At 44.8% G+C, this 109633-nt stretch overlaps 7 protein-coding genes across 12 annotated transcripts; 5 read left to right on the top strand and 2 right to left on the bottom strand.

The window, feature by feature from the left end:
- Positions 1–4659: 4659 nt before the first annotated feature.
- On the bottom strand, positions 4660–36420 carry LOC119433423 (39S ribosomal protein L28, mitochondrial). 2 transcript variants are annotated; one of them, XM_049659220.1, is made up of 6 exons: positions 36304–36420; positions 8117–8369; positions 7017–7160; positions 5708–5840; positions 4890–4926; positions 4660–4802 (listed from the first exon to the last, which is right to left on the bottom strand). In XM_049659220.1, the coding sequence occupies exons 2-6, from the start codon at positions 8189–8191 to the stop codon at positions 4718–4720; spliced, it is 474 nt and encodes a 157-aa protein (XP_049515177.1). In that variant the 5' UTR covers positions 8192–8369; positions 36304–36420; the 3' UTR covers positions 4660–4717. The 2 variants fall into 2 exon arrangements, with proteins under 2 accessions (XP_049515177.1, XP_037556552.1); XM_037700624.2 differs by lacking the exon at positions 36304–36420 and adding an exon at positions 10241–10447.
- LOC119433422 (ubiquitin carboxyl-terminal hydrolase MINDY-2) lies at positions 10699–30442 on the top strand. Of its 2 annotated transcripts, XM_037700622.2 has the most exons (10): positions 10699–10980; positions 14324–14565; positions 16268–16414; positions 17736–17842; positions 18630–18820; positions 20760–20902; positions 21543–21709; positions 24048–24167; positions 28230–28380; positions 29903–30442. In XM_037700622.2, the coding sequence occupies exons 2-10, from the start codon at positions 14329–14331 to the stop codon at positions 29915–29917; spliced, it is 1278 nt and encodes a 425-aa protein (XP_037556550.1). In that variant the 5' UTR covers positions 10699–10980; positions 14324–14328; the 3' UTR covers positions 29918–30442. The 2 variants fall into 2 exon arrangements, with proteins under 2 accessions (XP_037556550.1, XP_037556551.1); XM_037700623.2 differs by lacking the exon at positions 24048–24167 and having other exon boundaries at positions 10700–10980.
- A 3118-nt stretch (positions 36421–39538) lies between the features above and the next one.
- LOC119434001 (small glutamine-rich tetratricopeptide repeat-containing protein beta) lies at positions 39539–98303 on the bottom strand. Of its 4 annotated transcripts, none has more exons than XM_037701296.2 (12): positions 98166–98303; positions 65436–65532; positions 63688–63839; positions 60601–60719; positions 59301–59376; positions 56208–56307; positions 53111–53215; positions 52043–52175; positions 48074–48172; positions 41181–41218; positions 40999–41067; positions 39539–39897 (listed from the first exon to the last, which is right to left on the bottom strand). In XM_037701296.2, the coding sequence occupies exons 3-12, from the start codon at positions 63785–63787 to the stop codon at positions 39771–39773; spliced, it is 966 nt and encodes a 321-aa protein (XP_037557224.1). In that variant the 5' UTR covers positions 63788–63839; positions 65436–65532; positions 98166–98303; the 3' UTR covers positions 39539–39770. The 4 variants fall into 4 exon arrangements, with proteins under 4 accessions (XP_037557224.1, XP_049515174.1, XP_049515175.1 ...); XM_049659217.1 differs by having other exon boundaries at positions 63688–63796; XM_049659218.1 differs by lacking the exon at positions 48074–48172.
- LOC119434000 (cysteine protease ATG4D) lies at positions 65811–81030 on the top strand. Its single transcript, XM_037701294.2, has 5 exons — positions 65811–67037; positions 69454–69872; positions 71683–71759; positions 72473–72592; positions 74003–81030. The coding sequence occupies exons 1-5, from the start codon at positions 66247–66249 to the stop codon at positions 74174–74176; spliced, it is 1581 nt and encodes a 526-aa protein (XP_037557222.1). The 5' UTR covers positions 65811–66246; the 3' UTR covers positions 74177–81030.
- LOC119432779 (phospholipid scramblase 1-like) lies at positions 89463–92367 on the top strand. The gene is made up of 3 exons (XM_049658386.1): positions 89463–89709; positions 90529–90746; positions 92248–92367. The coding sequence occupies exons 1-3, from the start codon at positions 89469–89471 to the stop codon at positions 92365–92367; spliced, it is 579 nt and encodes a 192-aa protein (XP_049514343.1). The 5' UTR covers positions 89463–89468.
- LOC125941595 (phospholipid scramblase 1-like) lies at positions 92471–94820 on the top strand. The gene is made up of 2 exons (XM_049659223.1): positions 92471–92930; positions 94735–94820. Exons 1-2 carry the CDS (start codon positions 92505–92507, stop codon positions 94804–94806), a joined length of 498 nt encoding a protein of 165 aa, XP_049515180.1. The 5' UTR covers positions 92471–92504; the 3' UTR covers positions 94807–94820.
- A 17-nt stretch (positions 98304–98320) lies between the features above and the next one.
- Positions 98321–107740, top strand: LOC125939728 (phospholipid scramblase 1-like). The gene is made up of 4 exons (XM_049659222.1): positions 98321–98441; positions 100261–100478; positions 105214–105543; positions 107661–107740. The coding sequence occupies exons 1-4, from the start codon at positions 98321–98323 to the stop codon at positions 107727–107729; spliced, it is 738 nt and encodes a 245-aa protein (XP_049515179.1). The 3' UTR covers positions 107730–107740.
- Positions 107741–109633: the final 1893 nt, after the last annotated feature.

The raw sequence follows: 109633 nt of genomic DNA, 5'->3' as shown, positions 1-109633 counted from the left end.
TCTTTTTCAAAGTTATTTGTGAGTTGATGCCTTTATTTTAACATGAGAGAAACTCAACATCTTTCATCGATGGTTTTTTTTTAAGATGAGATAAATTAAACATCTTTCATGGGGGATGTCACAGGACCAATTGAACAGAGAATCATTAGACCAGTGTATGGTTTAAAAGGAATGTAATGCACATTCAATGAAGGCTATTCTAACAGCCGAGGACAACCGTCAGTTTAACATGAGCTGAATGCAGGCATGCAGGCTTCGCCATCATTTCTCTCCAAACTAACGACCCTCTCGTATTTTCCTGAACATTCGCTGTGGACAGTGCTATCTTCTTACGATGCAATCCGTAACAAAATAAGCAACAAAATTCAGTAGGAAGTCTAATTAAAAAGAATATTAATGGGCAAATGTCCCCAAACTCAAGGTGTTCAACTACGAAGCATGGATTTCCAACCTTGCAGCCAGAAGTCCTAGAAGCTTTCATTTGCCGCCAAATTAAAACGAGACGGAGTGTATAGTGCCTTTTTCCGCAACCAAAAAGGTCAGCAGTGGCTGCACAGAAATTCTAAGCTCAAAATTTATAGTCTCTGTTCCAAATAAATGGTGCTATAAGCAAACACTACTGCTTTTGTTCACTTCTACTGGTGGCAGTATGTGCTGTTGACACTTATTTCAGGAAAAGTGTCGCACGAAAAGTATTGCAGGAAAAGTTTCCCAAGAAGGATATTCACAAAATTCTCTGTACTGGCATACAGGTGAAGAATACCTTTGATTTCTTATTTCATGGAGTGCAGCAAAACAAACCTTGTAGGTAAGCTTGTAACCTGTTCAGTTCTTTCTTTCTTTCTTTCAATTCGCCTAACCAAACCTTTCAAAATTCAAGAGCAAGTACGGAAATCTTTCTTATGAGCCCACTTTATTTATATACTGAGTACTGTTTTCTTTTGTTTCTTTAGCATTAACAAAATTTTAAAAAGATCGCCTGTGACACACATAGTACAAATCTACTCATTGAGCTGAATTACTCGAACAGGCGGACAGTAGTCACTGGAAATCAAAACACATAATTGACTAATTAACAAAATTTCACAAATCAACTATGTGACTAATTACCTTAGCGCACATGCAATGCACGAATTCAAGTCATCGATTTCACAAGGCACACTCACTCAGAACAAATTTTGAAATAAGCACAGTTTTGAGATAAGCACTGTCAAATCTGCGGTAAATATGCACTGTTGTTTAACTTAATCAAAAAGAGACACCTTTTTTAAGCATTAAAGCTAAAAAATTACTGGAACATCAATGCATTTCATAGCGAACTTTGGGAATGCATATCTTGAAATCGGTGTCGTCCTTTGAATTGGTTCCAAGTGGATATCACTTTTGAAGTAATTGGATACAATCCGTAAATTGCAACATGTGTGCTAATGTAATTCGCTTAAAACTTAATTACCACTAATTAGCAGGTATGGAATGAATTGCCACTTATAATAAAAACTGTGAGAAACTTCAAACTATCATCTAAGCTGTTTTACATAAATTATCAAAATATTCTTGAGTGACCTACCAGTTTGCTTACATGCAGTTGCATTTTTGTCACTTCAATGTTCATGATTGATTGCAATTGTATATTATAAACTTTTTATGTATCTAACATTTTTTTTCCATTTATTCTTTTAATTTTTATTTTCAAGTTCCTCCCTATAACCTACCTGTAGATGCAATTTGCTTTGGACCAGAAACTAGCCTCATGGCTATCAGACCAATTATTGCGTACCCATTTTCTATGTTCTGCTAATAAAGCTGACTGATTGATTGAAAACTTTAATTATTCAGGTATTCATTTTGATTTTTCGTACAAATACTGTCCGCCTCCGAGAGTAACCTAGCTCAAGAAGTATAATAGTGCTACATGCCACAGGCGACCTCTAAATATTCCGACAATCATAAAAAAAAAAGAACGCTTAACCTTGCACTCGGCCGCGCAATGCTTGAAACAGCGAAGCTGAGCGATCGTAGGCCAGCATTTTCCGGAAATGCACGCAAACGTTTCGTCTTATTACTCATGATGATGATTATTTCTTTTCAAGCGTCTTGGACTTACAGCCATCTCTGCGCGTTGCATAGTGCAGCTTGCAACACTGACACCGCATTGTAATGCCAACACCGCGTTGCAATGCCGACGCGTTCCAGCGGACCATCTCCGTGAATGTGTCTGTCTCTCGCTCTCATTTTCTTTATCTCTCTCCCGAGCACAGTGCGCAAAACCTCTTCTTCACCTCGTAGAGCACGAGCGTGTGAACACGCCAGCTGTGGATGAAGAAGACGACGCTCGAACACAATCGTATGGTTCGCATAAATGCATGTTCTGCAAGTGTGGCTGTATAGCCTAGTGGTTATGACGCTCGCCTTGGGACCGTGGGTACGCGGGTTCGAATCCTGCCTCGGCAAGAAAGTTTATTTTCTTCTTGATCGTTTCTTGATACGAACCACAAATTATGGCTGGCTTAAACAGCTTTGCTGTTAACAGAAAGAGCACCCCATGTTGTTTAGGTTCGTTGGGTTCGGAACTGGCGCCAACACTTGGCATGCACTCGATAAATCTACACAGGAAACAGATGGAAAAGGTTACCTTGTTTTTACTTGTCCAGCAGTGATTCGCTGGACCAGACAATGGAAAAAAGGCCACATTCCTTCGCATGGCCGCAACACCACATGGAGATAGCCAAACGGCCGGAATCCACTTGTGGCTCAGCTGAGCGTAAACACATCGCCCGACTGCCTGTGCCTTCACAAGCCCTTTCATGCAAAGAACCGCTGCGTCACCGTGTCCTGTCCTTCTCTTTCAGCAGTTCGATCCTCACCTCCAAGATCACCTCTTCCTTGCAATGTACTATTGTTGCATGCTTTATTTCACACAACTCTCGAATTTCTTGTAGCGTTTCTGATATCATTTCAGCTCAACGAACCTTAGATTCATGTTTTGTACTACACACTATGTCATGCTGTTTAATGCAGTGCTTCGGTCAAGCGCTTCTGCAACGAACACCTCTACAACGAAATGAACTGTATAACGAAGGAATACTAAATGCGAAGCATTTCTTTGCTAACATTTGCTACTTTGACAGTGTCTATCTATCTATCTAGCCACCTACGTCTTTGTGCTCTAATGGTCGTTTCGTTAACTTCGTATGTACCAAAATTGGCATAGTATGACAGGAGTGTATGACGAACATAAGTGATAGGTCATGAAAATGACCTAGCGAAAAAGATTAACACTCGAAGCCACTGAAATGAGTTCTGACATGGGTACTAAGTGAAGGAAACACTTAAGGTTGATGGTAGAAGTCATAGTCATGAGCATGACTCAGCAAAAATAACAATGACTCAGCGAAAAAAGATTAACACTCAAAAGCCATTGAAATGGGTTCTCACGTACGTACTAAGTGAAGGAAACACTAAAGAATGAGCGTAGAAGTCGTAGTCATGAGCATGACTCAGCAAAAACGAAAATGACTCAGTGAAAAAAAATTAACACTCAAAAACCACTGGAATGGGTTCGGACGTGGGCAGTGGGCACTAAGTGAAGGAAACACTAAATGATGGTAGAAATCATAGTCATGAGCATGACCCAGCAAAAATGGCAATGACTGAACGAAAAACGATTAACACTCAGAAGCCACTCAAATGGGTTCTGATGTGGTTACTAAGTGAAGGAATCAATAATGGATGATAATAGAGGTCATAGCCATGACTGAGCAAAAATGACAATGACTCCAGGCAAAAAAAAATTAACATTAGAAAACCACTGAAATGGGTTCGGACGTAGGTACTAAGTGAAGGAAACACTAAAGGACGGTGGTAGAAGTCATAGTCATGAGCATGACTCAGCAAAAATGACAATGACTCAGCAAAAAAGATCAACACAAAAACCAATGGAATGGGTTCGGACGTGGTACAAAGTGAAGGAAGAGGCTAAAGGTTGATGGTCGAAGTCACAGTCATGAGCATCTTAAGGTCTCTTAGGTGTAGCTAAAGGCACTCCTGAGGACTCGCGACATGAATGTCATGACATGCGTGTCATGTAGATCATGAAAGAGCCGCCTACGTCTTCATGCTCTCATGGTCGTTTCGTTAACTTGGTAGGCTCCCCGCACACTGCTTCGCATAACATCGATTCTCACAGGGCGTGGGATCTGCTGGCTTTTTCTTTCCTGGTTGTATTGTGAGCTGTGCAGTGCACAACCTCTACAATGAAGTGACCTGTATAATGAATTATTTCAGAGGCCCTAAGCATTTCATTATAAAGGTGTCCGACTGTATTTATTGCTACGCTATCTAACACTATGTGTCTGTTCAAGTTTAGCGTGCACGGTTATCCAGTCCATCAAAGTTGGGCAGCATGCATGCTATGAAGCATGCTCTGCTCTGTAAAAAGCCTGGCTTCCAGGCATCTGTCCAGCTGCAGACTGCAGCTCTTAGCCCAGAAAATTGTTCCGAGTTTTTTTGGTAAAATAAAAACAGGAATGAAACCCTATCCTTGGTCAGTGCCAAAAATATGCTAGTAACTAGTTTTTCATGAGAGAAGTCAACTGTTTACAAGTGCTCCAAGACTGTTTCAAGCCATTAGAAGCGTCAGACTTATATAAAGTGCCTCAATGTCAACAAAATACTTTATTATATGACTCTTGTTTGACTAAATGAGCTAACGTAGTAATTACGACGATGACTGCGAGCTTGTGCCCGATGACGGTGACCGCCTAAATGGGTTAAGTTTCGAGACCCAGCTTTCTTGCTGATCACTGCAAGGAAAAAAGAAAAGGCCAATTAAGTCTATGTGTAACAACAAAAATTACACTTTAGAAGTGAAACTTCAAGCATCAACTTACGCTGTCGCCTCCTGCTGTTTTTTCTCCTCTTCTTTCACTGCAGAAGTAAAATTCCAACGGTCACCCTTTGTTCAAACTCTCATCAATTTGGGACAAGCAAGTCCACGGCCTGTGCCCTCGGCCCAAGAAGTTTGAAGGGGGCACTATAGAGCAACACACTAGACCAGTTTAGATGGATAAAGTCTACACTGGTGAAGACAACTATCTTCATCTATTTGGCAGAAAAAAAAGTTTAGTAGTTGTGAAGTTGTGCCAAAGGAGATCACTCAAGAGACCAACTTCAATTTCTTGGGTGCCCTGCTATTCCTCCCGAGGCGATAGGGTACTACGTTTCCAACTACTGCTATTTCTGTTCTTCCATTTAGTTTTGAACAGTGTAAAGATTAAGAACCCATGCTGTTCAATGGTCTTTATCACAGTATATCATCCGAAAAAAAACTTGACTTTGGTTCATTCAAGCTTCCTCAAACTAACACTGCATGCGTTGTCCACTGCAGGCAATTTTGGGTTATATCACAGATGGTTGAACATCGCATCACTTGAGAAAACATTTACCAATTGGTAATGATGAAACCTTCAGTATAGCACAAATGTACATTTTTGCAAGCTTTTAGTGATACATCTATTCATACTTTGAAAGCAAACATTTTCATGGAGGCTTCTCTATACCTACGCTATATAAAACTTGCCTTTTTATAACAGAAAATTTTGTTGCAGTTGCCCTCTTTACGGCTGTTGCAGTAAAACAAGAAAGCTACGATCCCATGTAATGTTACAACATGCAGCTACAGACGCTGTAAAGAAAAAGCAGAGCTCACACTTCAGCTCCTCCAAGAAGTCGTTCAGGAACTGGTACTTGAGTGGCTTCTGCTTTGGGAGGGCGTCCTCGTAGTCCATGAGCTTCCTCTCGGCCTGCCACAGTGTCAGGCCAAACCAGTCGGCTTCTTCCTCCTGCAAAGGGCAGGAGAATGTCAAACTGCACTCGGCAGGTAACAGAGCTGCACTTGTACAAACATGATGTGAACATGGCAGCCACTCTTGTGTCATCGCCGGCAGCTTAAATAGACATCCCAGAAAAATAAAAATGTTCAGTTATTGCTCCCTACCTGTAAAAAATGGGGCAGAAACTTGGTAGGATTACCCCATTTGCCCAATTTTAATATGCACCTTTTTCATGAAAATGGGTCTAGGAATTGCCTGCGCATTACAATTGGATACGAAACCGAGACCCCACTTGTAGCACTGACAAGAGCCTACCGTCAGTCAGAATCATTGCCATTGTGATCACAAGATGGCGACGGTTTAATGCAAGCAGCAATCTTTGAGAACTTCTGAGAACTTCACCGAGATCGCAGTGGGTACTTATTGTCCAGGGTTCTCATGTTTGCGGTATGTACTTATGTACCATGTATGTTTGTCCTGGGCGCTAACGTCTTTCACACCAACTTGGGTCACTGGGTGGTCCATGGGCAAATCAAGCAGCTGTGCTGAGGGAACTAAGTTAGAAAAAACCGCCAGACCAACTAGGGTCCCTGGGTATGTGATGCTCTTCAGTAAACCTCATTGACACCAACATGGGCCGCTGCTGCTTGCGTACGCATGTAGCAGTGGGAGTTCGAAGAAGATGGGCTATCAACATCAATGCGATCAGCATTACAGCATCGCCATTCATCTGCTGTGCCCAAAAATAATCAAAAAGATTCTGCTCAGCTGTACTAAGTCTACGTTAGCCAAACTGGCCACTGTCAAGTAGCACTGATAATTGGGCGAGTTGGTACGGATGCATGGCTTCAGAACGGCGCAACAAGGAAGACGAAAAGACGAAAGAAAGGCGGCGCTCGTGTTCGTGTGTTCTTTCGTCCTTTCGTCTTCCTTGTTGCGCCGTTCTGAAGCCATGGCCACTGTCACAAGCAACAATGGGAGCTTGAAGAGGAAGAAGACTTCGTGCGGCTGCATACATGCCTCATACATGATACACTTCGGCAGTGGCAATACGGTGTTGCTACGCTGCTTCAATGCTAATCGCATTAACGCCGGCATTCATCGTGAGATGAGTTGTGCAGTAATATTTTTTTTTTTAGTGAACACGGGCCCTGAAAGAGATCCCCAAGAATTGTGCCAACTCACGGGTACAATGAACTCCTTGTACTTCTCCAGAATTTCTTTCTGCTTCTCCGGTTTGTCAGGGTACAGGTCTTTCCTTGCCAAAGCCAGCAACATTTTCCGTCGCAGATCAAGTGCAAGTTGGGAGTGCAGGTCTTGTACTGGCGTCTGAAAGAAAATTGTCACCGCACATGTGGGATCAACGTCAAAATAGACCTCTTTCAAAACTGCAAAGCTAGCCTTCGTGCGAGGCTGTTTGCTCAACAAATGGCAGCGTAGACGTTTTTGCAAGCAGCGGGTACAAGCACATTATGTATTATGACATGGAAAATGTAGACGTGACTCCCGTGATGAAACCATGCAATGGAGACAAGCCTCAGGATCTGCAGATAGCACTTTGTTTCTGTTTGAATGATGACCAGTGCTGCAGGCAGATGTGCATTGCAAGGAAGCGCACTTGCAAATTAGAAAAAGGGTCTATTTCAACGTCTTTTCGCACCAGTGTTCAAAAGCAAACTGCTTGCAAAATTAAAGAAACATACTTCAAAATTTTTATTTCTGTTTATTCCACAAATGCAGCAAGTGGCTAGAAACTGCTGCACAGTAGTGTAAATACTGTACTCCTGCTTACAAAATAATTTACAGTGCAGAACTACTGAAGAACAAATTTAATTTTTCACAGCCAATGCACCCACACCGGAATAACAAGGGGCAATGTACACCTACCCTTGGCAACACCACACTGCACTTGTGAAATTTAGGGCAAGTGCGAAAGCTGCTAGTGCCTGCCGCATTTTTGCAAGTTCCGTAATCTAAGAACTTTTGCACTGAGGCAGTATCCACGCAAAAAAAAAAAAAAAAAAAGAAAAAAAGAAAAAAAAAAACCCAGCATTTTGTTCTTAAGTCACAAGAAACATGAGCATATCAGGTTCTATTGCATGCAATCTGATTGGACAACAGTTGTACGCTATAGAATTAGCAACAACTTGCTGGAAATATTTGATTAGTTGGTGGGTCTGGTGCCGAGTGATAATTCAATTAGAGTGATAATCTGGTGAAAGATGGTTATTGGCAAAAGGTGAAACACTGAAACATGGGAGAACTTGAAAAGAATAGGTAATCACCTTCAAGATGTACAAGTCGAAGCCGAAGTGTTCGTTGATGAGGATCAGTGTCCTCTCGGTGACCGTGACACGCATGTACTTGTCCAGGATCTCGCTGTAGAGAATGACCCGGCGCAGTTGTGGAGTAAAGTACTTGACATAGTAGCCTACGCTGTTGGGAGCATAGCCAGGCACGATGCCTTCTCCACCCCAGATGCCTTCCTGGCACTCTCTTGGATACACCACATGAATTGGTCTTTCTTCAGTCCGAACACTGCAAGGGCAAAGGCAACGACATGTGGGTTAGGTCATACTCATTTACTTGTTTAAAGCTGGTCTGCTAACAGGACAAACAGTTCAACAAAGGATAGAAACTTGAAGTGATCTACAGTGGCCAACCAATTAAAGTCTCAGTATGAAGCCAACGTTTCAACATGTCTTCATTATGGCAGCAGTGGCCACTACTGGTGTATGCTAACAAATTGTTTACAAATGACAGGCAGTAAACAAGATTTCTCGTAACAGCTCATGCTGTCCTCCATGTCAAGCATTGCTATGTCTCAAACTGGAAAGAGTGTGATATAACAAATATAACACAGAATACAACACCATTCCATTCCAGCGTGCTCCCACTTCCAGAGTAGAACTACACCCAGCTGCTCACAACTTTCACTACCAATTAAATGTGCTTCGAGGGGGTTAAATGGTACGACATGGCAGTGGCACCACAGGCGGGTGCTCGCAATGTCCGCTGACAAGAATGGCAATTAGCTGTGCCCAAGTTCAGAACAATCCAGGACGACAGTGTGCAGCTTTGCTGGCCAGTCGCCCCTGGAAGCTGTAAACAATAAAGTTGGACAGCTTGCAACTACTACCCACCTACAACATTCTGAGTGACTCAGTGCTATGCGGGTAACATGCACTAGAACACTTACACGAAGACACAAAGCAATCATCCACGTTCCCCAAGCTCCGTATATGTTTAACGTTTCTGTGTTCTTCTGTGTTTTGCCTGAGCAACATGACTTGGACAATCACTTAGACACTACCATCACGACTGCTTGTAATGTCCCCTCTTCGATCCATGCTCCTGGTCTCTGTCCATGCAAAAAGATCCTTATTCGACGTTAATATGAATGACAGTTAAAGCACAGATATATTGTGTGCGCATTCCTTGGGCATGCGCCTGAAATCGACAAATGAATGGGGCCTATGAGGCCTGGCCTGTGCAGTACTCGCAGATACCATTTCTGTAGCCACATAGTGCTTCAAGCTAAATTTGCAAAAGCAGCAATCAATCAGGAACAGTCCTCACACTTGCTGATCACATCTGGCAAAATGTAGCCCTCCGATGCTGTCTTTATAGCTTCAGCTACTTCGACAGAAAAAGCTACTTATTAGCAAAGGCTCACACATCTATGCTATAAGCCGGGAGGCGCCCTTTAAGTCGTCGTACAGCCGCTTCGAACCTGCAATTCTGGAGGCAGTAAAAATCGACTGCTAAAGATAGAAGCTATTTCAAATTGGTTTCAGCAGATACGCTGTAGCCTGTAGTACACAAAGCGAAGATACGCAATAAAAATTGGCAAGGTCTTGGGTCCTAAAACCATGCCTTTGCTAATAAAAGTGCTCTAGAGAGAAGCTCCCTATTATTGTTGACCACATTTGCACTCCGCCTCCATCAGAATGTGACAGCCACCGCGGTCAATTGAGACTCAAACCCGCAACTTCGAGCTCAGTAGCAGACGCCAATGCGACCATAGCCACTGAGCCACCGCCGACGGGTGCAAAATTATCGTTAGCTTTGCTTGCATGGGGCATCACTCAAGTAATGAATCCGGGGATATGAGCAGTTATGCTTATTTAGATGTTGAAGACTCCAACAGTTAACGACAAAATTGGTTTCTGATGCTGCATTCATGCACGTAATCATTCTCTGGGTCACATTTCAAATCAACCACGGCTTCTAAAATATAGCTCGTGTGGTGTAGCTCCGGATGTAGGCATCCAGCTTACCGACACCACTTATAACATGCAGCATACACATTTCTCGAGTTACGCGAGAAAGGTGTATGAGAAAGGTGTAGAAAGGTTCGCTAGAACGCGTGCCAGAGATCGCTCAAGGACCCCGGTCGTGCAGCTCACATTTCTTGGGTTACGGGGTTCTTGACGAATTTCTCCGCCGGAGGCTTGTAGTGGACGGGGGCAGGCTTTCTCTTCATATCTTCGAGAAATCGCCGATAATGTGCAGGAAATCGCTCGAAGATCGGCACAAATTTCTTCCCAGCGGACATGGTGAACCACCGGTGCTTTCTCTAGTCTCTACACGCTCTACACACGCCGAGCACCATGCGTGCATAAAAATGTAAATAACTCAAAGCTCATGGTTGAGAACTTGGGTTATGAAGTTCGCCGTTCTAGCCATTAATTAAAGCTTGAAGACATCTGTAAACCAAACTTCTAAGAAGATATCTTCATTTTTATGCAATACTATTTTACTAGTATTACTAGTGTATTTTAGTATTACTTAACCAGTGAATTTTCAGGCAGTGCATGGACTCGCAAACCGAAATACGAATCTGAACGTTACGATTTGACGGCTGCTTTCGTTTCGGAAAGCAAACCAGCCAGTGTAATCTGTCGTGTTGCGAAGAGCTCGTCCGTTCATATTGCTGAAACGACAGAAAACGCCAATGTTATTGCATCAGTGAGTGCGTCGACCGCGCGCAATAGTGCTGCACTGCCAAACGTGCCGTTTGAGTTTTCTGTGTAAACCCTGCACCATCGTGCAAATTGACATGGAAGTGCATCGTACCTGTTGAACAAGGATTGCAATGTCAAATATTTATGCACCTGAAAAATCGCCTTCCAATCGTGGTTTTCGGGTGAGTCGCCGGCTCTTCACGCTTGTTGTTTTTACGTCGTACTTCATGGACGAACCTTGTCGTTGATCGTGCTGCGAGGTGTTTCCGAGCTTAATTAGGTTACCGTCTAAAACTTCCCACCGACGGGATGAAACATTGCGAAAGCAATAGGGGTCGGCGTTTGCTACGGCTGTTTGTTTTAAGAAGCTTGACCCCAATTAAACGCATGACGGCGCACGCAATGCGGCGTGGTGAACGGTTTGTGGCATTTGTGAATACCGCTACCCCTGGATCTGACCTTCGGCATACGCAGGCGCGTTATAGTCGAGTACTACTACTGCTACGCTAACCAGCAGTGCAAAACATAAGTGACCGATTTTTGCATAACGTCAAAAGTTGCGGTATTATCTTTTCCCTGCCGCTTGAGCACCGTCATCTTGCTATCGTGCGATGAAGTTTTCGGTCTTCGTTTTATTTTAGATTGAGTAACGTGATGGACTTGGGCAATCACGTTCAAGGTTGGTGACTCTCCGGGCAGAGACGTTTTGGTCTAAAAAAAGCGCTGTCACGTTGCGAATATTTTTAACAGTGTCACGTAAGGCCAGGTCGGGCCAGGTGCGCGTAAAAACGCACTTTGGCGCCGATGTTGGTTCAAAACGTGTTTTTCGCTCTCCTTAAAACTGGAAACTGCGCCGTCACATCTTCGTTCAGACCAATGTTGTGCGTGTCGCAAATGCAAAGACGCAGTTAAACAGATGTGTCCCCGCAAGACGGTGGTTTAAGCCACGTTTAGGATCCTCTGTACTTTGAGTGCGAGCTGCAAGTTTGCAACGTTTGCTGCATGCTAAACCGTTTTATGTTGCGCGGCTACTAATGTAGGTCCATTCAGAGATTTTGCAATGGCTGAGCGTCTATCTTTCACGCGTACTTATCAGTAAGCACCCACATTTTGCATGTGAATGTATTCCAGAGCAGTAGAACCTTTCAAAAAGAGAGTTGCCCCTGATGTATTAATTTACTTTTGCACCAAGCTGCAATTGCTTCCTTACAAGCATGGATGTGTTATCTTTGTGGCTGTGAATAATGTAACAAAAATTGTGTGACCAAAGCTGTGAAACATCCTGAGCATCTGGCTGTGCTCTTGAACCATACAAATTCTATTTGAACAGTAGCCTTTTTCTTAAGCATAACAAAACGTTCAAATACCATTTGGCCAGGTAATGTGCAGACATATTAGTTGAAACACCCCCTCGTCTGAACCTTTCAAACAATAACTCTGTGCATTTCTAATAACACGCTTCAAAGTAGAGCATATAGTCAAACGAAAATGTGAAGCTTGCTTTTAAGCAAATTAAGTACCATTCAGCATTCATCTCCAGTGGCTATTGAACTCTTGCAGTAGAGTAGCTATCTGGGTCAGTTGGTACATACTGAATAGTAAAAACGAGTCAAAAGACAAAGTACAGGGAAGAGACTTGCTCGAAAGAAGTACCCCTTTGGGATAAGGCATTTAGTGCTGCCACAGAAGGGTGCTGTAGGCATCATCACAATTTATTTCCTGCAGGAATTTTCCTCTTCTCTTCTTGCAATCTTGCAATTTCCTTGGTCTGAAACCTCCATGTGCAGACCAAGGAAATTGCTTTTTCAGTACAACATTGCGGCGAGCTCTCTGCATCTCAGGTGTAGTGTGAATACGACTACTGCAATTCAGGCAGACCTTTATCTTTACAATTTACTGGGAAAGGCGAAAGGCAAATTGATGATGCATTTATGTGTTAGCTATGTTACTTTGTCGAAAAATGCTTATATTCCTAGTTAATTCATTCTCTTTGATATTGTGAAAAGCTGTTATACAAGAAGGTTTTTCCCACTGTTGTCTGCTGTTAAAAGGGGCAGCAACCCCGTCAAGCTGCTTATTTCTCTAGCTTTCCTGGCTACTCCTTGTATGTTTTGTTCAAGAAGAATAAATTCATTTCACATACCAGCTAACTCTCTTGAATCTTTCATAATGTTTACAAATTTGGGCTTGTTCTACAATTTTATTAATATTGTGTCAACTTTTACATATGGTAAATTTTGTTCACAAAAAAAGTTTTGAATGTGTTGAACGAGAGGCCAGGGCAAGATTGCAAAAAAAAAAAAAAAAAAAGAAGAGAAAAATTCCTGCAGGAAATAAATTGTGATGATACCTACGTCACCCTTCTGTGGCAGCACTAAACGCCATATCCCAAAGGGGTACTTCCTTCGAACAGGTTTATTCAGAGAATCTAAAGAAAATGTGTTGCTTTGCTCATCAACCTCTGCTGTTCCTAGTTTGCTGCTGCTTGTGTGCTGCGTCTAATGGTATATCAATCGTCTTTGATAAAGTGCGTATGTATCCCATAAAACGTGTGTTCTCAGGGCAAACCTTAATAAAATGCCTGCTATCACCTCCCCCTCCTCCGCCCTTGTCATGTTTGCTGGATTTTTATGAAATTTAGGCAGCACAGGTTGGCAAGTATGAATTGAAATTTAATGGAGCAGGAGCTGAAGAACCAAGCTTGGCCTTTGATGAAAACACATTTTCTTTGTGGCTTGTTACCAGTTTCGCTTGTCGAAAGAAATGTTAGATCACGGCTTCCATGATTTTTTGTGCTAGCATAAAGAAACAAGGACCAGGGACACATACACAAGAAACAAGACCAAATGAATGCTTCACCATGTCGGTGTCCCTGTCCTTGCGCTAGCTCAGTAATCTTGGATCTTCACCGACTAGCCCAGTTTCAAGCATTATTGATCATGACTTGCAACATTTGGGCTATCCCATTCTTGGACCATTGGGTCCAAGAATGGGGTACCCGTTGTGTACCTAATGGGATACCCATTCTTGGGCAGTTTTCCAGAGTGTGTATGTGAGATTAGGTTTGTAGAATCCTAAAATGTATTTACATATGTGTCGTCCTACTCTGTGCATACACCTCTGACCACCATTTTTCCCTCAACAAGTGCTGTACATCCTCCTAACATCACTGCATCGATGCCTCATGCTGTGCATCCTCCTGTTTTGGTGTTTGCGTAGCTTGCGAACGGAGTAGTCCATAAACATAAACATTGCATAATTATTAAAGTTGTGACCAGTGTGGTGCACAAAAATTCACATTGCATGAGATTACACATGATAAGGCTGAAAACAGAGATAATTGTACACATTGCTTGAGCAGAAACAGCGCAAAATAACAGGACGCAAGCTTCTGCTGTACACATCGCATTTACTTGTATGACATTTAATCAACCACTTCACTGCAGCAACATGTGATCTGCATAACCCTTTTAAATTTTATTCTCTTGGCTTGTTTTGATTTCTGTTCTGTCCAAACACCTGCAGGTAGAATGGAACAGCCAAGTACACAGCAGCTTGCAGCTGTTGGAGGAGCTGGAGCAGGTGCAGAAGCAGCATCGGTCACCGAGAACAGCGACACGGCTTCACTGGCACAGGCACCAGCGGCTTGCCGGACCGAGACGACGACGACCTCATGTACCAGCCCAAGCATCGAGCAGCCACCGCAGTCGGTGTATCACATCAAGTGGGTCCGGTGGAACAACCAGAAGACACCTATTGTCACACAGGCGAGGACCATTTTTTTCACGCGATCTGGGAAACGTGCTAAATACACTGACGTGATCAACATTGGTCAGAACAAGGTTGTAGCTGTAGTTTCAACAAGTGGACTTGTCTTTGTCGGGGCAAGAACTGCTTTCCTTGACAGTGTTTATATCCATCTAAGACCCGTGTAAAGCCGAGGGCTTTTTCAGTAGAAAGAGCAGGTTTCTCTGTAGGGGTACGACAAGGCCTACAGAACAGAGAGAAAAAATGTGACAGCTTGTCTTCCGATTTATTCCTTTCTTCAGCTTTAAGCAGCGTGGCACACGCACTCCCTCTTAAGTTCTTCCTTATTTGCTTCCAATGTGTTTTCCGTGCAGCAGGTGACACATCTTGAAACGAGCGTTAATGTCAACTGGTATGTTATAAACTTGAACCCTCACTCCTCTGTATTTTTTTGTTAAACTTAAGGACGAGACACATAGATACCCCCCAAAATGTTTATTTCTGATCTAAATGTGCAAAATACACCAAGAAAAACAAAGATTTTTTTTTTTTTTTTTTGCGGAAATAGGGGCAGCACACTAAAAGTGGGCTTTGCTTCAAGCCATCTAGCTCTTCGTTGCGGAGACAGCACTCGTCATATGTAAACCATTGGTGTACGTTGCATTTGTTTACATTTTGTGTATGATACCACTGCAGCTGGAGATCTTGCATCAGTCTATGTAGTATACCACTTGCATGCCGATTTTGCACCACTAGTTTATGAGTAGGACTTCTGCAAAACCAGTGTAAACATTCTAACAATTTCACGTAAGATACAAATTCATATACAGTCGACTCTCGCTTATTCGACTTTTCGCTTAATTCAAATGCGCTGGAAAGTCCCGGCAAGAAACTATGCATTGCTATGGATGAAAAATTAATTTAGTTTGATCGTAAAAGCATGTGCATTGGTTAATTCGACCCCCACAGGCACCCCCTTATGCACCCAACTGTTACCAGGAGCTTGAAAACAAGAAATTCAGCTAACGGCACTATTGCTTCTCAGGCATGACACTGTTTTATTTTTATCTTCTAGCGGCTGATGCTTCTTCCTTCCGTGAAACCATCAGTTCCCACTTGTTTCATGTTGTGTCATGCTGAGATAGCACTTAGAAATGTGCTGGTCCTTGCTTGTCTCGTCCCCACTCTGCTCTTCACTGCATGCTGATAGAGAGTCTCGCTTCAAGAGCGAAAAGCAAAAAGACATTACAGATTACTTCAAGCAATGAGGAAAAATTTGAATTCGTTTTTGCCACCGTTTGCAAATTTGACCTTTCGGATAATTAGACTAATAAATCTTGTGGTCTTGCAAGAATAGAATTAACGAGAGTCAACTGCAATTTATTTTTGTATGAGAACTGTCGTCATACCTAGGCTTATTGCTACATGACGTCAGCAAATTTTCGTCTGCCATGCCATAACAAAAATGTTGATGACACCAGGTTCAGCATTTCGAGGCCAACCTTAGTATCAGATTAAACTATGGGTGTTTCCTAACTTTCATGTTTGCTAAGTGTGATTCTCTTAAGTGCAAGACGCATGTCATAGAATATTTACGACTTCAAAAATACATATGTCGGTAGTCCTTTAATATTTGCCCTTAGTGTCGCTTGGACAAGGCTGACAAAAACACGTTACGAAATGTAAACTTAGTTTGCTCGTTGTCTCTTGTATGTTTCACAGAACGAGAATGGGCCCTGTCCCCTGATTGCCATCATCAACGTTCTCACGCTGAAGGGTCTCATCAAGCTCCCCCAGACACTCGACATTGTGACTGTTGAACAGCTGATGGAGCACCTGGGGGACTGCATACTGTCGTCTATACCGAAGGTGGTTGTACAGCCATGATACACTTGGGGCTATGCATTGAAGCACCTAGAGCCTGTGATTTCCGCTCGAATTGGCTTTTTTCTCAGACTCTGGCACTGTTGTACATTTTATAGGCTGTGTGTAAAACGAATTATAATTGCGGCTTTGCGTTCTTCTCTGTAAAAGCACAATGCTGTGTAGGTCCATTACTGCCGCCGTCAGCATTGGTACTATTGTCACATTGCAGTTACGGCAAAGAACCAAACACTGCCAAAAGAGTGGGTCGAGAATCTAGCCTTTCTATCAGGCGGCCTTGTTGCCTAGAAAGACACGCTCCACTCGAAGCACAATGATAACAGCGAGTACAGTCGTCTGAACTGACCGGTCAAGTTAGTCCACTCTTTGTACATGTATTACTTACTGCACATTCCAGAGTAATCGCTGGTACTAGTGTATGTTGAAGCAATGTACAACACTATTTGCTTTATGCATGCAGTTGGATTAGACAGGACTCTTTCGCTACACAATTGGCAACAGCATTCAAGAAGCTTCATATACAATAGGCGCTTCTTGCGCCAAGCGATAACTTGATAATGGGTTTAATCTGGTGAAGAACTGTCACTGACTAAAAGTAAATCAATGTACCTGTGAGAGCAAAGCATCGTGTTGTGATGGCTACTGCTAGCTGCTTTAACAGCTCTAATGGGACATCTTGAATTAGGACATATTAGGAGGTCCAGAATATGTTGATATAGATTTGAAACCATGGACAGGTGGTTGAAATTGTTAAACTACTTTCACACCTAACACTCATCCACAAACCTTTGTTTGCCGTGTAGCTACTTTGCTGTGTCCAGTATCCTGTGCTGTATAATGTGTCGTTTCGCAAGTGTTTGAAACAGTTCTTTGCTCATATTTCGACCAAGTCAAGATGTAAAGAAAAGATCTTTGAGAGTCCATACACATTCTTTGGTATCCATGGTGGACAAGAATATTACGATGGTCACAAGGCTGTGGTAAGCAATGAACGTCTCTGGTCTCAAGAATGTGTATGCTTCACACCTTCACTTGCCCAACGACCACAGAAATTTCATCATGACACCTGATCAGGCGCATGTTCACCAAACTGTTGACATAAGTTTCCAATTGAGTTTCCGGGTTTATGCAGTCATGGTAAGGAATGTTAACTGGGCCCAATTTGTCTCTCGAGTAATTTCCTTATTCTGCATTTCTCCCTATCCCTCTCTTCTTTGAATTGATTGACTGTATTGATGAGGTTGTTGTACTGTACTTTGCCTCACGCAGGACACTGACCACTCTTTCTGCTTTGTTTCACTTACAGGACATTCCGGAAAGTGCGCAGCTAAATTATGAACAAAACATGCACGATGCCATTGCCATCCTGCCAAAGCTGCAAACAGGGTTGGATGTAAACGTTCGATTTACAGGGTGAGTTGATGTATTGTGTACTGTGTTCCCATGACTCTTGCAAGCGCCATTGATGCCCGCATGTTGTTCCGAGGCGTGTGCCTGTCTGCATAGCCTAACTTTATAGTGCTGGTCACCACTTACAGAAAGTATCATGCAATGTTTTTCATTAGAAACAGCCATGTAGTGCTGTTTCTAATATACGTAAGTTATGCCCTTTTCCACGATGCTTGGCTACAATTTGTTTTATTTTGCATAGTAATAAATTATTTGAATTGCGTCAGGGCTTTCATGACAAATTTTTGTAAATCAAGAGAGCTCCACTGCACATCTTTCATATTTAGGGCCCTGAGTACCAGTGGGCACTTTAACTGTGTAATGTCTCTTGTGTTATAGTACTTGATATGCTACACACTTCTTACCATGTAAACTGGATTATAGCTTGGCCCCTGACCTTGAATTGGCCAGACAACTCGCAATGTGCTAAAGACCGCTATATAAAACGAGGGGCAACCTTTAGCTGTTCGTCTTGGAAAAAATAAAACCTCAACCTATATTCCGGTTTATATGGTAAATCAATCGGGAAACTGCGCTAGGACAGTACAAAAAAAATTTGAGTGGAAAGCTTCGCACGTGCCTTTAAATTAATTTTTCACCAGTGTGAAATCTTAAAATGGGTTTCAGGCTGAAAATGTCACACATCACATAAGCCGCTGAAAAAAAATCAGCTTTAAAGTCCCAGCAATGCATAGAGTTAGAAGATTCATCTCTCCTGAAAACAAATCTCATGTGCTCTGTTGTCTTGCAGTGTAAAAGACTTTGAGTACACACCAGAGTGCATCGTGTTCGACCTGTTGCGAATTCCTCTCTACCACGGTTGGCTCCTGGACCCTGAGTGCCCGGAAATCCTTGCAGCTGTTGGCAACTGCAGCTACAACCAGCTGGTGGAAAGGATAATCATCAACAAGTCTTCTACAAAGCCAGAGCTGGTCACTGAAGGCATGCTGTGTTTTATACTTAATGTTTAGCATGGCCGGGATTGTCAAGGAATAATTAGCTTTAGCCCTTGCGTACACATTACTACACACGCTACTGGTACCATTATGTGGTCAGTTAATGCTACCAGTGCCAACATGTTGTTGCCAGTTACTGTTACCAGTAGCAACAGTTACTACTCCGGTAGCAGCATACTGCCCATTACTGTTACCAGTACTGGTGTATTATTACTAATAATCATTAGCAGTGAGCATTGCGTGTTACTATGGTGCCAAAATAGCCTGGAACAGCTGAAATGGCGATGATATCTTGTAATGCTGTCGTCAATAAAAGTGTCTTATAACTTATGAACATTTTTAGGTGACACAGTTATTCTTAGATGGAAAAAACATAATGTCCAAGACTGTTTTACAAAGATAACTTGCTGCCAAAACTTCTACACTAGCAGACAAGCAGAATGCATTTGTGCATGACAAACTGTTTTCTGTGTCTAGGTGTCATGGTAATACGGTTATAAGAAAGCATGTACTCAAAGTGAAAATTCTCTAGCATAAGATATGTGAGACATGACTGAGAATAATTGGGCATGGTACTCAGAGTTGAACAGAGTCTGGTCTTGGTGGAATAAAAATCTCAAGTGATACTTGGGCATACTATGTTACAAAGGAACCTATGCAGATTCCTTTGTTGAATAACTTGTTTTTCGTAGTGCGGTTATGTGGCTGTTGTACGCAGTTGTTCAGTCCTGTTATCGAAGCTTGTGACATGTCAGTGGATGTGTGCATGGTAGCCTACCAAGGGGCATGGTATCACACATGCAGACTTGACAAAACAACTTGCTTGATAATAGCACCCCCTAATGTGCTTACTTTACATGGTTTTGCTATCAACATGGATGCAATGCCTTATCGTTTAATGTTTCAAATCATGAATTCTTGCACTAGCTGCGCACTTCAATGCGACCATTATGTTCTCAAAACTGTGCTGTTATCGCCTTATCCGAGTGTGTCTTCAACTCGAAGCTTTGAGCTCCTTAATGAACATTCGGCATGCTATAAGCAGGGCATAAGAAACTTTTGCATCAGGTATAAATAGCAGCTGAGTGAGACAACAGAAAAAAAAAAAAGAATTATAAAGCAGTATGAAAACTATCCATTTTGCGTTTAGTGTAGCTAAAAAGTGTTGCAAGTGTAGAAAGGAGTATGCATTTTATGAAATATAAGTGGTCAGCGAGCATATGAGAAGGTGCACTGTCATGGACGCGCAGCATAACTTTCAGTCAGACCAAGGAAGTGAATTCAGGAAAATAGAAAGGGGGAGTCTAGTGGTTAATTGAGCTTCTTAAAATTTTGACTTAACCATCAGCATGTTAAGATGTTTTTGAGACATGCCAGGGATTTAAAACTCTTTGTATTAGATGCAATTCAAATGTCTTGGTCGTGGACACCATAGATAAAAAGGAACTGCATTAAGTTGGATGGTTGAGTGTCGTGCCTACTTTTCTTGGAAGCGTTATGCTAACGTGAAGGCCTTTTTTATTTGTGTATTGTTGGAAACCAACTGTGCTGTGAAAATGACAGGCCTGTACTACAAGACACTGATTTCATTTCGTGAATGGAGAGCATTTGTGGAAGCACTTGTGTACAGCCATGGACAATAAGCTAGGGCTAACGACATGTTCTTTCGTTTCTGCTTTTGCCAGTATATCTAATGTCAGCGTGATTCTGGCATGTACTTCTAGTGCAGGCATATATACTATTTTTGGCGACCAGATAAGTAGCATTATGAGATTGTGCTCTCGAGTTATCACTTGCAAAGAAGTGTTCTACTTTGTCATTTCTTGTTTGCATTTCATCTGTCTATGACTGTACAAGCGTGCCATGTAGATATCTGAGACACTTGGAGTATCTTTTAGCTAATGTTTATTGTTTCTCGTCTGCAGCGTTGTTAGCTGAAGCATTCTTGGAGCGAACAGCGTCGCAGCTGACATACCACGGCCTGTGCGAGTTGAACTCGACGCTTATAGAAGACGAACTGTGCGTCCTCTTTCGGAATAACCACTTTATCACATTGCACAAGCGAAAGGTAAATCACAGTCTTTGTTTCTTTTAGTTTTTGACCCATTGTGAGTTCTTGCGAGCATTGTAATTGTGTACAATGGCTGTTATGCTGGAATATTGTAGTTATTGTGTTCGCACAAAATTATGCAGGCATGTACATCGCTTCAAGTTGAAGGCCAGTTGTGACAAAATTTCACTTGGGCCAAATTGATTATTAATGAGTAGTATACAGAATCGAAGTTACCTCGGTAAATCATACCTCAGTCACCTAATTTTTAAACTAAGACTTTGAATAGCGCCTTAGCAGACAGTGTGGGCACCTAGTGGTAAACAGATTCAATGGAGATCTTGGAACTGTGCACACAGGCTGTGCTGTTGCGTCTGGCCGCTTAGGCGTCTGGGTGTGCCCTGGTTTTTCAATGTTGTGCATTCTGCGTCATTTCCAGCAAATGGTAACGGTATTGTTTCTTGGAGTTTCAATATAAGGAAAGAAGGTAAATCTTGCTTTTTTTTTTTTGCGTAGAGCCCTTTGTACCTCAAACGTAAAGTTGTGCATGTACCTACTTTGTACCTACACCATTATTAGAGACAAGGCTTTTTGCGCTGTTTGACATTTCATTTCAGTTGGGCCTTTTAATCGTTTTTGTCTCCTCCCGTCACATCAGGACCGCCTGTACCAGCTGGTGACGGACCAGGGCTTCCTGAACGAGCCTGACGTAGTCTGGGAATCGTTGATCAATGTCGAGGGCGACGGCCAGTTCGCGGATTCCGATTTCGTCGTCAACCCGCCCAAGCCACGATGCCTCACCACCGAGCAGCAAATTGATCGGGAGTGAGTGAACTCTCTTGTGCTGTGTGGGTGGCGTTCTGGTAGTATGCTTGTTAGTGCTATGCAAGTATTGGAACTGTGTATTGAAAAATTCCCTGAAACTTGGTTACCTGAAAATTTTGTTCTTAACTGGTGAGTAGCCTCTGGAACAACCTTTCTTGCTTTCTTTTTTTCCACATTTTTGTTTCAAGTGCTACATAAAGCCGTTACCCTGCTGTTATGAAAAAATATGCAGTAATGACATCATGGTGGTCATGCACTTTTTCACTGTCCAAATCTGCCTAAAGTGCCCTATAAGTATTGCAGCTTCTTGTTTGTTTGATTGTTTACTGGTGCATTGTGCAGCTGAAAGATTGAAATAATCGGGTAAGCTTCTTAAAGCAGTGCTTCTTTCATGTTTTCTTGCATGACATTGACATCAGTATAGATATCATCATCAGCAGCAGCCTATATAATGTGCACTGCAGGACGAAGGCCTCTCCCTGTGATCTCCAATTACCCCTGTCTTGTGCTAGCCGATTCCAACTTGCGCCTGCAAATTTCCTAACTTCATCACCCCACCTAGTTTTCTGCCGTCCTCGACTGCGCTTCCCTTAGAGCATAGATATACTCTTCTTTAATAAGCTGTCATTCCAGCTCACATTGATGCAACACACTTGTACATATAAATGTAACTTTAAGCTGTAGAAGCTGGATTGATACTTGAATGGTAGATTTAGTTTGGGATAAAGGACCAAATGTGCTGAAACACCTTCTGAGCATCCAGTAACATACAGTGAATGTTCCTCCAGCACCTAACTGAATAGTACTTTCCATGCCTTGTGTAGAGAACATGGATAGATCACAGAACCAGCCCCCCCTCTCTTGTCTGGTGGCAACAGTTTCGCAAAACATCTTTATGCTCAAATGCATTTTCTCCCCACTTAAATAGTGTAAAATGTCATCACAGCGAGCTTGCAAGGCCAGCACCATTTTTGTTTACAAGAACAGCAAGGTACCGGAAGCAATCGCGTGCATCGGAAACACATCATGGCCGCCATCTTGTTTGTTGATTACCTATTTCAAGTGGCACGGCTGCATGTATCTATCAACATATGACAACGGTACTTCCATAGTTGAAAAAAGTGCAGCAAAAACAAGGAAATCCATGTCCCATCGGCGTAGGCTTGTTTATGGTGCTTGAGATGGCGGCTGCAGCATGGGCTGCCATGATTGAGTGATTCAGCTGTGATTGAGTGATCGTCTGAGAATACGCATCCCCTGCTTCAAGAATGCTGGTTTCAGTACCACCCAACAGGCATCGCATGCGGATTCAGTAATGCTGGACGTAGATTTCCGCGAAGGGGCGGTATTCTTGGTCGATCACTTTCAGGAACATAAGATACGATCATTTTTGCGCTTGGCACCAGACGCGTCTACTGATGACGGCACGTTCTAGAGGAATGCTGTTGTTCCGTGCCTGGTGCATAGTTGTATGCAAAATTTTATGAAAGTGATCGCATCTCCAAAAGAATACCACTCAATGGCAGTGCCGCCATCGCTGACCGATGCATGGGTCACATTTTGTACTGTCAGCACTGTGGTTCTATTGCCTCAAGTGAGGCATGCTAAAGTAGGCTAACAGAATTTTGACAGTAAATTTTCGTTTTGCAACTGATTCCAGGTCTGTACCATCTCATTTCGCTACAACGAAATACTTGCGAAAGCGAATGTTTTTTGCTTTCCCCGCCGAGTACATTTTTGAGGGGTTCAACTGTATGTTGGTTTCCCACAGTCAGAGCTGAGGTCATCTAAATTGTGATTTCGTGACACAGCACAAAATCTGCTGACATAGAGTAGCATCAAGTCTAGGTATGATAAAATTGCTTGTAAAAATATTAATGAGATTGCTGCACACTCTTATTTTGGCTGTGCTGCATCAGCCACAGCGATCGCAGGAATGGAGCGATAGTATGTGTTATGACATTGTGACACATTGTTGCTTGCCCTGTATTTTTTCTGGAGTTAAAAAGGGCTTGGACCTTCATTTACCACAGAAAAAAAAGTAAAATGAAAAACCAAGAATGTCATGTCAGTATGCTGCTTCAAAGAAATATTACAATCTGTCTGCAAATTCGTCTGAAAGAAATAAGAGGCCGAAAAGTAGCGTAACCAAATGGCCGACGTGTTCTTTTTGCTACTTCCATGGCGGCTGAACAATCGCAGTGACCGAGGTGCTCCCTGAGGGTCTGTACACGTTGTGTGGCGTTTTGTAACTTGTGCTAGAGCGGGAGCGTGGTAGCCCGAATGTTCCGGCCCGGCCGAGGCCTGAGCCAAGGGCGCTGGCGCTGGTTCTTTGCAGCTACCTGGTTGCCTTAAGCTTGCACCACGAGCAAGTGCACCATGAGCGAACGAAAAACGATGCTCTGCAGTCCTTCGTCCAGCCAGTCGAGCCGCTCAACCATGACGCCATCCGCGCAGAGTAAGCGGAGAAGGCACGGCTGCACGCCCTGCTGCATGTGTCGCCCTTGTTCGACATGAGCACGTGTTGACTTGACCTCATCTCGGGCAGAGCACTTAGCCACAAGTAATGCAATTCAGTGCATATCCTTATTAGGCTTATAAATTTATAATTTATAATTTATAAATTTATAAAAGTCCTATTAGCCCTATTATTTTGGCCTGCAAGGGCCCCTAACGGCTTGGGAAAGATGGCCAATGTTGATTCAGTGTTAAGCTAACACTGACCTGATGTGCCAGCACAGGTCCAATGTTGGTCTTAGATGGCAGTGCATTATGTTTGCCGTGCAGTGGGCTGGCATTGGTCCTGTATCCGATGCTTCTTAGGGAAAGCTTCCCGATTTTGTTCACATTACACTAATGGTTGCTTTAAGTTTACGAGTCCTTCATGTCATGTCCAAGATGTCTGTTTGCATATAACTGAATATTTCTGAGTTAGCAAAAAATAGCAAACGAAAATTGAAACTGTACCACGTGACATCCGTGTGACATCAGTGATAGTCTCAACATGTGCGCACAAAAATATCCATGCACCATCTTCTGCAATTTTCAAAGAGCATAAGCAGAGAGCATGTTCAGGCTCCTTCCAATTTCTCATGTTAGTCAGCATTCTACATTAACATCCTCACATGCTGCCAAGCTTGTTAAGATTTCACACTGACCCCAGACATGGACACCCATGCATTAAAGACAGAACGAGAGTTTAAATGCGTAAGCATTTCTATGCCTAACCAACGAGGAAACCTCTCTGTCCGTCCATCCCTCTGTTCGTCTGTCACGAATGGCGATCGCTTTCAGGTAGGGCCCGCAGCAGCGAGCGAATTGATCTTCGTGCTGCCTCTCGCTTCAACGCTAACTAAGCGGCAAAAACACAGCGCATACAATGCTACCAGTGCGCGGCTATGCCGTACGCAGCCGCTGCCGGAGTTCGGTTGATCGCGGTTGATAATGGTTCGCATCGAGAGGAGGTAGCGTCATCGACCATGTCTACGTATGAGGTCTACCAAACGAGACACTGTTCAATTAGGTCACGTACTACAGCACGCATCGGCCAGTGCTCATCTTCCATGAAGCAGCGGCATCATCCAAACGCACCATCATATAACATGAGTGAACATTGCTACTATGCTCGCCTCTTCTTCGTCATCTCACGCTGGTCTCTGTTAACATTTCGGTGTTTCAAGCGGGCTTCTCCGTTTCACGATTCTTTCGTGGTGTTTCTTGCAATTACTATATCAAACACAGCAACATACGGTGACGAAACAGCACGTGATTAATAGCAAATGCTTACGCATCATTTAGATAACTCCCACAGGAGATTCTGTGGGTAATTTTTTTAGATGGAACATATACCCTTTAAGCATTGTGGTTGTACTGGGATACTGGAACTAAACCACAGCCTTGTGATGCTATGTTAGACCTGAAGGTGCTGGAATGTTCTTTTGCGTGGCGCTTCGTGGCAAGAAAAAAAGAAGATATTGTTATAAGTTGTCATTGTTGCAGAAACACTTAATGAAACACACTTGAGAAAGCAGCTGCATGATGCAATAGGAGGTGCATATGGTTTGGTTAATCTCGCTGTCACAAGCTGCCGCCATTGGCACTGGCACTGTTGGCTCTGTCCCAGTACTCCATTAAACCGCTAACCCTAACATGTGCGATTGGCGTCAAAAATTTACGGGATGTGGGTTCCGTGAAAATTTGAATTTCAGCCCAGCTTTACCTTGCAGCCAGTAAAACAGTACAACAAAATCATGATCACATACACTGGTACAGTTATCAAATCTTAAATCCAGCCTGCATTAACTGGCTCAAAAATATTCAGCTTTTTATCATAAACCATACCTTGTAAACATTTGAAGTCGAAAATATATGCTCAGACCATAACTCTGCATTCACATTTTGACATGACAGCTTCTTCAAAACTTCTAAATGTTTTAAACATAGCACAATATCTCTTTTTTTTTTTCTTTAGCGTAAAGTGCAAAGGTGACACTATCTGTCGTGAAGTTAATTTTTTAAAGATAGCTTTCACGCCCCGATTATTGTCGCAGCACTGGCGTTACCAAGCTGAGTGGTGTACCAAATTTCAATGCAGTAAACTTTAACAAGACCTCAGATGATCAAAATTGATCCACAGCCCTTTACTTCGGCATTAGTACTCATAGCCGCAGCCATAGCCTCATGACATTAAAACTCGACACTCCTTTTGCCCTCTCCTTGTTTCATTGCTCTCAAGTGTCGTGTCTATTCTGTGTTCTAAACTTTCTGTCCTGTGTTTCTGCACAAGTAAAAGGACACGAAACAATGTGAAAATAAGAAGACAGAAAAGAGCTCCTTCTGTCCTGTTGTTACTTCATATCGTTTTGTGTTTTTTTACACAGTAAGCATGAGTCAACTAGCTCAGCAACAGGTGGTGATAAGACTCTCTTATCCAATATGGGGTGACCTGCTCATGTCGACAAGGGTTGGGCTGGCAGCAATGACTGACAGTGCTCTAGTCGAATGCTTCTATATGTCACACATGTGCAAGTTTGTGTAGTCCATGCTGTTGTTTCGTTTTGTTCCTGCACCGAAATTACATGCCGGCCTTCTTCACGATTGTCTGTTTTTGCTTTGGTTCGTGGCTGCTTATGTAGTGGCTACACCCGTCACTGGTTTGGCCATTCTGTAACATTGGTTTCGCATCTTTTGGTTTGTCATCTTGTTTCAGCCTGTCACTGTTTATTTGCTAGATTTTTGTGTGTCTGATTTGGTGTGCATGGTCGTGTGCGTCATTTTTGTTCTTCTATTTTTAATCATGAACAGTGATTCATAGGTCTGTTATACCTTCTGAAACAAAAATCTGCACCTTGGGTATTTCAATGTCATATTTTCAAGGTTTCAGATAAAGTACACCATGCGAAGTGTGCGAAGTATTTGATAAAAATAAAAAGTGCAAATATGTGGCGTTGTCCTCCACCTCTGAAGTTCATAATTTCTGTAACGTCAAAGAATTAGTGACATTTTTAACAGACAGTTAGTACTTTGAGAAAAATCTGGGACAAGATAATACAGTCCTCCATGTAGTTTTGCTAAATGTAGTTTTGCTCAGCTTTCAGAATGAAGAACTTGCAAGAAATCTGGATTTTCTGTTGACCTGGATGTAGAGCTCGCCAGTTTACTGTTCATACCCACCACCAAGACTAATATCAATGTTCTAGAATGAGCAGTTTTCTCTACAAACATCTGGCTTTCCTGCTATGTTAACACATATCCTTTCTCACTTGAACTGAAGTGTTCCTGTGATGTGTTGTAATAACAGCACACTGTGGCCAGCTTCTCATTTATATGCCTTTGTAACACATTCCAGTTTGCACACACAGGTTTCAGCTTGCATGCTTCGGCTGCATGCTTCTGTGTTCACTACAAGTGTTTTCTTGGTGACTAGCCGACAGAGAAATGCTCAGATAACTTTTCAACCTTGCAGTGCATTCAGTTTTGGCACTTCGTGACTTTTTCTTTTTCAGTTAAACTAAGGATATATTTCTTATGAAATGCTGCAACGGCAGGATATTGTGGCCAGCTGTGCTGTTTTTTTTTTTTTTTTTTGTTAAATTCATTGTGATGAATTTCCAACCACACACTGAGGTGTTGTCTGACATGTGGCTTTGCCACAGCGCGCCCCTCGTACAGGTGACCATAACAGAGTATGTCACAGACTGGAAGCACAAAGGTGCATGAATAGTGTGCGATTTATGCAACCTTTTCTCCACAAGTTGTTGTAGTTATTTCATATAATGCAATGCAGATAAAGAAACAACTGTGCTGCGAAAAACGCAGATTGAGGCTTCCATAACCGCACAACTTCTGCAGCTTCTGCTGCACTGCCCACCTGCTAAGTATGAAATGGGAGTATAATTTCAAATCATTGTTCTCAGCCAGTTCACTTTGAGTAATTCTGTTGGAGTGTCATAGCCCACGCCAGGGCTAATAGATAGCTCGGCAGCACATTTAAACAAAAGCTGCTTTCTGAACATTGCAGTGAGGAGCTTGCAAAGCAGCTTCAGGAGGAAGAGCACCACAGGGCATTGTCACGGCCCCCCGCACGGAGCGCATCAGGATCAGCGCAGGACGCTGTCGAATCAACAGTGCGGCAAAGGCAGAATAACAGCAGCCCACCGTCCAAAAAAGACGTAAGTTGATTGATTATTGTAAATTAGTTCTGCGGAAGCCCACAAGGTGGATGAAGGTGTTTCTCCACTTTGTGGGCTTCCGCGGAACTAATTTTCTATATCTGAGTCCCCAGTGCTTCGAGTTGTCGAATAATTTGGGCCAGCACTGCAACCAGCTAGCCTCCTGGTTAGCTCAGGTGGTAGAGCGATTGTCACGGAAAGGCATGTTCTAGAAAGCACAAAGTTCCAGAAAAAATATATTCATTACTCACTCGTGGAGTGGTAAATAAGGTGAGATGTCCAAGATTGCTTGATTGATGGACGAGGTCCAGTGTGTCCCGGAGAAGCAGCTCAGCTGCGAGAGATGCCGTATTGTAGGGCTTCACATTAGCCTGAGATTCCCTAATGTGAACTACTGTGTGAGCACTTGTACATTCTGCCCCTATTGAAAAGCAGCTGGCATGGCCAGGAATCAAGTTTACAGTTTCACACTCTGCAGCAAAACATTATAGCCTACCCCGGTAGCCGAGTGGTAGCCCAGCCACATTCGATAGGGGCGAAATGCAGAAACGCTCGTTTTACTCCGCACTAGGTGCACATTACAGAAACGCAGGTGGTCAGGATTATTCTGCATGGCGTGCCTTATAATTAATTTGTAGTTTTAGTGCATAAAACCACAGAATGTTTTTTTTTTAACACCATATTCACTGAGTTGCTGTGTGTCGGTGGCTGCTGTCTGAGACGTGACTGACATGTGCCTGGAAGGCACTAACTGTCTTTATGTGAAGTAAGTGTTTGTGTGCACACACGCTTGTGCGCAGTCAAACCTTGATATAACAAAGTGACATCCAGAAAAAAAAAATTTGTTGCATTTGTTGTTATTATAAAAGTGAAAACAAAAATCAGTGCCAACGACTTCAGTTGAGGCCATGCAACAGGATTACAACTGTGAGCAAAGCTAAGGTACAAAAACATGCAATTGCAAAACTCTCGCCACCTCTGTACTGCAAGACAAGCCAGGCAAAGCCAAGCTTGTGCCTGAGATGAGCTTTGTGTGCTTTTCATTGATGGCACCAGTGACAGAAACACTTTTTAAAATTTTTTACATCTAATGACTAAAGCATACAGAGGTACATTTGAAGTTACCCTAGTGGGCATTTCAGCTTTTCGCTGCTGGCTTGCATAGTACTGTATTGAGCCACAAGTAAAGAGTTGCTTCACTGTAACCGATAGCATGTAGGATCCTGCATTTTCAGTTTCATCATAGCAGTAGAATACTTATTGAAGTTAAGCATGGCCGACTATCTGATATTCACTGTTATGTCCGATTTATTATATGTTATATTCATTTTGTGAGCGCCATCAGAGGTTCTACTGTAATCATTTCGTTATATCTGATAATTCGTTATATCAAAATTTTACCATAATGCACCAAGTTATATCAGTGTTTGTAATATCGAGGTTCTACTGTGCTATACTGTAGATTCCACGACCAGGTCGTCTGGAACTTAAATGTGATGGTATACTCGTCTTTCTCTTTCAGTGTACAATCCTGTAGGTGGGACTCCTCATACCGATGCAAATCACGCCAGAATGCAAACACCCTCTCTCCCTCCTCCCAGTGCTGTTTACTACGCGTTGTACATAGGACAAGCAGGGACATTGTCGTCTCTCCCGAATTGAGATTACGCTGGGAAACCTGACCAGCACGTGGGACTCCACAGGACTGGCCAAGAGCTCCCTGCTTTATAGACTCTTTGTGCGGGATGGGGGACAAGGCTTCCCCTTCCTTGTTGGCAGCTTGCAATCGTCAAGAATGCCGAAGAAAAAGACTGGTTAGCCAGAACGGACGCAGCACTTTGTTGCTGCAGCGCCGTGCCGTGCACGGTCTTTTTAACCACGAATTATAGAAGTATGATAATATATGGCGCTCTACATATATATATATGTATAAATAACATGTGGGTTAGCAACAAGGTTTCTTGGTCAGAACGCAGTTCTTTACGTGGCAAGCAGAGCCGTTACCTGTTTTATTTCTTTGTATCACGTTGATGTTATTATTAAAGCCCATGATTGATGCGCACTTTTCTGGAGCAAACACTTTTATTTCGTGTCGGCTGCACACCCTAGTGTGCACACTATGGTCAAGTTTTAAAGCTTGGTACCTGCTTACAATTCAAACCAACATCCACTTCACAGAAAAAAAAAAGTGCTTGATGTATACGTGTAATGTTAGGTAAACATGTATCAGTAAAAAATGATTGCCGAGACCTTCGCATCAAAAGCTAGCTGTAATTAGTCCTGAAATACTATTCATAGTTCTCTTCAGTAGCAAACCATACTGAACTGTTTCAACACTTGTTGGCAACAGAGCGGAGACTTGTGTTTAAGCGCAAGAAACAACAAAACACATAGAAACACAAAGGAAAATGAGCACAGGGTGCACATGGTAGAGGACTAGGCTAAAGTAGGAGGATTTTGTGGCAGCAGACCCTTGGTGTGGTCTTTCTGTGGTTGTGTTTTTTGTATGTCTCCGTGCTTTGCGATTTTCAGCACCAAAATGTGACCCTCTGCAAGCATGGACTGTCCCAAACTGAAGGTCTGTTGATGACGGTACCCGAGCATACAATAATCCTGTTCATTGTTGAAACACAGCGCAAAGATGATGAAAGCGCACTTTGTACATTTACAGTTCCATTTTAACAAATTTTTTTCCATTGTGTTTCCACACTGAAGTTTAACCAACTCACACTCCCGCTTTTTGTAACCAGGTGGTGAAAAAGTTAAACCAACCACTCCCAAGTGTATTTTTGACATACTTTGTGCTGTGTAGCCTGGTGCTTATGTGTCTATTTTGCAATGTGCATGCTGAAGTGTGTTCCATAGAATTAATGTACATGGCAGGGGCTTCATATGATGCAACGTGAAATGGATATTTTGAGCAACATTCTGACATTTGCACTGGCTCACTCGTTTGTCTGCTATGCTGCTACATCATGCCTCACAACGAATAGCAGATATGAATCGACCGAGCGAGCTGGAGTGAGTGCCAAAATAGCACAATCTACTGCACCTGCGTGGTCTCCTCCTGCGTCATATGACGTTGCGACAAAACCACCTCCTGTCAAACGAAACTGAAACTGGCTGTGGTAAAGCTATTATATATTGAATAATGCAATATATATGTATATATAAGGGTGCTCTGAGGGTTGCCAGTATTTCTTTAGGGTTCTGAGCTCCCACGCCTACATGTAATGCAAAAACATGAGTCGAAAATATGTCACTATAAAAAGAAACTAATCTTAAAAATGTTCCCACAGTTGGGTTAATATTTCGACTGCTTCGAAAGACTGGAAGTGGGTTCTCCAACCAGACGTGCCAGTCTTGACAACTGCTGTTCGTCGGCAGTTTGAAATGTCTATTCCAGGAAAATTTGTCCGCCAAGTTTTAAGTATTGGAAAAAGTTTGTGCAGTTGCAGTGAACGCATGACGCAGAGGGACACGGCCGACTGTTGCAGCCAATGACTACCACAGTGCGCTGTGCCAACTTGTCTAGGAAGTGTTAAACGTGCCCTGTCTGCTACAGCAAAAAAAGATTATGATTTCATTTGCTTCTATCTCGGCTGCTACTAAATTGTGGTAGAATGCGTTTTGGACAGCACTTTACAACTTCTAGTGTATAACCGAAATTTTCGCACGGGGCATGGCATTGGTTATACTCGTCGAATGAGTCGCCGCTACGCCTAAAGCCTGTCAATATAGTCCTGATCGTGGTGGGCGCCATGTGGGATTGGCAGGCTTAAAGTAGCAATAAAAAGTAAATTATGGGTTCTGAAAGAGCAAAATTGGACATGAAAGAAGGCCTAGTATCCAGAAAAAGGTCGCAGTTTTGCCCGAAAGGCAAAGCATCGATAGCGATAGCAACTTAAGTAGACAGGTATACAAAGTAAGGATAGTAGTTTTATCGGCCGTACAAACTTGTGAACATTAGCTTACTAATTAAACAAGCATGGTGTCATGCGCGCACAAGCAAACAAACACATCTCACTCGATATCGCGGAAACTCGCTGTCAAAACGCTGGAGTGAGGAAGTGCGGCAGCAGCAGCGAGCGAATGGACACTTTGCAAAAATGTTATTGCGCATGAGCGAGCAAGTATATTTTCTAACCAAATAACCTCGACCACAGGCTAGCAGAACGAACTATTCTTTCCATTCCACACTTGTCCCTGCCTTCCTCTATTCCGTTTCTCCCTTTCTCTCTGTACACCGCGGAGCTTACAATGAGAAAAAGCCTTATCATTGCGATAACAATTGTATGGACACTGTATGGATTTGTGCCGTCGCCGTGAGGTCCTGTATAAAGTCCAAGGGCGATAAAATCGTCGCGGCGCGCCGTATTCTGTATGTGGTATGTGCGAATGAAAGCGTGCGATGGTGAGCCGGCAGTCGCGGCTCGTGCGCGCAAGGGCGGGAAGCGGGAAGGAAGCGCGCACAACGCGCTGGAGGGAGGGTAGCTCCGGAGGTGGAGGGGCCGCGCTTTACTGAGGCCGCGCGCTCCCGCCAGGCAAATCTCCGGGGGGGGGGGGGCGTTCTCCGCCGCGAGCGCCCGCCCGGCTGCGTCTTGAAAGAAAGCCATCTGCGGCGGGAGCAGAGTCCATCCTCCCTGTGTTTTCGCGGCTAAGATCGCGTTGATGCGAGTGAGTTTCCGCAGTCATCGAGTGAGACGCGTTCATGTTTGCTTGTGCGCGCGCGACACCATGCTTGTTAGTTTAGTTAGTGTGCCTATATGTTTACAAGTTTATACGGCCGATAAAACTACTATCCTTACTTTGTATACCTATCGAGTAATTTGCTATCGTAATAGATACTTCGCCTTTAGGGCGAAACTGCGACTTTATTTTAAAAGCCTTTTTAGTGCTCGTGTGCCTTCGCTGGAAAAGCAGTCTGAACGAGAGTGTTCGGTTGGAATATATCCTTGCAGGAAAGCCAACTTACAGATCTTTGCCAACTGTCCATTGACCTTCGTGCTGCATCTCGCTTCAACGCGAACCTAAGCGGCGAAAACGGCGCACACGAAGCCTATCAGTCCACAAGCACTCAGTCCCCATCGCAGATCGCTTTCAAGATATAGCTCGCGGTCGTGCCATCGCAGCAGCCGCCGGAGTAACCCCCCCCCATTGCCTCGCGCGCGACGGAAGAAGGCGCGCTTCCTCCCCGCTTTCCTCCCTTGCACGCGCGAGATTGAGCCACTAGCGTTGGCTCACCCTCGCACGCTTTCACTCGCATACACAGCATACGGCACGCGGCGACGATGTCATTGCACTTAGATATTATACGAAACATCACGGCGACGGCAGAAATGCGCTTGGAGTGCCCATATCATTGCCATCGCAATAAAAGCGAAAGTCGGTTGGCAAATAAGGGCTACACTGCATTCTAACGAAACGCTTCGCCCGTCTCCTTATGCCCTGTGTCTTGCGCTGTTACTCGTTTTTTTTTTTTTTTTTTTTTTTTGGGGGGGGGGGGGCAACGTATTCCGATAGCTGGTACAGATCAAATAATGTGCACGTTGCAATCGAAATCCGTCGCATTTTTCTCCCAACAGTGAAAATCCGATGCGCCTTGCTTTTGAGGGCACATTAAAAGCGACTAAATAAGGTACTTCGGTACATACACGCACTCGTGTTGTCTGTTGCACTTCAAAGAAAAAGATAAGTCTAATTTTACGACACCGTTTATAAGTCACGTTTGTAAGCAACTGCATCTATTCTGATATATCAAGCGGACAAAATTGATGGACTTTCGCAGAACCATCGTCAGCACTGTACATTATTATGTAAGATATAAATGTTCATATATATCATATTTGCAGTCTGCAGAACTGTGATATTGTCTTTGGTACGTGTGTGATAGATTTCTGAGTTTGCGGTTCAGTTTTCCTTTTTTTTTAAGTTGCCAATGTTCGGCACCTTCCTAAAAAATATATTGAGGCTCTAAATCAAACTTAATCGGCTCACCAGTTGCCTAATGAGAGCACTTCTGGATTTCAAACGTGTTTGAATAGGAAAATCAGAGTTGGTCATGATCGAGATTGAGCTTCTTGGCGTGTTACGAATGTCAGAGCTGACTGTTCCAGGCATACAGTTTTATAAGGCCACAACAGCAAACACGTTAGTGCACGATCTGTTCTAGCATTGATCTGCGGTTCGTATGGGACTTCGCGCTTAGCCGCACCATGCGCAGCCACGGCCGGGCTTGTAGAGGGGGGCCGCTCACCTGCCCCCCCCCCCTCCCCTGGGCGCACAGCACGGCGAGCGGGAATACTCGCATCAAACCACCATCCTTCCCAGCTCACCCTTGCACGCTTTCCATATATACTTTCACTTGATACGGATCAAGCCACCATCCTTCTCGCTCACCCTCGCAAGCTTTACCTTTAACTTTATACGGAACCTCACGCCGACGATAACGGCGGAAATTCGCCTGGCGTGTCCCAGACAATAATCTCAATAAAAAAGAATGCGGGTCGCACACAGTGCGAGTATCAGTGGACGCGAAGTTCTTTAATGTATATTCGATCCGGTTGAACGAAGTGAATTTTAATTCACTGCTTCACATTAATTTGAGCATATCTACGCATGCACACGACGGGCCATTACTCTCTCAGTACCGAGACACTGCGCTCGCTGTGCGGTCAGAATTTCAAGTAGGGGTGTAGAAGTACGAAACTAACGTGCCTACACTTCTTGCAAAGACGTCATCAATCGTACCCGCCAATCGAGACGTTAAATTTTCTTTGGGGTCGCATTCAACTATACTAACACCACTCGTGACGTATAAACCAACGCAACTACGCAAGTGCTCCTAACTCCTCCGGGCTAACGTCCCCATATCATTTCCATATCCCATGCCAATAAATACGTTTTCCCTCGTCATGCCACTGGCGCACCACAACACGGCACTGTGTGATTATCGCTGCTTTTATACGGTGAGTCACCGACGTCACATCCGGAGAAAAATGCAAAGGAGCTGGATTCACATGTTATACACCTGAGCCAGGGCTTAAATGGACACTAAAGCAAAACATTAACTCAGTTGAGATAGATAAAGCGCTCTTTTAAAATCTCTGTTGTCGTTAATTTCGAAACAATAGGTTAATTATTAGAAAACAAAGATAAATGTATGACGTCTTTAAATTTAGCGCCGAATGCCCATCGCCGGTACGTCACGGATTTCAAAGTTTTTTTTTTTTTCCATATTTAGGCCGCCTTGGTTCAGCAAAAGTTCCCGAAACTCGCCATGTCCAATATTTGGCTTCTTTAGTACACAATGTAGTCTGTCTTTACCGCTAAATAATTAACTAGGCCCCAGAGGAGGCTGTCAAGGTCCATGACGTCACAGCGAGCTGGTGCGGGAATTTCGAGGCGGTGTCGCCACCAGTCTCTTGTTATTGCGCTTCTTCTGGCTTACCAAGCGTCTTATTGGGCTAAGAGTACTGTTTATGATATTGTAGATAGTTAATTTTCTGATACAGAAGAAATCGTGTTTCACCACCGTAAACAACCAAGTTTGCGGTGGTTTACCCACACCTTTCGATTGCACGGCCTGCGGGATCAGCCCGCGCTACGAACGACATTGCGAGGGCTGCAGAAGATGGCACCAATCTTTCCTTTTCTCACAACGAACCACTTTTACACGTGGGGAAGTGGGTAAGGGAGGCGTGTATGGCTCTCACTATGGAAGCTTCGCACACGTATCGCGCACTGGCATTAGCATTAGCTCATCAATACATTTAATTGTATACAGTCTCTGGGATCGAGAAACCGACGGACGCCAAACCCTTAAAAAAAAAAAAAAGCGTGCTATGTCATGACGGCAAGCGCTATGTCAATTAACGTTGTCAAACGACAATATTTAAAGAATTGACAATGGCATATGCTTACCTTTCGTAGTCGCGGTCATCGATGCAACCATGGCAGGCAAGCAAGCAATCAGCAGAGCGGCCGATGCTGTGGTGCGATTGGCACCGACCCAAGTGCGAACAGCGGAACACGTGGCTTTCAGCGCATGGTGCGCAGTCTACCGATAAGCAATGGGGACGAGGGTTCGTGACTATGTTCAACGTGATTCGGCTAGCCCAATCGTCGCTTTGTGAATCGACGCTTTTTCTTTAACAAGGCCATGACAGAGTCGACAGCGCCCGACTGATGCCTTATCTCTGCTCGTGTGTGCGATTCACGGCTTGATCGGTGCATTGCGTCGACAGTTACGGCACCTGCACTTTCTGCCTGCTCAAGCATTATTGCCCCATTTACTTTTATCGTTTTCATCCTTGCCAACATAACAGCATCATGGGCAAAAGATCTGACTACCACTTTTATAAATTTGGGCCTTCACTTAATCAGTATGGGACAGGTGCGAAAAAAAGAAAATGCCATAGCGAGGTACAGGCGGAAAGTGCTGCTGTCAGAATCAACAGGAGTAATGCGCCGATACATGCCGCTCGCGGCTCGCCTACACTCATGAACATATATGTCTTTTACTGGTAGTTTTTAGCCTTGTTTCGCATGCGCGATAGCAACGGCGGCCGCGGCGACGCGTACGACCTATGGCAGCTCTGCGACGTGTGACGTAGTATGTGTTGATGCACAGGAGCGCGCGCACGCGTGTTGCAGTGCTCGGAAGAGTGGTGGTTTGTGGTCGCTGCGGCGGCGGATGCGAACTTGCGGGTGTTACCACGTAACTTGAGTCGAACGTTAAATATATGCAAATGTCACGTAGCTGAACAGAACTAAGGTAATGTTAGCTGTCGCTTGGAGATAATATTTTCGCATTCCACCTAATTGCATAGTCTGAATTAATCAACTTCTCAAATATTACGAAACGTGCCAACGCGAATATTGTAGAGCAACATGATAAACTCCCAATACAGCTTTCTGTTGTTCAATACGTGCTACATAAAAGTTTTTCCGTGCATGAAAGTCCGCGAATACACGCAAAATTGCCGCGCGACTGGCCACTCGAGGCACTTTGCGTGTATTCGCGGGCTTCTTTCGTGCCACTACTCCACTGGACTGACAATAATCCGCGATGGTTTTCTGCCTCCTTTTAACAGCGGAGCTGTTTTGTCGAGCGTGCGCCAGCGAAGACGGCCGCCGTCACGCACGAGCAGAGCCAACACCACCTAGAATAGACTATTGACATAGTCTAGGTGGTGTTGATTAAAGTCGGTGTCCACGGGCGACGGCATTCCTAACGCGTTGCGAGGGATGTGACGCGTCGGCTTCCACGTGCGACGGCGTTCCTCACGACGTGGGCAAGTTCTCGCCGGCGTTCACGTCGGGCGACTTATAAGGTGGTTGCACCGCGCGCACTTCGCACGGTGGAGCCAAGCGGCCGCGAATGCACAGCTTCGCTGTTCTGCATTTGCAAGTTTCGAAACTACGATATGAGAATATCAAAATTATGATACGTACATCCGGCAGTTTGTTTCGTTAAACCGAAACTATAGCCAGACATTTGGAACACTAGCAGTACCCCAGCTTTGTTAACCTTTCATTTCCATTGAATGTTGTAAAGTTTTGGCTGCAGCTCATGCACATGGAGTTTGTCACACTATACTCAAAAGGATTCTGCAGCATTTCTTTTTACACATCAAAACTAGTACTATACTTTTACCTTTCCGTCTTTCTATTCCAATTTTTTTTTAACAAAGTGCAAAGTTTACATTACGCGTATCGGAATGACCACTCACGAATAACAAATGAATTTCCACTGGAGTTCTTGGCAATGAATCAATTATTTCTTTCATGAACTGCCAAAAACTGTGTTGTAGACGTGTACATATTACAGAAAAAAAGGCAACCAATCACAATTTCTTCAAAATTGATTACAACTAACAATCACTGCCCCAAGAAAGTAAATGAGCAATTACTGAAATGTATTGCACAAATACAGTAAATAGAGTCGAGCTGGCCTGGGTCTACCAGTGCGTCCTCTGAAGCCCTTCGCATGTTTTGTTTATCTTCACTCACATTTGTCTTTCAAAATTTTCTTCGGTCACTTTCCCTCGTTTTTTATTGTCAAGACATATGCAACGGCACCAAAAACTCACTCGATGTGCGTGCTGCAGGGAGGTTGTAACGTATGGACACCTCGCGCACAAGATTGTGGTCACTCAATGGCGCGATGCTATGAAGCCCAGCGTTTCATTGTTGCTAGGGTTCGGAGAAGACACTTCCAGTGGGTCCAGTGAAAAGCTAAAAAAAATCATTTGTAGAAGATTTCCTGGCATCAACGTCCTGTGTGGCCATTCCTATCAAGCTACAGCAGCGCTGGTTCAAGTCGTCGGGCTAACATCTGGCGGGGCGTGAAGATGGAAAAACAAATACTGCGCACCCGGATTTGCCCGTCTGAAAATGCACCTGTGAGGCTGCTGCATGGGACACCCAGGTGTTCTGCGTCACCTTCCATACATTCAAATGGTAAAACCAACCACATTCAAATATTCAAACCTGCGTTGCCTGTTGCAGCTTGTCCCGTCAATAAAGCTGCTGGTTACATGTAATTGGTTACTGAAAAAAACTGAATTACAGTGAGCGTTACCAAGTAAAAGAAAGTAATTGATGAATCACAAAACTACCAAGAAATGTAACTGATTACAATTAATTACATGTAATTTGGTACGTACAAGTGTGTTGTGTTGTAAGAAGCATGTGGTTCTTCAGACTTCTTAATTCCAAATCATAGTGGCGTGAAATATGGCCTGTTAAAGCTGTCAAACAATGCCATGGCTGTGCCACCCACGGCAGGTTATATGCATTCGGCAGAAAGTTCAAATAGATTGCAGAGGCCTAATCTCAGCACGATGCAGCACAGTGACATTTGTGAAATTTCGGGAATAGTCATATTTATCTGTGGCACAAAGCTGACAAACTACGTAAGTAGCATCACCGACACTCGCACTTTTGAAAATAGTTTTGTTTGTTTTTCTTGATGTCGCATATTTCCTGCACAACCCTTGCGATTCCTACAGAAATCCTTGGACCAGAAAGGGTTAATGATTCTGAAGATGCAACAGATGATGAAATTTTCAATGGAGAGAATTCCTGGTTGTGTTGAACATGTGTGAATATAAATTTGGCTGTTACCTACACACAAATGAGACTTGCACACCTATTGGAAAAACCATCTCCAGAGTGACATGGCAACCGCCCAGAGGTCGCACACTGGATGAACGTTTATTTCTTGCCACTCGCCAGCCATCCGCACCACTCCACCACACCATAGCTACACATGCTTGTCGTCGTGTTTTTTTTTTTGTCAACTTTAGTAAGTTTTGCTACGAGACAAGGAACGTGAGAAGATTTTGAGTGATCCCCTGAAGCGTTAGTTCAAAGGCACCAGGTTCTCAGTTGTTCCTGTCCGGACCTTCTGGGTCAGAGGGGTTGCGGTTGCTGGGGTTGTTCATCTGGCGCCGCAACTGCTCCACAAGCTCGGGATTTGCCGCCTGCATCTGGGATGCTAGCTGCTGGCCTCTGCATGTCACGTACATGAATTCAGATTTCAGACAGCTACAAAAAAGAACAATCCGAAAGTGATTCTTGCCATGGCTATCAATAAACCTAGAATCCTTTAGCCTGCTTTTGCAGTTTCGCTACATGCCGATAATGTAACAACACAGCGGCAGCTGCTTTGCCATTTTAATTCGAATTCAAAATCGTTACTTGCTCCTTGCATTCACAAAAAAACGGAAAGTAAACGGTAAGGATGCCTATCACTTGGTCTCATCTCACTTAGAAGGCACTGTTTTTGGCAGCAACTTGTCATTGCTTTTGACATTAACGGTCCGTTTTAACACTGTTCAAACTATCAAGCAATGCCATGGTTGTGCAAAAATGCCTTAAATTCTGTCATACAGATGGCGCCATTGCATTTAGCGTTAAACATGCATTGGCAATGTGAAATTGTCTACTAAGAGCTTCTCTAGAGACGCGTGTCATGCGCCGTAGCCATCCTGTGTTTGTCAATGCGGATGAGCAAAATGTTATACTAAAACTGCCTAGTTTCTTCGACGGCAGGAAGAGTATCCTGGTGCAAGTCCTTGAAAACTTCATTCCAAAGCAAAAGATGATTCAGAAAACCATGGTATGCATTCTCTTGTGGTGCTTGAACTTTATAAACATTAGCCTGCTTCACAGGAGCCTCTTCGTTCACAAACTTGTACATTTTTCTACAATGAATGCACACAAACTTGTTATGCCATGCACATTTTGGACAGTTGCCCGACTGGTTGAAGGCTTTAGCATGCCAAAGCAACACCTCATCTATAAGGGCTGTCACGTGGATGGGGTGGGCACAACCCAGATTAATTATATAACCTGAAGTATCATAAAGCGCACATAGTAATCTAATGCACATGGCCAATCTTGCATTCTGCGCAGTCATATAAACTCAAATCGAAATTCCTATTTGGTAATTTGGAGGTGCAGTATTTCTCAAAGAAGCAAACGCAATAAAAATTCAACATCAGTACTCTTCTTCCAACTGTCTGCTCAAAGCAAAAAGCTTGCGCCATTAGTGTAATTCCTTAGCGCATGTGACAGTCCTCAGTCGATGCAACAAGGCCCAATGCTTACGCTTGAAGGAGTGCATCCAGTCCACCACCCGTATTTTGGGTCAGACCTCCAGACATAAGTCCACTCATGCTGTCAAGTAAAAAAAAAAAAAAAAAAAAAAATCACAACATGTAAACCCTGCTCTTTGGCAAACTAACAAAACATTTCACAGCACATTTTTTTTTTTTAAACAGCAGACTTACATGTTTTGCATGTTGGGGTCTTGCATTAGCGTGGCAGCCTAGAAAGAAAGAAAATGATTTGTCATTACCCCTGAATAAACATTGAGGCACAAGCCTCGGTGACTTATGGTACTGTTCATTTTGATAGAAAAAGTTTTCAAGCTGCGGGGCATGGCAGTAGGGTTCAAAGCAAATTTCAAGCTTGAATGTGTCTCCTTTTGAGCTGTTTATAAGCAACAGCGCTTCTTGATTAAAGTAAAAAAGTTGCTACATGCCGATATATAAGAAAGTACGATCACAAAAAAAAAAAAAACTATTACGAAAAACGTAATAAGATGTGTGTGTATTGAAGAAGGCACATCAACACAGCAGAACCTCGTTCATGCGTTTTGAAATACAAATGTGAGAAAAACGTACTAACTAGGAAAACGTACGATCCAAAGTAATGAAAAAATTTTCACAGACTCAACTGTAGTTTACATTACGTAATGCGAAGTGTTGCATGAATCGCTGCAGCACGAGGCACAAGAAGTCGACTTGCGTTGAGCTGGTGGGAGACACGTGTTGTTTTCCTATTGCTTAGTGTTTTACGACGGCGATGGGAAACCGAAATGAAATCGTGCTGGTGAGCGACGCTGGATGCTGCTGGAGCAATACATGATGCTCACATAGCACCACCTACAGCGGGGAGTGGTGGCACGTTTGGGTTATCGCCTACTTAAAGCATGCCATACACTTGCAACGTCACTATGCCCCAAGAACTGTAAAACAGATGGGTTAAGATGCTTATCGCAATAGGGTTGATGACGATAGCTGTGAATGTGGCTGCAATGACACGGGACGTGTTCCAGAATAAGAAACTAGTCCCAGAATAAGAAACTGTGTGTGCCGGCGTTTTCACGTGAGAAGTATGGGCCAGTATCGGGGGGGAAGCTCATGCGGCGGGCGTGTACTGTTCTGATTACGTGTACCTCGCACCTCTTCTTGTTTGCATGCAATCTAGTCGCCGGGAAACATAATATGATCGCAGTCTGCAGCAGGGAGTGGCAGTGCGTTTGGGTTATCGCCTATTTAAAGTTTGCAGTACGCTTCAATGGCACGACGCGCTGTGAACAGATAGGTGAAGATGCTTATTGCAATAGGGTTGACAGCGATAGCTGTGAATGCGGTGTGCGACCACCCGGGAGAACATTTGCTGGTACTATGGAAATAAGGAACTGAGTGCGTGCCGGCGTTTTCACGTGAGAAGGGCGGGCGAGTATTGCGGTGAAGGTGCCACGGCGGGCTGCTACTGTTCTCGATCGCACGCACCTCACGCATATTCTAGTTTACACGGGACCTAGCGGCTGGAAAACTTATTACACGATTGCATTTTGACAATGTACAAAACATTGGTGCTAAAATATCATGTTTTCCAAGAACGTATGAATTGGTAAAAAATAAGCATAACTCTATCAGGTCATTTTTTGTGTTCTCGATTGCGAGTGTTGGTGTTGGGAAATCGTGCGAAACGGGATCGCATCAATGAGGTTCTACTGTATACACAACACAGGCTCAGACACATTGGTCAATCAACAACACAAGTGTATTCAAAGGAATCTACTTCTTCTTAGGTTAGCCTATGTAGCGCTAACATGCCATGGGCCATATCGAATCTGATATGCCAACTAATTAAAAATATGATGCTCGCTCATTGGCTGCCAAATTGCACTGAGTTCCCTTGCATGCTGCTTTGGAAAAAGGCGGCACATGATGGCACGCGAATTGCTTGAGGTGTTTCACATTCAGCGAAATTGTCGGAAGTGTGAACAAAAAGATGTGACTGTGTTTTGCTTTTGGTTCCTGTGAGCTAGACTGCTCAGAACGTTGGTGCTGCATTATGCTAGACCACTAGCCTAATTTTCTCCTCAACAATAAATAACATCATCAAACTCCGTAATAAATAATGATGCCATGATTCTGTAAACTGGATTTCTTATGATATATAAAGCGGACAAAATCAATGCATTATGCACCGCTCTCAAATATACCACAAATTTGTGAGTCAGCACTTCTGCACAACATTCGTGAGCATGGTAAATATTCAATGTAAGCTGTTAACTCATACAGTCGATCCTAGATATATTAAACCCAGACATATCGAATTACATTTAAGCCTTGTGAATTCGAAGTCGGCTAGACTGCAAAAAATTTTCAAATTAGACGGATTTCTGTATTATTCAAAAATAAGAAACAACCCACAAAAAGTAGCGCAAAACTGCGTGACGCAAGCATGCCACATTTATTTTCAGTGCAGAAGGACTACTTGAAGCAATCGTTGATGCGGGATTGCTTGGTATGGTAGTTCGCTGCACCAAGGGTCATGATCTCTAGCTCACGAATCATGCACAGCATCTCACAGTCATCACCGCAACACTTGACAAAGCTGTGAGCTCGAAAACTTTATCACAAGTAGGCTCATAATCATCCTTGCCATTTCCTACTGGCACACTGTCTGCGACTTGATTTTCCATGCGTATGATGTCTGCAAGTCTGCTTCTACGTTTAGGGTAAATACTTTAGGGTAAATAAAAATGAAAATGAAATGAACTAGTTGGCCTAGTTCGTCACTCCCGTCGCCGCATTCACACACCAGCGTAAACGCACGTGTGGCCGAGATATTTCCCGAGGTTGAGAAGTGTATGCACACAACCTACCAGCAGTGGAGAAAAAATGTGACACCAAACGACATACGATGCAGCTGGTATTTAGATGAGAAAGACCAGATAAACTAGAAACTGAAAAGCAAAAGCACCATGTTTATTGATGATGATGACGACGCTCTCACTCGCTTCTCTGTAGTGGGTGGAAACACAGAAATTTAACGTGCACCTCCACACAACGTAGGCACTTTGCAATGCTGTATGCATCGTGGAATCTAGCGCCTGTTCAATCGGTGGCGTCTGAATCACAGCCCCGAACGACAGTTCTCTCGGAGTATGATCTCAAAGGCTATGCACTTATGTACTGCAAGCACCAGAATCAATCAACTAGACAGAAACAAATCCAAACCTAGCAACAGCTCTCTCTGGGTAACAAATACGTGTCTCAAAGGCCATGGTTCTGCTGGCTGCATGCGGCGGAAGCGATAGAGGGAGCCAGAAACACGACATGGACGTCGGGTTTTGGACACCACGTATTGCAGGAGTCGAAAACATGGCCACCATATATCTTACACGGCCTCCAAGATATGCAAAGCCGGAAGTGCATCGCAGCATGCTGGTCTCGGAGGCCACAACCGGAAACTAAAATTATCTGGATGGATGTGCGCAGGCTCTTCAAATTATCTGGTATAATGCAAATTATGGGACTGCACAAGTTCTACAAATTAACCGAGTTTGCTAGTACACCTTGATCAAATTATTTAGGTTTTACTGTAGGCCTACTGCCTATACCGAACAGTAGTAAAAACGCTTTCTAAATCCTATGGAAAAGCATTTCACTGCAACTACGCATGTATCGAACACACATTCACCACCACATTCAATATATATTGAACGCTGAGCTGTGCCACAACCCTGCAAGTGCGCTTCTCCTAACGGGCCGCAGTCAGTTTTTTGAGTGTTGGAAATATTCAGTACCAACGAAACAGCACTGTTTTGGCAGATGCTGTCAAACAAGACAGTTAATCCGAAGGGCAGTACATGCCATGCAAGGAAAAATCAGCCAGGTGCATGTCTCAGTTTCGCTCGGTGCAAATATGGATGGCTCGTGCAAACTGTGACCACTCGTTATCGGCAAGGGCACATTGCCACGCTGCTTCAGGAACGCAGAAGGCCTCCCAGTTCTATATCCTTTCTACAAGAAAGTGCAGTTGACACCCAATCTTTTCACTGAGTGGCTCTGGGCATGTAAAGCCAAATTGAAGATGTTTGCGTCACTGTGTTTGTATTCTTGTAGGACAAGGGTTTTCGCGAAAGGCATTTCATAACAGTAAAATGAATTTCAACCCAACTCCATTTGGACAGATGTTTACATTACAGTTTGAATTTAACAAAACCGCTGTACACCACATCTGCATTTTGCTGAATGGCAATTGTGGCAGTGGTGTGCAAAACTCTTCGTTGTGTGATTTGTGGGACCACAGCCCATGCTGAATGTGTTTCGTTTGTGCTCATAGAGTTACACATGAATGGGAATGGACTCTGATGTTCTGCAAGCTGAAAGCCACTTTCAAATCTAACAGCGTTGCAGTGGTGCGGCAGCCATTTGACCTTTCGGCACACATCTTGACGCAGGCAAAACACTGATTTGGAGCAGTGACAAGAACTTTTGCCGCAGTGTTGAATGTACGTCTAATACAGTTGAATCTCGGTGATGCAATTTTTTCTAAAGTCCAGGGCCTAGCTTACAACATGCTAAATCGTGCCCGCGGCACATGATACGAACAATTAAGCCACCACGTGGTCCCTGGCAGAACTGGCGAGAAGGTCCCGGCGAGCTGGTAGCACCAGACACTGGCTGTCATCAGGCCAGCAGAGGGCCGTGCCGATTCGCTGGTCACGTTCCTATTGCCAGGGCGACCTACATCACTCCGCCATGACTCCACCCTCGCAAAGATCGATGGCATCGGTATGGTGGCTAAGCATCGGCTATATCTGTGGCTATGGCTGCTCCATGGACTTCCAGGATCATGATAATAATGGCACACTTTAAGTTTAGATTTCAGTTTTACTATCGAGGCGGCATCAAGCGTTCATTTATTCTTTCTTGGCACAGGCTCAGTGCAATTTCCTGCGAAGATGCTGTTTCGGAGCATAATGGTGCAGAGGACTGCTCTTGGAGCAATTTGGGGCAACTGGTGCAGCTGTTCCAGCACTGGCGTTTCGATGGTCAACTTGCTGCCAACGTATGATGATTGGCTGTTTTAACAGTTACGCAGCAGGGTATGTTTATGCACGATTAGCAGTACAGTGCGCTGACGGTGGCAGCGCGCACACTTATACAAGCTGGTTTGCATCCGCACCGTGTCAATTTCTACCTTATCCTGAATAAAAACGCACAAATACTTTAATGCGCATGAGGAGCACTGTGGTCTCGTGGCAAGGCGGTATGGGCTAGTAGTGCGACAGTATATCAAAGACCATTCCACAGTGCAAGCGACTTGCAACATTCGTGTACAAAAAATAGGTAAACCTTTGTGCATTAGACATGGCCTTTGGGAAACAAATGATTAAATTCCAGCATTTCACTATCTCAGGAAACTGTCTGAAACGTGCAGAGTTTTCAGATAATTTTGAATTATCAATATATTGAACTATTTCATGATCCCCTTCAAGTTCCACACATCTGGGGTTAACTGTGTACCAATTTGTCCGCTTCAAATGGTCTAAAAGATGGAGTTTACACAACTGAGACATCTTTTCTTGGGGTAAAATTTGCAAGCACTTTTTAGATCGCCGCTCTTAGGCGCCTGTTTTTGGCGAGCTTCGGTATCCTTGGCGCAACCGAGCGAACGAGCACGGTGAAGGATGAAAGAGCAAACGCAGAGCGCAGTAGAAGATGAAAGACGGCTATAGCGAAGAGAGCATGAGGGGGAAAGCGGAGGAGGAGGGTAAAGCGAAAGCGTGAGAAGAAAAGCGTAGTGCCACGCAAGACAGGCTCTGCGGCGACGACGGCAACGAGATGGCGCCAGAGCAGGGCGCGTCATCTGTTCACCAATGACGCTAACGATAAGGCACGCGGCGAGCGCGTCCATCGATACAATTTTTGGAAATAAAGCGTGGCACAAGCGGAAGTCCGTCTGCAGCGGCTGCTATGAATCACAGCCACACGTCACCCACGCGCCGTTTCTCCCCATTAGCGAGGCAGTCGCGCCACACTTCGCTCTGTTTGCAATGTGCCACACGAGACAGATTGTCCGCGCCAGTCAATATATCGTGAAATGAAAACACGCATATAACTTGTGCTAAACTTTCGCATTAGGGATTATCGTAATCGTCGGTGAATTTTTTAAAAATTTGCTCATTTTCAACAATTTTTGTAACAAGTATGAGGTCCTAAATAAACATTCTGCTTCAGCCGCTAGAATTTAACATTCTTTCAAATGCAACAAATTTTATACAAATAGGTTTAACAGTTGTCTCAGAGCATTGCTGCGTTTTACATTTATTTGAATGAGAAAATCAGTTGGCCCTCAGTTATTCATTCCTGTTAAGCTTCATTTTAAATACGGGGTGTTTTTTAACGTTTCCAATATTTAAAAAGTTTCCTATGGCATATAGCGCAAATCTGCTCATTGAGCTAGATTACTTGAAGAGGCAGACATTACACTTGAATCCAAAATGCATAATTGACTAATTACTTAAATTTTCACTAATCAACTTTTTAATTATTTCAGGGCACATATTACAATACACTATTATTGAAGCCAGTTATGTCGCAAGGCACATTCACTGTTAAAAAAATTTCGAAAGTACTACAAGTTATGAGACAAGCACCATCCAAACTTCGTGTAAAAATGCACTTCCCAGTTACTTTTTTAATAGAATGCCTTTTTGTGTATTGCAGCTCTAATATTACTGGAACAAGAATGCATATTGTCATGAATTATTGAAACTCTTATTTTGAAACCGGTGTCATCCTCAAAATTCGTTCTGATATGAACCTGCTACAGTTTGTAAATTGCAATATGTGCCATAAAGCAAATTGTAGTTTGAAAGTTAATTAGGAAAACTTCATTAATTAGTCGAAAATTCATTTTGATTTCTCCTGAAAATAATGTCCGCTTCTGGGAGTAATCTAGCTCAAGAAGTAGACTTGACGAAGTAGACACGGGCAATTTTTAAAACTTATGTTAACGATAAAAAACAACCCGTATATTTTGGAACTTATCTCTCCTATGTCCCCACATGCTCCTAGCCCAGGGTGCTTACCATGTTCATGAGCGTGGGGTTATTCAGTAAGGTTCCAAAGTCTAGGCCGCTGCCACCACCACCACCTGCGGGCCTGTGTGTATCGCCATTGCCGGGGCTCTGCAAAGTGCACGATGTGCCATCAGGTGGCGTTGCATTTATGCTGATACTGTAATTTAGAAAGGGTCACAAAAGCAGAACCTTGACGCCAGCTTGGACAGCCATAACTGTTCCTTCACTTTGCTGCGGCCGCAACTTGTTTTTGTGACATGTTGCACAAAAATCACGTCAAGGCAATCATGTCACCATGATTGCCTTGTTGCTGTGGCAACCTTGTGTGCGTCAAGGTCAAGCTGTCAACAGTAGCACCATAGTTCTGCTTGAATGGCCATATTTTATTTCACACTGGCTTCAAAGAATACGTGACTGTAGTAACTCTAGTGTGCTCTCCTAGCTTACTAATAGTATAGCGACATTGCTTGCAAGAAGGAGTGTGTCTTTCTATATACTCCATATCATACAGAACAGGAAATGCTGCGAAGGCTAAAGATCCTTCTCTTGTTGCCTGCACTCGCTACCAAAGAATGGCGCATTACATGTGAAATAAAGGTATAGGTACCGTATAATGCGGAATATAGGTCGAGGCGGAATATAGGTCGACCCCCTTACCTTGAAGCAAAGAAGTCAACATAAACATTATTAGGCACAAAACTTCGTTTTATTCATGGTATCGTCACTGCTCATTCGTTCGAGCTGTCTGCGCTTTCGTCCGAAGACGACTGCTTTTCACTAGCTTCGCACCTGTGGTCAAGTGCCGATGAAACGCATCCAAGACGAGCATGCTCGGACACCGCAGGAGTGCACCGGGCCGCCGATTCCAGACCGTATGAATCCAGTTGATCATGAGGGCCTCGTCCATATAGCCTTTTTCGTTCACGCGAACGACGTCCCACGGGAATGCCTCTTTCGGCAGCTTCTTCCTCTTGAAGATTATAAATGGGGGCAGCTTTCTGCCATCTGCAGTTCAGGCGAGCATCACTGTGAAACGAGAATGCTCGTTCCCCGTCGAAAGCAGTTTTACTTCCTTTGTGCCACGTTCGCGCACTGTGGTGGACGACGGCATGTCGAACCACACCGGCATTTCATTGGCGTTGCCTATCTGTCCAAGCATGTACCCATGCTGCTGCCGGAGACGGATGACATAGCGCTGGAATTCGACCAGCTTGTCCTCGTATGGCTCCGGCAGCTTCTGGCAAATTGATGTGCACCGGCGAAGTGTGAACCCTTTGCGTCGCATGAAGCGGCGAACCCAGTAAATGAAGCCCTTAAACTGCTCTCGCATTAGGCCTGATTCATAGGCAAGCTCAATCGCTTTGATGCAGATCAATTCCGATGTCACTGGCAAGGATCTGGCGTGATGTGCGGGGACGAAATCCGCCACGTTATCTTCGAAACTCAAGGTGCACCGCGCAGCGCCCGTGAAAGGACGTCTTCCGCACCTTGCACGCAGACAACTTGCCTTTTTGCGTCCGCCAGTATCGGACGCTTTTTTCGGAAACGCCGAAGTGCTGCTGGGCAGACATGTTCCCGTTGACTTCCGCAGATCACCTTCATTTTAAACGCCGCGGCGAACTGATGTCGAGTACCAGTACTCATTCTGCAGGTAGTGCAAAATCAACAATTCCAAGAATGATAGCTGCACAAAAAGGGAAGATGGCGCCAGTCGAACCGCGTCGGGCGTTGGTCAATCATGGAGGCGATAACGATGCAGATGCCAAAAGGTCTCCGGCTCCCACATGTTGCCAGATGACAATTAAGATTGTGCCAAGGACCGGTATCTAAGTTGAGGGGTGATTTTTTAGTAATATTTTTTGGAAAAATACCTTGACCTATATTCTGCACTATACGGTATGTGTCGTGTAACTAGATTTGTCATGTAAATTAATATTCAGTACCATACTTCTATGTCCAAAATGTGACCTAACTATTGTGTGGAAGGCGTCGTAGGTACGATCTGATTTACCATCAAACGAGCGGAGTAACATGATTCTCTGGCCACAGCGCACCACTTGTGCTCGCAATCAAAACATAGTCCGTCAGAGAGTGGAAGCACAAAGGTGCACAAACAGTATGTGGTTTGATGCAATGTTACATCCAGAAGATGCACTTGCGATATGCAAAGCAGTTATTCTGTAGAAAGCGAGTTGCAGATAAAAACAACTGCACAGTGCAATGCGTGAAGTGAGACTTCTGTGATCGCACTACTTCCACAGCTTTTGCAGTGTTGCCTGCCAAGTATGAAACATTAATGTTTATAGGCACAGCCGCATTGCTCACAAGATGGACATGTGCGTTGACTTCCATTAAGACCTTTTTCAGGGATCACCTTGAACCAGCCTGTCGGGTTATGATCACTTTTACTATAACCACGATAGTTCTAAAGGTATCAAGCATACAAACCCGCTTTGTGGTAGTGGCGATATTTGGTTAAAAGAAGTATGCTTGTACTAGAATTCTTTGTCACTACTGTTAGGGCTTTACAGCTGTTATGAGTAATGAAGAAAATTTAGACAACCTCCATGATAATGCCCAAAGCCACTACTGAGTTAGTACACTTGAAGCTCGTTATAACGAAATAATGGATATAGTGAAGTAAATGCAATTCTCCTTGAAGTCCCTATAGATATCTATGTATATTAAGCCTGGTTCTAACGGCGCAAAATTGTTTTGCCAATGGATATAATGAACTAGATTCGTCTCCGAAACCAAAACTAGCGACTGCTGCGTACTGAGTATATCGCTTTCCGCCGCCGGGTTCCACACTTGTTCGGCGCGGCAGTGCAAAATTCCCAAATCGAATATGCCGTCAAGCAACACTGGCCTTTCTCACTGCATGATGGGTACGCGCAAGCAGCACATCTTATCTTATCGCACCTCTCTAGCAGCATCATGTAGCTAGGCGCACCCTCTGAGATCACGATCCTGGAGGCCATGCCTAGCCGTGCCACATATCGATGATGATGCTTGCACGCGGCATGCTAAAAACCAGTGCCTCCCCTTCTCTCTCTCTCTCACTGTGGCGCACTGCGCCGTGCCGACGCAGCCGGGCATCAGCTCCGAAATTGCGTAAAGCAGGCACAAGCCGGCCAAGCCAAGCTGGCGCGCTCACTCAGTGGAGCTGTGTGGCCACGAGAAAGCGGCGGATCAGATAGTTTTGCTTTCAAGGACCAACGAGTCTGCATATACCTAGACAGGTTTCACGACAATATGAGCGAGCCAAGCGAAAAGCGAAAGCGAAAGTCTATCACATTGGAACACAAGGACGCTATTGTAACGGCTGTCACGTCAGGTGCTAAACAGTCGCATGTTGCACACGTTGAAAACTCTTTTGCTGCTGTTTTATGCAAATTTAATCGCATAGGCGGCTGCGGAGTCATAATCCTCTTTGGATGTTTAATGTTGCGCATACCATTGAGCATGGCAATAGTTGATGCAACTAATGATTATAACAAAGTAATTTTGGCTTCATTACAACAGATGTGCTTTACTACAACACACGTAAAAGGAGTGATGATGCAAAGGAAGCACATACTTAGCCATCCAGTTTCTTATTGGCTAGTTGGTCAAGGTGCTTGCGGGAGATAAGCGATAGATTTTACAATTCAAAAACCAAGAGATCGTGCAATTAGAATAAACGATCTGGTCCCACATCTGGTTGACAAAGTCATGTCACGCTCGACTTGAGATCGCTTGAATGGGGTCTCGGCTTTAGTGACAGTGCAAGCTCTACGAAGCAGCATTATGCCATAGCCACTAAGGTAGTGCAGCGGGTGCTAACTTTGTGAAGGCACCGAAAGCGTTCCAAAGACGTTCTAGTTTCAGCAGACGACATCCCACCCACACATGGACATATTTCCAGATATTGCAACTAAACATCAACATCGCACCAGCTTGGGCAAGTGAAGAGGGCATCTGCCGCCAGAAACTCACCGCCATCTCGCGGAGTTTTTCCTCGGCAACCCGGAGGTTGTTGACGTAGCTCTGGTTTTCGGGGTCAAGTTCTACTGCCTTCTGGTAGCACTCTTTTGCCTTCTGGTGTTGGTTTAGACTGGCATATGCTAAACTGCACAGGAGGAAGCGAAAATCAAACACATCAGGACAGCCAGATATAAAGTTAGGCCAACCAGCAAATAGCCAGTCTGAAAAAGTGGCTCTGCAACTTCTTGTGTGTTCATCCCCAGTGGGATGAACACACACTTTCAACTACAGTAGAAGCATGCTAGCATATTACTTGTGTCCAAAACACTTCCTGAACATAATGAATATGCTTATTGATTATTTCTACAGTGAAAAAGACCATGAAAAAATTACCTGAACACAGGTGCTTTATGGCCATTGAGGTTTGAAAGCATGGAAATTGGTGAGAGCAAGCTATACGAAGAATGATGATGATAAGACGTGATGATAAGACGGGGGGGGGGGGGGGGGGGTAAGAAAGCAAGGTATATCGACAAAGAGATCGCGCTATCAGGATTGCCATCTAGAACTGGTGCAATAGCCTGGACTCCCTGATAAAAGCTGAGAGAGTGAAGACATAGTATCCCCTTTTCACGGCTGGCTGATCCCACTGATAATGTGGTCGGAGTGTCGCTCTGACCACTGATGAAGCGCAAAAAAGGAACAGCATTGGAAAAGACATCGCTACAAAAGCTCGGCCCAAAATTTCTTTTATTAGCACACTTTTACCAAAAAAATTTGGGTTGAAGAGATGTTGAACACTGTTCTGTGGAGAGAGACTAGATTTGAAATTTCAGGTGCCATTAGACAAGGTCTGACGATGCTGTAAGTGTCCATGTCATTTTAAGAACACAAGAAGCGATTAGCAAATGCTGCAAGCAACTTGGGAGAAATAAAGTCAAAATTAGCACATAATGACTTCAACTGGCCACCCTGTAACATGGGTTCTGTTAACATGTTAAATGCTTTTTTTTTTAAGCATTTGGGCGGGGTACATCCAAGTGAATGATGTAGTGACTCCATAGGAGGCATCACACCTACCCTATTCGGCCGTACGCTTTGCCATACTTGGGGTCAATCTCCAATGCTCTCTGGCAGTCCTCAATGGCGTCCAGGTGGTTATTGAGCTTGCTGTGGGCTGCGGCTCTGCAACCATTGATGTTAACAGTAAGCCCACAGAAGTGGCATTCACAAAAACATACAAAAACAAAACATACAGTCAGCTTTCAGTCCACTTTAAACCCTATGACAGCTGCGGTTTACACAATCCTCACACCTTTTAGTTACAAACCTAAAGTTGTAGACAAGACATTTTGACAGAGCATCCATATTTTACAATTCCAGCCTCCAATTTAAGGCCTCCGGAAAAACTGGAGGCTTAAATGGAAATTCCCCTTCTTTAGATCACTGAAGCTTTGCACTCCTTTTTTTTTAATGTTAGAAATTTCAACTGAAGCCCTTTTCTCTTCCCTTCTTCATTAAGACCTTGTCTTTGCTACCTAACAAAGAACTAGCATACAGCGCTTGCCATGCACTTCCTCATTTCACAAGGCAGTTGCCATCAAGAGACAAGTTGAAAGAAGCTAAGTAATATATTGACACATGTTGAGAGTTTATGGTGTAGTTGCTAAAAATTGCATGCACCCCTCCAATTCTTTTTTTTTTATATAGCACTGACACTATATTTCACTTCTCTGGTCCCATGAAAAACGAATACACTGTGTTGGACAGTTTCAGACCTTCTATTATTACATTTACTGTTTTACACAAATTCAATACAGCAACTTTTTTAAAATCTTATACACTGACATCATGTTTCTCATCTCTGGCCCTGTTACAAACACACACACTAGAGTCGTGCTGTTTCAGACCTGCTATCATTAAAAATGCACTGATTTGCACAAATGCAATAAGGCAACTAACTTCCTTATGAGGGCCATCTCGGAAAAAGGCAATAAGAATTTGAAAGCAATTCGTCCCGAGGTCTTTGAGTGGCGCCCTCTCGCGTGTGACATCAATGAGGGAACTCCGCTGCTGTGCGAGTTTTTGAAAAGCGAGTCTGCAGGTTTTTCGACCCTTATGTATGGAATGTTACAGGACACTATTCCCTACAAAATCGAGCCTAGTAGTCACCACGCTGAGAGTGGATTGCTCCTGGCGTCACCTGCTAGTCATCAATGTGCATACGTGGGTGTACGGTGTTAGCTTCTCGCCATTGCCGTTCCATTTTCATGGAACACTCATAATGATTTGTCAGCCCTTTTTTGACAATGAACTGCAGGATTTGGCCTTCAGCTACGGTGCCTGTGCTGTAACAGTGTGTTTGTCCTGTTCAGCGCATGCTGCGTGTTCGGCTACCCACTCCGTTTGCCACAGACATTCTGATTTTCTTGCTGCCCAACGTGTTAAGCATATCACGAAATAAGTTTGATGTCATTCTCACGAAACTAGGCGGTCACTGCGGTACGTTAATGCATGCACTGCTTTAGAGGCATTGCAGCAAAATGCGGTCTGGAACGTCTGATACAAGGGCGGACAAAATTAGTGGGTAAAGCAAAGTTATGTAGTCTTGTGCTGCAGTACTGACTTTCCAATAACTTCTAATTAAAATGAATTACTTCCACCGTTACACAGCTCACCCTTGCATGTTAGTTGGCTCAGCGTAACCCTTTGCTTCCTTGCTCCTATCGTGGATAGCGTGCGCATTCCCCGAGCTAGATTCGTCCAGCGATGATAATTAGTGCTATCGCGTAACAAAAACAGGTGACAACCTTTTCTTAGATCACTGTTTCCAATATATTTTGCTCTATAAGCTGGTCATACTAGTTCCCAGTTGCTATTCGAAACTTAAACAAGAAAATTCATTAGTTTAGGTTTGCTGGGAACTATACTAAATAAGTTGCTCGAGTGCTAAACACATAAAAAAGGAGGAGGGCGGGGAGCTTACGTATAAAGGCGAAATGTTTACAAGATTTTCTGTGTATTTTTTAACATATTTTTATTATTATGCTGATAACGTAATGATTTCGGAGTAGTTTCCGGTAGTCGGAAGTTGCATTGAGCAGAAATAGTATTATGCTAACCTAAACAAACAATTTTTTTTCTGCATTTTTCAAGAAAATAGCGCAAATCATGCTTGACAATAGCAAACAATAGCGCATGGTACCTCACTAATGTTCAAGGTAAACTGCTTCTCAGTAAAATAATGAGACTTTTGTTGTCAAAAAAAAAAAAAAAAGGGTTTACATTTGCAACCCCAAGTTACTGGAATTACCAGCAAAATGTGTAATTCACATTCAACTACAATGCCGCTTTGCCAACGCAAAATTTTGTGCGTGAGCCCTGCGATCATGCTTCGTTTCCAAAGCTGCGTAGACTCTCACTTACTGGCTTGGCGCAATGTTTTATGACTGAGTCACGAGATCATGTCCCTGCCCGCGAGATATTGGGTCATATGAAAAATAAACATATATGTAAAAAATAAATTCTGAGATTTTACGTGCCAAAACCACCATATGATTATCAGGCACGTAGTGTAGGACTCCAGATTAATTTTGACCACCTGGGGTTCTTTACCGTGCACCTAAATCTAAGTACACACGAGCCTGTTTGCAATTTGCCCCCATTTGGATGCGGCCGCCACGAAAGAGGTCGAATCAGCGACCTCGAGCTAAGCAGCACAACTCCAGATCCACTGGGCGATCACATCGGGTGGTTATATGTAAGATGCATTTAATATACAAGTTTTTTTTTTGTCTTCATAATGCTGGCAATAATAAAACACTATGAAAAAAATAAAGACGGTAATTGGAGAGCGTCATGCTACGTGAGCACGCAGTCAGAGCGCAAGCAAACGCATGAAAAGGAAGCTATTCTAGCCAGAGCGTAGCAGACGACAAAGGAGAGTCCTCCCTCTGACGTCACGAGAGTGCCAGTTCGCAGTGCCGTCATCGGTAGCGCACGAGGCGAATAGACGATATGCAAGAGCCGCAAGTGCACTTCCCCATGCAACTCTCTCTGACCAAATCAAGATGGTGTCACCATCCCCAATTGCCTTCCATTGCTCGCACTATCCTTGCTCTCCACACACGTCTCTCAGCTTTCAACAGTGCTGTACTAGCATGTGAAGGAATCGCACCTGTTGCAGTAGTAGACAGCATTGCGTCCGTCCAGACTAATGGCCTTTGTATAGCACTCCAGAGCAGCTGTGTACATTTCAATCTTCATCATGTTGTTGCCTACAAAAAAAAAAAAAAAAACACACAGTTGCGAATGCATCAACACTAGTGCCACAACATACTATTTCGGACGAATGAAACTCAAACAGGAAAGTAAAAAGCAGAACACTTCTTCCGAGATAACGGTTGTGCGATGCTACGCATCCAATTGCTAAAGATGGTGTAAGCTCCAAGCTAAGCATAAATGCTATGATTTTGTCAACAACGCAAGGAATTGAGAAAGTGGAAACAAAAGAATGTGTTAATTTCGTTATTTTCTTGCCTACAGTGCCCAACAACGGACATTAGAGTAGGGGGGATAGTAAGCAACATACAAATAAACACAGAAAGTAGATAAAACCAAACAAAACGGAACAAATAAATTAAGGTGCACAAGATATATCATAAACAAAATAGAATATAGTTGAACCCGTTTATAATAAACTCGATTAGTACCGTGAAAAGTGGTCGCTGTAGCAGTTGTTTGTTATATGTGAATTCACCCTTCAAAACACGTAACACTTCAGATGCACCCTCCTTTTACCGCGACTGGGTTTGATGTGTTCGTTGTAACGGCATGGTGCTTTTGAAAATGTTCGTTATATCTGGACACAGTTTCAATAGGCAGGGTCGGAAAATAGTAAATGCAGTGAAACCTAGTTGTTACAATTGATAAATTGTTATTAAGTGGCTTCAACTATAGTGGAATAAATTATTACAATAATATCCACTCAAAGTTTTCAAGCTGGTCCTAACTTGTTTGCGTTTCCTTTTGGGCATGATATAGGGCATTTGCATGAATTTGTTTTAATGACTAACAACCAAATAATGAGATGACATGGGCCCCAGCTGCATTTTAACGGTGTAAGATTTTCTGGTCTAAAACAACAAACAGGTACAGTAAAACCCCAGTGATACGATCACGGTTGGTACGAATTTTGGTGTGATACGAATTCGTAACATTCCTCGGCTGAAATACATTGCTCACAATATACAGAACATTGGCGGTTCCGAACGCGTTGCCGCGCCGCTGAAGATCATACAAACGCCCGAGCAACAGCGGCAGCGGCTGAGCCAGCGAAGTGACCGGCACAGACAAGCCGGCATAGCGGGATCTGGGCGGTTATCCATAGTCGCCAAGCAACTGGCTACGTCATGCGGCTGCACAATCCCCCCCCCGTCAAGCGGACCGGACCACATCACAGCCCGATGCTTTGACCAGCGAAGAAGACGAGGACCGCTGCACCAACGACGACCGCGGCCGCAGCCACAACGGCCAAAACACTCCTTGCATTCGACGCGCTGAGGCGTTCAGTGGCGTGCCAAAACATTCGTGAGATCACGCCTTTTACGGCTTCCAGAAGGCGGTCATGGACGATTTGGCAAGAAGAAAATACACATGGGTAGAAGAACCCCGATGATACGTTTTTCAAGGGAGCGCGGAAAAAAAGTCGCTGTATCGCCCAAAAGGCGAAGCAACGATTGTAGTTTTATCGGCCGTATAAACATGCAAACATTCGCTTACTGACTAAACTAAATGTCGAAAGCAAAGCTCATACTAAGCTATCCAGCACGAGGCGCACTTTGTCAACATCACAGATCGCTTTGAAGATGAGGCCTGCACGGGCGTGCACTTAGCGCACATTGCAAATCACTTACAAGACACGGCGCCCACGTGGTATCCGCAACGTGCCGGTCACTTGTTGCAACACACAGCTAACTTGTTGCAACGTACAAGCTGGCTGCACCGCTAAACTTACATGACTGCCACATTGAAACGCGACGCAAGATGCAGGAACATTACAGATTGGCCACGTATCAAGGGGAACTTAACACATGGAAGTAAATGGGATTTAGGTAGGGACCGGCGAAAACGCGATGTAGCAGCTGGGAAAACGTATCAGGAACATATCAATGAGGTTCCAATATTATAAGTTTTTTCTGCTAAAATAAATTTTTGTATGTTTTCATATACGAATTTTGGGTGATATGAATATTTCACACGACCCCGTGAGATTTGTATCACCGAGATATTACTGTATTTCCGTCTAAGAAACCAAGAATCAATCAAAACAATGCATCTAACTCCTCGAACACAAAACTTGAAATGTTCCTAAATCCAGTCGTCGTGTGTGCCACGTCTCTTCTCTGTCCTTCGTCTTTTGACTGGTTTTTACTATTCAGTATGTACCAACTGACCCAGACTGCTACTCTACTATAATTATGTCCACTGCAGGATGAAGGTCCTTTCCCTGTGATCTCCAATTACCCCTGTCTTACGCTAGCCGATTCCAACTTGCGCCTGCAAATTTCCTAACTTTATCACCCCACCTAGTTTTCTGCTGTCCTCCACTGCGCTTCCCTTCTCTTGGTATCCATTCTGAAAACAGTGATTCCGGGAACCGAGCAAGTCGGAGCGTTGCTCACTGCTGCTTCCTATATGCCATATTAACTCAACTCTAATGCGGTCGCTTTCCAGAAAAACTGCGATCATAATGAGGTAGCTTTTCGGGAGCTGTGGTTGCTGCAACACTGCTTGTGCCTGTTCCGTAGGTGCGTTAGGCACTTAAAAAATGTATCTCAAATGCAGTAGCCAGTACTGAACTTGAGGTACTCTGGACTGTTCATAGCAATAAGAAGGCCTCCGATGGGGGCGATGAGGGATGTTTTCTGTTTTCAAAGTCGGAACAAATTGCCGTTACTCTCTCTATCTCACAATAAAAATCTGGTAAGTGTAGAGTCAAAGGCACCACATCTTTCTTTTTTTTCCCTTCTTTTTTGTAAACAAGAAAACTGGGATGCGTGTTACAACTGAGGGCGCCACATTTTTCATTTTTCTGGCTGTGAAAACGAAGCGCGCATTAGAATAGAGTAAAATATGGTAGTTCTAGTGACGAGGTGTCCCCCTCAAAGAACTATTTCAGTTCCATGCAGGAACAGGGAAATTACTACAAGCTTTAAATTCAAAGATGTAAGTACGCCACTAACCCACCCCATCTTGCTTTAACACGTACCTTCTTGCTTGTACTTCTCAGCTTCGACTTTTTGTGCTTCGGTTGGCTCAGGTACATTTTCACTGCTAGTCTGTACCTGAGAGGGGGGGTGAAAGCACATGTAAGCATTTCACTAGTTGGAAGAACCCACATGTGCACAGATCATGTCAATGTTTTTGAAATGCTTGTTCACGAACCTTCCAGGGGAGCAATAGCGCACTAAGGCCGACGGACGGTCAAAGACAACACAGGCGCTGTATTTCACAGTCCTTTGTCCTTAGTTCACTATTACGTGTTTTATACGTAGCAGCCAACATTACATAGACTGGAGTGACTTCTCTCCCTGCTCGCATTTACAAAAAAAAAAAAAAAAGTGTGCATCACATATGAAGAGGACAGGTATGCATCACGTGATTCGGTGTAAAATTAAGTGATACTGTTATGCCACAAAATGACGTATCTATTATAGCAAATCACCGCTGATCTGAACACATTAATCTCCGAATGAGCAGACTGACTTCTGCAACCAGCAGCCAAAGTGCACCACATTGGGCAGTCACCAAAGCATAGCAAGTCACATCCTTAGAACACAGCTGCATAATTGATACATTAATTTGACGTAGCCTCACGTCCACGAGTTGTAGTTGTAATACTATACGAAGCAGTTATTATGTAGGAAGCACCATGGATCTAAAACAACTGCACTGCAAAATGCGCGGAGTGCTACATTTATGACTGCATGTACTAATGTAGCTTCTGCAATGTTGTTTGCTATGTACACATCCGCAGTCAAAGCATGGCTTGAGCATATTCCTTTTGTGAGATATGTGCCGCTGGTGTAACCAGGGGGTGACACAGTGGGCACACCCCTCACCCCGCCCCAGAAAAAAATTTCTGGCAGCGCCACTGATACACACGCACTTTATTAACAATGAAACACCTTAAGATGCCAGCGCAAAAGCAGCAGCAAAATTGGAACAGCAAAGACTGACAAGCAACACATTGTTTTTACATATCATAATTACTGTTTCCCAACTTCACTGTTGCTGATTTTGCCTGCTTCGGGAATTGCCTGCATAAACTTGCTTGAAGCAAGTATCCCTGTGGTGTCCTTCGACATTCAATGGAAAGTCTGACGAACGAAACTTTCTCGCTAACCGTATTTTTCGTAAACACTTGACCCAAATTTGCGAACCTTACGGTAAATTCGGGAGAGTTTGCAGGTGTGCAACCCCACTCTGTACATTCCAGAGGACCCCATTTTCATGCGCACACAATATACGGAGAACGGGAGAGCAAAACAGCAAGTAAAAATTCTTACATGTTCTCGAGGAAGCACGTCACGGAATATGTCTAGTAGCGACCTCGACACTACTAGGCTCTCATTTGAAAGGTCTTCAGGGCTGACTCCATAGGCAGTCTCCAGACACTGTACAGCAACTGCGCAGACGGGAACCACACATTAGATGGAAAATTCGTTGTACTCTCTGTACTACTGTGTTGCTCAATGACTGACTGTTTAATGTTATAGTAAGTGCTTAAATGAGCACCGACAGATATTTTTTATTCATCATTGTGTGTTGCACTTAATCAAGGTCCAAACCCCCTAAACCCTAGAAAAAATACCAGCAAGCATCGGAGAATCACAAGTGATATACCACAATACATTCAAACGCCTTTATGACGAAGCACTTGGGAACTTGAAGAGAGAGAGGTTTATTTGAAGAAAGGCAGAGAGGTCGGCTTGAGCCCAAAATCATTCATTGTACAGGTAACTTCGTTGTAAAGCTCGAACACCGTACTGCGTGCAATAGAGAAGCCTAGGCCGGTTCGGCAAAAGAAAATATTATTTAGAACGAATTCAATAGATACTTAGTTAAACAAATCGCAAATTTTCTTGTGCACACGTCATGCTCCGCGGTGAAGCCCAGCAGCGACGCCAGGTACAGCTGCAGAGCATCGAGTAGCACTATTGCCTCCCTTGTCAAAATTGGTTCGCCGGCAGGGTCTTTATCACCACTACCTTTGCCTCGTTACTTTACAGGATGGTTTCGATGATGTCGGAGGTCGCCAATTTCGAGCGTGTCATTGTTGTATGTCAAAATACTGCGGAGTGCGGACACTCTTGCGCGGTTGTTGTTATGTCGACCGGCACTCTCCCTATGCACAGCACAGCTGTGGAGGGTTGTGGTTGTGCCACTATGTGCGTTCGTTGCAATGTAACACATCAGCCATCAGGTAAGCCTAAATTCCTTCGTTGTACAGGTAATTTCGTTGCGGTAGTCTTTGCTGTAGAGGCATTCACAATACACACGAAAGATAAGAATTTGGTTGCGACTTGCTCCATTCCTGTGATCACTGCAGCAGCCACTCGCAAGCGCTGCCAGATGAAACATGTTCAGCACTGTTTATATTTTATGAGCAACGTCACTGCACACACCTAGCTTTATGGCTATGCATCATCAGTTAGGTTTGCTCTCCGTAATGACATCATGATAATGTCAATGACACAAGGTCTAGCATTTCCAGATCAACTTTAGTATCAAATTAAGATATCTTAGGTTTCATAATCTTCATACATGCTAAGTATAATCATTTTGGATTAGTGCCCCAATTCTTGTGTTTGTTGCACTTGATGTTGCACTCTCTTCTGTAACACCCTACAGGCCCTGTAGGTATTAAATAAATAAATAAATAAAACATGTGAGAAACGTGTGTTAGGGTTTCTAGAATTTCGAAAATATGAGTGCGCACTTTTTAACTGCCTTTGTTGCAAAACTCCATGATCAAAAAACAGCTATACTCATAAAATGAGCACAATGTGACAAGCTACAGTGACAGTCTCAAAAGGAAAGCTCTTGAGTTGCAAGTGCTGTGAGACACTATTGCATGAGCTGGCCAACTACACAGGCTGATGTTAGAGTTTGCGCGAGACATAACAGTCAATAATTAGGGTTCAAAACTTTCAGTTCACAAAAAAAAAAACATGACGAATTTAGTTTTCAAAAATTTGGACTGATGTGAAAGGAAAGCAGTATTCCACGAGAGTTCGGCACAGGGAAAAAAAAAGAGGCAGATAATCGCACCCTGGAATCTATACAGCACTTGTACTTGTTGGCTGCAATCAAGACCGCAATGTGAAACCACTAGTTTATTTTGGTCATGGTTACGCGAGATAGCGTAAATTATCCTTTTAACCTAATACAGTGTTCAAGAAATGTCTAACATTGGATGGGCGTTGGGCAGCCATCCAACGAAGCAAAAAAACGCGGAGACAGCCTATCAGCTATTTTGCTGTAAAATTGGCATCACTGAACTCTACCTCCATGATGCAACACCTGATAAGTGCCTGCCAAGACCGCATAGTTTTTCTCAATCACCTCACCGCAGTAAATAAAGCTGCCTAGGCTTCAAATTATAGCGAAAGTCAACAGGTGTTATTTAAAATAAGCCAGACTTTACGTAACCCATTGCTTTTGGCATCAGCTGTAGCATGTGGTTGGCATGGTAAACTGATACCAACAGGTGCATTGGATTATGACGATGTGTTTTGTGTCTCAAGGGCCAGAAATGGCCAAACAGTGCCATGTGCAGTAATTAATTTTCAATGGACATTGTTTTGCAGTTGGTTCTTGACTGGCCCACGCCTTTGACACCTAAATTAATTTCAACACAACCAACTCGGCTCTTTCGATGTGCTTCAGCCCGTGTGCACCGCATTGCGCTTGTCTGTGGATAAGTGGCAACATTGTCGTACACCAAAAGCATGGGCTCCGAGATTGTGGCATATTGTGCTGAAGAAATGGTGCGACACGGTAATCTTTGATGCCTTGCAAATTCTGATGCACATGCAGAAGTTTGTCGCAGTTTTATGAAGGTGGACAGGGTAGAAAAATCATATCACCTTGTGACCTGTTTCAGTACTGCAAGCAAGCCATAGGACAGTGCAGGGCCAGTTATGGCCCTGCACTGCATAGCCAATCCCCCCCCCTTTATGCTACTTCTCACTGGTTTCCGTTACTGTGAAACAGTCACTAGTGGATTTGCAACCTAGACACCAGCTATTGAAGTCACTTTAGCGAGAAGGTCAGGTGGATTTCCAAATATTTCCAAAGGTTCCCAAAGGAGGTGCATGATGTTCCCTAGATGAATATCATAATACACATGGCTGTAGCTGCCTATATCAACTACACATTCCCACCTCTTCTGAATCCTCTATCAATCAGCGACACAAAGGAGGCAAACATGTCCCGCAAGTGCAATGCTGAAGCAATCTCCAGCACTGACATTTACTGCAGCACAATGTGGAATCAAACAATTCACTGTGAAAATGGCAAACAAACAATTGCCATTTGTGCACCTAAGGGTAAATTTATATTCATGTTGATATTTCGAAACAACAACAAACCTTCAACGCTCTCCTTCGCGTCTGCACTCAAGTCAGCAGTCTGGAGTTGCTGACGAAGAAACTGGACTATAGAAAGCACGAGCCTCTTGACGTGCGACATTCCCAATCACTGCAAAAATTTGTTTTGTCCCAGTCAGCTTCTGTCCAGCAATCTTGAAGAGGAGACGGGAAAGAAGTGCAGACAATTAGAAAAAAAGATATATATATGAAGAAAAGAAGACATGTAACACCTGCCATCAGCATTCTCATTTTTTTGGCATGCATTCAATGTAGTTACACAGTTACATTCGTTGATTGGACACTTGACACATCATGCAGCCAAAATCCAATCACAGAAACAGACAATCACTCTATGCAAGCATTTCATTTTACTTAAATGATGAGAATTTGTTTCATGAAGAAGGGGTAATAACTGCATTCTGATGGCCGAACTTTCCCTTCCATATTTCACTCACACATGGAATGAACGGATGACGTCACTGCGTAACGTCACTGATACCACAACCTTTCCGCGGATGGGGGTCTTCTTGCTGCAGTAAGTGCCAACAAATGATGCTGGTGCGGGTGTTTTTTTTTTTTTTTTTTTTCTTCAATGAAAAGTAACTTTACCCCGCTATAAAGAATGTAACAGGATCGTCTGCTGACTGCCACCTGTGACGTTACCGCACATGGTGTGGAAACCTCATAGCGGCGTCGCCACTGGTCTTTCCCCGTGCGTTGTTTTTCGTCAAAGCAAAACCATCCGCTCACGGCACAAATGACACACTCGGTATGCACTTGCTGTCCTAGAATCACGATATACCAAACTAGCTTAACATTTTCCTCCGTCGTTCCTTAAAATAAAGGTACAGGGGCATTCGCGCATGACCTGTGGAGTCCTCGCGTGCCAAATTGCGGTTCGTAGAAAGCAGCTGTACCAGTTACTGTAGGCTACGCTAACGCGGCATTCATGAAAAGGGAGGAATAGCCGTAAAATTACGACATCACCGGAAAGGATCACATCGGCGACAACGTTTACACAGCAAAATGCAGGAACAAGACAGCGGCTGACCGCCACACCAAATTCGGCTGCGGATGCTGGTAACAATTTCATCAGCTGTCTACATTGAACTGTCGCTAATATAAGCAGGTGTCCTCTCTATCACTGAATTTTTCTTTTATTTATTTCAAGCAGCCTCACTGCCAACCACTTAGGGACACGTGTTAAACCATCCGGATACGCACGGTGAAATTGAAAACCCCAGTTTTATGAGACCATGGGTACGAACGGGCAGAACGCGCTCAGCGGCTATGTTACGTTTCTTATGAAACGTTAACAAAACCAGCAAAGAGTCGCACAAGGCAACAGGAATTCCGCGTTTCGGTGTGCTACTAGAACGTAAACAAGCGTCGCTTCTTCCTGCGGCACCTTTAAAAGCAAAAACTTAGCGTGCGTGCATTTCAAATTTGTTACCACCGGCTGCAAAATTATTGCAAAATAACGGTTGCTGCTTTGAGGCTTGCGATCGGACATCAAGAACACTAAATTGAAAAAGAAAAAAAAAAATTATTCGCAGGGTGACCGTAGCATGTTTAGTCGTTTCGCGGAAAGATTGAGTTTGAAGTCAGTACAGCTCCTTTGCAAGTGCAGTTGACACACTTCTAGTTGAACGGACAATAGGACGCGTGTGTACTATGGCAAACATTTAATTCGCCCAGGTAATGTAATTCACGGAAGTTTACATCCAGATACCGAAGCACAGACATACCTTTAACTTTGCCAAGCCGGGTGCACAAGGCGTACAGTACTGGGGCAGTAAAATGACAAGACGTGACTTCGCGCAGAGCAGCTTGGCAGCACTGTCGCTGGAAAGACAAGCTTTGGTCACAATCGCGCACTTACGCACCACATTTCAACCATTTTTTTTTCAGCATAGTGGGCAAACAGCTATTGTAGTTAAATTTTGACTGTTACTTAAGTCAACTGTATATGGGTGGTGTCAAAATCTACGTCTTACAGAAAAATGTCCTCTAAAGTTAAAATGCAGATCTTAAGGGCTATGTTATTACTCGTTGAATGCGGCGGAAACAATTTAGGGAGCCGGAAATATGTCATAGATGTTGAAAGAAGGCGAAACCAAAGCGAACTAATGTTAACTAGCTTTTAGCGACATCTACATTTCGCACTACCTTATATTATAAACAAACACGGCAAGGCCTTAGTAAGCGGTAGGGCTAGTAGCTAAAGTAGCGTCTAAAGGCACGGCTGCTTTCGTAATGGGGCGAAGGTAACGATAGCCTACTTTATAAACCGTGAAAGTCACTTTCGCGTAAGTTAATGTGTCTAGGTTTAGTCTCATTCTAGTGGACTGTTAGCTGGGCAAGCTACAAGGTGAGAAATTCTTTCAACTGTTCTTCTGAGCTCTGTGTGTCGTGCCAAATTGCTGATATGTCACACCCCAACAAGGAGTGCGACGGCAGCGCGGTACCTGGCCGTGTTCATGTGATCGACTTATAGTTGGGAAGTGCCCTGAAGTTTTTGTGCTGTTATCTGTGCCGGTGACGCGCCAAATAACCACCATGTTCAACGGCGCCGACGTGCTCGCCAGGCGCACGACGCAAACGACGGTGCCCAATATGCCGCCGCTATTCCCGTTCTGTGAGCACGCGCCCAACTCCGATCATATCGTCGTGCGACATCGTCGCACCAGCTCGTGCGACGACCTGAGGCTCGACGACGACCATCAGCAGCATCGGGGCTCTCCGCCTTCCTCGTCGTCGTTGTCGTCTTCGTTCGGTTCATTCGCCGCGTCAGCGTCAGTACCAGCCGCCGCCGCTGGCGCTAAGCAACCACCGCCGTCCCCGGAAAAGGTCAGGACTAAGTTAATGTCAGTGTGGAACAACGTTCGCTACGGCTGGACGATGCGCAAGAAGGCCAACTTCAGCGACGAAGAGGCCATCTGGCTCCTGGGCGTCATGTATCACCGCAAGATACAGACGAAGAGTTCGACGCCTCTCTGGTCGTGCACGTCGTCTATGTCCTCGCAGAAGTCTTGGACTCCCATGACGCTCGCGTCCAGGCCGATCTGGAGCCAGTCTGAGCCGGCGGTGGACGAGGACGACGGCAGGCTCGCGAGCTACGAGCTGTTCCTCGAGGACTTCTCGAGCCGCCTGTGGTTCACCTACCGGCGCGAGTTCCCGGCCATCCCGGGCACGGACATCACCTCGGACTGCGGTTGGGGATGCATGCTTCGCAGCAGCCAGATGATGCTCGCGCAAGCTGTGGTGACACACGTCCTCGGCCGTAACTGGCGCTACCGCAGGAACCGCCAGACCGAGGCCTCCGACTACATGCATCGCACCGTCGTCAGGTCAGTTTTCACAACGCGCGCTGAAAGCCTTGCTCGTGAAGGGCGCTACGGTAGAATAACTTCCGTGTCGATGACATGCGATTTCATTGGCGCTTCTCTTTTTGTGTCACCTTCTACCTCCGTGTGTGCATGTGAAATTGCACCAGATTCGCTTTACCGAGTCTTTCGTACCGATGCGATTCGCTATACCGAGTCTTCCGCAACATTTCTAGCGGTATTGTAATTTTGCTGCTGCCAAATGCGCTTCACGTGCTTTTAGAGCCCCCTTCTATTCCCTCCTATTCACGTGTATTGCAACAAGCTCTAGTATTGCGTCCCTGCTTCTGTTCAGAAACATGTTCTTGATGTCGAATCACAAATTGATTATAGAGTGAGAGCCTGTGCTGAAAGAGAAAGTGTGATTGTACATCACCAATGTGCATGCACACACAAAAAGCAAGTAACTGTCAGTTTCAACATGTACATTAGTAAGTGAGCTCTGATGTACTTTGCATTGCTTTAAAGTACTTGCAGCTTTGTTGTGTGTGTCGCATCAAACTTTGGTGCAAGAACAGAATAGTCAGGCAAGTCCTGTATGGCTGTAGTAGCATGAATGCCATGAAGACGAAAACATGAGACAGTAAGTATATTGGGCTGACCTACTTCTTGTCTTACATTTTCATCTTTATCACACTGCTTATTAAACTTGCCTTGCTGGTTGGTCCAGTGTTGAGAAGCAGAACATTTACGTGAGCATTTGCTCCATATGCTAGCCACTGTGTTACACCGATGTACCAGCATTGGGGGTTTTGGCACAGAATTAAAAAGCAATAAAAGTTTCGTTTTTATATTATTTTCTAGTAATCAACCTCATTCTGCGGAATGAATGAAAATAGTTTCGAAAAAATAATTTATCAGTTTCTTTTTACTGTTTTCTTTTTAGCATTGCTTTAAGAGCTGTTTGGAACACTAGAGTTTACAAGAGAGTAGTAATTATAACACATGCCACTAGCACCTGTTCAAGGGCATTCTTGCCCTCCTATGATAAAGAAGTGTAAACCAGAGAAACTACCCTTTAGGCAACAACAAAAGAAAGAAAATTACAGCTTTAGTGAAATAAGCACATCACCAACAGCTTTGAATATGCTTACTGTGTCACAAGAGATGATTCGTATTGTGTGCAACGAGTGTTGTGCATTGCTTTCCTCTGCCTTGCAGTAAATGTCAAGCAGTTTATATGGGTCCATGCTGTAAGATGACAGCAGTACCTTGAAGTCATCGACCGTCTGTCGCTTTACCTTGCATTGTAGGAAGAGCAAGTCTACTGTGTGACCAACGTAGAGGGACGCTATCTGCTGTAACTGGCATCAGACGACGAGCGAGATTACCGAGGCTTCCTGTATCCACCAAACAAGGCACTTGTGTGTCAGCCGTGTGCGTCACTGTTGTTGTGCTATATGCTAAAAAACTTCAGCTGTCGGCAATTGGTTTTCTTATAAGTTTTCTTTTCTTTTCTCTTTTCTTATTGTGTTTTTTGGGGTCTTTTGCTTTCTTTGTGTGGTACATTAAAACAAAGGAGGAGGTTATGCCACTACCACACATAGTTTGCACATAGTTGCACACTACCACACATAGTTGCACGTAAAAGGATGGTACTTATATGAAGGTTGGGAAACGCGTATAAGAAAGGATGTGAAAATATTCAAAATTTCGAATCAAACAGTCTTTGCTATTTGATTTGAGAATTCACTGTTCGAGGTTGTCGAATGTTTGTTCGAACGTTGTTGAATACTATATGGCACAGTAGTGTAGCCTGGGGGGGCAGGCCAGGCACGTGCCCGGTTTGCCCCCCCCCCCTCCTTCCAAATTTCTATATTCAAGCACCCGTAGTTATAAGACGTTTAAATTTGATACTAAACCTGGTCTCAGAATGCTCGACCTAGCATCATCGACATTATGATGACGTTATACGGTGCCCTTCATAACCCACTGTGCAGTTTCAGCACACTAAAACCATACAACTTGATTAAGTTTCGTGCAGAAACTCTAATGCTGGTATGTCAGTGTAATGTCATGGATTTCAATGTACATTTCCATATTTGGGCCATCGTGACTCGGCATAAAATGTTCTTCAAACTTGCCAAGTTCAATATTTGGTTCTTTAAAAAAACAATGTAGTCCATCTTTACTGATAAAACAAGTTAACCAGGGCCAAGCAGATGCCGTCAAAATTCATAATGTTAACTGGTGCGGGAACTTAAGGCGGTTTCGCCACCTGTCTATCGCATTGGCGTCTTTTTTGGCTTACGAAGCCTCATCCCACGGCAAGACAGTCTGTTTTGCTATTTTAGAAAGGTAATTTACTGACAGCTCAAATTATTTTTCACGTTGTGGTTTCCTATGACCCGAGTGACGGTGGCTTCTGCATTCCCGACAGGTGGTTCGGCGACCGCACGGCCGACGCAAGCCCCTTCTCGCTGCACAAGCTGGTGCAGATGGGTCACGAGAGTGGCAAGCGGGCGGGCGACTGGTACGGTCCGTCCAGCGCCGCCTACATCCTCAAGGAGGCCCTCGAGGGGGCCTGCCAGATGGAGCGCCTGCTGGGGGACCTGCGCATCTACGTTGCGCAGGACTGCACCATCTACCTGGGGGACGTGCGGGCGCTCTGCCGGGGCACCAGGCCTGACGGGACGCCGCTGTGGCGCTCGCTCATCATCCTGGTGCCCGTGCGCCTGGGCGGCGAGCACCTGAATGCCACGTATATCCCGTGCGTCAAGGGCATGCTGTCGCACCCCAACTGCATAGGTGTCATCGGTGGCCGGCCGCGCCACTCGCTGTACTTTCTCGGTTGGCAGGGTACGTTTGCATTGTAATGAAGAAAGAAAAATCGGGGTAGAATGCATCTTTTGGGAATGATTATCTATGGTAATGTAATTGGCATTCAAGCGGTGGTGCACGTGTAATTTGGTGATAAGGAATTCATTATATGTTATGTAATTATGGACTGTAAGTTGTCTGTTGGGCCACATGCCCAGTGACTCAAGTCGTCTGCTTGGTTACACAGCAGCAAGCTATCTATCCGGCACAGCAACCCATGTTGTCTGCTCTGCAAGACAGCAGCAAGCACATACCTAGTGGAAAACTATATATAGTAGGGAAACTTCGGTCACTGAGAATAGCGGCATAAAGAAGCTAGATAGATAGACACAAAGTAGCCGAAGTAGGCATTAAGAATGCTAATCGCATTGAAAGCAAGCATTGCTGGTGCATTCTCATCACTAAGATGCAAGGGTCTGTCATGAGCAGTTAGTGCCAAGACTGTTGTGTTGTTGGCTTTTCGTTTACTGCTTAAGCAATCAGACATGGTCGGGGCAGTGGGCAACATCAGGCTTTAGTGTTCCAGGCTTGAACTAGCAGTCACTTGAACTTCTACGGATTTGTAAAGGGCATTTATTGCTAAGGGGTAAAAAAAGGGGGGGGGGGAGCAGATGAGGGCATACTTGAAGACAATAAGCATGATGTATGCTGAACTGTTAAAGTGCCACCTAATAATCATTGTTCGACAACACAGAAAACAAACAAACCATAATATCAAAACAGAAGCTCAATTAACATATTTCTATTGCTTTTGGAACAGGTATAGGTGTATTGTTCATTTGGTATGTTCATGTTTGGTATGTTCATTTGGCTTTTGGAACAGGTATAGGTGTACAGTATTCCTAAATAAATAAAGTGTTATCAAAAGGGTGGCAGCAATAGCATTTTGGTTTCATGACTTTTTTTTTTCTATTACTGGTGGTCCTTTAGTGGTGGTCAGTGCATTACACCTTGGCTGTCCAGTACATACTTTGTTTCATCATTTTCAGATAAGCTTAGTTGGAAGTGTGTGCTCGTCTGTCTCCTTTCTTAATGCTTTGTTCTGTTGCACAGTTAGTATCAGTGTGGTTGGGATCATTTTTTTTGCTTGAACTGCAGTAGTCTTGCACCACGTCTAAAGCACCGACAGTAATAACTAGCACGTCGTTGAAGGAGCCCAGCAACATCCGTTATGAAAGCTGTGGAGTGCGTCTCACATTAAAAGGCATCAATTCAAAAATGTTTTTTCCACCTGCAAGATTTCAAATCCAGCTTGCATGAATGGAGTTCAGCAATCAATCAGCAATCAAATGTTGCCCAATCAGATAAAAGGGCACTGAAGGTTGGTTAATGGGGATACTGTTCCTAACTTATGCATAATGTGTCTCCGTCACTTCTCAGATTAACTGGTTAACAAGCCTAAAAGCTTCTTTGTTGTGGTGTTTCTGCTTTAAAGAGTGAAGACAATGGATACCCAAAAAATGGCACCTTAGTGAAGAGAGTTGGTCTAGCTGTTTACCTGACTGATGAGAGATACAGCCATTGCTAGAAACGAAACATGAAGGGCGCTTTCAATTGGACTTTTGAAATATATGATAAGAAAGCAGAACAAGAACAGTCCGATGTTCTTCAGTGGTATAATCACCGATTCGCACTTGGCACAATGCTGGTCACAATTGTGTTTTGTAATTCTGGAAATGCAGTTTTTTTTGTTACTTCTGTCAATTGTCATTCAGGAACATAATTTTCAAAAACTGTCAATAGGAGAAATGTTTGATATCATTTCTTGTTTTTCATTGCATTATTTCAGGTGAAAAGGTGGTCTATTTGGACCCTCACTATGTTCAAGAAGCAGTCGACGTAGGCACACAAGATTTTCCTCTTGATGTACGTGAAGCCTTTCATATTTTTAATAGTAATAACTCTCTTAGGTTCATGCATAGTGTGTCTTGCTTAATCAGATGTGAGCGAATGCAGTTTACAGTGCAAGTTTTGTGAAGTAATTCGGTGATCTGGCTACCATTGAACCTTGATATAAGGAATTATTGGATATAATGAAGGAAAATGTTTGTTGTCAATGTCGGCTTTTAATGAGTATATGCTTACAACAAATATTACATATAAGAAAGTTATTTTCATGTAGAATGTGACTGTTATAATTAGGTTTGACTTTATACATATTTCATGAAGCAGGGTTCTATAGTGTAAACTGTCACAGAGCTTCCTTCACCTGTGAAGACCTTCTGTGCCACATTTCATTGCCTCTTGTATTGACTAGCAAATAGCATAACTAGGTTTATAGTTCCACAAGCTGACAGTCTCCATTGGCACTTTAGTCATTGCTCCATCAGAAGGGCTTACAATGTTCAAGCAGTAGTAGCTGATTATGTGTGTAAAAGCAGTTCATAAAAAGCACAGTTCCAAGCCACACTGTTACTTTGGGTTGTTAAACTCAATCAATCTATCAGATTATACATAACCCCCATGTTACTACTTTTGATGGCCTGTTGATGCCTGAAAAGGTACTGAACCAGCGATTCAGATGTAAAAGAATGCACCTCATGATTTTGTGTATGCGTACACATTTATCTTTACTGCAGTCCTTTCACTGTTCGTGGCCTCGGAAGATGTCCTTCTACAAAATGGACCCGAGCTGCACAATGGGCTTCTACTGCAAAACAGAGGACGAGTTTGAGCGGTTTGTGAAGGACGTCAAGCTGGTGAGTAAATCGACACTCGGGGGGTGGTATTCTCAAGCGATCACTTTTGGAAAATTTTCCACGACACGGCATCAGGCACATCAGCATTTAGCACATGTATGAGCCGACAGCGTTCCTGAAACTGGGCCAAGCTCGATCTTGCCACAGTGCCACAAATGCTGCTGTTCTTGTTATTATGTCACAAACCAATTATACATGAAAAAATACGAAAGGCGGTTATCATTTGTCAGAATTACGCTCTTTCTGCACAGTATAAAAGTGAAACATCAGTGGACAATGTTATCTGATAAGGGGCTTGCCTTTTCCGTCTGTGTTAGCTTAGGGACAACTTACTCCCTTTGTGCTTGCCTTGGAAGTTGGAATGATAATTAGATAGCATTTGAGTACTCTTGATATAGCTTGCTTCTTGCAGTCTTCACAAAATGTGGTGTTGAGTGTTTCCAAGGTAGTCTGCAATTTCAGATTTCTCTTTTCACTACAGTGGTCATACACCTATCTTGAAAAAGAGGAAAGCGTCTGTGTGCAATATACAGCAGCATCTGTTAGAGATTGAATGTCAAATGCTTGTAGGTTATATTCAGTTTGAGAATAAATGGGTGGAGTGGTCTCTAAAAAATTTACCGACTGGGTGCCAAGGGCATACCTGCCAAATCCCCCTAATTTCCCATAAAGTTTACAAATTTGAGCTCATTAGGTCATCTTGCAATGTTTATGTCAAGTTCTATAAAAATTTAATTTGCGAAAAAAGGTTTAGCTCACCAGTCTTCAACCATACTCTTTGACACTATTCAATGTGGAAAGGACACCATAGGGGCAGATGCTTCAGACAAGATCCTGCAGCAGGCAAACTTGGCAACGCCAAAGTCACTGTGACTTATAAACAACGATTTTCTTGTGATTCTCTGCTGTCCCAAGTTTGCAGCCACTTGTGTGTGGTGTCTAAAAGTAAATCATTAATAAATTGCGAATGTATGCCAAGAAAGGTTTGTGCGCAGGAAAAAGTAAGTGCAACCCCACCCTCCTTCAATGATGTTGGCGATGTACAGTAGTGTTTACCGGGCACTGTCACCAGCTCGGCATGAATCTCTTTGGTGTCTCCCTTGAAATACAGAAAGCGGATCACTGCTCATGCTTCGACTAACTTTCCCAATGGACTGCCATTCTTGTTTTGATGCCCCAACAGTGTTCCGCGGTACTATATCGAAACAGTTTTTATATTCCGCGAATACTAGAAAGACGTGTACTCATTTTGTTGCCCACCATGTATGCCTCTTCCCAAATTTATGGTCCCAATAATACAAACTTTACTAATGTCCCTCCTATATGTACTGGTTAAACTCAAGCTGGAGTGCGGTGTCAAAATTTTATGCGAAATTCAGGTTCGGTTTGACTTTTTCTTGGCCCTCGTAGCTGGCGGTGCCGACGGAGTCGAGGCACGAATACCCCGTCTTCCTCGTCTCTGAAGGGAGCTGCGTGGACCATACAGACACATCGGAAACCGACGGAGCAGACTTTGCCCAGTTCCTCCAGGATCTGAAGGAAAGCTCGGACCGCTCCCACTCGGAAGAGTACATCATACTCTGAGCGTCCCTTTTGATTTGATCATATTTGCCTAGTGCCTGCTAACTCTGCACTGCTATCTCACCTGAAAAGGTGTTTGCCGCTGAATATAAAACTCGGGTTCTCCTATTAAAAAAAGCCACACGCACCTCTATAACCTCCATATCCAATATAATCCCGTGCAGTATGTTATATAAAGAATTGCATGCGTCCCATATAAAAGCCTGTGTTATCTCATTCGATCATATGGTACTGCATGATGTGGAGGAAATGGGTGCCCCATAACCTCCATATGTCATACTCCCCACATTTTTACCCATTTTTATATTAGATCCTCTATAAAAAGCACTGTCATATTCTGTAATCTTGTGAGATTGTTGGATAATCCCATATTTTTATAGGTTTTTAGGCAGGATCCCATGTGGGATGCCATGCATATATGATCCTGTATGATCCCGTGTAATTTTTGGTATTAACCTCCATGTCCAGTCACCACATATTTTTATAGGTTTTACATATGATTCCATATAAAAATCTCCAGTCACCATCATAGGGTCATATGGGATTGTTGAATATGGAGGTATTGTGGTGTATGGTTTTTTTTTTTTATAGAGTGACAGCACCTTGGCTGGTAAAAAAGCTATGTTGACCTCTCTTACTGAGATGATGCAACACAATTAAAGTTTGAGAAAGTTGGTAATTGTGTGATATTGTGATAAAAAGGAATTTGGTGCGGCGCTGGTATCTCTCGGATGGCATAAAAGATGCGAGTTTTTTTCTGCATTTTAAACAGCAGGAGCTTTCAGCATCTGTCCTGCATTACAATGCAAGAAAATTTTGGGGATCCAGTGTTTTCATTAGTGTGCCGTGGATATGTCATGCTATACTAGTCTCAGACACGTATCAACTTCTAAAATTACATTATCGTTCTCATATGGGAACACTGCAGAATTGTAAAAAGAAAAGACAGAGTTATTGATTTTAGTGATATTTGTCTTTTGTTATTTGTACTGGTTACATTAAATATGATTCCAACCAACCTCTCTCAACCATCCCTTCTTTTTTTCTTTTTTGTGAGAAGGGCTGGTGTCGTCGTGTGGTGTAGAGGCTCAAGTTTTACCATATTGACCAGTAATAATTGTATAGCGGGTTTGTTATATGTTGCGAAGTGGCAGAGTTTGAAAAGCATCTGCTTGTTTTATAAGTTTTGTTGAATGAAATGTGTGGTTATGGTGTCATCCTAGGTGGCGCCACGATCGCTACAAGCACCGAAACATGGTAGAACTCCATCAGGTGCTGTGTACACAGCGTTAGTACTTCAAAACGAAAGCACTGATGAAAATATTATTATTTAAAATGTGTCTCGAACATCTTCAAACACTTTCAATTGGAGCTGATCTACAAGATTGAATAATATGTGTAAGTTGTTTTAGCAGAATAAGTTGGAAGGCGTCTGGATGTTTACGTTCGGAATCAGTATGTAGGTGGGTTCGCTTCTTTTATTGTTTTTCACAATGTCATACATCAAGCTGACATTTCAAGTGGTTAGATGGGTACTTTCCAAGTATGCGAGACATGAAATAGTTTATGTCCTCATATTTGATGTTTCTGTAGAAAGTTCTCGCAAGGAGGCCTCATTCTGTAAACTTGACAAAGCCCACTGAAGAATGGAACTTTTTTTTCATCCATTCTGCAGCAGTATGCTTTTCATGATTCTGAAGATGCAAAAAATCTGGTGAAACAAAACTTTCAATTGACAGAGTGGTGCCTGAAGGGGTTAATGTTATAATTTAATGCACAGGGACATGATTTAATGTTGTGGTAATGCAGTGGAACTTAGTTTAGTGATATATTTTAATGCACAGAAACATGGTTTAAATGTAAGGACAGCTACTAGCTGTCAAGCGTCAGTGCCCATTAAGTGGGAGACCACCTGAAATCATTGTGAACTTATAATGTGAGATTTATTACATGAAGTGAACGTCACAATACCAATCATCTGTCAAGTATTCCATATGTCCTATGTTTATGTAGGGGAACATTTGATACAGCTCGACACTTTTTTCTGCTTTTCTAATCGCTATATACAAGGGAGCTTTGCAAACATCTTATAATCTTACCTGACACCTCATTGCTATGCAAAGTGTTAACATGTATTTACTCTAACCATTACCAGCACATTTTCTTTCGTTACTGCATTCAGATATCATTATTGCCTACGGAGTTTCTTTTTACACATTTCCTGGGCATTTTAATTCGATTAAATCTTGGTCTTGGTACATTTTTCTTCAGAAGTTTTTATATGAGGAAGCGGAAGCCAACCTAATGTTTAGGAAGGCCTTATTTTTCACAAGTGATGTCAGTAGTCACAAAGCACATATGACTGAAGTCTCTAATACTAACTTTGTCTTTCAACTTTTCTTTGTATCTTTTTGCTGCGTTAAATGCCTCGATCGAGGCTGTCTTAAAGGGTCCCTCCAACACAAAAACTACTCCTTTTCTTTCCTTGTCTGCACAGAGTGGTGGCTGTAGATGTCGGCATCTGTCACAGCACCCATATCACTTATTTATTACCTCTCCAAGAAATCAAGATACTGGCGCCGATACCATCACCACCACACAGCATCAACCACTGTAAAAGGAAGTAATGTAATCTATAGTGTCTCTGACTCGTTAAGCCTAAATTGTGTCAGTAATGTTCCTAATCAATTCCTACGTGTTAAGGCACGACAAGCCTTTCCAATTATTAAGCCTTTGAAATTCATGTATGCACATGAGAAATGTGGAGAAGTGCTGCTCCAAAGTTTTGTAGAGGCTCTGACTACCCAACCCCTCTTCATCCAGTGGTTTTCCTGAAGGCTTGTAAAAACCATGAGCCTTCTTTAATACTCGCTGGTAAGCTAGTCGGTTTATCTTGCAGATTATGTAGTCTTTGGCGGTAATTAGATAACACCTGAGAAGACGAGCCGCTGCCCAAGAGTGGAGAGAAAAGGGGAGTCGGCTCTTGGAAAGAATCGACTTAATGGTGCATTTGCAGCGAGTGGCATTACACATGGTCCGAGCATCGACACCAGCTGTTTTCTGCCAGCGTTTAGACGTGGCACTCTTTTCATGGCCTTTCCCTGAGCTTACTTTTGCTTAGTAGGGGTAACCATGTGGCATCAGTTCCTACCAATTACCACAGAGTCGGATGACGAAGAGGCAAACTCGCGTGCGAGCTTTCTTTACGTGTGCACAGTTGGCACTTGGTATTGCTGCACACGGCGATGTCGGTGGGCAAGCGGAAAGAGCATGACAGTTTCCACACTGGCATCTTCATGTGAAAATTCGAGTTGAGTGCAACTTTATTATTTGTTTTTATATCGAAATTCTTCTACTGGATAACCACCGACCACATGCACCAATTTCCGTCATTCCCTTTTCGTTTGCCTCCACGCACCATTGAAAACCGTAGTTTAAATCATATTCAGCAGTGCCTAGAAAAGTGTTGGGGGGTCTCTTTGAGACCGTTTGTAGAATGAGCTAAGCTCTGGTTTTCTTGTGATCATCTCTGTTTTATTTTGATCATCATTCGTTTTTTCCTCCCTTTTTGTACTCCCGATTTATGTATAGCCCTGAAATCACGGAAAAAATTTTACTGCCATGCGAGTACTTTCAAAGTGGGTATTTGCACTTTCATTGCACTGTTATTGCTGCATAGTTGCTAAGTTGAGCAAATTCGCTATTAGCCAATGTCATCTTGCACATTGTTTATTGGTGACATCTTGCCAAATACGCTTTGCTGTGTATAGGAACTCGCAAGGGCATATTTCTATAGAATGGTAGTGGCTTCTTGCTTTTTTGTTGTCGTTTTCACTGTATAGCCAGTGACTGCAGATTGCCACTGTTGCTTAAAAGGAGTAATGACGTGGTGTTTCCGACCTGTCATTCTTGTGGTAAATGAAATTCTATCCCCTTAAAGTCATCGAAAAGTTATTGGCAAGTGTTGTAGCACCCTAAATACTTCACTATAATACTTGTTTCTATGAACCAGTTTCATTACCCAGGGGTTAGGTGCATTGCGACGTCAAATTTCACTGGCTTGCTGCAGCTGATAAACACGAGGGCAGCCAGGAGAAACAGGCACAGCACTCTCATTATTTTTTTTTGTAAGAGAAGTCTTCGTGGCTAGCCTTATTGCTACGCAATGGTAGAGCTTCTCTCTGTGTCGTGATGTCACGGTAATGTCGATATCGCCAGGTGTGGTGTTTTTATCACCAGCTTTAGCGTCAAATCTCATGTTTTTCCTACCTCTCATATTTGCTGTGTGTCATTATATTGCATGTGAGAAGCAATCGGTAGAAATTCTACAGGCTCGAAAATATCTGCCGGTGCTCCTGTAATGCGTTGAGCAATGCCTTGCACAACGAATTCGAAAGAACAGAGTCGACATACTTTATCCACGTATACTTTATCCTCACATGCATACAACCCATTGACTCATCCACAATCCTGTTGGAGAAAAACAAAATTATGATAGCCTGTGCTGAATATAAAAGCACAGAATGACGCCCAAATCTAAAAGAACCCTGCACGATTATAGGCACGACGGAAAAGCTCCGAAAATGGGAACAAATTACCACTTGAAATGCTGTTTCTATTGTAGCATAATGATGAAGCACACAGAAATTAATTGTGCCACGAGGCACAAATTTATGCGTAATGTTCACTTTCACTTTTTCAAGTTACATTTATTTTTTTTCGCTTTGGGTTATACTGTGAGAAAATACGGTGTAGAAAGATTCTGAGATCCATCCTTCTGCATTTGTGACACATAAGACGGGGTCGTGCCGTAAGACTAATCTCTGGTGCCAAGGCTAGAGCTGCTGTACAGCCTGATCTCATATCATGTTGTGATAAACGCGTTTGCTCCTAGACACTTTATCGTGTCTTTAACCTTAGAAGCAGTGTCCATCCAGACCCATGCAACAGGCTTGAATGTCTATGGATTTTGAATTTTTTGTTTCTTAAAGAAGGAGAAAGGGTGCAGAACTTTGGGCTCCCTTCGTAAGCCCTTGCCTCTGGGTGTGCATTCTATTCCAATTTTTTCTTTTTATGCTTTATTATTCGGTCAATAAGCATTATGCTTATGTTGCCATGAGGATTGGCCAGTCATGAGCAGTGGATGGTAACAAAGGAATTGTTCAAAAGGAATCTTCAACTAGCACAGGAGCTTGTGCCTCTTTCGGAGGCACTTTTCAGCCCATTTCTGATTCTTGTTTTTGTTTAGCTGAATAATAATAAGCCAACTGCCCTGATACCTGTAAGCTTTATCTCCTACTAAGTATCATGTGTGATGACAAGATGACAAAATAGTAATGTGTGGCTAAACACTGGACATTTTGCATGTGGTAGTTATTTGTGCTGAAACGTCGATTGACCAGGGCAACAATTCTCTAGATGCTCCGATCACAACAGTTTGGTCCCGAGGAACGCGAGGTAATTCCTAGCTTCAAGTTGTCGTGCCGTCAATGTCATAGCTCTAGTCACTGCCTTTCTGAGGAAAGGTATCCATGGTTGTGCAAGGATATCTTCATTCACAGCTGCTAAGCTACGGCTGTAGTGAGTAGCCGTACAAGCGTCTCAAAAAGGGGTACCATCGCACAGTCTGTTGCCTTGGGAAATCACAAGTTTAATTTATCGCAATAATGTTTAGGCTGAGCACTAATCATGCATGGCGGGTATTTTCAGTTGACTAAGCGTGGTAAGGGAATGACTACAGTGCAATACTATAGGCACTGCGCAACACAGTACGAATTTCTACACTTTTTGAGGTGTACTATTGTTGTATAGTAGTAACAATGATTTCATTGTACAGTACCTCTCATTAACAGAGGATTTAAGCCTAATGTATACATATATTATTGCAATATGTTCACGACATTGGGCATGTAGATGGGAACAGCAGTACTGGTAGTGCTGTCTTTGTGTGTAATGTATTAAATTGTTTTAATGATTGCACTAACTCTTCGCTTGAAGTGAGAAAGCAGGAAAAAAAAAATCTTTGTGCTAATTATGTAGCTGCTCTCACTACAACACTAAGCACTACAGTCACTCAGGGTTGAACACATCTCACATGGAGTTTCTATCTAGGGGTCACTGGTGTTGTGTTAACTGTACTAACAGAGGTATGTACTATACAGCAGGTTAAAACACACACAATGGTAGTGCAGGTTGTTTTACTTTAGATAACATAACAGTGTTGGCGTGCAAGTGGCTAGGATACCGCAGCAGAAGAGGTAACGTATCAAGAATGGTGATGATTGTACCCTTACGAGAGAAGCTTATGATACTGATAGTGCTTGTGTTTTGTCTCATGCCTTCTGAGCGTGTATTTTTCTTGTGCACCATATGTTCAGTGATGAAATAGCGAACTAGCCCAGTCCTACCACTTGTTGCACGATTCTGAGAAGCCTATTCTTTTCACAAAAGCACACCTCAAATAGTGCAGCGTTTCTTTCTGTGCTTTGTGCAGCCAGTATGTGGCTGGGGTTTTCATTTTCTTGTTTTGATTTCATAAATCGTGTTTTGCACGCAGATGTGTGCAAAACAGTTCACGCTCTTCCTAACGTTACTGTTGATTTTAGAGAATAAAGATGATATATTTTATCGATGTTATGGAAGCCATGCGGCAGCCATCTCGAACTTGTTTGGTTGCTGCTGACAGTTTGTCACTTGTTATCCTGATTTAGTGATACATTTGTAGCATGACCGCTCTTTATGCACCAATGAATTACTAAACCGAGGGACATACTCTGGTTTGTTCTCTCTCAAGTGGTACCTGCATTGCAAACTGTTTGCATATTATATTTTTATTTGAATAAACGGTTATCATGCAAGCTTTTGTTTCTTTTTTTGACACAACACGGATTTGTTGGACCCTGTAGGAAGCAATCAACAGTGAGTGACCAAGACAAATCTCAGCCATAACTTTCGTAAATATAAACTTATTGGTTCGAAGCAAAGTCAGTGTGACTAGTAATTGGTGTTGAATAATTTTGAAGGGAATAGTTCAATTAGTTGTGGGAATTGCATAAAACCTTCACACAAATGCCAAGGTTGACAAATTAAAAAAAGAAATGGTTCTTGCTGAAGAAACAGCTTCATCTCTCAAATCAATTTACTTTCAAAGGGCCATTTCCAAGCAGAAGTGCAATGTTAACTTTCATGCAAGCAGTACGCAAAATTCGTTTGCAGTGTTGTGCTTCAGCCTGCTTGAAGTTTTGTGGTGGTCGAGGACGGCTGGAACGTTTCGTTTCGCATTCACCCGTCGTCGATATACCTGCGATGCCGCGAAATGCGACCTTGACTGCTCTACGCCGGCAGCTTAGGTTGTGCAAATTCAGCTCGGTGCTTTGCGCCCAGTAATCACACAGATGAACTGAGTAAGCACCACCATATTTCACCAGGGTTGTCCTGTGCATTTTTTTTCTTGTGCTCGTGTTTGTAATTGTTGGAACCCCCTGCACTGGGGGTCGTAATGCACCAACTGGCCCAGCAAACCACACCTAGCCAGCATTGTCCTGTGTGTTTGTCATTCTTGTGCTCGCGTCTGTAATTGCTGAAACCATAGGTGCCGACTACCGGGAGAGGGGGGGGGGGGGTCCCCCTCGACAAACTTGACCCAGACTCCTCCCCCCCTAAAACAGAGTCCCCCCCTAAAGTGTAATTACCAGAGTTCTGTTACCCACATCACCAGCGGCGGCTACCTCATCCATATTTTGTTCTTTCAGCACCTTTATTTGTTTAATTTCCGCTGTGAACACCGTGCACAGACACAATTTGTTTAAATATATACACAAGACAAAGTTTATTATATTTTTTAAAGAGGATGAGGTAGCCAGCTAACAATGACTTCTGATTGGTATGGTTAGCCTATGCCTAAAAACGACTATGTTGCTGTACGTTCATCTCGCTTCGAATTGCTTTGTTGAGCCCTGCAAAACGAAAAAGAAAAACTGCAGACTTCGCGACCCGTTCGGCAGAGACATTTAGCAACGGCGTGTGAAATGCACGTGAATGTGTGTCTCAGTATTAATGCGATAGTGTAATGGCCCCCTGTCGCAGAAAATCCGGCGTCGGCAACCGGCGTCGGCGTGCGATGTCAGCGGGTGGCGGAGAAAATCATCCCCAACCACTCCGACCGCGCAGGCCCTCCGACGTGGTGCAAGGATTTGGTGAACAAAAAATTGAATTTCTCAGAGTGAATTCCGTCAGAAGAATGGTAAAGTACGACTTTACCATTCAGGGTTGGATTCGCCGTCGGATTCTTCATCAATCGGCGTCGGATTTTAATTTGAATGTACGAGAAAACCTAATTCTGCTACGAGGAAACTCAAACACAAACCCCTTTTCCAGCATTTCTATCAGACCTACAGCCGCGCGTTCGGGTACTTGCGCAAATGATATCCAGATGCGCTCGCATCCTAGGCAAGTCAAATTGGGACTTCGCCTGCTAATTCGTTTTGGACACGCGCGCGCGTCGGGGCAATAGCAAACAATAAAAAAATAATTAGAAAACGTGCTAAGGACTTCACATTTTAATATAAGACCACTTATATTGGCCCTGGAAAAACGTCTTTCCAGCAATGCATTTCTGTTTAAAGGTGAAGCCGACTTTAAGGGGATCGGTGTAAGCTTAGTCTTTGTAAGCTGGCTTTCCCACGTTCAGTGTTGCAGTGAATGAAGCCTACTTGCCGTATGCGAACGATGCGATACGAACGGGTCCCGATAACGCTATCGCGTTCTACTCTTAAAGGCGAAGCTTAAGCATCCATTTCCCTTCTCTTTCCAGTAGGCTATGCTAGCGACTCATGAAAAAAAAAAGCTCTTAGAATAATTTAGAACATTTATTAGGGATGGAAACAACGCCACTTGCAAGCGGAGGTCATAAATGTATATGATTCACTCAGTAACCGAAATGAAGCCAAGCGGATTCACTCGAAATCAGAATCAATAGAAGTCATGCGCAGCAGCGCTTGAACTGGGATCCACAGTAACAAAAAAAGAAAGGGGGGGAGGAGGGCAGCTTCACACTAGTGGTGCGAAGACTGGTCAAACAGCGAAGCTTGCGACCACTAGCTTTATCTCGGTTCGGCCAAGTTTTTGCCAAGTTAAGCTTCGCGACTCGGCCACGTTTTGCGCAAGATCACCCCGGAATCATCGACAGCCCAAGGAGCAACGAACACTGGGTTATTAAAGTACCTGGACACATCTGGACGTTCAAACGCTTTTGCTCGGTTTCGCGGGCTCGTAACAACGGATATTCTGCGAATCGCCGGCGTTTCGCCGCCACGTTTCCTCTTCTTCGGCGGCCCCATCTTCGCGGCGATGTGCTCGGCGCGGAGACGACGGTGCTTTGGTGTCGCCGCGGCGGCGACGCGGAGCTATATATCCCGTGGGTCGGCGCAGTGACGTCACGGCTTAGCTGCGTGTCTGCGCTGCCGCGGCAACCACTCCGCATGGCGCGGTGACGTCATGGCTCGGCAAAGCTAAGGCGAAGCGATGCAGCGCGTGCGATGACGTCACGGCTCACGCAGCTGTGGCGAGGCTCGGTGCGGTCGGCGCAGCTGGGACGAAGCGTTGCTAGGCGACGCATGGTGACGTCATCGCCAGGCGGAGGTTTTGTGGCGTACACTGGACGGACCATCCACGAGCTTCACTCTTTCCGTATCGCGCCCATTGGGCATGTTAGCCCTCTATCGATGGTTTGAAACGCCGCTTTCGATACCTTCCACGCCGCTCACGGGCACACTGCGCCATCGGACGTGAAAGAGGAGAAACTATATTTTTGTTTTCTAAGCAGTTCGGTTTTTTTTCCCGCGACGCGGTGATTTTTAAACGCGCTCCGAAGTTTCGCGATCGTCAAAGCAGAACGCAAAAATGTCCGGCTCCGGAAAAGGCGCGCGCGCTTCCGGAGATCGCAGATATCGCGATTCCGCTGCCTCTGCGGCTGATCTTATCGATACATCGAATAGCAGCGAGTCAGAGGACGCTGACTTTTCGTCAGACTTCTGAAAGCGACGACGACGACGACGCGAACCAGCCCGGGACATCGGCGGCCGCAGCCCGGCACGCCCAACTGTAGTGCTTGCAGTTATATTTTTGTAGAGAAATAACTGTTCAGTGAAAAATGTTAATTTTTTCCGGGGTAGTGCCTAATAGACGGCAATGCATTTTGTATATCTCATAATTTTCGTAACATTTTTTCTTGCTAGATACAAGCGTGTCTTTACAAACGTTGTTTAATTTTATCGCACAATCTTGATTTTAACAATTTATATCTTTTTATGACATATATCTCGCTCATAAAACTTTGATGCGTGAAAAGTGCATTCATTTTTATTTCTGTTAATGTATTACATTAAATATTGAGTGCAGTAGTTCCTTCATAAAAAAAAACACCTGCCATAACATACAAAAAACACCCATTTTCCCCATGGCAGGGAAAGAGTTAAAGATCACAGGGGTATGTGCCATTACGCTTGGACCCTTTCTGCACTACCTCCAGGAACGGCCCACATTTCGGGCGTACACCACCGAAAATCAGCGCAGTTTTACTGCCTTGGACACTAAAGGGAAAAATGATTTCTTTTGTGTCAGTAGATTACCCTTCCACGACACCAAAACACCACTCTTACCGCGAGAAGCCGCTTGATAAGCCGAAAAAAAAAAAAACGATAAACACAGCAGGTGAGTGGCGACGCCACCTTGAAGTTCCCGCACCAGCTCACCGTGACGTCAAGGATTTTGACAGCGTCTTCTAGGTCCCAGTTAATTATTTAGCGGTAAAGATTGACTACATTGTGTTCTAAAGGAGCTCAAGACGGGCAAGTTTCACGAACTTTTACTGAGCCAATGTGGCCCAAATACGAAAAATTACTTCAGAACTCGTGACGTCACACTAAAGTTCTGACGTCGGGGTTTCCACACGAAATAAAAAAAAAGCAGCTTCATTTTCTCTTCTAATAATTGACCTTTTGCAGTGTAATTAACGACAGCAGAGTTTTCGAAGCATTACTTTGTGTCTAAGTTGATTCATTGTTTTGCTTTAGTGTCCCTTTAACGTCGCGAAGACTGATGAAACAGCGAAGCTGGTGGCTTCAACTTGGCTTTTACTTCCCGATGAGTCTCTCTGTACCGTTGCCGCGACGCCGCCTCACCTCACTCGAAACTCTGGGTCTTCGCCGTCGCTTAGCCTCGGCTTCCCTTGCTCGGAACTCCGGGTCGGCACTTCCCGTCGTTTTTCCTGCCGTGCCGCTTCTTTCGGAGACAGATACATTAATCGTCCTCGCCATCCTCGTCGCCGAACGTCGGAATGCTCTGCGCCGATAGTGCACGCTTTTATACTGCTCTTAAACACGCTTTTTCGCCTGAGCTTGACTGACTGACCGTCACGGAGTTGCCAAATAATTGATGCAAGGAGCCAACTTCGAGGACTTACTACCGTGGTAACCGCGTAGACTTTCAGTTCCCAGATTGCCACGTGGTTGCCTCGTATGCGAGGGCGATCGCGCAACACTGTAGGCGGAGTCCGGCGAAAGGGTGCAACGTCATGGGCGGGATTTTGCGAGCAATTCGACGACTATGATTGGCCAAGAGACAGTGATCAGATTCCCTATAGTCTAGTCACCCAGGGAAGGCGACTGCTTTATAAGCGGACACCTTTGGTGTAGTGAGTGTGCCCTGACGCGTCCTGGATGTGTGCTCAGAGATTTAATATGCTCCTACATGGAGTGGGCTTCCGTATCTGGAACAAGTGTAAATAATGTTACCCTTTTTCCTTCATTCCTACTAACGGACGTACTCATCCCTGTGCCTGGAGGATTCCTGGCCCAAACGTTACCCTGAGCCGCAACAAAGGCCGTCACTTTAGCGAACAATTATTCGACATCACACGAAGTTTCTTCAAGCGCATGTGTGCACGTGTAGAAGTTTTCAGAGTCCGACGAAATGCATTGGTGTTGCAGTTACTTTTGTGCTTCAATGCATAGAACAGCGCGTTCTTAAAAGAAGCAACTGGAACGCCAATGCATTTCGTAGGACACTATGAAAATTAATACCTCGAAACTGGGGCAGTCCTGAGAATTGGTTCCAAGTGGATACGCCTTGCGAACTCACCGGCTAGAGTTCATAGATTTAAATATATGCCGTAAAGTAATTATTTAAGAAGTAATTTAGCTTAATATGTTAATTATTTAATGAAGTATTTTGATTTCTCGTAGAACTAATGGCCGCCTCATCGAGTAATTTAGATCAAGGGTTATAATTATACTATCTGCCACAGGCAATTTTCAAAAATATTGGACCTAAAAAAATAACCGACGATTACGACACTCCGTAATGCGAAATTTGAGCGCAGCTGTATACGTGCTTTCATTTCGCGATATATTGAGGCATCGCACCGATCACCTCACGGACCGGCAGAGCCACGACGCGCGGCGCTATGTATATAGATCGGCCACACATTTGCCGCTTTCCCAGCAACTGCAGCTTATGCAACCGTCATCTTTACCGGGAAACGCTTGCGGCGAAAGCTATGCGCGAAGGCGAGCTTTCTGGTTCTTTTTCTTTTCCCCGCACGGCCGGCGCTGCCGTGGATGCGCGGACGTGAGCGCCATCCGTGGTGCTTCAAGGTAAGTTCCCCCGCTCGGGGCACGTGGCCGGGTGTGTCCCCGCCAGGCTACGCTCCTGCCTCGATATACATTGTTTAGCTACGCTCCAGGCAGCCGCACATTCATTTTAGTTACTAGGAACTGACTATAGTGAGGGGGCCCTTCACTATAGCCATAACACTATAGTGACGGGGTAACAGCAGCCGATCCAGAATCTAACAGCGGAGCTTTCTGACTGGCAGCTTATGTGAGAAGTGTGTAGGCTGCGCAGGAACCTCCTCATGATTAGATGCACTTGTTGGGCTCACCTGTGTGTTTGCCCGAGTTTTGTTTGTCAGTTTTGTTTTCCATGTAATAAGAAGTGTTTCATTGCGCCACGGAAAAGCGCAGGGCTCATAATTGTGGGGTCTGCGTTCGAATCACGTCGTAGAATTTTTTTTTACAGCGAAGCTGTTAAGGGCTAGGTTCCCCAGGTTGGTGTCCGCGTGTAGAAAAAAATGCAATGGTAAACTCGGCGGTAATGCAGTTCCACTCAACGTGAAAGCTGGGGAAGTGTGGAGCAGTGATTCACCGGTGTTTCCCTTGGCACAGGTGTCAAAACGTATGATAGATGGCCCATTGTTATGCCCCTCGCCACCGCCGATGCCTCTTTCACAAGTGTCGCGATACTCGGCGGCGGCACGTCCCACCAATCGTTGTGCCCCTTTGTCTCGTGACGTAGAGATCGCTCTAGCGCTGTTATCAGCAGTTGCCCTTTGGACTCGCTATGGGACGATGCTTGTTTAACCACATCTTTCAGGATCCTGATGATGCCGTGCAGTGTGCCGCGGCTATGAACGCTGTGGCTCATACGATAGTCCATGACGAAGGGGCGGACTTGGCGCAGCAGACGCACTTCCTGGCCATCGCGCCGGGCGAAAACAAGACGCCGGTGTCCTTGCTCTTTGACGAACATGCCGAAGACGCTCAATATAGTCAATAATGATAATATATAAATTCGCTATAGCAATATTCACTATAGACCCACCATAGTAACAGCTTCGCTGGCTTCCATCTTCACAGTAGTGGAAGGGCTCTGAATTTTCGTTTTTAAGCGAAGCTTTATAGGCTCACAAGTGTCGCGGCGGCGGTGGTGGTGGTGGTGGTGTCACGCTGAAAAGTGGGCCGATCCTGGCGATAGTGCAGAAAGGGTCGAAGCCCAATGACACATACCAGGGACAAAAAGAAAGAAAGAGTGAAAGAAAGAAATAACGAGAAGGAGAGAGAAATATAGAAAGAGAGATAGAAATAAAGAGAAAGAAAGACAGAAAGAGAGAGAAAGGGAAACAAAGAGAAAGTGAGAAAGAAAGAGCGAGTGAAAAAAAAAAAAAGAAAGCCACCAGCCCTTCCCCTGTCAAGGGGGGTAAGCAAAGGTTGTCGTGTGTGTACTTGACCTACTACTTTCCCTTCCCTTTCCTACTACTTTTCGTTCCCTTTCCTTCTACTTTTGTTTCCCTTTCGTGCAACGTTTCCTTCCGTTGCTTTGTATACGTTTCCTTACCTCGATGTATACGTTTAATAAACGTTTATGTTTTATTACCGTGACATGTTGTGAACATTACGTTACCCTGACGAAGGTCAGATACACACACGACAAGCTTCGCTTACGCCCATTTTCTCGACAGGGGAAGGGCTGGTGAATTTTTATAAACGTTGCTGCATGATTATTTTTCTCGTTTGATGTCGTACTTGTTCTTTTGTCCTATGCTTCACCACCACGCCTTTTATGACAAACTCCATCTCCGTAATGAGTGCCTAATTATTAATGATCTATCCAGTGCATTTTCGAGAGCCACTCCATTCTTGGCCAGTCCACCGTAGTGGTTAAGCGCCATTGCGGTCATCATCATCCACATTGGATAAGTGCCATACGTTAACGAAAAGAGTAACACGTGTCACGTTCAAGAGGAAGAGAAAGCTAGCCTCGTGAGCACGCCAGCAAACCGTCCAATGGATAGAACATGTTCTAGAGGCTAAACGTCAACGCAACGTTTTTACATGAAAGCGTAAGAAGGCCACTACGACTCCCGCTTCCTGCTACCGGCCACATTCGGTGAGTTGCTTTGCATTGGAGTTACATCCTGCCGCATTTATCTGCTACGTATATGCGTTGCCGCAGCTCCTGATATCTTTCTGGATGACGGAGAACGGGAAAAAAAAGTTCCAGTAGGGAGCGTTACCTGAAAATGTCGAAGCCTAGTAACTTTTTCTTCTATTCCATTCCTTATCCTTTTAAATATTATCAACATGCTATACTTCACTGACGCAGTCAGGGCTGCGTAAGCTTAGACAAGCATGGCTAGTGGGGCAGGCTGTTAGGGCTGCATAGTGACGAACAGCCTGCACGTCTGGTTTCTTCTTTTCAGTTTATTAGTCACCGTATGCTTTGATCCCAACACAAATACGGATCCTCATGTCTACTTCATGCCGTGATCTCCCATAGTAATGAAAGGTCGGGGACCTGCACTCGTCACCGGTGTCTGCCGCGGCTAGCCCCTGTGTTATCACTTAACTAATTGATTAATTAATCAAAATGTCATGGCCCGCGTGGGCCACAACTGACGCAGCCAGGAAGCAGAGCTAACCTGGAACAGGCACAAGGACAGGCGTGCGCACCCGCAACGATGGCATATGCACGGCTACCAGCGTCGGCGGCCCAACCCAAGGCAGCGATGCCTCAGAGAGTGGTCGTGCCGCCGCCAGCCGATCAAGGCGTGGTGTGGCGTCGCCCCGTGGCACGGATGCCGGCACCAGGTCTAGAGCAACTGCCGGCCATGCAACCGATCCCGGGATGCCCCCAGGGCCTGGAGTACCTGAGCGTCGTGGACCAGCTCCTCGTCCACCAGCAGCTGCAACTCTTGGAAAGTAAGGAACCAACCTGGAATCGCGAACCTTGTCACGCAGAACGCGTGCTTTGGGGATGACTATCTGCTTTAATGCGATTAGGCATTCGAGTGTTGGTGCATATGTTATTTGGTGATGAGAAATTCATTATTGGTAGAGATTTTAATTATTACGTTTATGTTACGTAATTACGGAGCGTAAGCTGCGCAGATACCCAGTGGCACCATGCCCCATGACCCGATTTGTCTATACTAGGCTAGACAGCTAGCAACCCAGCAAGATTTTTATTCGGACACACACCCCCAGTGCCCCATGTTGCCTTACTCAGGAAGATTGCGGCCAGCAGATACCTTGTGGCCCAACCAAGCTAGGTCACTGAGAAGAGCGGCGTAAAAAGGATAGATAGATAGATAGATAGATAGATAGATAGATAGATAGATAGATAGATAGATAGATAGATAGATATAGATAGATAGATAGATAGATAGATAGATAGATAGATAGATAGATAGATAGATAGATAGATAGATAGATAGATAGATAGATGCTGCATTAAGGATGCTAATCGCATCCAATACCTATTACGAAAAGTACGTGTGGAATGTATCTGGTATACCAGAGTCCACAATCTTCCGATGACGCTAGCGAAGTTGAGCTACATCGGCGGTGTCCCCCACACGCCCCCACCCGTGTTCTCGAGTTCATAAGGTTCGTAATCTCGTTGTTAACCGAAACAGGAAAAAATATAAAATAATTCGAACCCTTCACTTATTTGATTTTCCTCGATTACGACTGCACAACGGTGACGTGTCCGTCACGTTTCGCTGGTGGCGGGCGCAGTGTTGCTGCCGTTCGAGCAGCAGAACAAGTACGTGGTGAAGAACTCCATGGGCCAGTTCGTCTTCATGGCGTTCGAAGAGAGCGACATGGCGAGCCGTTGCTGCTGCAGCAACTGCCGGCCCTTCGAGATGGCGCTGTTCGACTACCGTAGCGTCGAAGTGATGCGACTGTATCGGCCGCTACGATGCATTTCATGCCTTTGCTTCTGTTGTCTTCAGGTAGGCGCGTGCATGCTAAAGCCAGATATTGCGAAAGCAGTCATATTACAGCGAAAGCTGTTTAAATATTCGCCTAGCTTAAGTTAGGTAGGTTATGTTTGGCTGTGCTAGTAAATTACGTTTCTAGATTACCGAGAGGCTCACTCTTACGTGAGACATGCCGTGGTAGCCCGTAGCTACGGCATTGCACTGCTGAGCACGAGGTCGCCGGTTCGATGCCAGCCGAGGCGACCACATTCCGATGACGGCAGAATGCAAAAACACTCGTGTACTGTGCATTGGGTGTTCATTAAAAAGGAAATTAAATCCAAAATTCCATTCCTTGAATGTCGCGCCTAAGCCTATGCGCTGGCACGTCACTCTGACGTCATAGATTTCGAAATATTGTCACGTATCTTCTCGTACTTTGGCCGCTATGCGCGAAGTAAAAGTTCTCGAAACCTGTTAATTTCAATATCCGAGGCTCCTGCAGAATAAACTAGTCTATCTTCACTGATAAATCATTCACTAGGCCCGAACAGACGCCGGTAACATCCATGACGTCACGGCGAGCTGATGCGGGAACTTTGGATGTGAGGTCGCCACCGGTCTCTCTCTTTTGCGTACTTTCTGGCCTACCCTTCACTCACAGTTAAGTGTCGCCGTTTTGCTACTGCAGAATCATAATTGACTAATATATCTAAACATTGTTTTATATTTAGCGTCCGGTTAAATGCCACAAATTTGATTCAAATCTGCTCAGCGGTTGTTTGATCAGAAAATGTATGCATTCCACATGCACCTTAATGGGGAAATTGCAGTCGATACACACGTGCGCAGTTATCATATCCCACCTGTCGGAGAGTACTCGTACCAACAACGCGCTCAGCAAGCTTCCACCAAGTTTTCATCGGGGTTGCAACAAATCCCCAAAGAATCCAACAGCTGGAGCTATCTTCCTTCCATCGGCGCGTTGTCCGACGTATCGGAAACGTCGGATGGTTTCAATGACACGATATTTTGACTACTTAGACGTAGAAGTCACATATGTTACTACGGTGCACGCGATACGCCGTACATAGCTTTCAACAAGCTTCCAACGAACTGCATGAGGGTCAAAGAACGTTCCAAGTGTGACCTGCCCTATACAGACAACTACGACTAACAACTTTTAATGAAATTCAGTAAATTTTGGAGCTTAACGTCCTGAAACTGCACAGCGGGTTACAATAAGGGACACCGTAGTGTATAGGGTTCCGATTAATTTTGACCTCCGCGGGCTTCTTCAACGCACGCCCAAAGAACCGTACACGCGCGTTTGCATTACGCTCCTACTGGAATTCGGCCGCCGCAGTCGGTAAGGGAACCCACGACCTCGGGCTCGTAAGCACTACGCCATAGCCATTGGGCCATGCGCCAAACAGGAGAGAGGAAGCCTTGTCGGAAGCCTTGTCGAAGCGTTGGCTACAGCGGCATCTTTTCTATGGCCGTTGTTGATCAAGTTTCTAACGGGTTTATTCAGGTTTCCAAGTACGCCCTGTACGTACCAACATCCGCATCCAATGATCAGTATCCAACATGTGCCATCGGCTTGCAACAACGTCCCAACTCGCCCTGTCGTACCAACATCAGCTTCCAATAAGTATCCAACAAGTGTCATCAGGTTACAACAACTTACAACCTGATGACACCTGCTGGATACCTATTGCGTGCGGCTGTTAGTACGACAGGGCGAGTTTGAACGTTGTTGGAAACCAATGACGCCTGCTTTATACTTGAATGCGGTTGACGCGTTGTGCCATATCTATCTCCTGCTCAGGGCTTCCTCTTAACGGTTTACGGCGAAGCAGGCTCGAGACACCGGGGCTGTGTGTGCAGGTGATGGAAGTCCACGCTCCACCAGGCACCATCATTGGCTCGATCCGGCAGGACATCAGCCTCCTACCTCGCTTCTCGGTGCTGGACAGCGCTGGGAACGCGGTCCTTCAGATCAGTGGGCCCTGCTGCACGTCGGCCATCTGCTGCGGTGACGTCGTCTTCGACATCCTCGCCAGGGACGGCCGCACCAAGATCGGCATGATGTCAAAGAACTGGAGCGGCGTGTTCCGCGAGGCGTTCACAGATATCGACAATTTCACGGTGACGTTTCCCATAGACCTGGACGTCAAGATTAAGGCCACGTTGTTGGCGGCTCTCTTCTTGATCGTGAGTTATTGGTTGATTGATTGATTGCGGTTAACCTATCAGAGCAACGCACATGCCATGAGAGATTCCGTAGTTAGAGACTCGGAATCTCTGTGCATAAAAGCGCGTCTTTCTAAGAAAATGTATAATCAACTGGCCCCCAATTGAAGCTCTTCTTGCAGCTCTACTCTACTATAGAATGGCCATGGTTAGCCTCGTGTCTGTCCGTCTATCTGTCTGCCTGTCCGTCCGATGTTTTCGTTACGGCGCTTACAATGGGCTTCTGCACAAAAAGACGGTTTTTGTGGAGACGCCAGATTTAAAATACTGTTTGCAGGTACCTTTTCACGTGTGTCCTCGAAGATGTGAATGCCCTCGCTTAAAGAAAATAAAAAAAATGTCGCAGTTTCGCCCGAAAGGCGAAGCATCAATTGCGATAGCAAATTAGAAGACAACAATACGAACTAATAACAGTAGTTTTTGCGGCCGTATAAACGTGTAAATATTCGCTTACTAACTAAATTAAGAAGCAGAGTGTAATGCGTGCACAGGTAAACATGAACACATTTCGCTCGATGATTGCGGAAACTCGCTGTCAAAACGCTGGAGTGAGGAGGCGCGGCAGCAGCAGCGAGCAAATTCACCTTCGTGCCGTCTCTCGCTTCAACGTGACCTAAACGCCGAAAGCACAGCGCATACGAAGCTACCGGCACTAGCTACACATTGTCCACATCGCAGATCGCTTTTAAGATGAGGCCCGCGCGGGCGAGCACTTTTTTGCAAGTCGCTGATCGCTTACAGGATACGGCGCCCGTGCGGCCGCGCCGTGAGCAGCAGCCGCCGCCCGAGTATATAACGCACCCCCTCCCACCCTTATCGCCTCCCTGCGCACCTCGCGGGCCTCAGATGAAGCGCGCTTCCGCCCCGCCTTTTTCTTCACACGCGCAGGATCGAGCCACGATTGTTGGCTGTGCCTCGCAAGATTTCACTCGCACATACAGCGTACGGCGCGTGGCGACGATGTTACAATGTTTGGACTTTATACGGAACCTCACAGCGACGTCCACGACCACGGCGGCGGCAGAAATGCGCTTGGAGTGGTCGATATAATTGCTATCGCAATAAAAGAAATAAAAACAGGAGGACGGATGGACAAATGTGTCATATATACGCCACTATTAATCTTTGTTTCTGAAATGCGATATCTAGGAAATGTTTGTGACATGTTGCTGCGACGTAGCGTTTTAGCACTGGTATGTTCGCTTGCGCAATAGAGCGAAATCTTCGCTCTGCCTTTAGAGAATTTAGTTGTTTGTGTGCGTTGTCCTGTTTGTCTCGCTATTCACACATGCCCATCTTTTGAAATGGCTAATCAGTTCCATGGAAGCCCGCAAGTTGCAGGAAGATTCATGAAAGGAAAGGTTGCCATCACCCGCCTTTAGCAGAAATTAAGCTACAATGGAAACCCACCACCGGTTTCTCAGAAAACTTCGTAGTTGACGAGAACCCGTCCTGGTCCGGTGATCGAGCGCAGGATCAACGCCTTTTCGGGACGGTCGCTCTACCATCTGAGCTAACCAGGAGGCTGCCATCCGGAAAGGCGTCGGTCCCTAGCTTCTTTCTGAGAAATCCGTATCGGGTTCCATTTGAAGCTTTTTGCGACAGTCTGGTGAATGACGACTTTTCCTTTCATGTCCGTCGTTTCCTTGCACCGCACATTTCAAGATAAATTTTGGAGTCTTGCTTTCTATATGTATGCGCTAACATTTTCCTGTGTTGCAGCTGATATGCTCGCGTGCCTGCTCGATATTGCGTTCGTGCGCAGGACTTCATCTTCTTCGAGAGCGGCTCCAGCGGACCGGGTGCGCCGGATCTTCCCGGAAACCTAATAAACTAAACTCCTTCGCTGGCCTAATATGATATGACTTCAATGCGCCCATACCGTGTGTTGTACGGGGCTCCTTTCCGACGGAGTGCACGCCTCTGTCAGAACGACGCGCCTTCGAGCTGTCTTTGAAATTTTTACTCCCTTTTCCATTAACTTATTATAATAGCGCTTTCGCGAATTCGTATCATAATGTGGCGGCTGAGCAACGATGAGGCGTATATTTTTTATAGCCAATACAAGCAAGGAACATCCACAATCCACAGGGTCAGAATGGCGGAATAAGCCGCAAATAAACGTTGCAAAGATTTTTTTTTTTTTGCTTCACTGATGTCACAGAGACGCTCAATAACATTCTAAATCACGAAAAAGTGGTCTTAGAATTAGTGCCGACTCTGCTGTAAACATTCAGTTATTTATTCTTGAATCATTACTATCTAGGCTACAGGCTTCAACGCAGCGAAGTCATCGAACACACGCGCGGGCAAGTGCATTCCACAGCGAGTGTCACTATAGACTTTCCGCCTGACAGGGGCTTTACGTCTGACAGCCTGCCAGTCACCCTGACGGCGAAATGCACTCGCTCGAGCACGTTCTCCACCGCGCAGGGCTCACTTCTCCCTCCTCGTCGTCGGCGCAGGATTAACAAAAACGAGCAAGTTCAAGTTGGTAAACGTCAACGATCGTATGAAGCGAAGATCCTTTAACCTTTACAGACGCCAATGAATTCCGTTGACTGAAAACTTACTTTCACCGCATTTCTTGCATATTCAGAATCATAAAAGGAATAACGATGCGGAATAGATTAAGAATTTTCAATTCTTTAGTGAGTTTTGTCAAGTTTACAGAAACTGGGCTCCACGTGAGATCTCACTACATTACATATGAGAACATCAACCATTTCATGTCTAGTAGGCTTGAAAAGCACCATCCGGGCACTTGAAATTCTGCCGCCTTCGTGATACCAACAGCGCCTCGGCATTGAGGGGTGCGATGAACTCCATCGGGGCTATGGATAAGCTCTAATGTGAAGATGTTACGATAATTCACTTCCTTCAAGGAATAAAAAAAAAAGTCAGCTTCAGTCTCCTGTATAGCTTCAACACAAGCAACGTCATCACATGCGTGACGTAAACATGGCGTATTCGTAACGTAACACGGTATTTACATCGATGTAACATCAGATAACGTCAAAATCTTTGGCGCTGACACAAGCATATACTATATCGAAGAAGCGTTGCGTTCACCAATTCTCACAGTGCGTGGTATATGCATATTTTTTTGTCAAGGAAGTTTTCGAAACACACTTTATTGCGAGATGGGCACTAAAGACGAAATGTCGCCGTGAAGTTCCCGATATCGCACTGTCCGGATTTATATCCGGTTATATATATATATATATATATATATATGGACAGTACTTCCGTACAGGCCTCAGCTTCGTCTCGAGCAGCGCTTAGTAACATATATATATATATATATATATATATATATATATATATATATATATATATATATATATATATGCAGCACGTAAGGTATACTTGTGCTGGGCAGGCGGAACAGCGCCCTGGAAGCTACGTAACGCCTCTTGCACTAAGGATGTTGCGTAATGGTTAGAGTATCGTGTCTCTGTGCAAGATGTCCTTTGTTCGCATCCGGCCGTCCACTCAACCATTAATTTGTTAGCAACCGGCCGTCCGTATTCAACACCGTTCGAGGAGTCGTCGTTGCATATCCAACTGCTCGTACCAACTGCTCATATCCAACTGCTCAAGATATGGCTGGGTTAGTCCGAATCTTAAACACAAATAAGCTTTCAGGACAGCTATGGAGTAAGTGCTGCTGAAAGGTGAAATCACGTTAAAACAAAAGCAATAATAGTAGGGAGAATTAAGAATCATTCACGAATAATAATCAGATTTATTTATCAATGCATATTTTGTTTTTGCATAGGAGTGAAATGGCAGTAGCCGGATGGCGTACTGCTTCCAACCTCTCCAGTTAATCCACATTTAACTCTACCTAAGGATACGATACAACTTTCACAAGACATTCGGTTGGACGCAATATTAAATTAGGTAGGTAAACGTCGAGGGGATCGGTTGGCGACAAACGATTCTGTCGGTGCCAGGAGGTGCCAGTCTAAAGTGCAACAAAGTTGAGCCATTTTTAACCACATTTTTTTTAATTTATAACAGAAAAGCTGCAGTTTGGTCAAGGTTCGTTACAGACGCTTCAATCAAACATAATTAACGAAGAGTGTCATCTATTATAGTGCGCTGTTTACGGTGGAAAAAAAAAAGACGAGGATAATACCCTTTAACCACACCAGTTACGAAACTCGCATTCAGTAACCGGCCACCTCGTGCGACATTCCGGAGAGCTAGTTGAGGCGTAAGGCAGCTTGCAAATTATACGAAAACTCGCACTAATTGGCGAGGTCATATTGTTCGTAGCGATCGTTAGTTTCGTTATCTAAGGTAGGTGGCGCGACAATCTGTTGACGTCTGAATTTCGAATCAACGTTGGCGCCGATAATTTCGTACAGCATTTAGCCGTTTCGTAACCGGCATGAATAAACTGCTCGTGGCTCGTGCCGGCCCGGGATCCAGTGGGATGGAAGCAGCAGTTGGCTCCGAACGCTGTCGTTCGAAACTGGCCCACCCGTTTGCGCCAACGACCTTCCTCCCAGCCGCTTAGGTGAGTGGCTTTTCATGGTAGTGGTTTGAAACTGCCACCACGACTGCTCCGCGCTCCTTTCTGTCTGATTAACCGCGGTCTGCCTTGCCTTACCGGCGACGTTGCCCTGGACGTTTGGGTAACAGATTAACGTAGTGACGCCATTTATACGTTTACTGAAGACAATAATGCGCGCTCACTATTCCAATTCTCGACCATGCTCTACTTGAATGAATGCCTATACAAATTTGGCTACAATAATGAGCTTTTCATTTTGTTTTTGGCATGGTGACCGTCACTGCTATATTGCCCCAGAGCCGGTTTTTTGCGCGCTTTAAAATAATACATAGCAAAATGAGCAGAAAGCTCAATGACATGCGGTGAAAGTTCATTTGCTTAAAGTACTCGTAATATGCATATTGATTTCATCAAGCTAAATGGGTTTCCCGGTTAAGTGAGGGGGCGCATGTCTCGTAGTGCGTCATCTTTACAAGTAGCGGGTCAAAGAGCAGTGCCACTGTTTCTTCTCAATCGACCCGCAGGGACACAGCTGAACCAGCCGGCAAGAGCGTCGCTGAACGAGGAAAGGGGCCTCACTGTATACAGCGCGATGCAACCGACACGACCCGCGGCCCCGTATGTCAGACCCACGGCTCAGAACGTCAGACCCATGGTACCGGCGACCTCACCTACGGCGCCGGTGGCCCCGACGACCGGCGGTGGAGCAGCGTCGTCGAGACCCGTCATGATGGCCATCCCTCCGGCGGTAGCGGCGCCACCTGGAGGCGTCGTAGTGCTAGGGGCAGCCCAGCCGGCAGTGAGATCACGTGTCCCGTTCGTTCAGATGCCGACGCCACAGCTTGCGCAGCCCAACGTGGAACCGATCGCCGGCTGCCCCCCCGGACTCGAGTACCTGGCGTACGTCGACCAGCTGCTTGTGCACCAACAGCTTCAGCTCCTGGAAAGTAAGCGAACGTTACGTTACACCAGATTCCTTATAACAAACTCGGATAGAGCGAATTAATCTCTATATCGAAGCCGGGAACCTCGCCGAGCTCGTGACTCACTTACTACGAGTTGGACATAGACTACGTCGAACTCAGATCATGCGCTTCCAGTGACATATAAAACTGCTTGCATGTTGGGTACGCATTATTCGGGGGTTATTTTTATTTGCATTTTCTTTTCATATTTTCTCTTCCAGTATACTGGAGCAGGTGTACACAAGAACGCCGTTCCCAACGACGCTGAGAAACGGTGAAACGCAGAGGAAATAATTACTTCCTATAAGATGCGTAGTTCTGTTTCCCGTAACTGAATTCCTTCCTTGATTCTTTTCTCCGATGGAGGTAATAAATCCCCGTATAACGAACGCATCGCAAAAGTTCGTCTTAGGCGAGTTTGGGCATATTCACTTTCTTGGTACATCAAAGAAATTTTGGCGCATAAGCTTTTTCGTTACACCGGGTTTGACTCTAATGGGCTCTTCCTAGTTGACGCTAAAAGACATAGGGTTGTGTGGGGCGCCTGTAGAAATCGAAATCGGTCGCTCATATAGGTGCACAGCAGCACAGGTGTGGTAGTTCCTGTGGGTAATTACCTCTCTTACGTCTAACAAATCAATCATACGGCTGGGAATTTTTTGGAAGCCATTTTGTTACTAAAGTAGACCACCAGTTAAACACGTATATTACATGAACTACCGAACTACAATTCGTTTTATTTCAACTAAATCAGCTGCAGCCGTTTGCTTCCGCTGTCTTCTTCAGATGGAGCTGCGCAAAACACGTCTTCAGTTACTGTTTATGGAGCACACACAGTAACTCTACACACGTCTACGTATGTACGCAGTAGGACGGAACCGGAAGCGGTGTCAACAGCGACATCTATTTTATCATCATCATCATCAACCTATATTTATGTCCACTGCAGGACGAAGGCCTCTCCCTGCGATCTCTAAATACCCCTGTCTTGCGCTAGCTGGTTCCAACTTGCGCCTGCAAATTTCCTAACTTCATCACCCCACCTAGTTTCCTGTCGTCTTGAACTGCGCTTCCCTTCTCTTGGTACCCATTCTGTAACTCTAATGGTCCACCGATTATACATCCTAGGCATTACATGACCTGCCCAGCTCCATTTTTTTCCCTCTTAATTTCAATTAAAGTATCGGCTATCCCCATTTACTATCTGATAGACACCGCTCTTTTCCTGTGTCTTAACGTTAGGCCAAACATTTTTCGTTCCAACGCTCTTTGTACGGTCCTCAACCTGTTCTCGAGCTTCTCTGTTAACCTCCAAGTTCCTGTCCCATATGTTTGCACCGGTAGAATGCAGTGATTGTACACTTTTCTTTTCAACGACAGTGGTAATTAAGCTCCCATTCTGGATTTGGCAATGCCTGCCATATGCACTTCAACCCAATCTTATTCTTCTGTAAATTTCATTCTCGTGATCAGGGTCCCCTGTGAGTAACTGACCTAGACAAACGTACTCCTTTAAACTCTAGAGGCTGACTGGCGATTCTGAAAATTATTGTTCCCTTGCCAGGCTATTGAACATTATTTCTGTCTTCTGCATATTAATCTTCAACCCCACTCTTACTTTCTCGTTTAAGGTCCTTAATGGTTAAGGTTTAGGTTTATAAGGTAAGCTAAATGTTTAGCTAAAACAATAGATTCTCTAGTGGGGGCCATTAAGAGCCGTTCTAGAGTAACTGAGACAATGGAATCGGCGCGACCGGAGCCTTTGGTCTTCTGACCACCCGCGGCCTGCTGGCGCGCGCAGTGTTCGTGCCGTTCGAGCAGCAGAACAAGTACGTCGTGAAGAACACCATGGGGCAGTTCATCTTCATGGCGCACGAGCAGAGCGACTGCATGACCCGCTGCTGCTGCGGCAGCGTCCGTCCCTTCGAGATGTCGCTGGTCGACTACCGCTGCGTCGAAGTGATGCGGCTGTACCGGCCACTTCGCTGCAGTGGCTGCCTTTGTTTTTGCTGCCTCCAGGTATGCGCATAATGTACATTGATTGAGAGAATAGTTTCACTTAACATTGCTTCCCGTACTCGAGACGGTGTAGTGTGACGTAAAACAGGGCGGTCGTCGTAATCGAAACCATCATTTCCGATTGCCGCAAAAGTTGCGGAAAACCGAAGTACGTGGACCCCGGGCACCCGTTGCGCCTGTGCCCATAGAAACGAGGGCTATTCGAGAAAGTGTTCAAGAGCTGCCAAGCTACGACCGAAACAGACTGTACAGTTATTGACATTAGCTCATGGACGAGAAGTTCACCGAGTCACTGCTGCTACTCTCTACGTGAGGAGGACCTGTGCGCTTTTACTGAAATACACACCTATGTTGCAGTGCAAGTTGCACGAAAAAAAAATCAGTATGTGAACTTTTATTCTTGAAGAAGCGTTAGTTGGTTGCGGAGTTAATGTATCTTGTTACCAGCGCAAAATAAAGCGGCACACTGCGAAAATACAGACACATACCATCCACGCTGGCTCCAGCGTTTGCGGTGTGCGTCTCCCCATGTTGTGTCCCGTTGCTGGTGGCATGAATCGGTGGGTCTCGGAACGCACCAGTCCGGAAGGCGGCGCTTCCGAAAGGAGGGAATGTTCTATAACCACAAATAAACGCGCTACTGATTCAGGTATAGGGTGACTGGCAGTAACCGCGTGGCGAATTCAAAGAACCAACTTGAGCCAACTATCGGCGATAGCCTTACGTTGGCTGTGTTCCAATACTCGCCGTAGACTGCAAAGTAGACGGCTAAGCGGACAGCGGCCATCCTAAGTCTCGTTACAGTTCTCACGAAGACGTCAAAATATACAGCCTCGCGAAGACAGCATCGATGTCAAAAACTGAGGCAGGCTACTTTCCTGTCCAAACAAGATGGCGGCTGAGCAAGACATTTGGTAACTGGACGGGAAGGTTGCCTGCGCACAAGAAAACGTAGACACGCTTTCCTATGCTCTTAAAGGAACCCTGAAACGAGTGACAATTTTATACAAACTGTTGCGGGTCGGAGATTTGCATTTATCCCACCGCTGCCACCAGTTTGTTGCGACTCGGGTAGCGTTTAGGCCGGTGATCCTTCAGCCAGAGGGATGAGTACGTCCGGGAGTAACAGCGATAGAAAAAAGGGTTTATTCTACATATTTACAGTGGCTCCAAATATGGAAGCCCACTCCATGGGGAAGCACTTTGAAAGTCTCAGCTCACTACATGTCTGAGTGCATATCAGAACACGTCAGGACGCACCACTGCACGCAAGGTGTCTCCTTATAAAACATCGGTCTTCCCTAGTTGACCCGACTAGGGAATCAGATGACCTTGATGCGGCCAATCAGACGGGCCGTCTTGTTCGCTGAACTCCGCCTCTAATGCTGCACCTTCGAAGCAAGGACGAGGCAATCCGGAAACAGGGGGTTGACACTCCTTCCACGAAAGTCGGTGACCTGTTTCTTGCCCTCCGACGGTCATCTTGCCAGGGTCGGGAGAATGGCCTTTACACTAATCCCCGTGTCTAACGAAGGGTGGCGGTTGTGGTCGGTCGCTTCTAAGTGAGCTTCTTTGTCATGGCGTCACTGCCGCTGTCGGGCACTGTCGCCGTCTGGACGACGCTCATGAAAGGGGTGGCATCGGGGGAAGCACCCAAAGAATGGGCACTGCCGAGTTGGGGCGCTTGTTTGCCCGTCTCGTCGGTGTCTGGCACTGTCGCCGCCTGGGCGACGCTCATGAAAGGGCCTGACTCGATGGGAAACATTCGAAGAATGCGCCCGGCCGATTCGGGACGCAACAAAACGTACTGAGTCGTTAGGGTAGGACCTTCTGATCATTCTTTGACGAATCTAAGTGCTCGGCATAAAGCGTGTAAATTAGTATAAGGCTTTAAAAAGGCACATCGCTACCGATCGCAGCACACCACTCGGCTGAGTTCTCAGCCGCCCCTGACCAGGTGACGCGATTCGACCATATGACGTCAGTAGGGCGAGCTATCCGACTGGCTGCCCAGGGCGCGTCATCGATAATTTTTCCAACATTATGGTGAACAAATGTTGTTCGTAATAGTTGAAATATTAGTCAATTTGTTTCTATAAAAGTAAATTAACAGAAACAGAATGCACAAGGACAATGTATCGCTAAACTCAAACACTTCCGGCACATAATAGGTGTCGTCTGCTTATGTTACAACGTGCTCCTTGTTGACGCGAGCTGCGCGGTCTGTGTTGGTCTCGATCTGTCTTTTCGCGAGCACCCTGCTTCGCCCTTGCGTTGTGGGCTGCAAACGTAGCGATCGGCGACGTGTCAAGCTGCGACATCGTGTCCCTCTGCATGGCAAACATGCGAGCGAACTGGCTGCAGCTCTGGTTGTCGGTATCCGATCGGCACCGGCATCTACGCGTTTGCGGCCGTCACTTCACCCCGAAGGATTTCTATATACCACAATAGTGTTTCGCGTTTCCGGTATTCGGGTAAACGCAAGCGCAAGCTGACTGGGCTCTGGGTGTTTTACGGGATGAGCGGAGGCGCAAGCGTGAACGGCCTGGGTGGTGCCAGCCACCTGGTTGCACATAGCTCAACCAAACGCAGAACTAATATAGCGGTAATCAATCCGATCATGGCGATCAGTGCGCCCACGTTAGGGCGCCCTGCCCCCTACCCTACCCACGTACATCTTCGCTAAAGCTCCTTCATCACAGCAATAGTAGTATGGAGGGTCGTTAGTTTACACCTCCACCCATACGTCTAAACGCCCAGCTTGCCTGCGGTTACTGGAATTTCGACTACGATAACGGCGGCATGTTCGGATCGCATAGTGCATGTTAATGTCTGGACAGTTCTTCCACAACAGCAGCTTTTAGCGAGTTTTTAACATTATGTGGCTAATATTTGGTTCCCCTCTCAGTGACACTGCCCATACGCAGCAGCGTAGCAAGTCTACGTTGCCAACTAGGGACGCCGCATTGAGGGTGACGTGGCCACAAATGTTCAGAGCCAACCATTCTTGGGTGGCGCAGGCCGTGTGGCAACAAGCAAGTACATTACTTAGGAATGGCACGTAGTGCCATCATGCGCAGAAAGATTGGCTCTGGATTCTGCCACTTGGAGCTCCTCGGGAAGTGACCATAATTGGCCCTGATGATAATTAGCCCTAAGCCGTTGCCTCACTCGGAAAAGAAAGTTAACGAAATGAGTTGGCGACATACAAGAAGGTGGCAATCTCCAAGTCGCTGTGGTCTGCGTGTAAGACGACTATGCCAGCGTACGGCTTCATCACCTGTGTCATACTAGGGCTATGTTTTTTTATCTACACTGGCTTACGAGTGTAGCTAGTGTAGGAAGTCGCCATTTTTGTTTTACTTGGCGTAGAAAAGTGTAGCTCCGCCCATCTATACGAAGCCATTTTTATAGCTGTGGTGTGGCATGAAAACAACACTGCGGTTTTGTTGAGTGTAGGCAGCAGACGACAAACAAGCAGGCTGGCGGTGCAAACGCGTGGCGCCATTTTGTCTGCGACTGTCGGCGCTGTTACAGCGACGATAGCGAGTATTCGCTGCAATGACGGCAGCGAAGTGCTGACGCGACCATGTGTCACAGGGAAAGGTGAGCTAATCTTCGAAGAATATAAAAATATCGTACTCACGGATGATGCGGGCTGTCAGATTCCGCGCTGTTTTATACGCATTGACAGGTTGTCTTCGTGCACCGCGCATGCGCGATGTATTTCGCTGCACTTTGTGTAGATTTGTTCATGAACGGAAACTCGTACATTGGCGTTTAGTTTCAGGCAAGGGCACAAATGCAGCGAGTAAGTGCAAAGTCAGGCGAAGTGCGGAGTCAGGCGCTTTTCGTCTGCTGATGCAGAAGACGGTGCGCGCATTCAGCTCTGATTGGCTACAGCCCAGCGAGCCGAGTGCAGCACACGACGTCATAGCCTCTGCCTAGCACTACACGAGCCTGCACGAAGTGTAGGTTAAAAAAATAGCCCTGCTGGAAGCTGATAACCTAGAATGAGTGCTAGATAGGTGAAAGAGGGGTTGGTGAAAAGAGGTGACTCGACAAATGGGATGAGAATATTGATCGTCTATGCCTATTCCACGCGGTGTTCTCAAGTACCTCGCGCAGCCGGTACGTAAGAGTCGGAATGAATTGTGAAGGGTGGCAAAATTGGAACGGAATAAACTATATTAAATGTCCCACAAATTTTCATTGCCGCACGGTGACATTGAAACGAAAAGTATTTTTAAATACTTAGACACATATCTGTGCGCCTAAAACCTGGTTATTTATATGTCTATCTAGACATAGCTAATTTCAGACAGTGAGATGTCTGCCTAGACGTCTGCAGATCTATAGACAAATCTAGATAAGGTGTGTGTGTGTGTGTGTGTGTGTGTGTGTGTGTGTGTGTGTGTGTGTGTGTGTGTGTGTGTGTGTGTGTGTGCGTGCGTGCGTGCGTGCGTGCGTGCGCGGGCGCGCGCACACACACACACACACACACACACACACACACACACACACACACACACCACACACACACACACACACACACACACACACACACACACACACACACCTTATCTAGATTTGTCTATAGCATCTGTGTATCTATCTAGATATAGACCTAGAAGCACATGCATATAGACCTAGACCTACATGTATGGTTGTAGATCTATCGAGATGTGTATATCGTGATAACAGGAGCAAAAATACAGAGGTGCCGCGCGTGCAGGTAATGGAGGTTCAATCTCCGCCGGGCACCATCATCGGCTCGATAAAGCAGGAGTGTTCCTTCATCTTTCCCTACTTCTCGCTGAGGGACAGCGGCGGGAACGTGGTGCTCCAGATCCACGGGCCCTTTTGCACGACCTCCATCTGCTGCAATGACGTCGTCTTCGACATCATGACCAAGGACGGCAAAACGAAGATCGGTCAGCTGTCGAAGAACTTTAACGGCATGCTTATGGAGGCGTTCACCGACATCGACAACTTCACGGTGTCCTTCCCCATCGACCTGGACGTCAAGATGAAGGCCACGCTGCTAGGCGCGGCCTTCTTGATTGTGAGTAGACGAGTGCATCTAGGGATCGCTATGCTGCTGGGCTTTCACGCGCGCATGAACTCTTTTCGCACTATAGGAACAAGCGTATATGCACTCATGCCGCGCGAAACGCGTCTGCTAGCGACATTTTCGGTGCTGTTGGTGCTGTGTTCTTTAAAAGAACGACTTCATTGTCATGTCTCCCAAGGTTGGGAGTGTCGAGCGAATGGCGAATAAAGTCGGCCCTGCGCATTTTATTATACGGTCACTGGATGATCTTCTCCTGGTGCGAGGGCGAGCCGGGTGAAGTGATTCAAGAAGTGATGAGGCTGGAATGTTAAATGTCATGTGAGCTGATCTCACGAAGAACGCCGGCAGCGGTGAGCGTCTCGGAAACTCGATATTACGCCACCCCCAACACTAGACGCGCGGGATCACAGCGCGCATGAAGCCACCTACGATCTCGGCTCGCCATTAGCTTTCCCCCCTTGCCTCAGATGACCTCCACGGTAGGCAGCGGTGGCCGCGTGGCTCAGTCGCGCGGACAGCCATCCGCAGCAACGGCCGGGCTAGAGTAGGAGACCTGCGCATGATGAGATTACCGCATGCTCACATGCCCCCTCTCCCAAGCGCGTGTTTGATCACGTGACCTCTAACATTGGGCGCGCGGGAGCACGGCGCGCATCAAGCCCCTTTATTTCTAGGCTCGCCCTCGCAGTCTTTCCCTCGCACCCACAGCAAACAGCGTAGCCGCAGCAAACGGAACATCACGGCGGCGTCCGACGGCGAAAATCCGCTTGCGCTGTCTGTATAATTGCTATAGCAATAAAAGAGGAGGGCGAAAAGGAAAGGAAGGGAGGTTTTTCATAAGCTTCCCAGATTGAAATCTGGCAGTGCAATGCGAAGCTTCATATATCGACGTTTGATGCGCCATTGTTGTGACCCAGCGTTGTGACCGCGTAGCGACAGCGTTGTGACCCGACGTTGTGAAAGCACGCGTATTTAGTTGCCAAGGGAACGTTTACTGTAATTTGCACACACACACACACACACACACACACACACACACACACACACACACACACACACACACACACACACACACACACACACACACACACACACACACACACACACACACACACACACACACACACACACACACACACACACACACACACAAAATTGAAATACACAGTAAGAGGCAACAAAACGCTGGTCAGCATCCCGATATTATATCTCTGAGGCATGCAACGTGATAGATGAGATGGTTTGGCGACACACACTTCACTCGACCCATTATATATATATATATATATATATATATATATATATATATATATATATATATATATATATATATATATATAAGCTTCTTCAATCTCACGTGCCGCCTTGTCGCTGTATACCTATAGCAATCACTCTGGTATCAGTCAGAAGACATAGGAGCTAAGCCACATTATTTACAATGCAAAGATGGGTTAGAACACGGCTGGCCCTTTGGAGATATCTAATAGTCCGTTCATGGCCCAGTTAATTAGTTATTAGTAACTAATTATGTAATTAGGCAATATACATAGGAAAATAGTCGGACTTGCTCCAAGCGACGGTAAACAACATTAACTTGGTTCGGTCTAGCTACATGGCACTCGCATATTTTTTAAAATTTTGACACAAGTTACGAGGGACACCCTGTATACTGTGTCTTCCAGCTAACGTTAACCAAGCTGTTCAACAAAAACGCGCTGCAAGATACAACTATAAGACCTACGGACTTCGGTCGTCAGCGTTCTGATAACCGAACACCGTAGGTCCTAAAATCTTGCACCATGCTTATTAAGAAGTTTTTTTCCCCCTTAAATGACTTGTATAACTTTAGCTGGAACACCCTACATATTAGCGCGATTTCAACAAACCTCAGTTGATAGTCAGCGTTCTGTTCGTCCTTTTCTTACCAAAGTATATTTCTTTGGCGCTGCTCGCCTCAAGCATAATATGAATACCGAAAAAAAAAATTAAACCCTAGTTTGTATTCCTAAGTCGATGCCTGGTCTTTATCTGCTATTTTGCAAAAAGCCGTTAACTGTTTAGATTAGAATAAACGCGGTAACTCGACGTGGTTTTGTGACTCTGCGCAGGACTTCATTTTCTTCGAGAGCAGCGCCGGAGGGAGCAACATGGATCTTCCCGGCAACATAATAAATTAGTTATTCGAAGATCACCAATTTTGTCTTGCGTCCCTAAAGACAACCAGGCTGCTCACACCATAGGCTGCATCCATGACAGGAAATGTATGTCTTGACAGGCTTCAGGGCCTGTGCGCAGTCGACCGCATGTTTGTGAACGAAGCCCTAAATGTATTATCGCGTATTACTATATACTCACGTGGAGCAGGTTATTGTTACTCATGTTCTCGTGCGTTTCTCGCACAATACTTTGCCTGGGCCTGTGGGGGCCGCTAGATTAGTGTGAAGGCAGCACCAAATTTGCGTTTTATTTCAGCAAATTTTAATTATCAACAGGTTGTTTGTCGTATCTCTTCTCAACGGTCCCTGTCATCTTGTAGGAACAGGTAGCGTATCACGTCTTATCGCACGCAATACCAGCAGACTGAACAGACCTCTCACAATAAGTAGAAAATAAGTAAAACCTGGTTATGGCGTGTATATTCGCGTGTACCGAAGCTGAGTTTATAGCGTAATATAGTATATAAACTAGGTTGCTAAAAACATCGTCACCATGTGCCCGTCCTGTTTTTATAGCTATATCCACCTGTCCTACCATACGCAAGCCCAACCCATATCCTAAATCGGCAAATTTTGTAATCTCATATATCGGTGCATGGTAATATGTCTACCAATCAATGACTGTGCTCCAGTTTTGTGCCAACGGTTTATCCTAGCCCTCGACCTGACACGTGCCCTCGTGAAAACGCAGGAAGGAAGCAGCTAGGCCGAAACCCTGGTCAGACGCCTGAAAATGTGTAAAATGGGTAACTAAAGAACAACTAGAGTAGACGATGAGGGTATAACCAATTGTTCGAACGCTTTCCAAAGGCAGTTATGTATTTGCGCTACTGGCCGTGGCGGTTCAATGGCTACAGCATTGCGCTTCCGAGCACAAGGTCGCAGGTTGGATGACCGTACGCGCCGGTTTCATACTGGTCAATGATGCAAAAAAGAAATGGTTTATCCTTTTTTTCATAGGAAGCTGTAGAACACGAAAGTGAAACGCGTCTTCACAGAAGCTGTTGCATATTTACTGTACGTGAAGAATTGAGTTGCAAGTAGCCACCAGCGGCACCCTACCACAGCACAGGGATCCTCTGCAATCGCCACACTAGCGAAGTTGTCGATTGACTCGCGACCGGAAAGAATTCCCCCGGAGACACTGAATCGCATGCGCCGGAGCACTGCGTAAATCCTCCATAAGCCACAGGCGTTCGGAAACCGAACGCCTGTGAGCGATACCGAACGGGTTGTACTAGTAAATCGCTTCGTGAACCCACGGTCCGCTGCAGCGGAAGGCGCACGATTTGCGAGTTGGCGACCGTGTTGCAGGTTTGTTGTTGTTGCCTCAAAACATGGCTCGTATACCCACAGGGGGGATTGGCCACATTAGATTGCTTAGCGTGTGGTGCTGTGCGGCCGAGTAGGCAAGGGTACGAACATTTTGGTCCGGCTCCGTAGTGTCTTGGGCAGCCAGTTGAGACGCGCTCAGCTTAAGGAATGCGGGTGGCAGAGTTCCCAGCGTGCGCCGCGAACGTGCGAAGGCGTTATGCTTCACGCTGGCGTGTGTTTCGCCGGACCAAAGCGAGATTCGCCCGTCGACATCGTTGCCTTTCTGCGCGGCTTACCACGGCAGTTTTCTTAGTTGGCGCCATAGCAAGCGAAGCAGTAGGCGTCGTGTAAGCACTGGTGATGCATGTTGAAGCTGCACTCCGTAGGCGATGAGGCGTCACAGGCTAATCCTACGCGAAATACAAACCATGTGCGGAAACTGCGTCATCACCTCAGCAGAAAGCCTACACCGCCTACGCCACGCTACACCGCGTTGAAACAACGCTGGTTGTAGTCTCCGCTGCGCTGAGACTACCGAAGCGCGCTCTATC

The sequence above is a fragment of the Dermacentor silvarum genome, chromosome 11, assembly GCF_013339745.2.
Source record: "Dermacentor silvarum isolate Dsil-2018 chromosome 11, BIME_Dsil_1.4, whole genome shotgun sequence".
Lineage (NCBI taxonomy): Eukaryota > Metazoa > Arthropoda > Arachnida > Ixodida > Ixodidae > Dermacentor > Dermacentor silvarum.
This window is presented reverse-complemented; position numbering and strand designations above follow the sequence as displayed.

What these genes read in the sequence shown, in the direction of transcription:
- LOC119433423 (XM_037700624.2), bottom strand. Translation starts at nt 10,389, where the DNA reads ATGTCCGCTGGGAAGAAATTTGTGCCGATCTTCGAGCGATTTCCTGCA. An exon ending in ACAAGGAGTTCATTGTACCC is followed by an intron (nt 5,841 to 7,016) that starts GTGAGTTGGCAC and finishes TGCCCTTTGCAG; the next exon opens with GAGGAAGAAGCCGACTGGTT. An exon ending in AAACAGCAGGAGGCGACAGC is followed by an intron (nt 4,803 to 4,889) that starts GTAAGTTGATGC and finishes TTTTCCTTGCAG; the next exon opens with TGATCAGCAAGAAAGCTGGG.
- LOC119433422 (XM_037700622.2), top strand. Translation starts at nt 14,329, where the DNA reads ATGGAACAGCCAAGTACACAGCAGCTTGCAGCTGTTGGAGGAGCTGGA. An exon ending in AGACACCTATTGTCACACAG is followed by an intron (nt 14,566 to 16,267) that starts GCGAGGACCATT and finishes TATGTTTCACAG; the next exon opens with AACGAGAATGGGCCCTGTCC. An exon ending in GCCAGAGCTGGTCACTGAAG is followed by an intron (nt 18,821 to 20,759) that starts GCATGCTGTGTT and finishes TCTCGTCTGCAG; the next exon opens with CGTTGTTAGCTGAAGCATTC.
- LOC119434001 (XM_037701296.2), bottom strand. Translation starts at nt 63,787, where the DNA reads ATGTCGCACGTCAAGAGGCTCGTGCTTTCTATAGTCCAGTTTCTTCGT. An exon ending in ACGTGCTTCCTCGAGAACAT is followed by an intron (nt 59,377 to 60,600) that starts GTAAGAATTTTT and finishes CCCCCCTCTCAG; the next exon opens with GTACAGACTAGCAGTGAAAA. An exon ending in GACCCCAACATGCAAAACAT is followed by an intron (nt 41,068 to 41,180) that starts GTAAGTCTGCTG and finishes TTTACTTGACAG; the next exon opens with CATGAGTGGACTTATGTCTG.
- LOC119434000 (XM_037701294.2), top strand. Translation starts at nt 66,247, where the DNA reads ATGTTCAACGGCGCCGACGTGCTCGCCAGGCGCACGACGCAAACGACG. An exon ending in GTACTTTCTCGGTTGGCAGG is followed by an intron (nt 69,873 to 71,682) that starts GTACGTTTGCAT and finishes GCATTATTTCAG; the next exon opens with GTGAAAAGGTGGTCTATTTG. An exon ending in TTGTGAAGGACGTCAAGCTG is followed by an intron (nt 72,593 to 74,002) that starts GTGAGTAAATCG and finishes TGGCCCTCGTAG; the next exon opens with CTGGCGGTGCCGACGGAGTC.
- LOC119432779 (XM_049658386.1), top strand. Translation starts at nt 89,469, where the DNA reads ATGGCATATGCACGGCTACCAGCGTCGGCGGCCCAACCCAAGGCAGCG. An exon ending in GCAGCTGCAACTCTTGGAAA is followed by an intron (nt 89,710 to 90,528) that starts GTAAGGAACCAA and finishes TGGCGGGCGCAG; the next exon opens with TGTTGCTGCCGTTCGAGCAG. An exon ending in TTTGCTTCTGTTGTCTTCAG is followed by an intron (nt 90,747 to 92,247) that starts GTAGGCGCGTGC and finishes GGGTTTATTCAG; the next exon opens with GTTTCCAAGTACGCCCTGTA.
- LOC125941595 (XM_049659223.1), top strand. Translation starts at nt 92,505, where the DNA reads ATGCGGTTGACGCGTTGTGCCATATCTATCTCCTGCTCAGGGCTTCCT. An exon ending in TGGCGGCTCTCTTCTTGATC is followed by an intron (nt 92,931 to 94,734) that starts GTGAGTTATTGG and finishes GTTCGTGCGCAG; the next exon opens with GACTTCATCTTCTTCGAGAG.
- LOC125939728 (XM_049659222.1), top strand. Translation starts at nt 98,321, where the DNA reads ATGCCGACGCCACAGCTTGCGCAGCCCAACGTGGAACCGATCGCCGGC. An exon ending in ACAGCTTCAGCTCCTGGAAA is followed by an intron (nt 98,442 to 100,260) that starts GTAAGCGAACGT and finishes TGGCGCGCGCAG; the next exon opens with TGTTCGTGCCGTTCGAGCAG. An exon ending in TAGGCGCGGCCTTCTTGATT is followed by an intron (nt 105,544 to 107,660) that starts GTGAGTAGACGA and finishes GACTCTGCGCAG; the next exon opens with GACTTCATTTTCTTCGAGAG.